Source organism: Alosa pseudoharengus, unplaced genomic scaffold, assembly GCF_046254945.1.
Source record: "Alosa pseudoharengus isolate Yale_2024_CS ecotype anadromous, Long Island Sound unplaced genomic scaffold, YU_APseudo_1.1 YU_APseudo_1.1_scf_21, whole genome shotgun sequence".
Classification (NCBI taxonomy): domain Eukaryota; kingdom Metazoa; phylum Chordata; class Actinopteri; order Clupeiformes; family Clupeidae; genus Alosa; species Alosa pseudoharengus.
The window spans coordinates 28,403,682-28,543,696 of NW_027468674.1; the positions used below are offsets into that span (position 1 = coordinate 28,403,682).

The following is a 140,015-nucleotide window of genomic DNA, read 5'->3' on the forward strand; positions in this document are numbered from 1 at the left end:
TATTGTAGCTTCAGGGTCTCGTACACTAGTTTAGCGAAACGGTGGCGCCACCCAATCAAGTAACTGAAGAAGGAGGCGGTCAAAAGGAGGGCATGGAGATAGCAGGAAGGAACATTTCAATCCAAACAATCCTGCAGAAAAATGGAGACAAGACAATGGGCAGCAAGGAGAAAATGCAGCTTCAGAGAGGGGTGTGGGGGTGTGGAGTGTGGGGGCGTGGGGTGTGGAGTGTGGGGGTGTGGGGTGTGGGGGTGTGGGGTGGGCGAGGCAAGGAAAAGAAAGGACAGGGCAATGTCACAGCACAGCTCAGCACAGCACAGCTCGGACATACAGATGTCCTGGCTACTCAAGGGACAGAAACATAATCCACTTGGTGAGAGGGGTTGACGAGAATGAGCCCAGCTCATCAAGTTTTTACTGACCCAGCTTTAGAAGCCAGCCTTCTCGGTCCGGGTTGAAGAATGTATGCGTCAGGTCGTTGCCATCGTCCTCGGGAATTTTGAAGGGCTCGTTCTTTATGCTTTCATATAAATTCTGTAGAAAGAAATACACACGCAAAGTATTTAGTAACCTGCACAATGAAGAGTGGCTGTGTAAAAAAGTGGCGGTGTAAAAAAGTCTATTTCATCCTATCTTTAGGTTTGTTCAGGATTAGGCACCCAGGTCTTCATTTATTCTCAGGAGTTGAGCAAGTTGTTCCATTTAAAAAAAAAAAAAAAGTATTTAGTGAGAAATATTTTTTCCCAACACTTTCATTTTTCCACCTTCTACTGCAGTTTGTTATCTTTGACATGGCAGAGAAGGAGCATCTGGGACCAGTAAATAGCCTCTACCACACACTGTGCTGTGCACACTGACAGCAGCTAACATGCTGACAACACTCACAACCCTCTATAATTAACAAACACATCTTGTCTGTGGCTTTCCATAGTGCGGATTCAGGGCACATCCAGTGGGAGCAGTATTAAGCATGCTTTCTTGCAGAATATGTTGGTGAAGTGAAATGTCGTCTGTTACTGTTTTCCTACTGCCGAGGACAAACAAAACAAGTAAAAACTCTGCTGTGGGTGAACCATTATCACCACAGTGTCATTGTTCCTATGTCTCTTCCTTTGCTTCCGGAGTTAAAAAGCAAAAACATTTGGGCAGGCCTATCCCATTTGCAACTGATGTACTGTGGTCTGTTATATCTACATAAATTGTATCTGCAATTGATGTACTGTATACTGTCATATGTAAATAAGTTATGTATATTTATATATATATTGAAATAATATTTAATTCTTTTTACAGTAGAATCATGGACATTATCAGTCATGTATAACAAATGTTTCTGGAAAGAATGTGCCTATAGGTTCTGTTTATTTGTCCTCGCCAAAACTGAGGTGTTAGAACCCTTCAATGACTGAAAACCCATTTTGAAGACCCTTATAAGAGTGTGAGAATGGCTCTAGTGTTCTAGTGCGTGGCCTGGAGCAGAGGGACCCCTCACCCTGAGCAGCTCCTCGGGCAGGTCTCCTCCCTCGTTGATCCCTCGGTTCATGGAGATGAACCTCTCCACTGGCGGCTTGTCCCTCACGTTGGGGTTGTGCAGGCTGGTGTTCAGCATGATGATGGCGAAGGAGAGCACGTAGCAGGTGTCTGTGGAGGAGACCAGGGGTCACTTTCAACCCTGCATGTGTCTTGCCAGCTCTGTTGTGTCACAGGTGTGCAGCCAAAACATACTGTACTCCCTCCTATCTAGGTCAGAGGTCAATATTCACTTATGAGTGTTTGAGTATGTATGAGTGAACATATCTTTTTAGCACTAAAGCTTGTGTTGCTGCAGAACTAAATGCAGGTTTACAAAGCAATGAATAGTTGATTCAACACCATTCATTCATTCATTCATTCATTCAACACCACTGACGTATGCTTTTCATTAGTGTTGAGTTTAGTGGACGTTGTTAGGACAACACTGAGGTCACATTGTGCAGTGACGCAGCTCTGCTAGCTACCCAAAGGGATAGTCATATTCTCCCTTCCTAGCACTGGTGAGTCTCTTTAAAGAGAAAGCGAAACTCCTCCTGAGAGTTGCTCCGCTGCCATTCTGTGACTCACACATGCACTGTTTATGAATCCGTGACCATTGGAGCTCTTTGTGAGGAAACACTATTAAAAAAAGGAGCGGGTGCTCATGAATATTAACGCTCTGACGCACAGCAGATTCTGTGTGTGAATAAATCATTATCGTGCGCGCGCTCCTAACTCAGCCCCCTACTATAGACTGAGCTGTATTCCAGAGAGTCCCCCACTGTGACAGTACCAACACAATGGCACAGTAGGCTGCGCATATAATGCTATCTTCTGGCATGTCATACAGGATTCTGCAATCCCCCAAAACACATTGTTATTCAGATCCTGAGGCTGTGTTTCTTTTTCCATGTAATATACATTGCAACACTATAGGGGATTGGTGATGGTGCAATTTTAAAGTATACTGCAAAGCAATTATGTTGAAATGTCCACTATATTCTACGAGGCAATCTTGAAACGCATGCCTTGCATTGTTTTTGGGTCAAGCCAATGATACTAGAAATGATGTATGTTTCCTCTATGAAGCTCTGAGTTTTATGATTTTACATAACATTCTGCAATACAACGGCATTATGAGCTTGCCTGTGGTAATGAAAAAAAGTTTTTTATAATGAGGTTTTAATGTTGGGCAACGAATCCCCCCTTTCTCTTTCTCTCTCTCAGACACACAGCGGGGCGCATGCAGCTCCACAAAAACAGTTCCAATATTTAGGCCACAGAGTATGTGCTGCAAATGAGCGTGGAGACACAATCATGCTCTTCGCCGAGATTCATTCTGTTTCTAATGATCAGACACCGCTGTAATTAAATAATAAAACAGAGTTCTGTGTATGGCTGACCTGTTGACTGGAAGACCCCTGGGTTGCACTGGCAGTACCGGGATGCAAACGCCTCCATCATCCGGTCAATCTTCTGGGCTTCGCCGGGTAGCCTGAAGCTCCACAGAAATTGCCTAGCGTGAGGAATAGGAAGGTAAATCAGGGAGTGATTATCACACACGCCCTCCCACGCGCCTCAGTTCTGACTCACCTCTGAGAGAGCAGGGGAACAGACAGATGTGAAATTGTGCATCTACACTTCTGCGTGCTAATTAAATGATCTCATCAGCAAAGAGCTTTCATGTGTGACACTCAGATCAAAAGACAGTCACTAATATGCTGAATTATATGTCTATAATCTATTGGTCTATGCTTGTTTGCTTGTGTCTGCTATATCTCTTTAATGATGTAGCAGTGTTCTTTAATGCCACTGACACCAATAAACATCCCTAAACGTAAAAAAGATAAACACCACACAAAATACATAATGGACAAAATTATAAGGCATCCACAAGGATAGGGTTGTTATTTGTCTTAAAGAAAGACATGGGCGTGCAGTGCCACATAATTCAGCTGAAGGGCCTTTTCCATGCCTCAGTGTGATTATGAAAAAAAGCGCCTCACCTCAAAGCCTGCACCAGGTTCAGATCTGCAAACTCGTGAAGCTCCACGAAGGCCTGCAGAACCTTGATGTTGAAGTCATCCCTGAGGAGAAGAGGAAAGGAATTCCAATCAGAGGAGCAAAGCAAAGCAAAGCAAAGCAAAGCAAAGCAACGATCAATTACCAAGGGAGCATTAAAAATAAGAAATGAAATAGTTGCACAGTTTGAGTCCGGAATGGGGAAAGCGATATTTCCACTGTGATGGATTCTGTCCTATTGGCACCTCTCAGAGTTTCAGGCATTTCTCTCTGCTGATATTGACAGGAGGAGTGGGGCACTGGCCAGACAAAAATCTGGATCCAATCTTAAAAAGCCACGGCTTCAAAAACACATTTCTGCTCAATCCAGTTGACGTTTGGAAAGATCCTGACAACCATCAATCAAAAGATTTAAATCTCGAGAGGGCCAAAACCCAGGCCACTTCAGATGAGACAGCACTCTGGAGCCATTAACTGTGGCCAGGCTCTGATAACACTGATAACACAGTAATCCAATTTGACCAAGAAACAAGCGCTAGCAACATGCAGAGCACACAGATACTGGTCCCTGATAGCATGCTTACTATACCAAGCGCCAACTAACTGGAGCAACATCTTTGAAGGCAATCTCTTGGGTTTACACTGCAGCTCTGCTACATAATGAACTGAGATCATTAATCTGGAAACTCTAGTCTTTCCCTCAAAAGACACAGCCTATGGTGACTATACTACCTATAAATACACAGTACATATAGGGTACGTAACATACATTATGCGATAAACATATCTGATAAAAGAGTGAGTCAATGGACCAATTTCCTGCAACATATGGCTGATTACACGCACTCTCCTTGAGTCACTCGTTCCGCAGCAAGCTTGTGATCATAATGAGACGTAATAATAGGTTCCCGTTCGAGTTCCTCGCATAAATACAATTAGCAGTAATTGCTAATTACACCTCTCCTCTACTTTTGTTTACAGTTGCCTGCGAGTGGGAAGGTGATGCTTTCTTTGAAGAGGCCCTTGAGTCTAGCTACAGCCCTCCGGGGAGGCCAGACTGTTAGCTGCCTGCTGCGCTCACAAAAGAACTCCTTCATTCACTTCAATGAGTAGAGTGGAGATTATCTTCTCACTTCAGGTAAGGACAGTGATGGATCTCATTACGGATGGTTTCCTGAGATCATGGAGGATTTATTTTGGCCTTACTATGCTTAAGAGACGTGGTCACCTTTGATTAAAAAATTCTCATAGATGAAAAGCTTATATCACTGAGGTGGCTTGATGGCATCATATCATATCCTGATTAAATTTTTAAAAATTCATGCCAGTTTTAAAGTTTGATAGAGCTTAACCATAAATCCCTGCTTGCAAATGTAACTTTTCTAATATGTGGGAGTATATCTGGCAGGTTAAAGGAGCGGCCTATTCCAACAAGCATTGACCACACAGCCACAAGTAACCACACACACTGCAATTTAACAAGCCAGTGTCAACTCTACCAGATGAGGATAATAACATTTTATTGCCAATGAGATACCCAGAGGGGCAATCAAAGAGATAAGACATCTATATTTCCAGACATTGGTGGCCATTCTCATCAGTAAAATGGTATATTCAATTTCCTGGACAGATGGGCTAAGATTTTAAGATTTACAGGAGTGTAATCTTAAGCATATATCATTAATCAAGACTCAAACCCAAAAGAGCTGAGACATTATCTCTGTTCTCAAGCCCCCATTTGTGCCAAATGATCTGACCTTTCGCCAAGATAATCTCCGATGACCGTTTTGTTGAGGCCTTCCCCTTTGTACAGGAACTGTGCAATGTCCTCTGGCGTATGTTGCAAAAGGTCATTTTCCAGCAGAAACTGGATGCCCTGAAAGCAACACCAGGTTATTGTCCCGTGCCACATGTCCAATGCATAAACATAAGATAGTTACCAATGTGCTCATTAATAAATGTATTTATCTAATCCCCCAGGGATCTGTTAGTTGTTGCCTAATTGGCCAAACGTCATTAATGAATGTATCATACAGCTGGTGTGCCAATGACGACTAACCTTTTTGGGATCCATGTTGAATTTCTTCCTCCCAACTGCAATCTGTTTGTTTCTCTGTGTCGTTTTGCTACAGAAAGAAGAGAAATTGAGAGCAGTCGTACTACTTTTATTTGTCTTTTAGCTATCTGTGATTCAAAAAAACAAATGAACACAGAATTCTGTGATACTCACCTTTCTCCCACACATGTTAACTGCTCAATCTCAGTCATCACTTCAGAGATCTCTAACTTTAACCGCTGCAAAAGAGAGCAATTGTATTGTGTATAAAGAATATGTCATCTACAATGTTGAATGTACAATACAGATGGTACGTTTAGCTGGGCATTCTGTTTTGTCTTTGTTGGTTTGAATATGCTAAAAGAACAGCATATCAAAGATCAGAGCAAAAACAGTCAGCATGAACAACCAAATCTCTCAGCACGCTCTGAACACTAAACCATTAATGTTCAAAGACTTTGAGGATTAAAACAGAGTCAACTGTGTATTGCAACTGTTCCTCAACCTTAAATGTAAACACAGATCAAACCGCTCAACAAGGCATTCATGCAACAACAGCCAAATTTCAGCCAGTTTGTCTCCCGCTGGGAATACAAAGGAGCACAAAATGGGGAGTGTTCCATTACTCAGACAATCAACACTGGCCAAATGAGGTTCCAAACACAATACCTCAATGTCATCCAGGAGCTCCTTCTTCCTGCGTCGTATGTTTGACAGCTCGTCTCTCTCCTCCACAGAGAGGTCCTCAGGTACTGCAGAAGAACACACCAACAGGCATCAGACTCATATACAGTACCTCGTGTATTAAATATGACACAGGGGTATATGGCATACTACATTCTAACATACTACATTATATCTCCTACATACTACATATAGTATGTCATACATACTTATTTATACTGTATATCTTATATACCGCCAGTGTCTAATATACAAGATCAACGGGTACACATCAAAGTAAAAATCTCTTATAAATCAGCAGACAATAGAGTTTTAATGAGTTGCGATTGTGACCAAAATGTCTTCAGAAGGAAGTAATTCGATTAGGGGAAAAAATCCATTTAGGATTATGTTTCTCTTCTCTTAAATTGAGAAACAGGAGTGCACCCTCATCTTCCAGCCGCAGGATGAAAGCAAGTGGCACTGGGGCTGAGGCTGAGCGAACGTGTGCAAATCCAGCGCTGGAAGCCAAGTCGAGAGGAAGATGCTCTGATTGCCCTAATTAATCCAGCCTATGAGCCAGCTGAGGTGTTCACTTGGAGAGAGGAAATGGCATGTGCTTTTCAAAGAGCACGTCGCGGTGATTACCCAGGTTCGTACAAATTGAGCAAACAGTCTGCTCACAATCTCCGGAAACAATTACAGCTGTTCACTCAACTCGACGGTTAAAATGTAGGGTCAACAGGTTTTAGTACCATCCTTATCTAACATGTCAAATATGGGGGTGGCAGCAAGGTTATATGCATTTAGCATGCTTAGCCCACTGAATAACTGATCCTGTGTACCATGATTCTATATCATTTTTAAATGTTGTTTTTGGCATTAACTTCAAGTCTTTTATGGAACAATAACATGCTGTGGTGTTAAGGAAGACAAAGTGATGTAAGGTTTGGCTACATCAGGCACAATACAAGTACTTCCATCACTTTTTCCATGGCTGCTTTACATTCAAGTTGTCCTATTTGGAGTGTGGGTGTGTGAGTGATTGTGGAGATTGGTGACATGGAATTAACCCCCGAATCCCATCCATGATCACATCCATCAGGCTTTGTTTTAGCACATTATGTAATTGTACACCAGAACGGGGAACAGGAGCCATTTGGGAGAGGGTGAGGGGGAGTTTCCTCCTGTGAGGGTGTTGCTTCATGACAATGGGGTGAATGTGTGCCGCCATTATATCTGCAGCTCAGCAGAACAATAACGCAATTAACACAGTTCACCTCCGTTACCCAGTGGTGCTTATGATAAATATGTACGGTCTGATTTTATTTTACTTAAAGGAAATGGCTGGTGGTTATTTAACGACGGATATTTTTTAATTTGCTCCATAAAGTGTGATCTGTAATCTCCATTTTCCTCAGTGAGGAGAACGCCTGAGGGGGTTGCCAAACATTATATTTGGAATTTCATTGGGAAGTGCAGATTAATTATGGGAAAAGGCACCCTGGGGCCTTTTTCGTCAGGGTTTTTCCTACAAAAATAGTCAGAGAATGTGGATAATTCATTTTTAATTAATAACGTAGGCCTAACGTTTTATTTCAATTCTAAGAGTTTCACCACTGTGCAACACACTGACCTCAGCCAGTGGTCACATCCCACAGTGTGTATGCACTTAATTAAAGTGTGCCATTCATGCTTTGAGACAGGATATTTATGGCAATAATCCGAGAGCTATACCATGCATGTACAGGAGGAAGATAGTGTGAAGAGAGATATGCCTACATGATCAGAAGAGTACAGGACTTTTAACATGTTCCCTGGAGAAAAGAGAGTGATAATTCAAACCATGCAACAGACACGTGTCAATCTACACATCAGATGATATATGGAGCCTCAATTAAATTCTCTCTCTGATGAGGTTGCATACATGAATGGATGCACAGCCGTGGCATGCAAATATGCATTGGCAGGATTAGACTGCATTGGCTTAACTCCACATCTGCACGAGTGCTACAACACATATGCATCCAACATGGGGAGGAGCGCTCAGGCAAAATGAATTCAGTCAAGTGTCCAGCCAATGGAATTAGTACTGCAAATCAAGGTGTGTTCTCTACTTTCAGAGAGCTTGGAGTCTCGTCCACTACAAATTACATCTACATATGCTCAAATGTTTGAGGAAGACTTCCAACTCCATGAGAAAATGTGACACTCTGAGTGAAATAAACAGTAAACAGTCGTTGCTGAGCTCCTGAGGATGTCAACAAAAACACTCCATGTTGGCCATGGGAGTTAGCTGAGTATCCAGGACAGTAATGGAGATTACAGACAGAGAAGCAACACACACACACACACACACACACACACACACACACACATCCATTGGGAATTCCCCCTGCTGACTGCCATTCCGGCACACCACGCCACAGGGGCTTTGGCCTCCGCTCCGAGGGCCGAGGGGCCGAGAGAGAGAGTGCGCGCGCGCGCGAGAGAGAGAGACACGTGCGGCGAGTCAGGGCTCCTAACAGCCTCTATAATCTACATTTTGTCCCTAATCCCCCTAACCGTATCTCACCCAGTGTGCTGTGGCCCGGGTGGGCTGCCAGCTGGCTCTAATCCGCCCAGCGCATCCACAGCGATTAACCAGCGCCTCATCCTAGACTATGGCACCGGGAGAATACTCCACACACACAGATGTGGCCCAGCGTTCACCACTAACCTACTTTAGCTGTCATGATTATACTCCTAACCAGCACTTTCTGCAGAGGCAGCAGAAGCACAAACATCTTTATATTTTCAGAAATGTATTTAGGCCATATATTAATATGTTATACACTCAGGGAAAAAAAGAGAGGGTTGAGTAGAATTCTATCCCCGTATCATCCAGTATCCTGAGAGTTCTGAGCAGCAAAACCTTTTGAAGTTGATAGGTTGTCACTCAGCAAGGTGCCAGTATAGCTAAGAAAAGTCAAGCATGCATACGAGGATTTCAAAGAGGCCTGTTTAAACGAAATCTGAGTCAATGTGTTCTGTATCGACGGAAGGCATCAACAGCCAAATGGGATGATGTCATATAAATTATGGTGATATGGGTGGACTTGTTTCCTGGGAAAAAGGTCTGGCTGAGATCTTCAACTGAATGCCGGTGATGTCATTGGGGAGCTCTCAGACTAATGGCAATGGTACTCCATTAAGTTGTTCCTGCCTGTGACTGACCGCTCTGCCCTTGTTCAGATTACAGAAGATGCTGACCTGCTGTTAGGTCACATAAAAGCAATGACCAAGACATTCTAATATTATCAACATGCATGCTGACACTGTACTGAACAGCATTTCTATGACACCAGCTTTCAGCACCTACAGGCCATATGTTTCCATTTAGAGAGATGATGAAATGGACACTGTTGTCCTTGGCTCTGTAGCCTTCTTTGTCCTTACATTGTAATTAACCAATGAGACAAAGGCAAAAAAAATAATCAAACTTCAAGACCTGATTGCAAAATGAGAGAGAACCTCCCCCCCACTCCCACCCCCTAATTTTGGAAACCCTTAAGGCTATCTTGATCCTCTTACTTCCACTAAATCTGTTTATTTATAAAACAAAAGAATTAACAAGGAGGCGGAGAGAAAACAATGGCACATCTGCAGAAGCTCAGTGTAGGGAGGGACGACCAGCATCTATTAAACACATGCCACGGCACCATCGTTGAGAATGGAACATTAAACTGTCTGAAAAATATAGTCACTGGAAATACCCTCAAAATTAACTCATTCTTGCTGAAGAAATGGTAGTAACACTGAATTATAGCTGTATTCTCAGATATGAACAGTGCTTTTGTCCTTGTGGAAAACTGTGAGGGAAGATTTGAAAATTGAATACATATGGAGTGTGAGGAGGCTATTGTCTCCTCTGTCTAATTTCAAACTGCTGTTAAACCTTCATTCTGGATCGTGCTGGTGTGAACAGTATGAGCGCCTAAACGAACCAGATACTGTCTCCCCACTGAAAACTGCGGTTCAGCCGTCTGTGACGTGGGTGTGGGGAGAACAACAACACCAACGAGACCTCACACTTCCACACCACATTAAAAGACCACAGCTGTACAGCAGGAAATTAACGTCTTCTGCAAACTCATAACCAGACCTCTCAAAAAGCTTATTATGGCTGGCGTCAAAGATAACAGGACCCCACCATCCAAAAGCACCTCTTTAATACCTTTGAAGGGGCTAATGTCCCACCACAGAGTGTTTCCCACATATGCATCAGGTTATAACACATGGGCTCTCTTATGTAATAGCCACTCTGCCCTTTCTTCGGGTCAGGCCTCTACTCTGGTCAGATAAACCCGATAGGAATGCTGGCATGCTAGGGGTCACCCACTCTGGCATTCCAGAAAGGGTTAGGGGTCCGTGGACTCGAGCTTCCCAGTGGCCGAAACAAGATCCAAGCTCTCTCTTTCTCCTTCACTGCCAGTCTCACAACGCCCTCACATGCCCCGAAGAGGCCTGGCATTGGCCAGGGAGGAGCTGTTTTGCCCGTGAGATGCCTGTGCTGCAAGAGTTTTCCATCACGGTGAAACTCAAGTCGACTGGCGGTTTGCTCTCTGTTTTGCGTCTTTCTCACTTCCCTCCTTCTCTCCAAGAGCGGGAAAACACACGCCCCACACCGGTACTCGTCCAGCCCACGTCCCAAACAGAGAGCACTTTGCCATGTACCGCCTCAGGCCGTTTTCACGGCAAAAGAAAACATCTTGGAAACACAGCCCCCCCCGCCAAGTACTGCCTCAAATCAATGCCATATGCTTGTGCAGGGCCAGTAAGACTGCAGCCATTTACGAGCTCGCCTCTCCTCCACCGTGGCCACTGGCCACGTCTACTTCATATCTAAGCTGAAAAACAACCCCATGTCTAAATGAACGCTAGGCAAAATGTGCAGTGTAAATCCAAGCTTGTGAGTCTCCACTAACAGGGCAGAATGCTTCTCTAAATCTCGTGATAAGTCTAGAGATGACACATTATGGGCGGGCGTATGCAGCAGCTCGCGGTATTCTTTGCACGTGTGGCCTAATGTTTTTGATCCTTTTAAGCCGCAGATATGCCACATTTAGAAGCCGACAAACAGGGATTCTAGAGCGAGAGAGCTTATGTCTTTCAACGGGGCTAGGTGCGTAACGCTTTAGGCCTGGCAAACATCTCCTCCAGCTCAGAGTCCTGACCTCGCATGGCATCAACACCCACGCTGCGAAAGATGATGACACCGCTGATGAGAGGATGCCCGCTGCCCAGTGCCCACAGTGCCATGCCTGGTGCCAGACAGAACCCCAGGGAGAGCGCGAGAGACCAGACGCCAGCACGCTCACAGTGTCAATAACTCTTTCCCGGAGGCTCCTCTGGGCCTCTCCCCCTTGATTACCACCCCTGTCCTACCAAAACTGTTATTACCGGGGCGCAAGGGCGCTTCAGTTCATGTTGTCAAAGAATGGAGGCAAGAGATCCTCCATGCAGAGTATGGGCGTGTGGTGCACATAAATGACAGGCTGCCAACCATTTTCCATGCACCAGTTAATGCATTAAAGACCGAGTGGAAAAGGCAGGGGGGGAAAAACACGGCACAGCATTAATGGGAAGGACAAAAAGCAAATGGACTGTTTGCAGAGTGTCCATTCTGATAAGATTGTCTGGTGGACAGGGGTGGGATTTTACACACATTTTGACCCCACTGGCGTGTGTGCAGCCACCCCCCCCTCTTCCGAGGCCAACTTTTTCAGAGAATAGGAGGAAGAGGCCAACTCACATGGCTATTCCCACGGTCAAAAAAAAGAAGAAAAGAAAAGAAAAAAGCATTGAGTGAAGGAGTCACTGTGGTTGCCGGGGATCATGATACACAGTTCACTGGCAATCGCCCACTGGATGTGAAAAGGCACATTTCTTTCCCCTGGTCCAGTGACGTCAGACACGCCTTGGCAAGACCCTGAAGCACACATGGACTGTAAACCAACGAGACCGAATCCCAAGGCAGAAAACATCCTCATGCAAACTCTTACCATTCCCAGACTGAATAGCTCTCACGTCTGTTTTCAATTTTCCACCCCAACTCCATACTGAATCTATAAATAGACCCTGATTGCAATAAACAGTAATGAGTTACAGCCCATCTCTCACAGAGGCGAATACAGCAGCTCTTTTTTTTCTACGAACCATGTGGAGCCCAAGTCAAAGCGGTGAACTGAGTGACACAGTGGTTTGGGTTAGCATGGAGCGCAGTGTGTTCCTCAAAGTATCAGCACCTCAGTGCTTTGTGTGTCACATGCATCTGATACCAGACAGAACCCATTGTTTGCTATGCATCAGAAACAACCATGTCTATATGTGACTGTGATAGTCCCTGTCTATACGTGACTGTGATAGTCCCTGTCTATATGGGACAACAGCATCACGACAAGCCTGCCGGCTGACTTCCTTCCTTGCTATGCAAGATCCACTCAGTCACCAGAAGCAGAACAAGAACTCCTCCATCTCCTTCACCACATATGTGAGTGACACCCTGGATTGATTCGTCTCCTTGCTGGGACTGGACGCAGAACATACAAATCAGCCGGCAATCCAAACACTTTATCTCGCACGTGTTCTAATTACACCCAGTCCCATTATGACCTTCATTGTGAGTGGATGGCTGTGCGGAGACTAATGGGCTTTTTAACTGCCTTTCCGTGTGATTGATCACACAGCGCCGTGGCGGGGAGGATACTTGCAGCAAATCAGAGGCACGGTGTCCGTCAGATGAGCCAGTCTGTCTTGTGCAGCTTTCAAATGCTCTCCCATGCCATCCATGCTGCTTGAGATGCACTGCTGGTAGTGGGACCAGACAAACTAGATGGCATCCTGAAGCAACTGTCTCTCATGAATAAATAGTCCCATGTTTGTGAGGACCTGTGACAATAGTGGCCCTTCTTACGTTCAAACAGTTGTACGGTTCTACCAAGTACCCCATATGTTTCCACAAAGAACTAAAAGAATGGGTTCTTGTTCTGAATAGGGCAATGTGGAAGTAAACTTTTCCAGGACTGTTCATTTCTTTATTACCAAAGTAAAAAACTGTTGTGTTCAGGTCAGAATAAACCGGAAACACAGAACAGAGGAGAAACACAGCCAGTGAACATCTTGTCCCTTAATTGTTTTTGTCTGTGACATGATCAGACGGCACTGTGCCCACCACCCAGTGGTCACGATGCAGTCCTGTGCAAAATCATTTCCATTTGATTAGGATCAAATCTTTCCAGTCTGATCACAAGGCCACAAGATTGTCTGCACAGACAGGCTGCCACGTGAACCACAGGACATAGCTGACTGCCCGTGCACAAAGCCAGCTCTATGGAGACTCTAAACCCTGGCCCAGACAAGAGAGGGACTCCAGTCCCACTGGTCAGGCAGCAAAGATACAATCTCAGTCGGCAGCAGCCCATGCAATATTGAAGGTCTACATCCTCTCACACACTACCCCCTCCCCATAAATGCTCTCTCTTAGTACACACAGGCCTATAGCATTTAATCTGGGAGATTTCCTGACATTCCAATGCCATAAGTGCACGTATACTTCACCTTACATCTGTTGAATCCAATCAACTCATTCAAACCAAGGCTTGAAATGGATTTGAGATATAGGCTACAGTGGTTCCTCTTTCCTCTAAGTGCTGATATGTAGATTATGGTATGTGTTAGAATCGGGAAAACATTGTGCAAGGTAAATCAAAGGCATGTCTATAAATTACATAAAAAAGAACAAGTCATTATAGAATTGCATTACTTTACATCACTTGGTTATGTATGGAACTTCGTCTGCAAGAAGTGATGATTATTTTCTGGCGGCTACACTTAGGCTACAATAGACTACACTAAATATCTCTTTGCCCCGTGCCAGTGCCAACAGATTAACATCTTCCAGGGGTTACGCGCTGAGGTTATCCACGTCTACTGTAGCCTAGGCTACTACACTGAGTGATGGACTTATGGCTTTTATGTGCACTTAAATACCAGATGGATAAGCTATAAGAGGAAACTACGTTTTCCTATCATTCGTTAACTCTCATCAGATGGTTGCCTATGGTTTTCTTGCCACTGGCGACCGCCACACAACACCAATTACACGCTCTCGACCGTCAAGCACAGCATGTCTTCCCTCTTCACTTCAAAGCATCGCCAACTAAGATCAAACACTGAACTGACAAATAATGCATCGCATTGCTACACTTCTTTTGGGTTATAGCCTAGCCTAAGCTGGACTGGTCTCTCCCAAGAAAGCCATAATAATAAGCAATCGCGAAGTTTGACAGCACACTCATTTAATAAGTTGCGGCCAATAGTTTAAGGTCCAAATAATTATATCTCATCTTATATAAAGGGCAACTTTAGAGCTACAATCTATACATTTTATGCGTTTAACATTTAAATTTGATAGGCTATAGCATCACACATTTTGCCAATGGACTGTGTCAAACTTCAATCGGAATCTGTAGACTACAGATCGTGGACTTGCCTTGCGCAGAGAAATTTCCATATTATCAGTGTATAACACTAACCTTAAATATGTTTGCGTATTAATAAAGGCGACACAAGAAATACATTGCATTCTTCATTCACTTTGCATGCATTCAAATCAAATAGATACTTTAGTCTATCTGCTCATTTCATACGCCAGCATGGTTTAAAATGGTCAATGAATTGGCATCCTACCTCTGCTGTCTTCATCCATGTTTACACCTCCAGACATAGTGATGAAACAATCCCAGCGGCTGGTGGCGAGGGGAAAAACAAATAAAAAACGATCCTCTATTCAACAGTCGGACGGCTAGTCTATGTCAATTGTGTTCACAGTGTTTAATTTATTCATTTAATTCCACGGTTTTTCAAGTGATGAAGTGAGTATACATAGGCTACATATGACAATGTTATCACCTACAAACTCGATATAGCAACGCCACAATCTAAGGTATCAGACGTGTTTTTGCCATGAAAAATTGTGGGTAGCCTACTCCGTCCTCTGTTTCCCATCACAGGCTCCACTCACTGTTTCAATGGTTTGTTACAAGCAGCTCCATCTCCTCAGCATATACTATACGTCATCACTATGCTCCGCCCTATTAAAATGTGCAAACCTCTCATTTCATTTTCTTGGTCTGGTCTAAACACAGCGCTGCTGAAAATGTGAAGGAAAAATACTTAGGCTACCTTAATCTTTACTGTCACGTATGCAGGTTTATCATATTCAGCTTCAGCTCTCAAAGATTGCTGATTGTCTAAGCCTACAGAATAGAGGCTAATAAAATAAAATAAAGGATAGTGGGTGCTAAGATCAAATAAAATCCAATGGCACTGGGCTAGAAGATTGCATCCAGACAATTCTTACTTCCCAAGAAATAGGCAACAAAGCTACAGGGGATTTTTCTTTGTGAGAGTCTGGTGAATTATTAACTCTCTTCAAACAAGCTAGAGGATACAAAGTACATAACAAACCGAATCACATGTTGTTTCTATGTAACTCATTTCATACAGTTTATAGGTTCATCATACATTCCAATGGTCTAGACAATGTTCTGTCTGGGACCTGAGATTCCTTGTATTCCGAATTGTTTCATTCCATTCCATAACTTCACTATACCGACTCAGAAGAGAGCTTGTCCGAACATATAGCTTTGATTACACAACATCATTATTTCTTCCTAATTCTCTCTTCTTGGGAAGTGTGGCGATAAGCGGGGAGTTTTGGGGGGTTAGGGATGACTAGATGTCTCTGAAGATTTTGTGTCCTGGCCTGCTATATCAGTGCTGACAGTCATGACTTGATGAGGTTCCTGAGGACAGCCTGAAACGGTGAGCATAGCACATGACCTCTCCTGGGCCGTGCAAGACAGGACAGCAAGCACTTCCTGCACGGCCTCATCGAGGACACACCCTAACCGCCAGTGATCTCATTCACTGCAGTTCATGTGACTCAGACAGGAGGCTTCATGAGGTAGCCTATTCCACATATCTAACCCAACATCAAGGCAGGTCAGCTGTCCTAACCCAGAAGTGTCCTGATTTTCCCTTTGTTCTCATGTGATGATAATTTTCCCATTGTTTTTTGTTTCACCCCATTATTCATATGAGTACTTCATGGTCCAAAAAGCTGATGGTCTAAACTGGACATTTAGGATCGCAAAGGGTGGCCAAAGAATTGCGCAACAATGCTGGGAAGCTAACTCTTCACCACACCCTCCCACCATTTCCACCCATAGAACTCCCAAGGCACTGAGGGCTATCCCAGCGTGCACTTCTGCTATTCTGGATAGTCTTCATCACTCTGACAAAGACTGAAAGTCAAATTTATTGTTTTTAGCCACATCACTGTCACAAACTATTTTAACCGGTATACTGAATCTGTGAGCCTGCTTACATGGTCATACGGAGTCGAGGTCAGATGGGAGGGTTTGTTTGACTGCGTTTGCATGAATTTACAAATGCTGTTGCAAAAGTGCTGAGTGGAAAAAGTGTTACATGAGGAGCTCTCCTGGTCAGGAGGGTGATTAAGTATATGCAACATAAAATCCCTGTAAGACTCACAGTGACAAACACCAGATTCCAACACAATCTGTCAATATTATGATAGGCTCCATAACAACAGCCATGAACAGCAATAAACAAATTGTCTGAAGAGACCTAAAAGGGGTTGATATATTTCTAAACCAGATTCCTTGTAAAGTCTTTCTAAATGATTAATTCAGTAGATCCAATAACATGAAGCAAATGGGGCTATTGATATGCAGTATGATAACTCAACGGTGGCTCATGTGTGAATCATAGAGGACCCCTCTCACAGTTGTTGAACTGGAGTCTACATACACATACAGGAAAGGGAGAAAGGGCAACTGATGTTCAGAGGAAGAGTGTGCATGCCGCGATCAGGCAATAAGTGAGCGTGGGGACTGGGGAGTGTAGGGCGGGCTGGGGGGAAATGGGGAGAAAAGGGGAAATGGGGGGGCTACGAGGTGGGATTGATTTCCTGTGAGGGGGAGCAGAGCAGATATCCGGTTGAGCTCAGGAAAGGTCTGCCACTTTTAGTCTTTTTTCCAAAGAGCCAGCTAAATATTATTGATTCACATAAATACCTATGGCTTAATCTTTAAGAGCAACAACCAGATAATAACAGATTATAAGATTATAAAACATTATTCACCTGTATAGTCTTTAGACCAAATGAAAAGAAGATTGATTGAAAATAAATGGTTGAGCGCTTAACTCATATGGCAGTAGACACATGCCTTCAGTTACAGTAATTCCAAGGGGAATACAGTGATGAGTGATGGGCAGGGACGGGCAGGCAAAAGTCCCTTTGCTTGGCTGCACTTACACATCCACAGGAGGCATAACAGGCGAGCCCCCCCCCCCAACAACCCCCTTCCCTGGGGCAACATATGTCTGTCACAGTGCGGCATCAGGCATGGGGGTTTGACTGAGTTAACACACAGTGGCCGGGGCTGCGCAGACGTTGCGTATGCAAATAGTCATCTGCCTGTCTTCCTGGGCACTGGAGGCCAGACTCCCCAGCCCCAGCCCCCACTAGAGAGCTCTTTCATCCAGCCTCGCACTCGCTCCTGCATCTGGGCAGAGATGGAGCCCTTTGTGCCAGACTGTATGGCCATGTGTCAAGATGCCCTGTCTGTCTGCCTCTATTGCCCTCGTTTTAAACAAAACATCTTCAGCTTTTGTGTGTCAATATGTCATAACCATAGGAGCATCCGTCTAGCTCAGTCATGGAGATGCCCCTGTAGAGGAGACCTCAGCTTATACAGAAGTAAGGAGAATCTCACTCAGTAGGGTGATATTAATAATCTTATGGGGTAATCTGATTACACAGCGCTTCTGAGATGACATATGAGATGTGTGATGAGTTACAGTATGTGCTATGGATACGTATGTAGCAGGAATTTAACAGTCATTGGTTAATTAATAAATTATGAATCACTCTATCCTTTCCTGGAATTTGACATTAAATCACAGACAGGCCGCAATAAAAAGAAATTGTGACAAGATAACTATTGGATATGAAACAGTGGAACTATGGAAATTTGTGGGCCCCCCCACGTCTATTGTAGCCTTCCTCTTTCAACTCATGCACGCATAATATGTACATGTCCACTGAGTCCCAACTTCCTGTGAGTAGCTGGGTGAAATAGTTTCAGAGGACAGAGGAACAGGAGGAAATGAGAATGTGTGGAACCTCCTCCTTCCTTTCAGTGGGATATGACCCTGAAACAAATAAGCTGAGTAAATGAGTGAACCTTTTCCATCATATTTTGACCAGAGGAGGCTGCCCATTCTGGTTCCTACTGGATATTACGACAAGAATTCACTCATAATACTTCACTTTAGAGCTGTGCTAACTGTAGCAGTCCTAATTGGTTTCTCAAACCACAATAGGCTTTACATCAAAAACACTATTACAGCAAAGGCTGCCACACACATTCATCAACACCTCAAAAGGATGCAATCTCACAGTTACATTTGTATTCTTTTTTCTTAAGGGCAAGTTGAGCGATTTGACTTTACTGACCGGGTCAGGGTATGAAAAATAATAATAATAATTTTGATGGACAAAACATTTGATGGACACTTTTCCATCCTAAAACGTCATTAGACTAAACATAAATTTCACTGATATTCTTCGGCTAGCTCCTACATGCAGTAGTTGTGCTAAAATGGCAAACTCTTGTTGTGTATGGTTCTGGTGGATGCGGATGAACTCTTGATGTGGATTACAGATCCTGTTACATTATCTTAGAAACCCATTACAAGCATCCTAGATGACCCATGTTATCTCTGGTGTCATTTCAGAGATGGATGTCTCCTATTTCCCCTAGAGACACATGTATTGATCGCACATGGCGTAAGAGGGAGGGGTGCCAACACCTTACTGCACAGGAGATGACAAGAGAAACATTGGAAATGGCTTCCTGCCCTCCCGCATGTACATGTACACCATGCTCCACACTGCTTTGTCTCAGTAGCGTGTAGGAGGGATGATGAGGTGGGAGATGGGAACGCTTTGACCCCCAGTGCTTACGCTGTTCTGACAGACTGCATCCTGCCACAGGGACACACTATAAGCGGCCATTTCCTTTTGGTGGACATTTGCACACGTACTGGACAACCCTCCCACTGACTATGAACACACACACACACACACACACACACACACACACACACACACACACACACACACACACACACACACACACAAAAAGAGAGAGACAGACACACACACACACACCACACACACACACATGCAGACACATACGCACACATCTGCACTCCTCCGACTGTTTCATAACACCTATCTGTTAAACAAATGGACAGGGTGAAAATCACTGAGTGATAAGAAACCAGTAGTTGCTGTACAGAGATTTGTTCTGCTCTAGGAGGCCAACTGTTTTACTTTACTGATATGTCTGATTTGCATGCTGCACTTCCTGTTGCCTTATGCCATTTAGACAAACAGAAGTAACTGTGTATTCAACTGAATTTAGCAAAATGATTAACTTGGATAGCCTATGTCAATCTAAATAAACATGTATAAAATGCAGTATTTACATAGAGTCGTTTTTAAAAGTAGGCCTAACACAAAAAGTCTATGGTGTGTGTGCTCTATAGTAATTAAAAAATATTAATCTCATTCAGTAACTTATGAGTCTAGATGTAGGCTACAATGTCATATAGTATGGTGGTGGTCTCACACATCTTTAAACTAAACTCACACTTCTGGTTCTCTGGGCTTGACCCCTTCGTGTCTATACAGATAAGTAAGTGTGCTTATCTTTATTTTTCTCTGTTTGTGTCCCTTAACTTAATACTGTTTATCCTATTAAAATGTTTCCCTACCAAAATCCCCCTCCATTTAATCCTCTATTTACAGTTCAGGGCATGGCCAGGGGCGGGGTGGTGGTGGTTGCGGATTGCAGTTACCATAGCAACAATGATTAATTATCTTTAGTCATAGAAAGGCGGAGATTGAGGAGAGGATGTTAAATGGTCAAAGGGGGGTGGTGTGTGTGCGTGTGTGTGTGTGTGTGTGTGTGTGTGTGTGTGTGTGGGGGGGGGGGTTCAGTTTCATACAACTTCAGTTTAACTGGATGGGACATAGCCTGCTAGATTTATGGTGTCAGCAGTTGAGAGATCTCTTCATAATTATTTTACTGTGGCGAGATGAGATCACCAAACTGTCTGACTAAATGTGCTACATCAGCTTGTTTTCTGTAAAAGTAATTTAAAGGTCAAATGAATAGATAAAATACTTTGAATGTGTATATGGGGCCAAGCCACCCTAATTTCTATGATAATGTTGTCCTCTAGTGGTCAAGAAAAACAAAACAGTAACTTTAGTTTACGTGTTGACATTTTATGAGGATTAATCAAATAAAAATAAGCTTGTATAAAAAGTGCTGCGATACCACCTTTATTTGATAAAGTGGTAATTTCTAATTAAGTGCGCATCACTGAACACCTATGCATTCGTAACAAACACGCTGCGGGTGTTTATCGTAGACAACCAACAGAGGGCAGTGATTCACAACATTTGGACATTTCCTTAAATATCCTGCAAAGACACTTGTAGAGAACGAGCGGGTGAGACCGGAAATGACTCGCCTGGAATTGGGAACTACAGTTTCCGTTGTCTGAGTTCGAGGGCGTTTTTCCTAGCTCAGGACCAGAGATTTTTTGGGTGGTGGCTGTTTGTTTAACAACTTCAGAATTTCTCTGATCAAGTTGGTCTAAGGGCACTAGGTTTGGGGAATTTTCAGCTGATAATTGTCTTGTGGCTGGATCACTTTATAATAACAGCGATCCTTGTTTTTCTCGTTGGGAAAACAAGTTAAATCAACAAAGGGTGGTTTTACTACTTAGCTCTAAGAGGCTACATTAGCTGGCTTGCTAGCTAGTTAGCTAACTCAGCGTCAAAAGAACGCAGCGCACAGATGCAGGCCATAAAGTGTGTGGTCGTGGGAGACGGGTAAGTTTTTTCTTGTTTTAAATCTTCGCACATGTCCTGTAGAGTTTGTACATGTACAGTGGCGTTGTTTTGTTCAAATATTAGATGATGCTGTGTTGCCGCAGTCTTCCAAGCTCGTTTAGCATAGCTTGCTCACTAGCTAACATTAGCCAACTGTGTTGCAGTACCGACTGACTTTTTTGAGTCTTTGCTAACGTTTGCTAACTTAACTCATTGAAGCCGATGGTAACTTGTGTCGGTATGTTCCGCATTCCTTCTTATGCCACTTCTGTTAGTTCTCGTCAGCTAACGTTATATCTTAAGAATCAGTTTGTCACAGTATGGTTGTTGTCCAGATAAACGATATTGTTTATGCCAGTTGTTGATCTGAAATGCGTGATCACTGTGGTTTGAAAAGACAGGTTAGCCATAAAATTACTCTTTAGACTGTTTGGCTTCACATAAATATAACGTTAGCTAACGTTGAGTTAAGTTAATGATACATTTTCCTCAAGGAAGGTTAGCGTTGTCAGTCTTGGTTACGTTAACACTTATTGTTCCCTAGCAAGTCATGCAGTCCACAATATTTTGTTTGTAACTGTATCAAACCAGATAATTGTCATGTTTTGGGCGCAGCTTGTTCTAAATTGGCTTTGAGTTATACCTTGGCCTGATCCAGGGTGGGACCCTGGAAAAGAAATTGTAAAATAGTCATGTCGCTTTTGTTGCCAGTTTCGTTTAACATGAAGTCATGCTTCTCGTGGGTCCGCCTAACGTTACAAACATTTTATAGATGACGTAGGTGACGATTTAACTGAAGTGTCCATGAAATGGTGTTTTATTTGGTGCCCCCCCCCCCCCCCCCTGTTTTTTGTTGTTTTGTTGTAGACCTTGATGTCGATTCAAGCGTGGATGTATTTTAAGCCCCTCCAAAAATATGCACCACTCTAGGCAATCACATTAGATATATTTTGAACGTATTTCTTTATTTTATCAGCAAAATAATTCCATTATCCTGCAAGACTGGCACCATGTTTCCTTATTGACTAATGACTATGCTGTCTTACATTGTTACACAAAGCTACCCACAGACACAAGTCTTAAGGGAAGGCATGGGTAAGGCCGCCTTGAGTCAGCCACTGATTATAGGCTGGAATTGGCTTAAGTAGGTCAAAGTGGTTAAATGTGTTACTTCCCACTCATATCTATGAAGACATTTTTGTTGTCCAGCTGTTTGTTCCATTGTTCATTATGTGTGTACTGTTGTTGAGAAATTTGAAGCATTCTTGTTTTACTGGTCTTGTAAGGGTCTTCATAATGCTGTTTACTGATACATGTGACCATGTTGCTATTTCTGATACAAAAGTTCCATGATTATTTTAGGAGTGATGCTTTCCTCTTTGTGTATGAGGAAGTTGTCTGGGGTTATTGTGAAACATCTGTTTGCGTGCCTGAAGAGGATCAAGTTGAAATGGTTATTGCCTTTGCATGCCACTTTTCACTGCAAGGTTTTTTTTGTCACTGTTAAAGAGTAAATGGTTTATGCTATGCGGTATCTCTTCCTTTCCATGTCAGTGCGGTGGGTAAAACATGTCTTCTGATCAGCTACACCACCAACGCCTTCCCTGGGGAGTACATCCCCACAGTGTGAGTATACTACTAGTAGAAGCTAGCCTGTGTGCTAAAAACATGGCACCAGACTTTGAACAATTAAAATAACCCAATGCCCTATATCCCCTTAGGTTCGACAACTACTCGGCCAATGTAATGGTTGATGGAAAGCCGGTGAACTTGGGCCTTTGGGATACAGCTGGACAGGAGGACTATGATAGGCTCCGTCCCCTCTCCTATCCTCAAACGGTTAGGCAATGACTGATCCTTATCTTTCTACTTTCTGGAAACACAGTTTATTTAATTCCAAGCAAGAGAAACAGGGAGATTATGTGAAATTAAAGAAATTATGGACTGAATGAAGGAGTAACATGAGAATGGATTTAATCAATTGGACATCTAAACTCTGTTTATTGTTTCTGTTCAGGTTGGTGTATACAAATTGTTTACTTCCCCCAAATTAGTGGCCATGGGTGTCCATAGATTGGCATTTATTCATGCATGTTTTATGGTCTGAAGAGTTCAGCGCGGTGTCCATTGACCCTGATAATGTCGAGCATGCTTATTTAGAGTTGAGGAAGTGAAAGATTGCCTTGTTTGTCCTTTGAGTCACTGCTACAGACTGCTCTCTGTGTGTCTGTCCTCCAGTGTCAGTGAGAGTGGCTCAGTGTCCACACCAACATTGTTCCCAAATAGTTGCCTACACCATTCATGACTCAGTAGTCATTGACTGCAAATACAATGGGTTATGTAATACAATTAGGGACTATGCTTCTACAATTGGCATGGCAGTATCGGGGCTAGAGTTGACTAGCACTCATTAGTGAAAGTCCTATGGGGCTTATCCAACATATCCTCCATTGGGCGTATTTTTAAATGTGCTGAATTTATTTACTTTTTCTTTCCTGTACAGGATGTGTTCTTGATTTGCTTCTCGCTTGTGAGTCCTGCCTCCTTTGAAAACGTCCGTGCTAAGGTAAGCAATACACCGATACAGCATTTCACCACTGCAGGTCTATAAAGGTAGAAACTGGTTATGAGAGTTCTGATATCATGCTATCACATCTATAATTCATCAGTTTCACCATTAAGGCCTATTTAAAGATGTCCATAGCACAGTGGTGTTGATGACTATGATCTTTGTAGCCTTTATAGAGGTAAAGATGTCATGGTGTGGAGTTCTACAAGAGAGGGGGTGGGGTTGTCTAGATCCCTGGTTTATGTGTGCCAGGTGATTACAAAGCTGCAGACACAGTTCATTTGGCTGTGGTCCAGGAGGAAGTCTGTGTTCTCCAGTTTCCCTCACAGATAAACATCTTGTGCAGGTGGTTTGTGCTCTAAATTACTGCGTGGGGATTTCTGCCTTTAGGATGTTGTGGGAAGAGAATGGAAAAAGGGATTTCAAGTCTGAGTGTTTGTTATAGAGTTTGAAACGAAACAATCGTGTGAGCGTGTCTGCTGTTATTACTACTCAGTGGTACCCAGAGGTCAGACATCATTGCCCGAACACTCCGATCATCCTGGTGGGGACCAAGCTCGATCTGAGGGACGACAAGGACACTATCGAGAAGCTGAAGGAGAAGAAGCTCACTCCCATCACTTATCCACAAGGCCTTGCTATGGCCAAAGAAATTGGTAAGTGTCAGTTAGTACCACAGATAAACCATATATGGCCACTGAACTTTGGTTTTACAGTCAGTGGAAATTCCATTAAATTAATTAGAAAACATAATCTTCTGTTGATAATTAATTCAAATAGATAGTTATTTACATTCACATATACATAAATCTTATCTGTGTGTGTCTGTATATGCTGCTGGACAAGTAGACGCAGAGGTCAAATGTCGTAGCATTCTGAAATGTTGGGTCTCATGACTTGTGACTCACCTCCACAGGTGCAGTGAAGTACCTCGAGTGCTCAGCCTTGACACAGCGTGGCCTTAAGACGGTGTTCGACGAAGCCATCCGGGCAGTACTGTGCCCGCCGCCCGTCAAGAAGAGGAAGAGGAAGTGCACGCTACTCTAAATCCCGACATGCACAGAAACGAACCGGCTGCAATCTGAGCTCACCTGGGATGGCGCGAGGGGAGGGAGGAGGAGGAGAAGGTGGTGAAGAGGAGAGGAGTTCGTGCAAAGTTGTCTCGGGAAGACGAGAGACGACGCACCGTATGCATACTGATATGTCATTCTCTCTCGTATTGTAATTAGTACTACTTATATCCAATCGACTTCTATTCCTAAGACCCTAGAATTAATGGTGGGCTCTTGGAGAAGGCCGGGGAGGGACGCTTCCAGCCACATATTTCCCGTACACTAAGAAATTCCTGCTGCCTTCTAATAATGTTCTTTCTTTTGTTTTTAATTTCAAAAGGTAACATAAATACTCCTCCTGAGAGCCCATATATTTTGTTTACAGTCTGCAACTGAGTAGTAATGGAGGTTTGCCAAAATTCAATCTGCAGATGATTGATTTCACTTGAAATCTGCATACACTAAGTCCTTTAATTGTTTTTTTTAAGGGTTTACACCTATATAATATGAATTATTTGCTATCTCAAAAAGAACGGTTTCAAACGAGAAGAGAGAATTAAGTGTAGTAATTCATTACTTTTAAAAGTTGTAGCTGAAAAAAATGTGCTAGACTGACGATCATTTTAGACAGTTCACCTTGAAACGCTATATATTGTGAATCAAATGATCTTAGATTATATATACTGTGTAGTTGTCACTGCTATATCAGTCATGTCAGCAGAATTGTTGCGAATATTGCTCAGCCATCCCTGTGCTTCAGCTACCCTGCCTCTAGACTTCTAGTGTAGCTTACCTATAATGCGCATATGGAGGGCATACAGTATTTCATACAGAACCTGTTACAGCGGTCATCTTGATTACAGATCTGCGGATGTCATAGGTTATGCAATGATCAGGCAAGTATCCATTTTTAGTTCTACGGGCCCTTTTGGCAGATTGGGCAAAATGGAGGATTCTGCGTGTCATGGTGTGGTGTATGTTTTAGTACTGATCAATAGAGATTCCTTGTGTTCTCTGTGGAAAGGTATCTACATTTTGTCCCAGGACCCATACCTGTGTCCTCAATAGTTCCAGCCCAACCCCCACCACCAGTAAATGGAAAATGTGTAATTATGCAGCTCCAAGTATGTTTTATAATGCTGTGTACGGCAGGTATCATGATGTAAATTTGGTCCATTTTCCTTTAACAAAGCTATTACTGTATTTCTGTTGAAGCTACGAACAATGTATTAACCAATACCTCTGACATAGAAATTGTAACTGACCATGTCGTCTTTGTTCCCTTTAAAAAATATAGCTTTAAATGGTCCCATATACATTAGTCAATAAATACCCTAACCACTACTGTATCTTGTTTCTGGGGGGGAAAAAAGAACAAATCTGGTGGGCCTTTGAGGTTGGTTTGTGCTGGATTTTCTTTTTGCCAGGCAGCCAGTGGCTTGAAATAAGATGTTGCTGAATGCAATGTATTTCAGTTTCAGATGGACCTGCCACTCTTGAACTTGAAATGGTATAGGCCACCACATGTTTTCAGTCATATATTTGGGTTTAATTTTGAGTACATCATTACACATTTGTCTTGTTTTATTTTTCAAATACAAATAAATGCATCTAAAGTCTGTTTGGCTATTACATGTTTTATTTCCACTATATACCAGGCATACATAATCCATGAACTATGTTTAAAATGATTAACCAACTCTGCAGTTTCCTTTCAACAATTGTACAAAAGAAAAAGTTTATCACTCTGCAGAGCTGAAACATACTTCAAATGATTTACGATTGATTTTAAATGCAAGTCAAGTTTATTTATATAGCGCATTTCATACACAGAGGTCATTCAATGTGCTTTACATAAACAAAACCAAACAATAATAACAAATAAAAGCATAGAAGGGCAATATAGTCAAAGAATAGTTAAAAGGTAAAGATCATAATAAAAAGAAAACATAAAACACAAGGTAAAATCATTTAAAAATAAAGAATAATTAGTAAGCAAAAACAAAGGCAAAAGTAGTAAAAAAAAGTAATAAAAGACAAGGTAGAATAATTATCAAGGCAGATTCAGAATTTGTAACTCGGCACAGTTAGCAGAAAGCATCTGAGAACAGTTTGGTCTTAAGTCTAGATTTAAAACTGGCTACAGTTGGGGCCTTTTTGATGTCATCCGAAAGTTGGTTCCACAGCTGAGCCGCATAGCAGCTAAAAGCTGCTTCACCATGTTTAGTTCTAACTGTAGGTTTTACTAGCAGGTTTTTCACCTGGGACCTGAGAGGACGAGAAGGTGTGTACTGCTGAAGCATGTCTGACAAGTATTTAGGTCCTGCTCCATTTACTGATTTATAAACAAGCAATTGTGCTTTAAAGTCAATTCTGTGACTTACTGGAAGCCAGTGCAAGGACTTAAGAATTGGAGTAATGTGGTCAGTTCTTTTAGTTTTTGTTAGAATCCTAGCTGCTGCATTTTGTATCACCTGTAAATGCAGAATTTGGTCTATTAATAATGTTAGACATATTTGTGGCTTAGTACATAACAGATACACGGCTCCAGGCTGGGTCTGGAGTCATTACCCTCAGAATAAGAGCCAGATTAAAGAACGATCAAGAATCACAGGCATTAACCGTTTTAATTGGATTGCTGAGAGCAACTACAAACAGAGATGGCTACCAACAGTGCAGTTTACCTGTCTGGGCTGTATGTGTGTCTTGGTCTGGTGACCATAGTAAGGCGATGCACAGACCCACACATTCCAAAAGGCCAATAGAAAAGCAGTGCTTTCTGATGGATGTCCCATAGACCTCTGAAGTTCACCTACAAAAAGGAACCTAAGCTGCCATCTTTGACCATACTGTATAAGAATTGAAGCTAACTACCTATCTTGTATTGCAAGTCAGTTCTAGGGTAGGTAGCAAAAAAATCAAAGTTTGCCGTCTTGACGTACCGAAGGTCACAGTGTCCACTAGAAGGCAGAGGGCAAAAGTATGTAGATACGGGCAAAGATTGTAGCTTTTTTTTGGCAAACTTCAGAGATCTATGGCAAAATTACTGAAAGGAATGGACTCCAAAAAAATACCTATAGTGGTGATTTTTTCACTGGATGAGTGACGCCAGGGTCACCCCCCTGACTCTTCCACTGGTCATACACCAGCTTGGCAGACACCGCGTCCTGAATCCCCATCCCTAGAACACACAGTTAATTAGATTAGACCTGAGCAGTTTAATTAGCATCGGTTCTTTTGATTACCAAGGTTTCAGGTCAGTTGGCCAAGAGTGGCAAATGGTATTTGATAACATGTACTTACTTATACATTGTAATATTTAAATAGAGCAATATAATTGTATATGAAGCCGTGGACAATTATGAATGACACCAGTTTGTGAAAAATTTGATTAGTCTATTTTAGTATGAGCAGGAGACATTGGATCAGGTCTCACCAGCTGGGATGAGAACGCTAAAAATAGACAAAATCCCAGTTGGGGCTTATTTTAACCCCAAATGGCAAATATCAAAACCCCACACAAATGCACTATTAGGGTTATTACCGTCGTATCAAACCGTTCGAGTCAGCTGTGGTTGTTTCCACCTGCTCCCTATGCAAATGGAAAAATGCTTTGGCTGTGTTTGTAGTCTGTGAGAAATGGAGTTTACCCAGAGACTTGTACACTGTGGTCTTCTCACGGTGGCCTGGTGCTGTTCCATTGATGACCTCCCCAATCTCAGCAAATACTTGGGCCTGCGGATGGAGACACACAATGTTTACAGAAGAACGCTGGGATGTAAATATGATGATATTTTTCTTATACACAACACAAAAGAAAACAAATTCATCTCAAATATTGCCTAGTTTCCTGTTTCCAAAGGACTTAAATTAACATGAATTGAACCCTGATGCGACATCACTGTTTATTCATGGGTACCCATAAGGAGTGCCTTTCTTGAGGATGTGGATTATTACTTACATTGTCCATGTATATTAAATCATTGTATATACTTCTTTAAAGTCAAAAGTCCAACACACCATAACAATCTAGAAGACTTACAATACCAAATATTGATGTACCCTCGAACGTTGGATCGGTAACACGTGGCAGTAATGGCTCTTAACAAAATAAAACAACGGCCCCAGCTGTGGCGCAACTGGCTGGGGCACCTGCACCGTACGCCGGCGACCCGGGTTCGATTCCCGTCCCGTGGTCCTTTCCGGATCCCACCCCGACTCTCTCTCCCACTCACTTCCTGTCATTCTTCACTGTCCTGTCATTAAAGGCATAAAAAGCCCCCAAAAATATACTTACAAAATAAAACTAAATATGTTACCCCAGAGAGGATGACGTCTCCGGATTCCTTCATCGCTCCTTCTCGGCTGTCTGCATACACCACGGCCTTCTTCATCAACACGTCGTCCAGCTCCCTCCAACCAGGGCTGCAGGCACCCACCGCTGCACCATTTACAAAGACACACAGAAAAACACGCTTAACACAGTCTGTTGTGGTAATCTTTGTTTAGTACACTCATATCTTTAATGAACTAACTTGCAGCATTTTACATTTAGCCATTTAGCTGACACATTTATCCAAAGTGACTTACAACAATAAAGGTAAAACAAAGGTACAAGTGCCACTAGGTTATTGTTAGAGTCGCAATAAGTAGCCTACTACGATCACATCAGCTATCACACTTGTGATCAATGCTTCGCTAACCTCTGGCACATTTCCCAGAGCATTCAAAGCTGCTCTGGAAATTCATTACTTAAGTAACCATATCTCAACCCTGCTCAAGTTGAGAACTATCATCCTGTCTCACTTCAACCCTTCCTATCCAAAGCTATCGAATGGGCGGTCTCCAAACAGGTCTCTGAATTCCTCTCACGGAACAACCTTCTTGATCCAAACCAATCCGTTTTCAAGAGTGACCGAAACAGCTCTGTTGTTTCTGATAGAAGCCTTAAAAGAAGCCAGGGCGACTGCACGGCCATCAGTCCTCATTCTGCTTGACTTATTAGCTACCTTTGACACGGTTAACCACCGCATCCTTCTCTCAATACTTTCAAACATGCATGGGCATCTTGGGCTCTGCTCTCTCCTGGTTTGAATACTATCACACAGGGCGCTCGTTCAACGTATCATGGCATGGAAAGTTGTCCGCTCTTCACTTTCTCACCACAGGGGTACCCCAGGGCTCAGTGCTGGGGCCCCTTCTCTTTGCTATTCACACCACCTCTCTGGGTCCGATTATCTGACCCAGCTCTTTAGAGAGTATCTCCTCTTGTAGCACTACCTACAACTAGACTTGCTAATTCTAGCACTTACCACCTGACTAAACTGACACTTGACTGTATGGAAGTTGCACAACTGCTGCACTAATCATACTCTACCTTGATGGTTTCCCTTGTTCGAAGTCGCTTTGGTTAAAAAACGTCAGCCAAATGTAATGTATTGTACTTGCATAAAAACAGTTCAAGCGAAGAAAAGGGAGGGATAGTCAGGATAGGGAAGGTAGTGGTAAGTGCTACATTAATAAGCATGTCAGGTTGTTGGTACTGCTAAGAGAGGTTCTCTGCAGCAGGCCTGGAGGACCTACCCATGCTTAAAATAAAGATGCTTTGGGTGAACTTTCCCTCTGGGATTAGTAAGATTACTGACGTTCCCACGGGGCCTTACCAGCGACATGGGCACCAGGCTTGACCCACTCCCCGAACAAGACAGGCTGGCTGGCACCAGTGACTGTGATTATGACATCGGCCCCCTCCACCGCCTCTTTTGCAGAGGAGCAGACTGTCACAGCACCCTGGACTGCACTAGCAAAGCTCTCTGCACTCTCCTTCCTCTGGCTCCACACACGCACCTGTGTGGGACAGTATGAGTGCCACAGCATTTTATTTGGAAAGGACAGACTTAAATGATTTCTCACTTTTACCTTCATTTGTAATGTATGATGTCCTGCACTGTGGCCATGTGAAAACATTAGGTAGCCTACTCCTGTTTTTGTTTAAAGCATTTTCCACAATTGATGAACATGACAGATTAGGAGGATGCAAAATGCAATCCAACAATTGATTGACCAAAAATATATATTTCCTAATGGATTCTGTTTTCTTCTTTACCATTTCTCCTTCATACTCTTATAGCTGTTGCTGTATTGGTTTGGTAACATAAACAAATGAACTGTGAAATAATTGAACCTGTTTAAAAGCAAATGCTTCTGTGAAGACGTCATAGTGGCTGACAGCTTGGTGGCCTGAGCCCAGGATACACAGCACCTCTGATTGGACTGGCATGGAAAACTGAATCAGAAATAATAGTTTAGAGTTCCAATAGCTGTGCTTACTGTTAACACCAGTGTTGGGAGTAACTTCGGGAAAAGAAAAACTTACTTTAGCAGAAATGGCTGATGCTGCAGCTGTCCTCATAGCAGTTATTACCTCCCCATCCATTACCTGCAAGGAAGATCATAACTGAGATTGAATTTCCAATTAAATTATAGGCCTACAACGTTTTACTTGCATACATTATTTCTTTGTAACAAAGTGACCGTCGTGGCTTAGGTTAAGGGCTCTAGCCTAAAGAAATTATGCAACAGCATTATGAATAATCAACTCAATTAATTCGTTCTTTACAGTTATTCAACAGTTCTTTTAATTTAGTTTATGCCAATTTCTGTTTAAATCCCACTCACCGCTAAAACACAACCACTTTCGGGATCGAACAACAACACCGTGGCCTGGGTAGAGGGTAAAGTTGAGCCCTGTTCTCGGTTATAGAACGCCACCATTTTTGTGCATAAAATATCTTCGTGAACCATATATGCCGGCATTAATCCTAGGAATCTGTTAAATTATGGCCCAAAATACAGCATTAGCATGAACATACAAAGTTGAAAATGTGTGGGCCTTGTGTATAATGTAACACAGACTGGAGTCATACCCGTTGTGTTTCGTTAAAGGGACCACAGTCCGGACTGGTTGGATCACCTCAGAGATGTCATGTTTGGAAAACTGTCCAAGAGCAACCTCCAGTTTTGGAAGCAAGTCTTTATAACGGAGGAGTCGTGCAACATCTTCTTTACCGATCAACACAGGCAGACCAGCCATGTTCATGAGTTTATGTCCGTCTTTTCGTTTACTGAACCCGAGTCCGAAGCGAGTAGGCGTGGCGATTGGACTTTAGTAACCCATAGTAGACAACAAACGCACACATAATTTACATCTATTTTAGTATGTGTTAGTGTGTAAAATCATATCTGCATTTACACGGAGCGATCTCCTAGACATGCCGTGCTTAAATAGGATCACATGGAATAGTGTCGTGCAAAAACATTTCCGGTAGGCTACGCGAACAAGTCCCGGTGAGGACGCAAAACTTTCTGGCGTGCATGTGAAAGTGTACAGACCTATGTCCGAGCACAAGGAACTTGGGAGACAAATGCACATGTACTTTTCTTGCAAAAATATATATTTCTAAAAATTTAATTGGAACGCACGTTCCTAGCTACACCGGCAGGTGGCGACATTATCAAGTGAGTTGATGTAACTAGTCAACTTCTGTACAGACCATTAAATAGGCCTAGAAGTCACTGACTCGATCACTTTTACTCAACTGGCAATGAGTTCAGATGTATAGATCAAGGCCCTTGCATCTGTAAAGTGTACCTTCAGCCCAATCACTGAGCCATACTCAATAGTCAGTGGGCAAGGGGCTCAGAGGGAAGAGATACTGTACCATACCAAAAGTAAAGCACACAAATGTCTTGGTGTTAAGTCAAAACCAACCGAACGTGTTTGTTCTTGGTTTAATGTTTTACAGATACTAAGATGAGCAGCATAAACAACATCAAACAAGAAAAATCCAGTACACCAAACTTTATTTTGGCTTAATGTCTACACATTACACAGAATACTGAATATGCAATTACAAAAAAAAAAAAACTATGTACAAAGACATAATTCGTTGAAAGTAATGTAAAACTTGATATTGGCATATGGTCTCCACAATGGCAACATTTGCCAAGCTTTTTAAAACAAAACAAAAAAGTGGGTGGTGGTGTTACACCAGAAGTCTTTCAATAGCCATTTGGACAGACTGGATCTGAGGCTTCAGTTGAGAGCCCTCCTTGATAGTCACCGATGTGGCGATCACTGGTCTGGAGACTCCACATGCTCGTCCTAGAGCTTGCTTGGACCTCACAAAAACGTAGGGGACATTTTTGTCCTCACAGAGCAGTGGCAAGTGAAGGATGATCTCCAGTGGCTCTGCATCAGCTGCCATCACAATGAACTCGGAGATTCCACGGTTCAATGTTTTCGTAGCTATAGGAGAGCAGGGGGGGGGGGATCGTTTTAAATACAATATCATCGATAACCAAACACCACCAGTCTCATAACATTATTAAAAACGCTTGACCAGTTGGTTTTACTTGCTGAATGATTTTATGATCATAACAGCTAACAATTCACCAACACATGGTGACTCAATTGCCAGCAGGGACATTGGCATCACAACAACCACTCTTAGCACACCCACCTTCGTTAGCTCCTTTTCGCAGTTGTTTGTAGTTGGATGCTTGTTGTACAAGGTCCAAAATGGTTTTGGACATGGTGGCATCTGCCAGTGGGTAGGCTTTAGGGTTCACTTCTGGCTCAGTCTGTAAAACAAAACAAAAAATCGCAACAGTCATCTCCCACGACCAAAATCACATTTCAGCATATTCCACAAGTTCTTACAATGTTTCGCGACACCGTACATTTTAGCGATAGATGAGGACGAGGTTCAACACATGTGCGTGGATAACGTTAACCAAATTCCTTAGCTAGCATTAGCTACGTACATTAGCTGAGCCTTTTCTAAGTATTTCTAAATATTATGTTTATTTATTTGTCAAAAACTGTAAATAAACGTTAACTATGTACCCCAAAATAAGTTTATGGCCCAATTAGCTATCGATTTCTGCTGAGTAAGAAACGTTTGGTTAATGCTAACGCTAGTGTGTGGCTTCATTCACTCACCATGATTGCAGATGTTTTGTTAGATAGTAGTTAAATGCTGGTATGCTTTATCCTCGAATATATGTGGTCCTCTCGGCGAATGCTTCACGGAGGACTTCTGTTGGAGTATACGAAGAAAGTTTTGCACTTTGTAGCTATTTCCAAAAAGATTCGAACTCAAAGTGTGTCAGACAGTACGAACGTGATGCTACTTCGATTCACTCCAAAACACGTGTGTTCTGCACTGCGGTGCGCAGGCTCAACTATGGACCTGCCGGGCCGGAAGTAGGCTAGCACTACCCATGAGTCTCCTTACAGAGATGTTTGACGTATTTGATAACAATGAGCTTTCATAGGGTATTAGTTTATCATGATTTTTTCTTAATAATATAAGTTAAATATATAAATATGCTGAAGTTTTCAGTGTGTGTGTGTGTATATTTTACAATGTTAATGCAATGTCTTCACATAACACTCCAGTACACACGAGGCGGTATGCAGCTTGCTAGAATAGCTTTGTCAGCATTTCTACAGAGGAAGAAAATGCGCGCTAGGAAGTCTGGGTAGGACATCAGTAGGTCAGCCATATTGTGTGTGCCCGTTCGGTCTGAAGGAGAGAGAGCATGAAGGGGTTGCGGGGAATTAGTCACTTATCGGTGAGACATTTGGCTTTTTCTACTTTTCACCAATCGGTGTAGCTTTTTGGCGTTGTCGGACTGTGCATAGTCAGGGTTTGGCTTTCATCCACTGGCCTTCTCCATATGATGTCGGAAGAGATACGTGACAGCTTGGCCTTGGCTGGTTAAGCTAGCTTCTAGCCAGAGTAACGTAAACGCAGCATCACGGCATCGTTATCTGTTGTCGATATACTTATGGGCTTAATTGGTGGATAATTTGAGTAACGGCAACAAAGCGTCGTGTTTGCTGTCCTGACCAGCATAATGCAGTATTGAGTTATGAGTAATCAACCCAAGCGACATAGATTAGGTAGCAGCTAACATGAGAGCTAATACAAACGTCATTATATTCAGCTGACGTCTAACGTTAATGTTCGGTTAACTTATGAACTCAACTCTTGCTAGTTTGTCTGGTCTGTTGATCTTAAATATAACACCAACCGTACTAGTTAGACATATTGTGGATGACTGAACTAAATGTAAATGTCAATGTCTTTAGGAGATGGGTCATCTTAGGACATTTTCTAGTTGCTCTAACGCTAACGTGCTTGCTTGCTTGCTTGCTATTCGGTTTTCATTACTAACGTTAACATTAACCCCTGCCCATGATGACGATGTTTTGACAGGGTTTGTCGGGGCACTGCTAGGGTATGTTAACGCTAACGTTAGCTTATGTCCTTCTAGACGAACCTAAACATGTGTACATTATAAAGTTAAATTTGATGCCAAGACTTACGTTAATTTAACTCGTTATAGCTGCTAATGAAAATGTGCACTGGAGGTCATTTCAGATCAATGGCTTGATTTGGAAACCTGATTATTACTGCTTTGTTAACGCTCCATATTATAACCAGTTTACAGGGGAAAGGAACTTGCTGTTCTTTTCCCACTCACACTCGTGTATGAAGTGAAAGCCTGCAAGACTAGCAGCTAACTTATTGTAATCATGGCATATAGTTTATACAGGCCAGAAGTCAGGAGTATTACTGATGAAGAGTCAATATAGTGGCAGTATGTCAATCTGGAAACTGTTTGCACTACATAACTAAGACGCATAGAATTGATGACCGCTATTGAAGAGACTGTTAGGCCTACCTCTTGTCATTAATGCAGTCTGCTCAAGTACATTATAGAGACAGACACACAAGCATGAAATGTACATTAGCAGAACACACAGCAGTTGACATAGCATGTTAACAGGTAACTTTTACTAAACCTAGTATAAATAGTCAGGTAACGCCAGTTCACAAGTAAATTGGTTAATTGTGTCTTGTGACATATGATCAAACAATGTTAGCATGTTATGTGTGGAGAAATTGCTCTGTTATTAGTCTGGTTGATGAAGTTTTTTCACTGTTACACTAATAGCACAAAATATCAGAAATTCATCCCTGCCATTTCATGCTCATTATCAACTTCTTGCCAAATGCAGCCAGACTCTCCAGTTCTTCATTGTCTGGGCTAATCTCTGTGTTTAAAAACAGCATCTTTTCATTTTCTTTTCAGCACCACTGAGTCAGTGGAGGCACTCCAATAGCCACCATCACTCAAATAAATTGCTGCAGCATGAGTAGCTGCTTTGTACAAAAGCATCTGTTAAGAACCATAACCATAACTGAACACACACATATGAAACATTTATAATGACGGAGCATTGGGATCGGACTAGGATGCCTCTCCTTTCCCCTCCCGTCCTATGCTCCCCATCACACACTCTCTCTCCTCTAGAGGTGTGATCTCGACTCACTGTCACCTCCTCTCCCTTTTCTGATTTGCAGAGGAGGCTTTATGCAGCCCAGGCTGCCCGCAAGGTGGACTTTGCGGCGGCCGCGGAGCAAGTAAAGTTTCGGCCGCAGGAAGTCCAGGTCAGTGAGTGATTTCTCTTTCTCTTCACAGAGGCGCTTCTATGCGGCAAGGGGAGGCAAGCAGTCTCTGAGTGAGCCTTTGGCTGGCATCAAGGTTTCCCCACGTGCCAGCCACTCTTTCCAGGATGTCCATGTATGTGTGGGGTGGGGCACAGGTTTTGCGTTGTGGAAGCACAATTAGTCATTGTTGCTACTGCTAACTGTACAAAATGCACAGTGTGTGCGTCAATTTTTTTCATATATGTAGACATGTTCTAACTCAGTACACATGTGCTTTTCTAGAGATGTTCCCTTTGGTGTAGATGGTTGTGATGTGAGTTTAGCCACAGCATAGCAATTGAGATGCTGAAGCTTCCCATAGGTTTCTTCAGTGACTGTAGTCATAAGTAAGGCACTTAACAATAAGTAAATCAAAAGTGATACCTGTCTCTATTGGCTCCTGCTTTTCAGGAAAGATTGAAACTTGACTAAACTTAAAAAAATGCTTCTGTTGTTTCTTCAAAGGTCACAAAATTGCCCAGTGGTTTGGTGATTGCTTCCTTGGAGAACTATTCCCCTGCTTCCAAGATTGGTGTGCTCATCAAGGCTGGCAGTCGATATGAAACCCCTGACAACCTTGGCGTCACTCACTTGCTCCGCCTGTCAGCCAACCTGGTAACTTTCAAACAAATGTGAAATGAAATACTGAATGTGATTAGTGTTCCTGTTTTAATCACTCTTGCTACACAGTCACATGATTTGTTTTGTATTTTTCTTTGCATTTCAGACCACCAAGGGTGCCTCTGCGTTCAGGATCACGCGTGGCGTGGAGGCCGTGGGTGGAAGCCTGGGGTGAGTCTGACTTGTGCTCTTGTCGCAACTTTTCTCCTCATGTTGCAGAGGCACTTTATTTGAATGTCACAGAAGTCGCAGTGCCTTTCACACAACATAGCTGAATCTCAATGTCCCCCCTAAGGTCTAAGCCCTGAACCCACACACAGTTAACGGACATCCGTCTTAAGTGATCAAGTTTGTGAGGGTGTAAGGGTTCAAAACGCTAATAACAGCAATGGGACAGCACCTGTGACCTATCATTAAAATTGACGACACAAAAAACGTGTTGCAAACACATTTCCGTTTTATGGCAGTTGCTTACTGATGTTTTTTCATGCTTCCAACCTCCCTTTGGGTAACCCCGTGTTTCACGTCACAACGCAATGAATTGTAGGTACTTCCCTTGAGTAAAGTGTTCATAGATGCCGACTTACGGAAAGGGCACAGAAAGGGTGCGAGTGAGCCCTCAAGCACTTCACAATTTCGCAGTGGGACAGCCCTAAGCCCTCACAAAGTTGATGTGAACGCGCATCAAAGTGTGTGAGTGCGTAAGGGGAGACATTGAGATCCAGCCCACATCTCCCCAGGGTTGAGGGTTTTAAAAACTTGTTACTTGAGGACCATGAAATGGAAGATTCATACCAATACTAATATAAAAATACCACTAAGATGTGAGAGACGTGACATAAGATGTTAAAATTGACAAGGTTGTAGGAGTCTGTGTTTATACCTCCAGTCCTGACTTCTAATTCATCTGGCTTTATCCTCTAGTGTGACATCATCCAGAGAGAACATGATCTACTCTGTGGACTGCTTGAGAGACCACATGTGAGCTCATTTCTTGTGACTCTTCAGCCATTTCTCTAATAAATTGACTTTTATCAGTCAGTGTTGTTAAAATTGTGTGTAATATATTTGACTTGTCCACCTGCAGGGACACAGTCATGGAGTATCTGATCAATGTGACCACTGCTCCAGAGTTTCGCCCATGGGAGGTGTCTGACCTTACGCCACGGGTCAAACTAGACAAGGCCCTTGCTGCCCAGACCCAACAGATAGGTTTGTTTTGTCCGAGTCTCTCTGTTGATTGTGACTCATAATGTTTTTCCAGTGGCACTGATTGAAAAGGTCTTAATGTATTTTTTTATTTTCAATAGGTGTGATTGAAGCTCTTCATGCTGCTGCATACAAAAATAACCTGTCCAACTCCCTGTACTGCCCTGACCACCGGGTGGGCAAGGTTACCTCAGAAGAGGTGAGATCGAAGCTCCCTATCACACTATGTTCGCTGTATGGACATCATTTGTCACTGTAGATTGACTATTTTCCTGTTTTGTTATCTAGATGCATGCATTTGTTGAGAGCAACTTCACAAGTGCCAGGATGGCTCTGGTTGGACTGGGTAAGTGATCACGTTGCCCTTCTGTACTTATGAGATACTAAGCTGGAGACCAGACAAATTTTACATTGCTTTGAATTTGCTCGGGCAGATCCATCTGGCCTCCCTCTCATTTAGACCGATTTCCCAAAATCACAACAAATCCAGGTACCAATTGGCCCATTTCACAATTTCTAGGTAAGGGTATCATTACCCTTGTTGATAGAATAGTGTTAGAAATACAACTACTCTCGCATCGCGTTGCAATAGTTATACTTTGTTCCCTGAAGTTGGTAGTAGGCCTTTAAGCAACGCAGCGGCGGACTGATATTACCAAGACTACTACTAGGTATCCCCATTGGAGTGCGCTTCTCTGTTTACTTTTCGGCGCAATACTACTAACCGGAGCAAGTATAATTCCGCTGCTGAAAGAAACGGAATATGTAAATGTAATGCGATCATTGAAATGCATGGACAGAATAATGTTAGGAATAAAACTATCAACACAGACATTTACATCGATAGTCTGGCGTTATAATTTATTTGCCTCGTGTGTACTGTGGAGTGGGTAAGACTGTTTTTAGTGGCAGGCTAACACATACTGATGACTTGCGCTAGCTTAGCACCTGCGAACTCTGCAACTAGAAGGACTAGAGCAGCGGTTCCCAAACTTTCCCCCCCGCGTACCACCGCCTACATTCCGACTCGGCTCGCGTACCCCCACCATCCGACACATAAACACATAAAAACGTAACTCATTCTATACTCGGCTCGCGTACCCCCCCCCCCCAGTTAAAAAGTTATGAAAAGTAGCCTGCATAGTAGCCTAACTACATCCACATACAATATCTTATAATAGGCCTACAACGCCTGACAAGGATGTATTCGTTTAGGCTATACAGCCTAGAAAGGCTAAACGTAGGCTACCTTTAGTTTGTTAAATGTAAAGCCTAGCTTAATGTTACCTTTCTTGCCCATCTGAAATAACTCCTAGCTTTGCTCCTTCCCTCCTTTCTGTTTTTGTTGTTTTCAAAAACCTGTTATATCCGCGAAACTTTCCCACCACGGACCATCCAACGCATTCAAAAGTAACGCATTCTAGCTATTCCAGGCGTCATGTTTAATAAGCTGCCCTTTTTTGATGAACACATACAGAGTTTATAAATGATATCCTTTAATTTCATGTTTCCATATCATTATGACCTGATTCGAAATTATGTATTTATTCATGAATTTATTACAAAAGATTTAAAATTTTCATTTTACACCTGTCCGCCATAGCCCTTTTCATCTCGCGTACCCCCTAGAAGCAGCTCGCGTACCACCGGGGGTACGCGTACCACAGTTTGGGAATCCCTGGACTAGAGGATATGTGTTGAAAATGGTCTCGACTGATAAATATCACACTTGCTAACTTGGAAATGAGGTCCTATGTCCAAAATCCTAAACCACACCCCTTTAACATGGTGACGATGTCATGTGACATGGGTCTAATCATGTCCCCTTATCTGGCATGCAGTGGGCTATATGCGATGATAAACAGAGGAGAATTGTTTGGTGTCAGCCAAAACCATTATAGTTTCCATCTTTATAAACTACAAGAAGGTCCAAGAAGAAATATGTGAACACATGCATGTAATCAGTGATTCTCTTGGGTAGATTAAAACACCTGGATAAACATGTTTGCTTTGTATTCAATTCTCTGAGCATTATTTGAATGAAACTTTGAATCAAGTTCCAGTGATGGCGTAGATTTAGCTTAGTGCTTTGTCGATAGCTTCTCCTGTGACATACACGTGTATTTTTTTACCTTTTGTAGGAGTGGACCATACAATTCTGAAGCAGGTTGGGGAGCAGTTCCTGAACATCCGCAGTGGAATGGGAACTGCTGGCTCTAAGGCCCAGTATCGAGGAGGTCAGACCTGTGAAACTTGCATTCAGAACATCAGATAATGTATTTCAACTTTACAGCCATGATCACTTACCTAGTATAAACCGAGATGTATTTATGGCAACTCTGCCGTTCTCGGTATTTCAGGCGAGATGAGGCACCAGGGGACCAGCAGCCTGGTGCACGCGGCAGTGATGAGCGAGGGTGCCACAGCGGGCTCCGCAGAGGCTCTGGCCTTCAGCGTCCTGCAGCACGTGCTGGGCGCTGGGCCCCACGTCAAGAGGGGATCCAACACCTCCAGCAAGCTGACCCAGGCTGTCTCCAAGGCCACTGCTAGTCCCTTTGATGTGAGTGAACCTCCCTGACATGTATGGAGATTATCCTCTGTTTTCTCCTCGGGAGGTGGTAGCGCAGCGGCTAAGGAGCTGGGCTAGCATGCAGTAGACTGAAAAGGTTGTGTGTTCAATTCCCGGCTTCCACTGCTGTACCTTTGAGCAAGCCACTTAACCCCCGAGTTGCTCTTGGGAGAATTGCCCTTGTAATATAATTGACATGTGTAAGTCGGTTTGGATAAAAGCGTCTGCTAAATGAATAACTGTAAATAAATGTTCTCCTTTCATTCTGACAGAAAGCGTGGTAGAGCGTAGGGCTACTCGATTACAGCACAAATCACTCTTGGTTTTTATTATCTCTATCTCTTTTGCCATGGAGATGATGACTCAGTATGTTTTCTGCTGCTTCCATACAGGTTTCTGCTTTCAATGCGAACTACTCAGACTCTGGTCTCTTCGGAGTCTTCACCATTTCCCAGGCAGCTGAGGCTGGTGATGTGAGTATTTAACAAAGAGACCCTGTTTCCTGCTGAAATCAACCCCTCATTTTAAAGAGCAGAGGTTTAGTGTTAGCGTTTATTGGTTTGTAGTGATGCAGGGCAACTATGTGGACATTGAAATGTCATATATTTATATAGGTTATACTGTATGTTGAGATACATCATTGTGATTATACAGTTAAATAGCAGTTACCTTAAGAAAAGTTCAGTTCCCACCATATAACATATAGCTTGTAGTCTGTAGTGTTATCTCTGTATTTGGTGATGCTTGACACATGGTCTGGTTCTTCTCTTTGCAGGTGATCAAAGCAGCGTTAGGTCAGGTTAAAGCTGTGGCCGAAGGAGGCGTGACTGCAGAAGATATCAGCCGTGCCAAGTGAGTCCCTTAAGCAATACTGAAATATGCACTTTCAAACAAACAAACCTAACTTGTATCAGTAGTTTACAAAAGGCATGATTTTGGTTTCATTAGGTGCTTAAAACCTATCTTGACCAAACAGTGATCCACATGCAGAGCCATACCATAATACCATACCAATGCCGACACTGCTCTATTTGCTACACTAGCAGAAGATCCAAAACGAGGTGTTCTGATGGTGGTTACGTCTTTATTGTTTTCATGTAGATGTTTCATTACTATTGAAAGGGGATGTAGAGTAGTAGTCAAAAAATGGAAATGCTTCAAGGCTTAAAGTTAACGAAACAAAGGCATGTCTGAAACGGAAAAAAAATCTTCTAAGTGGCATTAGGTGGCAGCAAGGCATCGAGGCATGTCCGAATCAAATATTTGTATACAATTCTGCCTTCCAAGATGCCCTCATTTTACTCAATTGTGAAGGCAGCGTACATGATTCCTTCATGCTGCCTTCGACTAACGATTGTTGAGAACGTCTCTACTACAACTCCCACTGATCAAGTCAGCTGTTGGTATCGGGGAATGGCATGCTTGATGCCTGCTACGGCAAGTAACTCATTAGGCAGCGAGGCAGCTGGCAGCTGTCTTCCGTTATGGACAGACCCATAGATACTGTCCCCTGATGTCACTATGCACTTTCTACTTTGTAAACAAATGCATTACAGTCACACAAAAGATACCACATGCACAGAAGACTGTGACAGTTAAGTGAAGACAGTTATTTAATAACTATTATGTCACTAGATCTAGAAGCAAGTCTGTTTTTTCTTTCTTTCAATAATAAACACTGACAGGGAAGCTACACCAGGCCACGTAACTGAAGCGTTCCGTTCGCGACGCGTAAAATCCACTTTAGAAGATCAGTCTATTTTTTTTTTCGAACGTACGCACCGCTATCACGTCTGGTGTAGCTACTTCCATTGATTGCAGTGGAAGCTAATTGTGGCAGCAGACGCAATGCGAACGGAACGCTTCAGTTACGCGCCTGGTGTAGCTTCCCACTGACTGCACCCTCACACCAAGTCAGCATCTTTAATCTACTGTACCTTTCTCCATGGGTAGTGGTACATGGTTAAAACCACTTTCCAGTTTCCACTGTCAAAAGAATTGCATTTAAAATGGACTTGATATAAATGGACAGTGTCACAAGTCAAATCATAAACAGCTCATCCTTCTGTATTGTTTTATGTAATGCAGTGGATTGCTGTGATATTGGCGTAATGCTTTTCAATACAGGCCCAATGGGCTAGAGGCTGAAACCTCTCCTGTGCTGTAGGCAGGGCCTGAAGTTAACTTTTTTGGCCACCAGCCACTGTGGCAGGTGAATTTTGAAATCCACCTGCCACAGTGGTTTTTTACCAGCCAAAATTATTTTGTGCCCAAAATAAAGGTGAACAAAAATGCATAAGAATGGTTCTTGAACTTGTACAGATTAAACACATTACAGTACTCAAGTAAAAGTAAAAAAGTACTTTGTTAATAAATGACTCAAATAGGCCTAACAAGTTACTTTTTTGTAGGCCTACATTTCTATATTTTTGATGGACCTTTAAAGGGATACAAAAGTATCCTTTATGCCTATTTGCTTTTCTCCTCCTCTGTAGGCTAATCATATAGTCAAACATATTTTAAAAGCCCAATTCAAATATATTTTATTTAATATACTTTGTCATAGCCAGAATAAGCAAGTGGCTATGGATTGAAAAGCAGTCTTCCAATACATTGCAGCTGATTCTTCTGCTTTGCATAACTTAACCATACAGACAATGTAACCTAAAAACAATGGCTATATTATGGGTAGACCTATATTTAGGCTATAATAGCCTAGGCATATCCACTCGGGCAGAGCGACAGAGCAGGTTATCGTTTTTTTCAGCCGACCGTCTCATGTCATGTCCTGCAACATTGAGGCTACATAAATGAATGCTATAGGCTTTTTCTAACTTGTATGCTCGATTTCCAGTGCATTTGCTTTGCTTGTAAAGTTGTAGGCCTACTTTCCTTGTCCAATGTGCTTGTTGAACGATGCTGGCCAGAAATGAATATATGTGGAAGTTTCCGTGTCATGTCATACCGCTAGTCTCGTTGGCACTCTGGCAGCCTCACCAGAAGATGCAGCAACTGGCAGGACGTCATTGCGTTAACTGAGTTGTTAGCTATATAGAACATTTACTTCTGTGTAGTAGGCTACATAGGCCAGCCATTACTTTTATAATCGCGGGGAAACGTAGCAATGCTTTCTGAAGCCCTGTTTCTTTTCTCCCACGCCGTTGTGTACCGGGGAGAGGTGCTCTTTTCTCCCTTGAGATACTTTCTCCAATAATAAACTTGTTTTCGTAACGAAAGGCAATTGAAAATGTAGCGGAGTAAAGAGTACATTTCCTACGGCAATCCCAACAGTGCATCTCCTTGCTCAGTGTTGTGTTGTCTTATTGGCTACCCGCCAACGTGGCAGGTAGATTGACAGTTTCACCCGCCAATCACAAAAGTTACCCGCATTTGGCGTGTGGGCGGGTGCCAATTTCATGCCCTGGCTGTAGGCATGGGCCAGAAATCATCCTAGGTCTAAACAAAATATTTAAATACATGCACAGCCAGACAAAGCTGCTCAGTAGCACCTTTTGCCTTTCCATAGCAATTAAAGGCCACTGGAAAATATTATGTAATATACACACACACACAAAAACACACACAAAAACACACACATAAACCTTGAATCTTGCCCAATACTCATTTGATCTTATTACAACACCTGTAGTTGTGATGAATGACCAGTTTAATGTCATGACGGGTGTTCATGTGGAAGTGGTATGATGCCATTGAGTGTTTGTTACCATGTCTACGTGCAGGAATCAGCTGAAGGCCCAGTATCTGATGTCCCTGGAGACCTCCGAGGGCTTGTTGGAGGCCATCGGCACTCAGGCCTTGGGAGAGGGCACTTACCACACCCCGGAAGCAATGTCCCAGAAAATTGATGCTGTGTCATCAAATGATGTTGTCAATGTAAGTATGATCTTTAAACACGTGTGTACACATACACTGAAATGCTTTGGGGTGGAATCCTGCTGGTGTTTATATGGCATTATCACAAATGATTCACTTGGTTGGATTATTCATGTGTGTTCTGTATTATTCACGGTGTAATTCTGTTTCTGTCTCTGCCCAGGCTGCGAAAAAATTTGTTGCTGGCAAGAAATCAATGGCATCCAGTGGACACTTGGCGAACACACCCTTTGTGGATGAAATTTAATCTGCAACCTTTATTCCCTAATATTTATAAACTGAATGGCAAACAACTGTCCTTCAGCCCATGTAAAAAGCAACAAAAATGGTTTTCATTCTCACGGCCACATTGTTCAAACAGAATAACTATTGTCTGAACAAAATAACTGTATTCGTGTCAACAATCAGTCCTCATGGTTGTATTATTTTTGTAATGTGGACAAGGAAGTGGAGAGCAGAGGGATCTGTGGTCTTTAAGATTGTATAGCTGATGTAAATGAATAAAATCTCTACCGGAGTTTTGAAGAGTTTTTTTTTCTTTTTTATGATATTTTTTATTGCAAAATGTAGAGTAATAGGATACAGATAAGAGACACACACATTTCATAAATTTAGAAATCTATGGCCCCTAATTTAAATGCTGGGCAAGATCTAACTAAAGCTTGATTAATAACTACGCAAAAACTATTTGCAAATTTAATACCATGAGAAAGATCTGATGCACAAACATCAGAGGGTCAGCTAAAAACTGTATCACACAACATGATTCCCTTAGTTCATGCACACGTTTTTTGCCCATAGTCTGACTTTGCACTTTGCCCAGCATATAAATGAGTCCCCTTAGAGATCATCAACCTTAAACCATTAATTGTTTCTAATTCTGGATGAAACTGAAATCTTCCAATACACTGTGATGCATGGGTTTATTCCCAGTGTAATTTATTAACATTTTTTATTATAGTTGATATTGAGTTTCATAAACTGAATGAATGGCTGTCAATCGTAGTTGGTGCGTCATCCAAACATCGCCCCTCATGCAAGCTACGCAACTGACTAGCCAACTATCAGTCAACAGGACCCCGATCTCTCGCGAGAACAGGGGTCATATGTATGTGTACTTGTGGGGAGGTCTGAGAAACGCGTAGCTCTCCAGCTGATGTCTTGCAATGAGCTGTGTGTGTTGCACATCGATAAAACAAGATGGAGCAACGCTACTGAAGTATACAAAAAAATATATCTACTTCCTGTCTCTTTTTCTTTTCAAAGAACGCAACACATCTTCAGTGAAGACCAAATGGCGAATAGGCTCACATGCGTCCTTTAAACGACGAGGACCTTGTATGCGTGAGTTGTGATGGGGGAACAAGGGGCACAGGAAATGGATAACCAGCTGCACAAGAGCCCCTGTGAGAGATTCGACATTCGGCGGACTTTCAGCTTTCAGTGGGGCACAGGGCTCGGTGAACGTCTCAGTCTGAATTGCCCAAGAGGAACAAACATTATTTGTCCCGTTTAGGGCCAAGTTCTGCATATAAGTTCGAAAGAAACGGTTCTGATGTGCTCTTTACCTCGTCAAAAGATTATGCCATTGTTTTGCTTCGCACCATGGGGCCAGTGATGGAGAACTACAGACATATAATCCCTGACTGTGCTAAAATCTGACATAACGGACTATTTGAAAAGATCACTTGATTGTGGTAACCTCTCCCTTTAATTTATACAGGCGTGTACGCAATGAGAAATGGATAAATTAACCATTATCTCAGGATGTCTCTTTCTCGCAGCCGATATTTTCGCCATCGCTAGTATTGCAAACCCCGACTGGATCAACACCGGGGAAGCAGAGGGTAAGAATAATGCATCGACCAGTTGTCCTATCCCGTTAGGACTAACCTCTGTACTGTTTGAACTAAACTTTGATTTGCATAGGCTACAGTATAAGTTTGTCAGACCTCAACAAATTCTACATTTAAAGTTGGCACGATGGCGAAAGTGAAGCAGCACACTTTTGCTTGTCTGGCAGTGTTCTTCTGGAGTGGGAGCTTTTTTTGTTTAATGAAATAAAATGATTAATTCGTGATGCATTTTGCCGAAAATAGTGCACTTATGGGTCTACTTGCGTGGTTTTGGTTTTCAATAGCTTATAGCCGATAGCCCATGAACGCATCTTGTTTCTCATAAATAAGATGATGACATCGTTCAATGATGACTAGTTTGTTTTAAGAAAGCGCTTACTTGTTACCTAAGTTGGTGTTTATTCAGCCTACTTCAGGCTGACTGTGTAGAGCATATTTAGTGCTTAACCTAATATGGACCCCAAATCTTGAAAATAGTTAAGTGTTTGTGAAGAAGACCAGCTAGGCCCACATTCGAAACCAACCGGTCACCGTGGTATAATTTGCTTAATGGTAATTCGCCATTGTTGGTCAGTGAAGACTTTTGTGGTACTTCTAATGAAGACCCCTGGGATGAATATTCTTTCCACGGGCAAAGATAATCTAAACATGCTGTGCTGAATTTGTTTTGGAAATGTACACTGTCATGATGCACTTTCCTGTCCCGTGAGGCAGCCTTTGGGTAATTGTTTAGGAAAGAGAAACGGCCTCCTTTGCACTTTGATGGTGAAGTATTTGATCTGAGTTCTGTAAGCAAAACACTATAAAATAAGTAATTGTAGGCCAGAGAGCTTGTGGAAGGTAAGCAGACCTGCATTTGTTTGCTGTAACCTATTAACTAAGCACCCTGGTGGTGCAGACCCAGGTATGTCGTTGTTCAGCAGTTTGCCAGGTGGAAGGATTTTGTTTAGTGGTCTGTGGTGGGCGATGGCGTGCCTGGCAGTTATTATGCAGGTATTCTGATGTGAGGTTTAAAATCAGCAGGAGGTGGACCTGAGCTGGATAGGTGATAATAGATTGCAGACACTGATTGAGCTGAGTGTTGTCCTCCTCACCACTCATCTCCTGAAAACAAACACATGTCTGAAAGTACAGCTGTTCTGCAGCTTCAGAGACCAATTCTTTTATTTTTTTATGATCTACCAAAAAGTGCCAGAGAACAAGGCGTACAACTTATTCTGTTGCCAGGATAAGCATGTGGATTTGGCCTGCAGTTCTAAAGAGGCTCTTGACAAAGCATCTTTAGAATAATTCTAATCTTCTGTACATTAAACATTAATGAACAGACATGTTTAGTTTAGTTGAATTTTTATTTTTTTAAATGTTCCCCTCACAAAAAGACATGGTCCTGTGAGGTCAGCATGGAAGACTCCTTGTAGAATCCTTTGCACTGCGTTGTCAAAAGACTCCAGTCTGCCTACTTCAGCAGTATTATTTGTTTTTGCACACGAAGTAGCCTGTTCCCTGAGTTGACCAAGACATAACATAACTTCTGTATAATTTGGTGCAGGACATCACTGACTGAGTTGTTAGGCTATAGTTTGTTTTGACAGTAACCTACTGAACTGTCTCACTACACTGTGGTTTTGCCTCTGTTATCAAAGACTGGAATTGTCTGCACCGCTTCCTTCATCGTGAATTAGTCATAAACGCATGGATAAGGTCTCTTGCCATGTAATGTGTTGCTTCAGATATTCAAGTTCATGTGCAAATTCTTGCCTGTTATAGTCAGTGCAAAACGGTAATAAATCCGTTAATGAAGATACATTTGTCAAGACGCAGGTTTCAAATCTCCTCCTGCTTTGAAGCCAGGGTGTTGTTTTCAGTTCCCGCTAACAAAATCAGCAGTTCATCTTTTTTTGTCGCACCCATCCCCGGGCCACACAGAGGAAGCCTCTCTTGTGTCTTTCGAGTCCCCGGGAAGATGTCTCTCTCTCCCAGTTCCTCCCTTTCTGGGATGGCGAGCTGGAGCCGTCTGTGTCACACATCCCTCATTTGTCAAATCCCCCGGGGAGTCTCTCCATAGCGGGGGCCGTGGGCCCTCCCTTCCATACGCACTTACCAAGAGTGCCACTGTGATGCTCACACGGGAACAGGAAGAGTGAGCTCATTGGGGAGGTTATTAGGTCTTAGTCATGCTGCTTGTTGGAAAACATAACACTGCCATACACTAGGGATGTATAAGGCACTGATGACTTTTGATTTAGAGAATTTAGCTTATTTAGTTGAAGACATGATGAGTTGGAGCATAATTGCTCTTGAAATTATCGAATGCAATTTTTATTGCATAACCTTGTCATTATATGGTATGCTTGTAGCTTGTTAAGTCTCCTATGGGTTGTTTTTGCAACCACATGGAAGTCTGTGGCTGACTGTGACTTAGTTGCCACATTGCAGCAATCAACACAGGAGTGCTCTTGTTTTTTATTATCTTCTTTGTTTAGAGGTGCTCATTTTGTAATAAGACGTTACAGAGTGGCAGAGAGGATTATGGAGTAATGTGTGATAGAACACTGTGTGTGATAGAACACTGTCATTGCGCGAACAAATGATGGTGTCATGGTACATAGCATTTGTTGGCATATCATGTTTTGCCGCAGAATATCTAATACATCTAATACAATTAATGACATCCTACACCCAGTGCACCTTGAGTTCTGACGAATTTATAGTGTAAGACAACGGAAATGTGAGGCTTGTTTTGACATCAGTTTGACTAGGTATATATGAACTTGTAAAGCCCTGTCAACTGCCTGGTAAAACATTGGAAACAATTTTTTTTGGATAAATCCCAATGGATGGGTGGTCGTTTTAGTAAAGTATTGATAGTTGTTTAGTTTCCAGTGTCTTCTCTCCTTTACTTGGTGATAACTGGACTTCTGTTATTAACATACAGGTGCTCTGACAGTGGGCCTTGTCCAGCAATGCCAGACTATTCACGGGCGAGACCGGACCTGCATCCCTCCCAGCCTCCCACCGGAGTGGGTCACTACACTCTTCTTCATCATCATGGGCATCGTCTCCCTCACCATAACCTGCGGTCTGTTGGTGCTCTCACACTGGCGGCGGGAGGCCACCAAATATGCTCGCTGGATCGCCTTCACAGGAAGTGAGTTGCAAACATGATGTGGTCAATATGCTAGTGTGTGGCCATCACCGTGGTTTCTCTCTGACCTGGTGACAGAGCAGCAGCACGCTATTCCTCACTTTGCTCACAGGTGTAAAATTAAGATCAAATTTGCAGTCGGGGTTCTCCTGGTAAAATATTTTGAATGAAATGTATCCACAATCGTGGCACAAATCACAGTTACATTTATTGACCAGCCTTTGGGGAAATAATTCAGTTAAGCTACAGTTTACTGCCAGTAAGGTAGTTTCATGATATGTGTGTTGTATTGACATTATTGTATCGAGCATGTATAGCCCACTTTATTGGAAACCTTTTTTGCTCAATTTTAGACTTCTGTGAAATTATAGCTTGTAGCATTCAGGCCAATGCAAGCTATTACAAAGACTTAGTTCAAGGAAGACATGCTAATTGTCTATATGCCACACACTTCCGAGAAGGCTTTTCAGCCAGCAAAAACATTTCAGACCATTTTCGACCTAATATCCTGATAAGATATAGATTCACTTACAGCTCATTGGACTTATCTGCAACCCTTGCAGTAGGCCAGGAAACCACTCCAGCCTGTTGGAAGATGGCAGCCTCTTAGACCTCATCTCATGAAGAGCCTCTCTGCATCAGCGCTATTTGTGGATGCAGTGAATCTGTGTATTCATGAGTCCTTTGCACATCTGAGATGGCATTAAAAATCATTCTCAAAAGGACTGTTGTTGAGCCTGTAATCAGGCTAAAGGTTGCCTCTGTTGAGAAGTACATTCTCAGGCCTGGCCATCATTGCTAATGCATTTCTAGCTATGTGTGCATTTGCTGCTCAAGGCTCAGGAACCAAGCAATTTTCAAAAGCGTTGAAGAATAATTTGTTCTGTTCTCTTTTCTCTTCCAGTGGTTCTGTTTTGCATGGCTGCTCTCATATTTCCCATTGGATTTTATATCGATGAAGTTGGAGGACAGCCTTACAAGTTGCCCAATAACACCGTTGTTGGTTCCTCTTACGTACTTTTTGTCCTGTCCATTTTCTTCACAATAGTGGGACTACTCTTTGCAGGAAAGGTATGCTTACCTGGCTGATAAACTCTTTCCCACTGTTGTAGTTAAGTTGGAAATAAATCAAACCTGTAAGGGTTTCAAAGCATTTCCTCAAAATGCTTAAACGAGAACAGGGATATGAGACACTTGTGTTTCCAGAATTTTCCCTCCTGTAATGCACTACGGAAGATGATGGTCCACTCCGCAAGGAACACGAAGAGGCTATTCAAACAGAAGAATGCCACCATGCCATAAACATCAGGCTTGCTGATCACAACAGCACAAACCATTAATAAGCTCCAGCTTAAATCATCTATTACCCTTATTTGCATTCAATTTCTATGGTCACTATTATTTAATAGTTCAGTTCTCCGAGCTTGTGTTTCAGCGCTGTTTTACTCTGCAAAGGCTACAGTTGAACTTTAGCCCTTAACTTCCCAGAGATGTCTATAAGGGGTGGGAGCTTCTTGGAGGTGTAACCTGGGTGAACACAGAGGTTCACAAACATCCAAGTGAGATCTCTCCCAAGAGATGGCTTGTGAAGAGTGAGGGAGAAGTAGTCAAAAGTTTTTTTTTTTTTTTTCTGTCTCTTTCCAAAGGGAACGTATATAAATATTTAAAAACAAGCCAGTCAGGACTGCTGGTTGTGTGTATGTGGGGCTGGCCACAGACTCAAGAAAGTGGCGAAATGTCTCTCCTCAGTGGGCAGCCCTCACAATCTGATCAATTGGTGGAACAGAACTGTAAAGAAAGAAACAATTTCCAAGGTCATGTTTATGTTAATGATTCAGTCGAGCTTACAATTTGCTTTTCCTGTAAATGCACTGCATCAGGGTATTTCAGAAATCTATTTGTTTTCTTATTCTATTTGCTTCATTAAATGTGTAAGTCTGTTTGGTTATTTTGTTACCCAAGAATCTGTAATGGATTATATAAATTTGAGGAAGCACTGTGATGGAATTGAACTACTTGGGCAAATACTAAGAGCCATTATAAACTGTTACAGACCAAAACTGACTGGTGTTTGTGTTGCTTTGAAAAAGTAAGTTTGTATGCACTGGTATGGAGACTTCTTTGGAAAACTGTGGGTCAAACACAGATTGCCTTGTAACACCTGTCTTAATCTCAAGAGAGCATTTACAAGGTACCCTGTATCTGACCTTCCACAGCACGCTTCACCTCGAAGGCTATTTAAAGCCACCTCGAGCTCAATATTCCTTCTCTTTGTAAGGTGCCCTTTTTAGCTGAATGTGTCCTGCTGTTTCCATGGCAACCTCCAGTACTGGAGGAAAGGAATGAATGGCTTTTACTTTACTTCATCCAATCAATTCAATCAGTACCAGGCACCAACAATGGCAAAAGGAATATTGTCAAAACATACAATTATTCTGGAGGAGGTAAAAGGTGTGGTGACAGACGTGTGTAGCCTATAAAGTTTCCATTTCACAATCTAATACAATGTGAAATAAAAATGTAGGCTACTAAATAATGACAGTTGGTTGCCTGAGGAAGAGCCAGGGGCTCGAAACGTTGCACGCAAAATAAAAAACCTTCCATGGGAGCTATATGGTGTGCGGATCACTCTCTTTTACTACTAAATAATGACAGACGTGGCCTAGATTAGGTAGACATTTTCCTCACAATTACCATTTCTTAAAGCAGTTGATAACAAGTACATTGACACTATTGCAGCAGAGGACCGTGAGAGAGTGCTGGGTTTTTCGAGCCACTAGATGGCGTATCTCTGTGTGTCGTTGTGAGACATTCAGTCTATTTCGAAGACAACGAATAGCATTTCTCGGGCCAATTATATTTTATTGTGAAAAAAAGTTGGGGAACGTAAACATCACTAGGATCCTAGAAAAAAAGAAAAAGGTATCTGGCAGCGGTGGGATTCGAACCCACGCCATCGAAATGACTGGAGCCTAAATCCAGCGCCTTAGACCACTCGGCCACGCTACCATACCACCACATGTATTTTGATTGGTGAATTTGTTATGACTATTCAGTCAATATATCCCACGAAATCTGATTCATGCAGTCCACAAATGTACATCATGCCAAACATATAACTTTTTTTTTATCATACCGCTACAGCAAGACAATTTTTAAATGGGTTCTACTGCTGTTAGATTGCTAATTTCAGCGTTAGCATTCGTGTGCGTGCAGAAGGCGAACGTCAAACTTGCACCAGTCCAGGTTGTTTACCAACATTTGTCTCAAGACAGGTTATGTGCAATAATGTATGACTTAAGTTAACTAAATTGGTTTTAATCGCATACAAATATTGCCTGCACGCTGTCAAGTTGTTGCCCAGCTTGCTTGATTTCTTGCCGACTTTTCTCACCACGTCTCAACTGTGTGAAACCCGTTTCAGCCAGTTCAGCCTGATCTTTGTGTCAAATACCTTATAGACCCTTTCAAGAGAGTTCCATTATCAGCCACAGCCATACTAGAGAATTTGTACAGCACGGCCCGTAGAAGGGCTCTGGTCATACTTAACTCTCGTTTTCAACAAGTAATAATTCATGGACAGGTTATGCATTCAAATAATAAGGTTTGCATATGGCTAAACCAATTCGAGAGGATTTGCTGCCATCTACTGGTCGGCTACACTACGTGTACAGGGTTGCCAGATTGGGCAATTGGGCGGTTTTGCCATCTATTTTGCGGGCAAAAATGGGTTTGGGCGGGTGTATAAAAATTGGGCTGGTTTCGGATCAGTTCGGCGAGTTTTTGTAGCCTTAACAGAGGCACTTCAGACCCTTCTTCCAGCGACCGTTTCTGGTCAGCAGGCAGCAGTCTCTCACTCAGTCACTCACACACCCTCTGGCTGACGTGCCCCCTAAACGCACGGCTCTCAGCTCACGTCACCTTATGTTTCGAAACATGCATTCTAGCTATATAAATGGCATAATACCATAACCGCGAGATATGCGCTTCACAATGACGGCAATTAGTTGTTAGATATTCACAGCAAACAGTAAAGCCCAGCAGTAATTTATCCAAATTAACACATATTTCAAGTACCATTCATGATGTTTTCAAACATTGAAGTTGTGGGAAGTTTAAGCTGTATGTTTCTTTCGTCCCCCGTCGTTTCATTTATCCCGGCCAGGAGGGACGAATGAAACAAAACGCACGTTCGATTTCTCCTTAAATAAGGCCTGAATGGTTTTGTTCAGAGCTGAAAATGCAACAGTATTTGACAGAGGACAGATGTAGGTTGCTTGTGACAAAATATTAGCTTTCAGTGTTTTACGATGTCTTTGTAAATTACGTTTAATTAAAAAGTGTTTGAGTCCAGTTCTCCCCTACTCCGGCGCAGACCGCCCGTCAAACACACAGCTCGCGGGGTTTTCAAACTTAGCTAACTGACTGACAATGTCAATATGCCAAAGTGGGCAAAGAGCATTTTCTCATTACATTCAATCTCTTCATGAGTGTGCACACTGCTGAAAGATTACCTACGAGACAGGATGGACTTACCCCTTCTTTCAGGGTTGATGGATGTGCGCAGGTCTTGCGCGAATGGCTTGACATAGGACTACGGCCCACGTTCCGTCCAGCCCGACAGTTGTTGAGGAAGTTTGACAAAGCCTACTAGAACTTTTTAATTATTTTTAGGCCTAATAACAATATTGCTCAAAGCGATTTTCACGAAGGGCCTAGGGCCATAGGCCAATGTTTTTTGTGGAGATGGCCCGCCATGCATGAACGTTCTGCCTATGAAAATATTTTTTGTGTAGCCTAGAGTTGGCCCACCAGTTATGAACGCACTGCCTCTGCAAAGAGTCGACACCCCTGTTCTATAATCAATGCGATTTTCATCTAATGTTATACATGAATATGCATGTGTCATGTTGCTATTATAAATAATTGAAATGTTGTGCGTTAGGCTATTTTGTATGTTCATATAGCCTACTGAATGCTTTTGTTTCAAGCGTCTATTGACACAAACAGACTCATTGATAGTCTACGTTTAGCCTATTGCATTATTTTCCGTAACATAAGCTTATAGAAGAATAGTCTGACGTCCGTGTAGCCTACTTTTGCGTTCATTTGATTGAATATTGTATCTGAAATTGCATAGGCTAAGTCGAAAAATGGGTAATTTTAAAGCTTGTTAATGATTTCAATGTGTTCAAATGAGAAACAAGCAAAAGCAAATTTGGGCGGTTTTTTGTGCATTCTCGCGGTTTTTGACGAGGTTTTGGGCTGGAAAACCTTGCTGGCATCTGGCAACACTGTATGTATTGAATGTACTTGTGTTATTTTGCGATGGGTGGTACAGCGTAGTACGTGCAGTCTGCACATACTGTCGTGGAGGACAAGAACAGATCACTCGAGGTGGGACATTAAAGCTGCTGGCGTGGGTTCCGTACACTTGGTCCCCACCATCAAGACAACCGCGGGAAGGTGACAGCTGCACACAAGAGCTAAAGGGTCTACACCCCAGTTCAAGAAAACAGGTTTTCACGCGCGGCATGAATGCTTTCTTACAACATTAACGTTACTCAACTGTGTAACAACAAAGGTTTGTGGTGTTTTGCCGTTGAGTTAATGGTAAATAATTTTGCATTATGTCAGGACAATTAGCGTCCCATTGATGCATGCTTTTGAACGAACTCTAATGAGGAGGTTGTTAATGGCTGCACACGGCGTCCAGACATAACTCTTAAGCTGATTTTAGATAGGCTGTGTCTGTGTTGTAAGTCGTTGTGTTGCAGTGGCTATTGTCAACTGAAGCTTACCAACCAGTTAGCTTATTGTAAAGGTTCCCATGGTTATACTGGTCATTGGGGATCAAATAACTATTCTGTTCTTTTGTTTATGCATTGGGGTTTTAACATCAACTTGTGTTAAACGTGTGCGTGATGATGGAAGCCCTTGTATTGTGGTCAACTTGTGCCCATACCTGTGTCCATTTTTATTCCAGTTCCTCTGCCCCCTGTATAACACATCTCAGTCAGAATGTCTGAAGAGGAATTGATGTTTACTATGGAGGAGGTGGGCAGTGCCCAAAGAGACAGGCCACAGAGGACTATCACATTTGGTGATACCAATGCCAGCGATGATGAAGATGAGGATTTCTACATGTGCTCCATCACCGACGATCTCAACAGCCCCACCAGAGAAGTCTGTGAATACCTAAAGAGCCGGGTACACAACAAGCAGCTGTCAAACTCCCTGCCCAAAAATGCTTTTGCTCACAGAGTAAGAAAACATACTTCCTAACTCATCCTGTGAAACCATTGTTTTGACCTCTTATTGGTTGTATGATTCAAGTTCTGATACCCTCAGCCTTGCACTATACAATTACAATGTCATTTTTGTACAGTATCATGCACTTGTCCTTTTAGTACAGTATACTTTTGTGTACATCCTTATACTACTACAATAGAATGGAAAGTTCAGAGCAGTGTGGGTGCTTGCTGTAGGCTACTTCCTGGAGAAGTGTTGCGTTTTAAAATGCTCAGCATTATCAGTGGTGAAACAGTGGTGTTACCCAAAGGCCACAGCTTCACCGAACACATTCGATCTGCTGTGTTACTGTTGTCAGTTCCTCATAGGCTTTGCACATCTAAATTGTACATATATGCCTTGAACTGCTGACTGTATGCTGAAGTTCTTTTTGCCTCTTTTGCTCAAGCATTGATGTGATCACCACTGAGTGACTCAGTGAAGTAATCTACCTGATTGTCATTGTTTTGCATAGCCAGTATGTTTGTTTTGCTGGCTATGCAAAGTGTTGCATTCTAATAGAAAATAGGCAGAGGAGGGACTCTCTTCCTATATTTGGACTTTGAACCATCTGTTACTGAGATGTAGCATGTGGTGGACTGACAGCTTTTCCTCCACAGACGCTTCTGAGAAGCAGGAAGTGATGTCAGTGCTCCAAAACGACATCTCAATGTAAACAGAACAACTCTACCTATCCCTCTAACTCTAACTTCTTCTTTTCTAGGGTCTGCAAAGTACACATTCCATATGTGTTGTCACATATGTTGTCTTTATAAAACAAAAGAAAACGTTTCTTGTACCTCTCCTTATAGACCACAGAGCAGTCAGACTCAGAGAAGCGGGCGGTCAGGTTTGGTTCGTTAACTGAGACAGGTCGGGTAGGTTCAACACACACGTGTTTTCTTTAATGACTATCCTGCCCTGCATCTGTATTACCATCTTCCTCCTTCCTCCGCATTAATTCATGATTAATTCCTCTCACCCTGCTGCTTTTCCTCTTCACTTGGTTTTAGCACATGCTCACTTTTTTCTCTTCTCTAGGAGTTTTTACAAAACTGTTGTCTACACTAGTCATTCATAGTTTCAATGCGGTTAACTCAATCAGGCTCTTCAAATGTATCATGGCATTTGATATCATTGAAAGCACAAAGCATTAAATAGGACCAATACAACACTGTTTACAACGTTCAAAACGCTCCATTGTTTTAAACTTCTGTTTTATCTGGTAAAGTAGAACTCAGACATAATGAAGTTCAGCATAGTCAATTATCAACTAGATCACTTGAAAGTGGGTCAAAGTGTATTTTTATTGGAAGGGATCCATGCTTGTTCCCCTGCACCTCAGAGATATATCAGTGGGCTGCAGCAATCTTGTGATGGGTGGGTTGAATTTCATTTAGCAAGGCGATTCCACGAGGGAAGGGGGCTCCCCCTCTTCAGGGGGTCATCTGTGTCAGCACGCTGCTGTCCAGCAGCGACCTTCTCACCAGTGAAAAAGTAAATACTTCAGTGCTAAATATACACTGACATAGTACCTCTGCCATACCACCATGCACGTCTATACTGGAAACCTATCTGGCCAACACACTGCGTCTGGCACACCGTCATATCGGTGCTCGTTCTCAGAACGGTTCATACGAGGGTAACTTAATGCCAGATGAGCCCAGGCTATTATCTCATGTTCCTTATGACACAGTTAATGATTCATATCCTTGTACAGAAACGCAGGTTAGTTGTTGCCCAATCAGACCAACCAGTAATGCTACGGCAACCTTGCTATTTTAGCCATCACAAGACAACACAAACAACACGATGTGGCAGGACACATCTGGTTTTCCTCTTAAATCCCTTAGGCCTCTGTGTTCATGTACTTAAGACCTTTCAGCCCCTGACTCATTGTGGTGGTGTTTTGGGGAGCCCATTCTCATGCTTGCTTCCCTTTGTGTGCATGCAGCTCTTTTCAGCCCCTGCTCCTGCTCCTGCTCCTGTGTGACTCCCGTCATCTCTGTCGTCTGTCTAGGGTTTCTCTCATACTTTCAGCCCAACTCTTTATCTGCATGCCGCCCACAGGAAAGGGAAACGGATCATCAATCAGCAGCAAAGGCACAAAGGAGTGTTTGTTGTGTGTGTGTGTGTGTGTGTGTGTGTGTGAGACAGAGAGAGAGAGAGAGAGAGTGTGAGAAAGAGAGAGAGAGAGAGAGTGTGTGTGTGTGTGTGTGAGAGAGAGAGTGAGAGGGGGGAGGGAGAGAGAGAGAGAGTTGTATTATGGCCTGACGTCCCCACCCCTCTGTTGCAGACAAAGTGGAAGCGTGCCATTGAGAAGGCTCGGTCCATGCCTGACCCCTGGGCAGAGTTCCACTTGGAGGAGGTGCAGAAGGAGCCCTGCATCCGATACAGGTCTGTGTCTGACCAAGAGCCCCGCTCTCGTCCCCTCCCTCCCCTCCATACCCCCCCCCCCCCCCCACTTACTGCCCACTTCCAAGCTGCTTGGCCCAGCTGATCTCTTTAACTTCATTTGGGTTTTTATATGCCTCTCTATGGTATTGCATAATCTGGAGGTGGTGGTGGACAATCTCAAGCTTCTCTCCCTTTTAAACAGGGGGCTAATTTTAAATGCCTCGTAACCTCACTCCCCCACATTCCTTTGACCACGAGCCAATGGCAGTGTGCCACTGACCTCTCTCGCTCAGACCGAGGCGGTGGGATGGTGCTCCAAGTGGAATGATACTTATGGAACAGAGCGTCCCAGACCACGCTGGGAGAGCGCGTGCCCGCCGCCTAGTGTGTAAATATTGGACTTTTAGGGAATGGCAGTGGCACGTTGTTGAACATGTCAAGAGGGAGTGGAGGATGAACCGATGGGGATAGTGACTTGGCTAGAAGCCTGAGGAGAAATGTTGTTTACCTCACGTAGAAACTAAGGGGGATAATGGCCCTAGGTTTGAATGTCCAAAGCTGTTCATAGAAAGCAATGACCTAAGAATAGCAATGTCAAAATGTAGTTTCTCCCTGCAGTCTGAGACGTGGGTTACAAAAAGTTGCTAAAGCAACGTGAATGCCTCTCTAGATTTGCCCTCAACCTTTTGCATTTTTATAAATGTAGTATTACTTTTACTCTATTGTTGGTTCATGAAGTGTCACTCCCCACTTCTCTCCTCATTTCTGCTTTGACCTCCACTCAGTTACTTTTATAGAGCACCGTAATCAACTCCTGACTCTTTCAGTGAATGTTTACAATGTTATTATGACAGCCAGTTTTATCAAATGTTGACGCATGGAGACCTATCACATGTTCATCTCCCCTCTCTAGATACAATGCTATCACCAGTGAATGGGCACAGGACACAGTGTACATCAAGATGTCTGGCCAGGTAATTTAGCGACTTATGAAATTCAAGTGAACCTGCTATATTATTAAGTTCACAGCTTAAGTGCTGTATACGTGGTAAAGTTGTGTTTTGTTTGTTGGTGCAGCCCTTCGGCAGAGGAGCCATGAGAGAATGTTACAGAACGTAAGTAACGTGTGATACACACAGTGAAGCACCGCACGAGTGTAGATTTGAGTATGTGACTGAACTTATCATCTTGCACACTAAGCAGTGTGTGAAAAACAATGTGGACTTGTACGGGCTAGTCCTCTGTTGACATATTCCACATGCCTCCACCATCAAAACAGCCCTCTCTCAGGGTCCTATGGCTGATTTCCAAGCCAAGGAATCTAAGAATAGGATGTATACATCCCTAAGACTTCAGTGTACCCTTTTATTTAGTCCACTGTGTGACAGACATGGAGCTTTATAAAGGTTTTCCCATGGTTTATTGAAGTAAATGCAACAAGTACCAGTCGAAAATCCTCACTGTCTTCTGAAAACAAACTCCTTTTCCTAAATATTTTTGAGACCGAGCTTATTTTCAATACCAGAGCTTCACAATGGTTTTTGCTAAAGGTTATCTGTCATGCAGTGGTATTCGGCTCTGTCATGAAAATGGAATACTCCCAAAAATGTTCCCCTCCTTCTCCAGCTTAACCCTTCTGGCTCATCACCTCTGAAAAGACTGTGGTTTCTATCTCTCCTTTTGGCAGGAAGAAACTCTCAAACTTCTCCCACAGCAACAACTGGAAATCAGCATCCAACTATGTGGCAAAGCGTTACATGGAGCCAGTGGATCGTGACGTTTATTTTGAGGACGTTCGGTTACAGATGGAAGCCAAGTTGTGGGGGGAGGAGTACAACCGCCACAGGCCGCCCAAACAGGTACAGCTCCTCTAGAGGACTGAAGAAGTACAGTATGCCTTATCAGTGTCAAGACACCGTACAAGAGTTGGTCATTTGAGGAACTGGTTTCACTTTGCTTAATATGCATGACTTGTGTTTCAGTTCCGCTATCAGTGACTGGAATCTGTATTTTCATACTTCGCAGAAGAATTTTCTGTTGTTTGAGATGATCTATGTCTGGCTTTATAGTCTGAATCTTTAATTGATTGAGCCTTGTAATGCTACATGTAGTAGTCTTTAGTCAGGTCAGCTGTAGCTTTGTTGATTGGTAAGCAGTTGCCTCGATTCCCTGATCAATGATCAATCTCTTGACTCTTTGGATAAAAGCATTGTCTATATCCTCATTACCTTTAGCTTTCAATGTGAATGCATCTTAATTTAATTTCCAGTGGCATTGATAACTGGGCTCAATTGCATGGTTGATATGTGTATGTCTTTCTGTATGTGCTTCCCACAGGTGGACATCATGCAGATGTGTGCGATTGAGATGATACAGCGACCTGGCAAGCCACTGTTCCATCTGGAACATTACATCGAGGGCAAGTACATCAAGTACAACTCCAACTCGGGCTTCGTGCGAGACGACAATATTCGCCTTACTCCACAGGTGTGTGCTCCAAGCAGACTCTGACTGACTAGTCAAACAAGTAGACCTTAGTTCAATTTAATAAAATTGATTAGAAGCATGCAGCTTAATTCAATTGAATCAAATGCATGAAATCGTATTACTCCAGGTCAGGACGACTCTGCTTATTAACAAAAAAATCTCAATCAGAGTGATATACCACAGAGAACTAGAATCCAGAGAGAGAGAGAGTGTTCTAGAGAGAGAGAGAGAGAGAGAACTTTTGTTCCCTGTACTGGGTCACTCAGATCTTTTTTAACCTCTTGGTTCCTCTTTGGGGTTTCTGTTTAAAGGCATTCAGTCATTTTTCGTTTGAGCGCTCCGCTCACCAGCTGATTGTGGTGGACATCCAAGGAGTGGGTGACATCTACACAGACCCCCAGATTCACACGTCACTAGGCACTGACTTTGGGGACGGGAACTTGGGTAATGAGCAACTTCCTCCACTTCACATATCAGTGTAATGTAACAATTTGGCACAAGTAATCATTTTTGTTTTTTGAACTGTAATAACATGCTGTTAGCCATGATTATAGACACAACACTTGTTGCTAAATCTTGTGTATGTTATGTTATGTCATGTTATGTTATGTTATGTTATGTTATAGGTGTCCGTGGTATGGCCTTATTCTTCCACTCTCATTTATGCAATTCAATCTGTAAAAGTATGGGTCTCTCAGCCTTTGACCTGGCCCCCCAAGAGAAGAGCCAGCTGGACTGCACCAACAAACTGCTGGTGAGTCCTTAATCACTGGGCTCAAAATGGGCTCAACCAATAGTCCCTGATAAATAACACTGTAAATCACAGTTATGACAGAGTAGAAGGACATACAGTTCTGTCTCTATGGATACTGAGTTTGTGAGATTTAATTGTTCAGGGCAACCATCATATCATCATAAATGCATTTGTAGCCTAGGCAGTATTTATAATGAAGTGTTTGTTGAGTGCTCTCCATGTCATCTGCAACATAACTCATAATATAATGGTAACCCATTTATGAATGCCCCCCCCCCCTCCACACACACATTCCACACATCCACATGAGCAGCAGTCAGCACAAACGGTGTTGCGCGGTTATGAGGAGATCTGTGGCTCCCCCCGTGTCAGAACCAGCTCCTTCAACCGGGCGCCCCTTCTGCTCTCCCGGCTCTCCGAGACCTCTTCAGCAGATGACAACATGAGTGACGCAGAGTCCACCCCCTACTCCCCTGACGGAATAGGCTCCATGGACACCAGGTCACCTCTGGGTAAGAGAGCAAGGGGTCCATGTTCCGTAGTTTGCTCACTGCCATCATGTGGTGAATGATATTAACGGTGTACTGTGCATTTCCTGAGTACTGTAATCATCAAAACAACAATACTATATACATATAGGGAAACAGAGGTCTAGGCTAACTGGTGTAACCCACTTCCAGTGAATTATGCTAAGCTAGGCTAATGATGTCAGACTGAGTTGTTGCACACACAGAGAAGAGAAGGGTTTTTATCCTCTTATATAACTCTGGGGTAGACGGAAAATAAGCTAATTTCCCCAAAAGTTGGTGTGTTCCTTTCAGATTTTACTTGTGGTAGTTATGTTTTGCCCCCTAGTAGAAGAGATATCCATTTGTTTTAGTGATGATGCTGCAGTGCTCTAACAAATCTATAATCTGAAGTGTATAAATGTTTTTTTTAAATGCTTATTGCTATTATTTATGGACATTGAAAACATCTCTTATCTCCCACTTTAGGCTGGTCAATTTCAAACGAGTCCAACGACGCTGATCACCAAGTAAGCAGGACCATCACGCATTAAACGATCACTGTTTACAGTGTGACAGAAGTGACAGTATACTGCAGTGCATAAACACCAGTCTACAGTCTGCGGTCTACAACACTTCTGTGTTGTTTTTATAGGACTCCGAAAATGGAGGAGACAGTGGCTATCCTAGCGAGAAACGGAGCGATGGGGACCCAGCGGACCATGCTGAAAGGGTAAAGACATTTTTCCTGTTCCTTACCCCAGAAACTCCATAAAGCATCTCTTGAGCTCCAGCTGTCGTATTTGTAAATGTCCCACTGTAATTAAGTCACATAAAGAAAACACAAAATTAAATTAGCAGACAATGCTACACCTTAATACAATGCAACAGTTATACTGTTATAAATGATAACACAAATAAATATGATGGCAATATATGCAATGTGATCAGAGGCACCAGTAATAAGTGAGTGAGTATTTGCTTTATGCTTTTTTTTTTGCATTTGCCATAACTGCAACAGTTGTGCTTTCACAAACACTGTATGTGTATTAAATGGTGGCTTTAATGTACATCACAATGTAGGTTCGCCCCAACTACTTCAGACATTACTCAGAGTCGGATGAGGACAGTGCTCGTCGGGTAAATACTTCTTAGCCCTGAATCCTCATTACTCACCAGTAATCAGTAACCCAGTTATGCAGTTGTCCTTTTCATCCTACATTTACACCCCTCCCTACTCCCCACCCCTCCTGGACTCATGTACTACACATCCCCAATTTGGGTGGTGGGGGTCAAGTCTGTGGTTCTCCCTCTCTCTCACACTGTGTGTCTCCTTCCCTAATCCAACCTACTACACTCTACCTGATCATCCTCATCCCTTCTCTTACCAGAAAATGGTGGTTAATGCCAGCAAGCTCTCCCAAGCTGCAGACAGTCCTCAGGTTCAATCTGTTTCTCTTCAAATTCACTCTGCATTCGCATCAGTGACCCCTGATATGTAACTTGGACTTCAATTTGTGCCAATTTTTTATCTTACCTGTGGCTGATAAGGAATGTTTTTAAGCACTCTGTTGGCCCTAACATTTTCATAGAATGAAATAATATAGGAGCGTAGCCTGTTTTGTTTTTTTAATGTTTTAGTACTTCATTGGTTTTTGCATTTTTGATAAGGCCCCAAAATTGTGAGCATGTAGTTAGGATTTTTGATAAACGTTGAAATTTTGCTTCGATTCATTGTTTTGACATGTTTCATTTCCCACTGCCTGATCAAGTTGCTGGACGGCAGTGGTTGCCTTGCAGTATGGAGTGGCTTGTTTGTTCACCTTTCCACAAAGCTTTTCTCATGCATCCCACCTGTTTGCTCTGTCATGTCTGTCCTTTTTCCTTGCATGCCTAAAAATGTATCAGCATGATGATAATTGTATGGAGACCCTTTGGTCCTCTAACAAGAAACAGATTTTATGTGGTTTGCTCTGACTTGGATCCAAAACATGTATATATATTGTTTTTAAAACACTTGGGCTGTGTTTCCCCATGTCTGTGTACAGTGTAAGTTTGAAAGGGGCACTTGGGCAAAGGAATTTCTGTTTCTATGAGGGTTTCCCACTCTAAGTAGCTACATCAGCAACTTAAACGGCTTGATCCCTGTTCGTAGAATTAGTTGTTACAGAAACCTGTGTGAAACTTGTACACAGGTGTTTAATATAAGTAATATATGAGCACAAGAAATTGTATGCAAGTTGGTATTTTTTAAATAAACAGTTTTGTGAGTCAGTCTGGACAGTCAGAGGAGGCTAAGCACACATTGGTCTTGTCACAGCTTATTTTTAGACACCAATACAGCTTTTCCCAGGCATTAAAAAGATGTTTCAGATGAAAACTGACTAACAAACTAATCATTGATTTAGTAGGTATGATTTGTAAAAAACATGTATTAAAAGACAAATAAGGTCAATCCAAGTAATTCGTTTTGAAGCAGAATACGTCAATGGCATACACCAAGCACTCTCAGCTGTGTCAGCCAACAGAATATGTATCTCTTTGATATGGTACAACTTAGCTAAGTTGGCACTGGGAAACACCTCAAAAAATTAAAGTATGCCTTACGAATAACACAGTGCTAAGAAGACTTGGGGTAATACAGCCCTGTTCTGTTTGGTTTTCGCTTTGTGAGTTAGTACGTCTGTGTTCCGCAGCTTACAGACGAGAAGTGGAGTTTCTACCACTCATCTCGGTCGCACATCCACAGACCCTCCTGTGTGGCCGTGGAGGTGGACAGACTCAACTCTCTCGTGCAGGAGAGGAAGATTGGCAAATCCATTTTGGGCAAGGTAAAAATCTGCAAATTGTTGTTTGAGAATGTGGTACACGTAGAACTAAAACTCCCTGTGGTTTGTTCGAAGCTAGCTTGATTATGATAGCCATGGTTTCTTATGTAGTTCAGTGAAAGGGCAGGAGTTACAGCTGAACAAGCATCGGTTGTTGTCTGTACTCTTTCATTTGAACTCACTCTTACTCTTTTTTCCCCCCCTGTCGACCCTCATTGGGATAGGTCCATCTTGCGATGGTGCGATACCACGAGGCAGGTCGATTCTGTGAGAAGGACCAGCCGTGGGACGAGCACTCTGCTATCTACCACCTGGAGCGGGCAGCCATGTGTGAGGAGCTAGAGGCCATCGTGGCCTTGGGCCAGTGCTACCTCCAGCTGCCCCACCATATCCTCCCTGAGATTGAACTGGAGGCATGTTCTTACTCCTCTGTTTCAAAAGGCCTTTTGCACCACTGGAAGTTATGTTGTTCTTGTTCAGTTTGTATTTGGGAATGCTTTACTTTGAAGGTGATGCAGGTTTGTGATTTTGGGCGATTTTGACGTGTGTGTGTGTGTGTGTGTGTGTGTGTGTGTGTGTGTGTGTGTGTGTGTGTGTGTGTGTGTGTGTGTGTGTGTGTGTGTGTGTGTGTGTGTGTGTGTGTGTGTGTGTGTGTGTGTGTGTGTGTGTGTGTGTGTGTGTGTGTGTGTGTGTGTGTGTGTGTGTGTGTGTGTGTGTGTGTGTGTGTGTGTGTTTGTGTGTGTGTGCCCTCTCTGATGTGTATTTGTCCCCTGGTCCTCACAGGACAGTGAGGAGAATAGGAAGAAAGGATTCAGCTATCTCCTGCAGGCTGCTGAGGCTGGCGACAGGCCCAGTATGATTCTAGTCGCCAGGGCTTTAGACAACGGTCTCAACCTTCCACCCAGCAGGTGGGAAGATGCATTAAAATGCTTTATCATTGTAAAAGACGGTTGCTTGTCTAATCTTTTGATGATTATCTTAATTAACTCATTCATCAATTTGTTTTGAAGGGAGTACTACCCAATATGTTTTCTTGCATGTAAGGTAATTCGGCTTCAATCTTTGCTTGTACTGTATGACTGACATATTTTGGTTGACCCTTATATGGGCCTGTGCAGGAAACAGGACTGGAAAGAGGCTATTCATTGGTATGACTGTGCCCTCAACATGACCGATTATGACGAGGGCGGTGAGTTCGACGGCATGCAGAATGAACCACGCTACCTCCTGCTGGCCAGAGAGGCAGAGATGTACCAGGAAGGGGGCTTCGGCTTGGACGCAGATCCCCAAAGAGCAGGTGAATGTGATACCATAGTCCAGTTGGGTCCAGTTGAAGAAAGTGTGCTTTACCCCCCCCCCCCCCCTTTGTCTGCATGCTGTTGCTTTAATGAATGATATTTTGAATAACTCCTGCCATGTTTTATAGGTGACCTCTTCACAGAAGCAGCAGATGCAGCCATGGAGGCGATGAAGGGACGTCTGGCCAATCAGTACTACATGAAGGCAGAAGAGGCATGGGCATTGGTGGAGGAATGAGAAAGCCCCATCACTCCATTGGCCAGTGTCCCCATTACCAAAAGAGAAATGTTTACATGCAGTTTGTTCAAATGTGTTACAGTGCTTTCCTGTGACGATTGTCTAGTGTTTCACAGAAAATAAACAGATGTCTGGGTGGTGTTCTTGTCTTGGGCTAGTGTCTCACTCTCCCTCTCCCTCCATGCCCACCTAGGCATTTTTTTTTGTTGGGCAATAGTGGTTTACCTGAGAGCTTTTCAGGATCAAATGTTTACTTCAACTTTTCCTAATTTTGTATAGTTTGTATGTATGGAAGCTAGAGAGGAGCCTGCACACCTTGATAGGTTATACTCCAGGTGCAGCTTTTTCACAAAAGCAACTTAAGAAAAGGAGAAAAGAAAAGCCCATCATCCATCAATACATTGGATGCACCTTGGAGCATGCAGTGTTTTCTTTTCTTCTTCTCCTCAATAGTTTGTATGTATTGAAGACATTGTGCATGTAAGAATGTGTAAGATTTTGCCATGGCTGCATTAAATGCTTCTGATGAAGACTTGGTATTTGTTGTCTCAACGAATATGGAAATAAAACAAATATTTCTAACCCTAGATTATCATGATTATTATTGTGTATATCAACATCACAATCCATTTCCATCATCTAACTTGTTAATGTCCATGTTGACATTTCAAAAAAGAAATCCTGACTAAATCTTAATAGGGTAAATGGTGGAATAAAAATATTCTGCATTACAATACAAGTGCATAGTCAACCTTGGACTATAAGGAGGATATTTGATTGTCTGGAAAACCAGAACCAAATAAAGCTACATGAATACGAACTACCTCGCGTTACCTATGTATCGATATTTGGTGTCACGATGGCCTTCTACTGTCACTCTACTGATTCTTCGTTTCAACTAGAAAATTTGTTACGTTTACACTGTTGATGATTGCTAAAAACGTTAGGCTACTTTGTTGCAGCGAGTGTACCAAAAACATTTGCATGTTCGAAGTGCCACGTGTAATTAAAGAGAAGATTAAATCACTAGACATAAAGAGCGATTGGCGTGTTCTTCTCTGCAAAATATCCTGTATTTTTCTTCTATACGATAGCGTGGCCGAGCGGTCTAAGGCGCTGGATTAAGGCTCCAGTCTCTTCGGGGGCGTGGGTTCGAATCCCACCGCTGTCAGAAAAGTTTTATAACATGTGTTGTTGTCCCATCCAGGATGAAATAATCAAAATACCATCTTTGTAGTATGTATGATCGTCGAAGATCAAAGAACACTACTTCGTTCTGAAACATATGTTGCATAACCAGTTATTGGAAATTATGTAGGTAACATAGACTGTATGGGCTCGATTTCCTGTCGGAAGACATTCCTTTTACACCGTTGATGATTGCTGAAATGTTGGTTCCTTGCAGTAAATATCCCAAAACATATTTGCATGTTCGAAGTGCCACGTGTTATTAATAAGATCACACGACTAATCACAAGATGCAATTATCGTATTTTTCTCTGAAACACATCTTGAAATAAGGCTTTGTGTGATAGCGTGGCCGAGCGGTCTAAGGCGCTGGATTAAGGCTCCAGTCTCTTCGGGGGCGTGGGTTCGAATCCCACCGCTGTCAGCAAGGTTTTATGCACTGTATTGACCATAGACTGTATGTTCTATATATACAGTCTATGGTATTGACCAATCCAGGATGAAATATAAAAACTATATTAACATTGTAGTAGCCTATGATCACCGAAGACCAAAGAACACAACTTCGTTCTGAAACATTCGTTGCAGTGATAGGGAATTATAATGGTGAAAGTTTATAGACTCGATTTCCTGTCGAAAGACACTGCTTTTACACTGTTGATGATTGCTATAACGTTGGTTTGTTGCAGTAAGTATTCCATTTTTTTTTTTTTTTTGCATTTTCGAAGTGCCAGCGTGCACTTGAGCAGTCTAATGCTACCCATACATTAGACTTTGACAAGATTTGGGAAAGATTCTTGAAAGATTGGAGTCTTGAACTAATGCCCCCCATTCAAGCTTTACTCAAAAGACTACACTCTTTCAAGAGTCTTTCCCAAATCTTGTCAAAGTCTTCTGGTGTACGTAAGGCGCTAGTCTTTTCGGGGGCGAGGGTTCTAATCCCACTGCTGCCAGAGTTTTGACATTGGAGGTAGGCCTACCTGGCAGGCCATGACTTTCAGGTTCCTAACCTTAACGACACCTGCACCAGACCTCACTAGACTTTAAGATTGGCAGTAAATCTGGCAACATTGCTTCGATTGTTCCAGCACGAGATATGACCACGATTTTTATTGATGAAAATTCAACATACACAAACACGTGAGGACATAACAGCACTAGTAGGCTACAGAAGACACTATAATGGGGTTGCAAGGAAGAGATAGATACAAAAGTAGTTTTGTGGAGCAATATCAAGATGAAAGGAAAACACATTAATAATTCATCATAGACAAGAACACTTACACTTACCTGACTAGCGTATTCTTATTTTTTGAAGTGCAGATAAAAAAAACACCAAATATACGTCTGTTTTGGCTACTCTATCGCTGGAGAGATTGTCTTCGCAGCTCTTTGGCGCCTCCCTGAGTAAAAAAAAAAACCACTTGTGTCTGTTTTACCATTGGATTATGGGAAAGGAAAAGCAGCAGCTCCTCCCCACGTGTCTGTGTAGACTGGAATCAGCAACATGGCAGCATTATACCCAGATTTCTTACATTGACATATTCAACACAGACAGGCTTGTGCTTTGCTGAAGCCGTTAAGAACAACCAGAGTAGGGGACAAAGAGGCAGGCGTGATCTTTGTGTTACAGGTGAGACGGAATTAATGTATTTTATGTGTAACAGTTATGGGCTTGAGACTTGAGACTTATTTGGCAGCTAGCGAGCTAACTAGATAACTTAGCATTTGAAAAGTTACCTAGTGTTAGGTCATCTTTGTGGAAGAATGACAATTATCACTGATTTTGATGGATGGCTATATTTGTTTTGGGTCAATAAGACGACATGAGATTAGCTAAAGGGAGCCATAACGTAACCATGTTAACGTTACATTATTGGTGCATGGCATTTTCAACCAACTCTGTTACATTAGCTTGTCAATCATCTGGCAAGTAAAACATGTTGTGCTGGTGAAATCAACCAGTTTTTGTTTTTTATATGTGGTCACACATTAAAATAATGCGATGGTGGAAAGGAACTAACTTGTTTAAATAATGTCTTGACTATCGTAAGAAAATGACACGTTCTTGCATCATTTCACCGGAGATCAATACTAAATGCTAACGCTGGATAGCTCGCATATGTTAAGTTAGCAATAGCCAGCACAGCTAGCTTGGTATGTCTGAAGTCACACCATTTAGCGTTATCTCCTGCTGTTTGTGAGGTTTGTAAGTATTTAAACGGACTTTGTATGTGAACAGCTGACATTAGCCACGAATATAGAACAATTGTTTTAAGCGATGTTTTGTACCGTTATAACTTAGCTTAACGTTAGCAGGCATCACTTTCATGGATTGCTCTGTTACTGTCGTTGCTTATTGAACTGGATATTTCATCAAGAAACAGTGAACAATGTCAGCAAGGTAGTTTTATACCATGCTTATAATGAGAGGTCTGACTTTAAAATATAATGTGTCGGAACAAATGTCAGTTGTTTTGGTGCAGTACTGTAGGATGCTGTAGTCATTTATACCCATGAATTCCCAAGATCAATGGAATTTTTAACGTTACAATAATATCAAGGGAAATCGAGATATGAGGCCACCGTTGTTCCTTTGTTTTACGGCAAAATGTTGTATACATTAGTATCAATCACAAAGTGAGTGCCTCAGCATTTCGCTAATCTTAGGTTTGGACTTCAGAGGTCTGTTGCCGAGGTTCCTCCCTGTCCTCTCATCATGGCCAGCGGGGATGACGATGACCCCATCATACAAGAGGTATGCAGGTTTCCTCCCAACTTTACAACAGAAAAGATACACACTTATCTATCAGTACTACAGCCTGCTGTGTCTGTAAATGTGTGCTGTTTAAAAGCTACCAACAGAGGTATGTTCTTCACTAAGAGGTATCACTAAAGGGAAGAGGAGAGAGACTTCTCTGCATAGTCTGTCTGCCTCTCCACCTTCTCCATGTTTGTGTACTGACTGTCCACTAGCCTACTCTTTTACTGCTACACTGTTTACATGCTATATTAGCACATATGCATAACCTCCATCCCTCCCACTGCCTGGATTGTGGCCATACTTAATACTTTATACTTAATACTTGACCAATGGCTGTAACCCTATTACTTCAACTTATTCTTGCACTGATATAGTTTTTTTTTTTATATTACTTTGTTTACATTATTCTCTTATATGTCCATATTTATTTTATGCTGGTCTCCAGACTTTATTCTTGCACTGTAACAGTTGCACTGTTGGACTTACCTATTTGCACCATCACCATGACACTCACTCTCATAGAGCACCTTACCATGCATACAGAATTACAGGCTCAGTCCCTGTCCTGTCACTGCAAGCGCCTCATGCTTGATCATCCTTAAGCACACTATGTGCATATTTGATTTAGTTTATTTAGTATATTTATTAGTGTATTTAGTATTTTTTTTTTTTTATCTTCTACTGTATCTATTGTACAGTGGATTTTTTATATGTATATACTTATATTACTTTTTCTACTTTAAGTGCATGTTGTGTGTGATGTCTGTATGCTACTGAGACCTTGAATTTCCCCTTGGGGATCAATAAAGTATCTGTCTACCTATGTTGATGTATCATAAATGGGTGTTTCTGCAACTAGGGTCACTTTGGAAAGGTCAAATGATCTCTTGTTTTTGTGTTCCAGTTTGATGTGTACTTGGCCAAAAGTCTTGCGGATAAGCTGTATCTGTTTCAGGTAAACACTAAATGCTGCACAAATAACACCAATTGTACCCAATTGTCATTTGGATCTATTTAATGTTAAGCTTGTGCATATGATCTCCCCCCCCCCCCCCCCCCTTATCGTTTAGTATCCTGTGCGCCCCTCATCTATGACATATGATGATGCAACTCATTTATCTGCCAAAATTAAGCCTAAACAACAGAAGGTGAGATGACCATAAAAAGATGTCATGTGTGCCAGGCCTAAAATACAATATGCATTCAGCTGTAAGTAGTAAGGCCACCAAAGCCTAGTTGTGACTTTCTCACATTTGCATGCACAGGTAGAGCTTGAGGTCGCCATGGACACTATGAGCCCAAACTACTGCCGCAGTAAAGGGGAGCAGATCGCTCTCAATGTTGATGGCACTACTTGTGAAGAGTCTAGCCTGTATTCTGTGTGAGTGTTGGATGGTACTGTAGCTGCATTGCAGTGCTGCTGCCTTTGTGTTATCTATGTACAGCAAAGATACATATTGGTCTTTTACACACAAGCTTCAGATATGATTTGTTTTTATTTGGTATTATCCAGAGTGACTCATTTCTTGTTTTTCAAACAGAAAAATGATGGATAAACAGACCTTAACTTCTATTCAAGCAACCACTGACACATCTCGCTATGCAGCTGCCATTTTCCGCAAAGGTAAATTATGTTTTCATAACTGCTGTATATTTATACCCATATTTATATTCTTTATAATGTCTGGTCAGATATGATCTGTTAACATTTTGAGCACTTTAATACCTGAATATCTCCCCTTACAAACCTGTTCTACAAAATTATGACAATTTGACATCACTTATTTCTATCCCATTGTGTGTTGAGACAGTGGCCACTTTGTGTATTATTTTTGCATCAAACACTCATCCGTAAGTGGTAAAGCAAACACTTCCTGACTGTTTGTTTATTTTTGTTTCATGTTTCCAGGTGAGTTCCACCTCACGCCTCTGCAGGGCATTCTCCAGATGAGGCCCAGCTTCTCCTACCTGGACAAAGCCGACACGAAACATCGCGAAAGGGAGGCGGCCAACGAAGGTAGGACCAGCTTCATTCATTATGCTCAGAATCTGAATCTAAATTTGGATGCGTCTACTTGGGTGATCTGATCACGATTATGTTCTAATTGTAAACAATCACCAAGACACATTGTGATCTGATCACTCAAACCACTTGCTGACGTGGTTGCTGAGTTGAGGAGACACATTTGACCACATATCTTTTGTTGCGTAAACACTAATGCGTTCTGATGCATCTTGACAATGGGAGTTCTAATGACCGTTTTGTTGGTAGTAACGGAATCTGAACACAAGTGGTCTGCAACGTTTCTAGCTGTACTCCTTGAATACATGTGTAAACCGCAATTTGTCTCGGCTGACCACTTGTGATCGGAGCCCTCAAGACGCATTTCTAAAAACAAATGTAAACAGGCCCCATGTCTTTATGTGAACTCAAATTTACACAATGTCATGGCTTAGACTCTCCAGTCAGTGAAGATTTAAATGTGTGTGGTGGTGGTTGTTGTGTGCGCGTGTGTGGTGGTTGTTGTGTGCGCGTGTGTGTGGTGGTTGTTGTTTGCGCGTGTGTGGTGGTTGTTGTTTGCGTGTGTGTGGTGGTTGTTGTGTGCGCGTGTGTGGTGGTTGTTGTGTGCGCGTGTGTGGTGGTTGTTGTGTGCGCGTGTGTGGTGGTTGTTGTGTGCGTGTGTGTGGTGGTTGTTGTGTGTGTGTGTGTGGTGGTTGTTGTTTGCGCGTGTGTGGTGGTTGTTGTGTGTGCGTGTGTGGTGGTGGTTATGTGCGCGTGTGTGGTGGTTGTTGTGTGCGCGTGTGTGGTGGTTGTTGTGTGCGCGTGTGTGGTGGTTGTTGTGTGCGTGTGTGTGGTGGTTGTTGTGTGTGTGTGTGTGTGTGTGGTGGTTGTTGTGCGCGCGTGTGTGGTGGTTGTTGTGTGCGCGTGTGGTGGTTGTTGTGTGTGTGTGTGTGTGGTGGTTGTTGTGTGCGCGTGTGTGTGGTGGTTGTTGTGTGTGTGTGTGTGGTGGTTGTTGTGTGCGCGTGTGTGTGGTGGTTGTTGTGTGCGCGTGTGTGTGGTGGTTGTTGTGTGTGTGTGTGTGGTGGTTGTTGTGTGCGCGTGTGTGGTGGTTGTTGTGTGCGCGTGTGTGGTGGTTGTTGTGTGTGTGTGTGTGGTGGTTGTTGTGTGCGCTAAATCTGTTGCTGTTTCCACATAGCCGGTGGTGACTCCTCTCAGGATGAGGCCGAGGAGGATACCAAGCAAGTCACTGTAAGTTGCACTCAGTCATTTGTTTAATTTCTCATGCAAATGTCATGCAGAGATTAACCTGTGACTTCCCTGTACTCCCTGCAGGTGAGGTTTTCTCGGCCGGAGTCCGAGCAGGCCCGTCAGCGGCGTGTCCAGTCCTACGAGTTCTTACAGAAGAAGCAAGCAGAGGAACCCTGGGCACATCTACACTACCATGGCATAAAGGTACATCGCCCAGAACTAGCCTTAGATCGGTTATGCCAGGTCTTGCTGCATATAGTGATTGTCCCCCAGGTAGTTCTCTGGAAATGGCAGTTTGGTGTTCTAAACTAAGCTGGTTGGTGTGACTAGAGCTAACAGCACATCTTCACATAGCTGTCAGTGATCTGTTTGATGGTCTCAAGATGCTTATCAGATTATACTGTTTTTGTTGACAGATTATCCTCTCAAAGCTAGTTTTAACAATGAAGTGTTTTGGCAAAGGGTGTTTATGCTATTGAGTTGATGATTTGTTCAACACTGAGAGCATTCAATCAGTAAAGGTGTGTCCATTGCCAGTGACTTGGTCAGTGAGGGACACTGGTGTTTTTGCGATTTGGGCTTCAGGTTTTTTGCTGTCAGGCATACATTTTCTAGAGACCATATATGACATTATTTCTGGCACATAGTCTCACTTCTCAGAGGTGGATGCAGCTTTGTATTTTTGAGTGTGTTTGTTTGTTTGCTTGTAGTGTAAAGATCTCTACTACCTCTTGCCCTGTTGTGTAGGATGGACGCTCTGAGCATGAGCGGCAGTACCTGTTCTGCCAGAACATGGGCGCTACGGAGAGCACTGAGCTGGTCAAGACACCCAGGTGAGTTCAGTTAGTGGACTAACTACTTTGTGTACATATTTATTAGCACATCATCCATGCTAGCACCAACCAACGCTCATGAGTAGGTATGTTAAAACAAAGCTTATGTGGGTGAAATATTTAACACATATTCTGCTGTATTAAATGTTAAAATAATTCCTAAATTCAATGGCCTTGTTTGTTTTAAACGACTGTCCATTACCTTGCAGCGAGTACCTGGCCATGCTCATGCCTCCAGTAACAGAGGAGAAGATGTGAGTATGAGTTTCCAACTCCTTGACCTCTTTGTCCTTCATATTTTTTCCATTTTAACATTACAGCGATCTGTCATGTTTGTTAACAAGGGAAGATATAGAGGAATAGTGATGACACTGCTCAATCTGAGCCGTCGTTTTTTTTTTTGTGCCTGTGCGAGCTGGAGCCAGTTGAGCATCACTAAAGGCCTTCGCATATAGGCGCCGGCATGAGTACGACCCACTCCACTTTTGACGTTTGATTACGTTAGGCTCCGTTGTTTTTGATGCAATTCTGCACACCAGCATCCAACTCGGTTGTCTCCGCCGTGTAGATTTGTTGTAATAGATTAGATTACAGTTCAGTTCTGTTTTTGTCAGAGCCACTCAGTAGAATCCACTGTTTATCAAATGTTTGTCGGTTAAAAATGTAGGCGCTAGTGTGCATGGGCAAGTGACAAAGTGTCGGTGGCTATATGCGGTGTGCTTCAGGTTTCAGTGGCTGGGTAAATGCTGTTCGGACTACTGTTGATGTAACGTGAGCCTTTGTCCTGTCTGTGTTGTGACGTTGCAGTGTGAGGCCCAGTGGTCCGAGCAACGTGCTCTCCATGGCTCAGTTGCGCACGCTGCCCCTCGGTGACCAGGTCAAGACCCTCATGAAGAATGGTGAGCAAGCCACTGTGTCCTCAGATGCAAGCCCCTGAAGTGTTCTTGCTGGTTTTAATATGGCAATTGTACAAGGAAATGACTTGTTTGTCAGCAGTAGTAGCATATCAGATTGCTAGATTTTTTTTTTCTTCTTTTTTTTTTTTTTGTTCAGAGGTTTTTTTTTGTCAGCACAGTTTTGAAAGTGATGAAATTATGGATTTTTGAAACAATATCAGGTGTTTGGCAAGGAGACAAAGTAGTATCATTTTGATGGAATGCCACTGTGTTTGTTATGAGGTACTGTTGTGACATCTAGCCAAAATGATGCTTTTGATGCTCTTGACAGATAAAGGTTTGGTACAAACCCACAATTCTGCTAGTCAAGAAATATTACTACTAGGAACAACTTTTTCAGGAACACTACATGAGACCTATCAGTGTGAATGTGTTCAGCCCTGCCCAACACTTATGTATATAAAATTATCTTTGTCCTCTTTTAAGGTGTTTTTTTTTAGTTCTGTACTCCAGAGTAAATACTTGTGTTCTGCCTTTTTTCTTGACCCTTGTGATTCTAAATACTGATAGTACTGATGGTCACACACACACACACACACACACACACACACACACACACACACACACACACACACACCACTTTCAAAATGCCAGCTCAGTAATTATCTAATTTCTGTCTTTCCTCTGTGGTGCCACAGTGAAGGTGATGCCATTTGCCAACCTTATGGGCCTGCTCGCTCCCGGCACAGACTCCACGGCAGTACTGCGCTGTATCCAGCAGGTGGCGATGCTGGTACAGGGCAACTGGGTTGTCAAGAGGTGAGAACCACTCTCTTACAGCGCCATTGCACTCAGTTACTTGTACAATTAGTTTCCAAAGACTATGAATGTGGCTCTTAGCATATTTTATTGAAATGGTCAGTGGTTGATGACATGTTTCCCATAGCATCTCATTATAGTTGTACACACCAAAGGGATCTATGACTCTCTCGACAAAAACAAAAATTACAAAATGATTGTAAACCTGAAAAAAATTATTTTATTGGAATGCAGTTCTCTGCAAGCTACAATATTATTGGAATGTTGACTCTATCAGAACCTTATAGTGGTGTGTATATGGGCTTTTCTGTGCAGTGACGTGCTCTACCCAAAGAGCAGCTGCAGTCCCCACAGTGGTGTGCCTGCTGAGGTGCTTTGCCGGGGCAGGGACTTTGTGGTGAGTTGAGTCCTCATCTCCCCGACGCTGGGGAAGTTCTCTCATAATAACCCTGTGGTGAAGCATGTTGCTCATCTGTGCCACTGTCACTTGTTCACCCCCCCCCCCCCCCCGCTGTTTTCCCTTTTAGATGTGGAGGTTCACTCAGGAGCGCTCCATCATGAGGAAGGAGGTGGCTGCCGTCATTAAGGTACTGATGAACGCACTGCTGTACTGGGCACTGTTCTGCCGCTGTAACACCAGAGGGCACTGTGAAGCAAGGAATTGTTTCAGCTTGAGGCTACAAGAAACATAGTCAGAACGATGGACGAATATGATTTAAGTGGCAGAAATTCATTCACTGTGTATTTTATGTATGTTATGATTTTGCTGTTCAATGAACAAAGAATGACCTGTAGACAAATTGTACATGGACTCTCATGAGCTCATGACCACAGTAATGATATGGACCAGTGGATATAGGCAGCCCAGACCATGCAGCATTGTTTCATCTGTACTCTTGCTAAGGGCATATGGCATGGTGGCTATTTGTGTGGCTCTGTGTTTATGAAATGAAATGCCACCCTCGTCCAGCTCCCCCCAGAGGACGTCAAGGACTTCCTGGAGCAGATGGCTGCCCCCCGGGTCAACCGCGGCTGGGAGTTTGTGTTGCCCAGCGATCGCGAATTCGTCAAGAAGCACCCAGACGTCGCACAGAGGCAGAATATGCTGTGGTTGGGCATCCAGGCCAAGTAAGACAACAGACCGTTAGAATAGAGACCCACTCATCCTCACCTAACCAGAGTGGGTAAAGGTTATGTTTTGCATCGAGTTTTTCGGTTCAGTCGCTGAACTGTTTGTGTTTGCCACAGGTTGGAGAAGGTGTTCAATTTCTCCAAGGAGGACTTTGCACCGAAGAAAGATTCTCAAGCAGGTCTGTGTTTAGCCCAGGATAGGGCAAGTTGTTCTCTGTCTGTATTGCCTCCTCCATGCTTATCATGATAAGTCTGCCATTAACATCTGAGCGGAAGTCTTTGTTGATGGAGAACAGAAGGTCTTTTTGACGGTGATGTAATTATCAGTGGTGCACTTTTGCCCTGCTGGTTGTCCTATTATAACTGGACTTTGATACCACTTTGATGATCTCGGTGATTTGTCTGATGTCACAATAGGGGATTCTTGAATCAATCTGCAGTCTGTATACATTTATTGGAAGCTCCAAGAGGCGGTGCCTAAAACCCCCCTTAGATGTTCTATAATCACTGTAACCTACAGACACGATCTGGCAAGATTTTATAAAATAAAGGCACAGCAATGAGAAATGTAATGATTTTATTCATAGATAATCATTCTTCTGCCAAGAAATATATTTCCTCTATTAGAATGGTTGCCAAGCAGTGTTGAGATGCAGCAACTCTAACTTTTGTATCAAGGGCAGTAATGTAGAACGAAATGCGGTTAATGTGTGGGGATGTGCTGGATTATACAACGGCATCGAACGCGATTCAGCCAACTATATTTAAGGACCGGAACTATTCATTTTCGAAATAAATTCACACAATGAGTAATGTAATGTATAGGCAGTTTCTCTGTCATTTGTATGTAAATCTTAAATGGTAGTAACCGGCCTCAAAAGAATGTTAAATCATATCCAGCATTCATGAAGTCCTTTGCCATGGGGATAACCTAGTTGACCTCTTTCAGAAGCGGTTCATGTGAGTGGCGAGCAGCGTCTGAAGTCCGCGCGAGAGGGTGCCCGGGATCACCAGGCCTCGCTGCAGAAGGACCTGGACACTCGTCGTAAAGGCTCCGCCCCGGGCAGCAAAGCCGGTGCCTCCAGCTCCGCGCCGTCCGTCCGTGTCAAGCAGGAGCCCCTCAGTGACTCCGAGGAGCCCATGGACACGTCGGACACCTCCGCCATCCCCAACGGCTCCGTGAACGGTTACCCCGGCTCCCCCGACCCCCAGAACGGCCACGCGGCGCCCGGGCCGGAGCTGCAGGACTTTGTGCGCACCACCTTCCGCCGGCAGTACGTGCTGACGCTCAGCGAGGTCAAGCGGCTTCTCAACCTGCACCTGGCCGCCCTGCCACCCGGACGCTGCTCGTTGGGAACCGTCTCGGACCGCGCGTTGCAGGACGCCATCCTGCTCAACCAGTGCAAACAGATCCTGGTGCCTGTGAGTACGCACCGCTGCTGGGGGGGGGGGGGTGATGTGGACACTACAGGCTTCCGAAGGGTATAACTGGTTAATGTAATGACTTCATGTGTACATGGATGAGGTGCTTAAGAAGGGAATTATGTTAAGGATCAAAATTAGAGGTATAAGCTGAGTTTCAAGCTGTGAAATCCTGGAGGCTTTAGTGCTTCAACCCACTGTGGAGAACAGTGCTGTCAGTCTCCTCACTGTTGAATAAGCTAACTGGCTCAGTTTGTTCAAAAAGCTGCACACACTGTGACCCTCAAAGAAACTGATTAACTGTCCCATGTTTTCCACTGGATGTTGGTTTGAAGCTTAACCTGTTCAACGATTACAAAAACTGAAGAGTTGTGTTGGGGCAGGTAGTTGAGGCCTGTCTGACTTAATTATAGGCAATTAAAAATAGGCAAATCTGATAAAGGGGAACTTAATTATAGGCAATTAAAAATAGGCAAATCTGATAAAGGGGAACTGTGGAGGAGTGGTACCACCACACAAAGTGAGAACTAATATCTTGTGATCACAAATACCACTGACCAGTGGCCTGTTGAAAACGGTCATCAAAGCTATTTTCTCAAAGGCTTTTGAAGACTGGAGACAGCAGTCCATGGCTCACAGTTGGAATTGCAAGGGTATTAATTATGATGGCGTTGAAGGCGATGTTCCAAAAAGTTTGGCAGCCCTTCCTCTCAGGTCCCACTAATCACTTGTGTAGATGTAAAGATATAAATATTTGAAGGCTGTCCGGCAAAACTCCAGTGTGGAATACCCGTCATTGAGTTTATTTTAAGTAACAGATGGTATCACAGGAAGTCTTTGACAATAGGGATCACCAGGCCAGAACAAAGGTCACAGTCCAGCTATGAGGTCATATTTCACTATAATGTGTGTGAAAGAGTTTATGTGTGAGAGAGATGAATGAATGACATCATCAATTCTGACTCCCTCACATGCACCGTGGATATTGAGAAACTTAGACGTCCCTCTTGTTCATCGGTGCCTGCCATAACATGAGCAGCAAGCAGAGACAAGCTCACGCAGTGAAGCATTTTCTCCTGTTTATTTCAGCCATGAGGGCACATTCCTGTTCAGATTCAGCCGCAGAGGCATGTACGTCGATCTCGCACATCATCTCTCTCGGGAAGGCGAAGCCAGCAGGCAGGCCTAGGAGGAGTCATGTTCCACGCTGTGAAACGAAACCACATACATATATCAAGGAATATATCAGTTATCCTTACTCAGTTATTTTGGCACACTAGACTCATTCAGAATAGGTTATTGGACAAATATGAATTTGCTGTTTGACGGCTGGTAAAGCGTACGTATTTGAACGTACGTATGTGTACGTATTTGAATTTGCTTTACAATGGAGTCTCATTTTAAGAGGCTGACGTTGTTGAAATTCCCATCTCCTCAGTCACAGTGCAGTACACGTAATGTACTGAAGAGAAGACAGACGTGTGTCTGCACTATGAGCCTTCACAGTGCATGCTCTCCCTCTCTTTACATAAACAGCCAAGGGTTGGGACACAAAGCCGTGACATCTTAGACTCTGCATTATTTGAAAAGTGGTGGTCTGGGTACAGTGCGTGTTTGTCCTAATCTGGCCAGTGCTGCGTGATTGTTGTGCCTTGAGGTCGTCAGGACTTCTCGGTTACATCCCGCGCGTTCATACGAGCCGTTAACCGTTGACACGGAAGGCCCCTCCTTCTCTTATGTTTGAATTCCAGAATTCTCGGCCGTGCATCGTATTTCAAGGGTTTGGACTCGCGCTGGTGGCAGGTTGTTGCTGCGTGAGTGAGTCAGGAAGGAAGGAAGCTTCTAGAAAGAGCAGCCCACGAAGGAAACGTTTTCAGCAGGAATGCTGCTGGGCAGCTCCACTGTCCATTTCCTTAGCTGAGAACCAGTAAGACACTGATGACCCATTGAATGGCACGTTGGCTCTTAATCCAGTTTTCTTGTGGTGTAAGACCTGGACTAATCCTTTTTTGTCCGTGGGATTGGTGGGGGGGGGGGTGTGAGATGGCCAGTTAGCCCAGGCTTATGTAATCGCTATTAATGGTAGAGCAGAGACAAAGCACATTAGCCTGTAAGGAGAGCAGTCTCCTACAGAGGAGGGGTGGTGTTTTTGCAGTAGCACTCATCGGTAGTTTCACACCTCAGCCCTTTGGCTGGTTGACTGGCTCCCTACTCCTGGGATGGGAGCTATAATTAGAACCTCAAGGTTGTTGTTAGGGAGCAAAGTCTTCTAGAAATTGTAATTATTGTTTTGTGTGTTGGTTTTGAGGAGCAGTGATGAACCCAGTGGCTGTGCCATTATGACTGAATTCGAAACTAAATGAATAATCGCTAAGGTCTCACATTTTTAGAACAGCACAAATTTTGCGTGCAGAAGTGGAGAGTTAGGCCTTCCTAAAGTCGAAGAACATTTCTGTAAATTTGCAACCCTATCTAGAACATGTTATCCAGGCCAAGGCAAACAATGCCAAGATTATTTATTTCCATCCTCAGACAACAATTGACAGGGTTTAAAGTTCTCAGGCACTGTGAACATATCTGATCATGTCAGGCACTGAAATGTTCCTGGTATTAAGCCCTTAATGGAATTGTGTTTTGTTCTTTTGAAAGATTCTAAACTAATCAATTATCTTGTGAAGGTGGAACACGTTAGCCCTGTTGCCCTGTTGGTGTTGTCTTATTTGCCTTACTCAATAACACATTTTAAAATAGTGTCCAGAGACTGTTCTCTATTTTGTCACAATCCTGAAATTTCCTCTGACCCCACGGGAGGAACCTTCTAATTGTCTGAGGAGTAATAAACCCCAAATCTGTCGAGATAATGTATATCATCTAATTTTATCTTTTCGCTCTCTGATTTTCCACTCATTTTTGGTTAATGAGGGTTTTTAATTATTTAAGACCAGGGTAGGAATTTCACGGTGGCCACGACGGCCATGGCCGTCGTAGCCCCTTGCGTTGGCCGTGACGCCCCTTTGAAAATCAGAGGTTTACAGGCCACGGTGGCCTTGGTGCCCCCTTCTTTAAATATTCTGCTTTGCGTCCTACTAATAGCGATATATATTTAGCCTATGGCCTGTCAAAATAATCTTACCATTCACAGCGCAAATGGAGAAGCAACGCAGTGGAGAAAGTGACAGCGCAAGAAAGAAAGTGCGTCCAAATTAACCTATTCTTCTCAGTTGAACTACTCGCGAAGTAGCCTACTCATCACACAGACATCACAAGTATCACATGAAAGAGCTTTTTCTCAGCTTTTAAACGATGTTAGCCGCTAATTGCTGTGGTGAACGGTTCGCGAGAAAAGTAAATAATATCATTCAATTTAATCATAAATTCTACTGAAGGTTTTGCGTCCATCTCCCTACCCATTCATCTCAGTGGAATACTTCACGAACCCTTCGTTTAACATATGACAAACCATATATCAGAATAAACAGCAGACCTTACCGAACAGAAAGGTGTAAAGCGGTCCCCTGTACAGTTAGCCGTTCCAGACTAATCCCGTTTTGAATTTGCAGTAAATTTCAACATACATGGATGTCTCCAAATTTGGGATTTAAGTTTTACACTGTGTTTAAATTGTTCCATATTATTTCATAACGGGCCAAATACAAAATAAATATTACAAATGTCGCCTAGATATCGGTAAATCAGAGGACAGCTGACTATAAGACTTTGTGAAAGTAGCCTTAATGATCACAAAATGCTAAGCATGCATCTAGGCTATTTGAGTTTCTTAAATCTGAGCTGTGCTTAAATTGTTCAATAAATGATTTCATAACAGGCCAAATATAAAATAAATGTTAAATATAGCCTAGATATCTGAAAATATTAGATGATCAGATGATTTACAGTTAAATGTAATGTCATGTTTTATGTTTTTGTAATGTTTCATACAGTGATGCAGGTCTACTGCAGTGAATACAACTTTGATCATTTTTATAGCATACTACTGTATAGTTAACTTTGGCCTTGGTGCCCTGACATGTGACCTTTGTGCCCCCCACCAAATATGCCCAACTGAAGGCCAAGTGGCCTTGCCCCTAAAATGGTGAAATTCAAGCCTGTTTAAGACACTTTCTCTGTCTTGTAGATCGAGAATTTAACTCTGTGCCAAGTTTGCATATGATTCTCTGTGTGTGTGTGTGAGTGTGAGTGTGAGTGTGAGTGTGTGTGTGTGTGTGTGTGTGTGTGTGTGTGTGTGTGTGTGTGTGTGTGTGTGTGTGTGTGTGTGTGTGTGTGTGTGTGTGTGTGTGATTGATTGATTGATTTTTTTTGTCTGTTTCTTCGGCAGTTCCCCCCTCAGATCAGAGCTGCTTCAGATGAGCAGAAGGTGTTTGCCTTGTGGGAGTCCGGAGAAACCTTTGACAGGGTAAAACCCACAGTTAATAAAAAAAAAAACCTCTCTAAAAACATCACATTTTATGAGAAGAATACAGTAGTGTTGGCACATTTTTGTCAGCACAATGTAGAATCAATGCCAGAGTAGCATTTGTGATATTTTTATAGCTTCATATCTTCAGGCCACTTCATTTCTGGATATGCCTACTAGAGGTTGACTGATATGGGTTTTTCTATGGCCGATGCCAATGCCGATATTTAGAAATCTGGGTCAGCTGATGGCCGATATATCCTGCCGATTTATTTTTGGCCGATATTTGCCTGTTTTCTCCCCTCTATTTAATTGGCAGTTCAGCTGAGTTTTGGGTTGGGTTGCTTATTAAATCTTGACTGAAATATCAGGGTTATCAAAGGAGGACATTTAATCTTATTTTAAAGTAGTACTACTTGTACTGCTGTTTTAAGTGTTATTTGAAGATGTATATCTTTTCTTCTTCAGTACCGGCAGATCCTCTTTGAACTGTTCATGAAGAATTATCGGGTCAGGAGAAACCTGGTGCAGAGTCGTCTCACTCAGGAACTGGGCGACAACGTCACCAAATCTGACGTGGACCGGCTACTCAAGGTGACCCTCCACAATGCACACTGTGACGCAGACCTTATATGCATGGCCACAACCCCCCCGCCCCCCAATACCCCTCAACAGACACAGACACAGACACACACAATATCTGTGAAGGGCATAGAAGAAGACTATTTGCATATGTAAGTAAGCTGAGAGCCTAGATGCCCAGTTCAGTGTGCATTTGATGGGATGTTGGGACTTGTTGAGTATTATTTTATAATGTTTTTTTGCTGTGTGCTGTGGGATCTGTGTTAAATTGTTTAACTGTGTTAAAATGCACCTCTCTGCAGGACTGCTGCGTCAGCCAGGGAGGCATGTGGTATCTAAAGGGAACCATGTTGTCGTGACGATAAGAGGAGGTGGTGCACAGGCGGGTCCCCCCCCCCCCTCCTCCCCCAGAGCCTGGTGAGAGCAGCCTCTGCCCAGGGAGGCAAAAGCAGACCGTGCACGAACCAATCACTGCCCTCCTGCAGTCTCTGGACAAGCCTGTGATTGGGTGATCGAAGTGGTCCATCACTTTTTCTTGCTCCCGGACATGTGCTTTTGTTAACGCAGCCAAACACGTAGCCGGGGTCAGACACAAGATGCTGTGAGTCCGAGCTAAAACCCCCGACACCTCGCTTTCTTCACGTCAAATAAAAGGGCTGGAGCGCTGGAGTCACACACACGTACATGAGGAGAATGGACTGGTGGCAGTTTGAGCAGTTGGTTTGAATGACTAAGTGATCCTGTACTTTTCTTTACTTCAGTTTCAACATTTGTTTTCATTTTAAGTTAAATATAGAATAGTGTTCTATTAATAAAAAAACACAGTGCAGTTATTCAAGGTTAATCTGAATTTGTGGCCTTCTGCAAGTGAAAAGTCACATTTCATAAATCACGTTTGCTTTTGTATGGGCCTTATGTAGGAACTATGTTCTTTTTTTTTTTGTCCCTTAAATTGGTTTTTATCGACCCTTGGATTGCAGTGTGCATGAGTTTGAGGAGCTGGTTACCTCACAGTTGTATTCATTTTGTTGAACTCTTCATGATGACTTATGCAAAGAGTAATACCATGCAGAGTGGGAAAAGCATGGAAGAATAAGCTGAACTTTGCCCATGAGCTTGTGCTAATAAATAATAAAAATACAAGATGTGAACGAATTGAAAGCACTTGATAGAAACTGGAAACAACAATCTGGTTTCCCAAGCACATATCTCAGACCGGTGTTTACACAGACCCCTAGTACTCTTGGAAATTGTCAAACCAAAGTCCCTCAGACAAGGATGGGGGCTGTCCTCCTCTAAGGCTCTTGGATATGCTGTAGGCAAAACAGATGGGTCTCCAGCATTACACTGCAGGCTGTAGGGGAACTCTTAAGTTCATGATCCTACTAATCAGGAATCTGAAGGAAGGGGATTGGAGTGGTTGTGCCATTATTGAATGTACTTTGGGAAGGATGTTTAGTTTACTTAAAATCAAAATATAAGACACTTGAAGAAAGTTGAATCTTTACTGAAATGATTGGCACATTGTTTGGAAACGTTTGTTATCTCAATAGGATCGAGAGTATGTTGCCGGTAAACTTCTAGATGCTGCTTTTCATTAGAGCCCCTTTTTCTTATAAATTGGTTGTCTGTCGCCCCCCCCCACCCCAGAATTGATCCTCTTTCTTCAGCTTAAAGGAGTTATTTAAGAGCAGTCTGCTGTCCGCTCTGCCAACAGAAACACAAGCTCACATTTTTCTCCTGTCTCTAGTGCCCGGGAAAGTGCCATAACAGAACCTCAGGTCTTCATTGAGATGTTTCCATAACCGGTTGACTGACCTTAATTTTCTTTTATGGTCTGTGCCACAGCATTTGGGGATTTTTCTTTTTCCTGTCTTACTTGGCCTGTGGTTAACATGTTTATTTCAGTGTCCTGTATAAACAATTAAAATGACCAGAGTGAGTTTAAGGGAAGTGTTTGGCTAACTCACTGAATTTAGAGCTGCTCTTCTGTTGGACTGTGAGGTGTTAAATGCGGCCGCTTAGCCTCAACTCAGTCAAGAGAAAGTGCCTCCTTTGTATTATGGAGAAATATCACCCTCATCAAACCAGTGGATAGTGTTGTCAGAATGAAGAGGCCACCACCACTAAAAACACTCCCCACCATCTTGTTTTGCGGTGGAGAGGACCATTAATGTAGGCACCAAAGACCGAAGTAGCCATTTTAAGAATCATTCCATAACACCTCTCTCTTCAGGATGGTAAGATAATTCTGCTTGCCCTCACATTACCTCTGAAAATTTTCATAAAAAAAGACTTAGAAAACATAGAAATGATTGTCTTCTGCCACTCATTTGTCACCTGGCTCAATAAACACTGTACAAAAGTAAAATCATTTATGGTCTCTCGTGGTTTTGTGGAATTTAGTGAACACTTTCTAGTCAAAGCATCCACAGTGTACTGACAATCACACATTATGAACTACATTAAGAGCATGTCATCGCTGCTCAGCATTTACCTCAACACAAGAGGGCACAGAATGCACAAGCAGGACCTGGTGCATTCATTAATGTCTACGCCTGTTGAATTTGAACAAGGGGGAAACCATTTGCACACGCGAAGGACTTCAGAGAGACGAGCCTTTAGACAATGAATTATGCAAACCAGCCGACCAAGGCACCCCAACAAACCTGAGCCTTGCACCTGCTTTGGTCTCGTCTGCCGCCTCTATTGGGTCTGGGTGTGATACCAGAGCACGGAATAACTGGAGAACACCTTGTTGTGGACCAGTGCCCTATTGGAGTGAAGGTAGTGGGAGTGTCTTGCTTATCAGCTGCTGTTTTATCTTCAATGGTTCAAAGGGTTGTGGTGGATGACTGTTTTGCAAGAAAAACAAACCAAAACGCCAGTGAAACAAGTATTTTTTTCCCTAATATTCAACAGACACATTTAGACAGACAACAGTGTGTCATACAATGTCATAATGTGAATAGTTGCCTATTTCAAGTCATATAGAAAGAGCAGATTATCATGTGCATTAAGCATTATAATATTTGACATTCACATTTTAAAAGGAGAAATTAAACAACATGGGAACATTTATACAAAGAAAATGCATACAAACAAAACAAAAATAAAACCTGCAGTAGCCTAAAGTGCAGTGAAAACCAGTGTAAAGCTACATCACATTAACTACAAGTAGAACTGACATAGAACATTGACAAACTTGTGGTATATGACAGTGTTTTGACATAAATAATGTATAAATCTCCTGAATGTGTCAAGATCCAGTGTCAAGATCCAGCTCATTTTTGCGGAGTTGATGGCTACGGCTATATTCTTCACCTCAGTGATCCCAAAGTGATCTGCAGCGTAAGAATAAGGGTGTGTCTGGCACAACCCAAAACTAGACTTTGATCAAACGCATCTGGAGATAGATATCAGATCCAGCTTACGTTGATTATAACTTGCTGAGCACCATAATATTCAAGTTGCGAAATACAAGCATTTCAAAGGTCCCAATAAACACAAGCTAAACGTTCCCACGCAGCAGGACTTCCACGATCATCCCTAAAGCCAAAAAACAATTCCGAACCAAAAGAACCATGCTGTACAGATTCAAATCCTTAAGTGATATAGAAATCATCCCTAACTGACTGAGCCAAACCACTCACATGTTGCAGAACATGAGTCCAAGAACAAGCCCTTCAGTGCCAGAAGGCATCCCCGACAGTGAAAGACCAAATTCAAGTTTAAACGTGCTAGCTCGTACATGACTCCACGGATCAGAGAACCTGTATTCTACTGAGCTCTATCTAGTTTTAAAAAGTGCAATTTTACAAAGAGAGTATAGCGGAGGTTTGTTTGTTCCAAACACTTTGGAGAAGGCAGGATTACCGAGTTGATTAGGTCCATAAATAGGCACTGGTGTTAAAAGTGCAGAGGAGCATTCTTCTTTCTTTTCTTTTTTCTTTTCTTTGTGGCTGACAATGGCAGTCATTGCCGCTCCCACTGTATCTGTTCAACTCAATTCCCTTAGGACTCCAGCCAAGTACTCAGTCTGATAAGACACAGTAAACGTTCTTCGCGCCCGCCGCCTCACTCGACGTGCCGAGGTTTGTCCCTGTTCTGCATTATGTCTGCCTTGGACCTCTGGATGCACTTGAAGATCTCGTGGAAGAGCACCTTGTATTCGGGCAACTGGGCGTCCTCCTCGACCCCCACGGCGACAGAGTGGGTGCTAGCCACGGCAGAGGTGTCCAGGTCCATGGTCGTGGCGGCCGTGGTTGTGGTGGTGGTGGTGGTGGAGGAGGCAGCGGTGCTGGCCGGAGTCTGGACGGCCTTGTTGCTCTGGACCTGCGGGCCCCCCTCGCACCTCCGCAGCAGCGCGTCGTACTTCACCTGCAGGGCGCTGTACTGGGCGTCCACCTCGTTGAGCAGCGAGATGCCGCGCTGCTTCACCACCTCCGAGCGGCCCAGGCAGGCCCGCTCGTGCCTGCAGCAGCCGACGCTGACCCCGACCCCGTCCACCCCCTCCCGCTCGCCGCCGTCGTCATCCCCGCCGTCGTCCTCCTCCTCGGACACCCTCAGCTGTCTCTCGCTGCTGCAGCGCTTCAGGCTGCCCCGGCCTCCGCGCCAGCATCCGCCGCCCCTCTCAGACGACGCCGTCGGCAGCAGGAGGAGGGCGTCGGGCAGGAAGCGGCTGGCGGCCGCGTTGCGGGCCCCGTCGGCGCGCCACAGCTCTCGCAGCTCGGCCACCTCGGTCTCGGCCTCGGCCAGGCGCGCCCGGCAGCCCTCCAGCTGCGACAGCCTCGCGTCCAGCTCGCCGCACTCCCGGGCCAGGGCGTCCACCTCGCGCTCTGCCACCTCGCGCCGCAGCCGCTCCGATGCCAGCTGGGCCTGCAGCGCCTGCACGGAGCTCACTAGCGCCTCGTACTCCGCCTCGTCTTCGGGGTCGTCTTCAGCCCGGCAGAGATCTTCATCATCATCGTCAGAGACACTGTGGGAATGCTGGCTGCAAACAACAGGCCAGATAAAGTTAGACATTGGCATTTGAGAAACAGGTTTATATTTAATGTCAAATGTGATGAAAGTTAATTTAAAAGTACAGAATTTACATTTTAGAATGGTACCGACTTCTACAAAAACACCATTAAGGCATCACAATCACCTACAGTATGTCCCACTATGTGTCTTAAGGCGTGAGACACAGAGACACGGACACAGGCACAGAGATAGAACAGGATGTGCCTGGACCACAATAGACCTCAAGCTGTGAGGTCAAAGCCTATGGTACAAACTAACACGTCAAAACAGATCGACTGGTCAAGCAGGTCAGATCAGTCAAGTGAATGGACAGATCAGTGAATGCTGCTGACCTGAATGGGGCCTTGGTCAACCCCACCTTGCAAAGTTTAATTTCTCACAGGTAATCCATTTAAACTAGTGCCAGTTTATCCCTACAGCCATTAGCCCCTCACTGTTTTGACTCGTCCATAGCCTTGAATACGGTACGTGGTTTATGAACCTATAAAGTGTGGTTTGCTTCATTTCAACTGTTTAAAAGGGGCACTTAACACTTCCATTAGCCTGAGAGAGTTGAACCCATTTGACTCTGAGGCCAGAGCTATTTTAATATCTTCGCTGGACATTGCTGAATTTAGCATATAGGATTAAAGAGATGGCTAGTCGCCATGGATTTCCTATCCAGAGGGCAGCGGATGAAAGGCTGCTGGAACATAAACACCAAAACAAGGCATGGGAACAAGGCAGGCTGGACGTCTTGACAACTGATTTGCTTTGCCATCTTATCCTGATCGAAGTTATCCCAATCTTTAAAAATCTATATGGTTAAAACAATACATTACTTCAGTGTTTAGATGCCAATCTGTTTAAATACAAGGGTGTGTTCCTGAAGAAACACTTTTTCAGTTCAGTCTTGCTCTCACCTGCCACTTCCGCGTACTTTCCCTGATCCCAGACTCCTGGAGCTGCCTGGTCGCTGCAGCTCGGCCATCTCTGCAGTGGACACGCTCAGGCCCACCACCTGCTTCTGGAGCTCGTCCACCTGCGTCTGCAGCCCCTCGATGGTATCTGTGAGACTGGACGGGGGGGAACTGTTAGCATGGCCATGTTTTCCAACAATCCACATGAGCCTCACAGCAAAATAGGTCTCGTTGAAAGTAACAGACATTTGAGGTAAAACAAAAATATAGGAATCACATTACACCCAGCTGTGTTCATTTTATAGCATGACATCGCCAACTAGATCTCCAAAAGAAGGTTTAGCATTTAGCATGCTAACAAGTCTATTATCAGTGCCTGCAAACTGTTTTAGGTGTTGGTGTTGAGTAAGGTTTTTGCATTCCTTTTTAATAGTTAGACTGTCAGTTTTCACACAAACCTCTGACTTTTAAGCTTGTAATAGACTAAGCCTCTCCAAATTCTCATTCTTACTCTCATTCTCACTCTGCTCTGTCTCACCCTTGGATCTTGTTCTGGGCGGCTCGATTGTCCATCACCAGCCTGTGGTTGCTCTGCTCCAGGTCTCGCGCCATGTTGTCCAGCTGCTCATACACCTTGGCATGCTGGTCATTCACAGACCGAAGGAGGTCCACCTGCTTGGAGAGGTACTGGAGATGCAAAAGCAGGGGGGAAAGAGGGATGTAGAGAACATGAAATGGCATATGCTATTAATTAACGGTCTGCTCCTTAAAACTCGGATCAACTCTGTGTCGGTCTAGGTCCTGTGTCACTCTTGGCATCCTGCACTAAGGTAATCATCAAGGGAAAAGTCAATATCTGATTTTTATTCTTGGTTATTGTGTGTATGAGAAACCTCAATTCAACTAACTGAATTTTGAAAAATAATCTTCCAGACAACTGATTAGTTCTGAGAAACTGAATGAAACACATGCTGGAAACTGGTCAAACAGGCATCCCAACACCATCGACCACAACAGAGCGCTGCACTAACTTGACATTTCCCACTCAATTACGCCCTCCGAGGAATGTGGAACTCCTTCAGCATAGACTCAAAGGTCAAGACATTCTCATTAGTTCAGAAGTCTGTTGGAGGTGCTAGTCGAGGCGCACATGGCAAGAGAAAGCAGCTCTTTTTTGTGAAAGTAATCAACACAGATCGTTCTGTACAATTTTGAAAGCCTTAGTCAGCTCATCAGGGGACAGGGCACTTGTTATCAATCCAAGAACAACATAGATAAGAGATAAACCATCTCTGCTCTAAATATTATTGTCTGCTTCAGCCAAATATATATGTCAAATATAGATACATGCCTACATCAGACAAACTATTCGGCACAAATTTACTGGAAAACTCACTATTTTCATCTGATGGCCTTTGGAGCTGGCTGGAAACTGGCTCTCTAAATGTACATGTGTATGTGCAAATAAAACCATTAGGGTGTAGAACATAATTTCCTCATCATACCACATTTCTTTCACTTAATGCAAGCAAGTTGATACTCCAGTTTGGAATTGCAATTCATTGCAACCAAGACCAAACCCAAATGAGTATGAGTTGAGTGGCAGCTTTTACTGTTTGTAGTTCTTTCAGCAATGAAACATGGCAAGAGAGATACGCACTGTCAGTTACTGTGCTTTAGAGGACATTCCCAGTGGATTTCTCTATTTGACCTTATTAGGGATATTGAGTTCACATTACCAATTTAAATGAGCATCCTCAGTGACTCTGTAAGTCTGTTATATTAACAGATTAGCTTTCAACGTGATTGTCTAGACTAATATCGCATTGAGCATCACCTAGCCTGCATAGTTTCCACATAAATGTCTGGTCTCAAATCTTTGAAAGCTATGTGGCCAACAGTTTTTCAATACAAATAGCTCAAATAGGCAGTTAGAAGAGTAGTAGCCAGTGTGTGTGATGGAAGTGGCATCCTTTTAAAAAGGCTATTTTGAGCAAAAGATTCTGTGACAAGGCATGTTGATTCTATGTATGCAATGAGAGTTTGGTTATATGTGCCACTGCCAGTGACACTTGTCTTCAAACATGAAAAAATGGCGCACCTCAATCTCTTGCAGCTGCTCCTGGTTGGTGCCATACATCTGCTTGAGGCCCTCCTCCAGCTCCCGATTGCGATCCAGGAGAGTTTTCCCCAACTCAGCCGCCAAATGAAGATCTATATAAAACACAAGCAAAAGGAGTAAGGCAAAAGGAGATCTGTATATGCAATGACTTCCGAATGACCAAACACATGCCTTTCAAGCTTGTCCTAGCCTAAATATCCTAAGAGCCTTCATATTTATAAATACACCTGCTTTGAAATACAGAGGCTTACGGTCATGCTCAGAAATTGCTGCCATATTAAAATTATTCCTCTTGAGAGACATGAGAGAAATCGGACTTGAGTTTAATTCCCCAACCAGCTCCAAACATTTGCCTGTAATGACACTCCAGAGCATGTGAGCACGAGACAGAACAACTGACCGACAGATAGGCCCATGGAGTGTGTGTAACTGGAATGTCACCGCGTGATGCTTTCCATGTCTGGAGATCATCAACGTATACATGGAAAATGTTTGTTATGCAGTGTAACATTGATCTGAATGCCATCTTACAGTCCACGGAAACAGAGGGTGACTGTCAAGCAACATCCAGCCTACCAAACATAAGGTTTTCAGGGTCAATGTTCTCTTTACCTAACTTTTGCTAACATTAATGCCAACAGTAAATGAGGACATACAGGACTTTGTTTTTAAACTGTCGCAGGAGCAGACTGTTTAAAAGGTTTCTTTAAAACAAATCTTAGCCTATGCACGCCGCTCATAGAGGTTAAACTCGGGTCGTTCCTGTTAGCCTCTTTCAGCAAGATCAGCAGAATCACAGAATAGGTGACAAAACCAACGTTTTCCATTATCAAATTTCCAACGGTGATGTGGGCTTCACTGTGAGCGGCATTGTATTCGAGCAGGTGCAGCATAATAAGCCTACATTTCAATGGACTGAAATCGTCTATCTTTGATAAATCATTCATTTATCAATGACAAATGCTATTCCTATACCCTTTTTTTAGAAGTGAGTGCGCTGCTGCGCTCCCACAAATCTTTGTCATGCGCGTAAAACCTAGAAAGCGTTGTACAGATTAGGCTACAAATTCGTAACATTATATCCCAACGGCTGAGAGCACAACGGGTTTACTCGTATTAATCATTCAAAAACCATTTACCATGCTCGAGATCTTGGTGGTCGAACCAAGGTTCCTCCTCTTTAATTTCGAATTCCTCCTCCACAATCATGTCTGTCAGCATCTTCAACACAAAAGCTTTGTTCCTAAACTCCGGAGCCTATTCCTGCACTTGCCCCTGGAAGAAGCAAGCACATTTAGAATGGTTCTCTCGGTTATCCGCTTGGGTTTAGCTTTATCCTCAGGCCCTGCTCAAAAGCCGGTTTCCGCTGTGTGAGTCTCGAAGAGCATGCTGTAGATGAGCACCGCTGTGGTGCAAGACTGCAGACAGAGAGCAAGCTCGCGGTACCCTCCCCTCGCCAACGTCCATAGATACGTGCTAGCCTATAACGTGGCAAGCTCCTCGTACCTTTGATAACGTGACGTAAGGCAAAGGATGTGTGTCGAAAAGTGATGGTCACTGGCGCCGCTTTCTGTAGCCTTTAACCTATCTAATAGGCTAGGTCATTTGGATACAATTCAGTGTAGGACTGTAGTGAGAGACTTAAGACTACCTCAACTTGATGAGAAGAAGATAATGTGATATCAAAGCCAGTCTATAAATACAGCGTAGACCTGTCCAACTTAATTTGTTAAATTCAGTTAGGCTCATTATTAGGCTACTGGTTAACCCAATTAATTGTAAGACTCCCAGCCCTTCATGGGTATTATGCTCCCTGCTGGATACGACCTGCATTTGTTGATAGACCTACTGTAGTCTAGGCCTACTGATCTCCAAGGAGAAACTGCAATGTAGCAGTTCACAGAGAAAACACACCTAAATGAGGAAATTAATGAATGAAACACACACACACACACACACACACTCTCACTCTCTCTCTCTCTCACACACACACACACACACACACACACACCACAAATGCAGTGAGGTAGGCTACTGCAGTTAGGCCTAATGTGAATTGCAGTGCTGTTTATCTTGGGGAAACAAGCCAGCTTATGCATGTTGACCATGGGGATGGACTGGTTGCACAGCCAAACTTACATGAACAGATATGCTCAAAATGTGATCATGCACACAAGCAAGTCAGGATGTAAAACACTCTGTAGGCCTAGAACACACTAGGCATATTAATACTGTGGCATGAGATGGGCTTCTCTGTAGGCGTATTGAGAAAGTGGCATGATATGGGCTTCTCTGTACGCCTAGTGTGTTTTACATCCAGGCAAACATGCGTGTCAATGATCATAACCAATCTAGGGAAAGGGAGGAAACAAAGCAAACCAATTTATATCAGAATTAAAAAGAGTTCAGATAATACAAAATAATATACTTTTGGTGGAAAATGTTATACAAAAAACTGCTGTAAAGGTGCTTATGGGTCCCATGCTGTCAACAAATTCGTGAAAATATCCCAGAGGCTGAACATACACTGAAGACAGACATATATATATATTGATTTCCCCGTGAGGGAAATTTGGTCTCTGCATTTAACCCATTTAACTGCATTTAAGTGAAACACAAACAGCATACAGTGAACACACAGTGAACACACACTAATCCCGGCGCAGTGAGCTGCCTGCTACGACGGCGGCGCTCAGGGAGCAGTGAGGGGTTAGGTGCCTTGCTCAAGGGCACTTAAGCCGCGGCCCACTGGTCGGGGCTCGAACCGGCAACTCTCCGGTTACAAGTCCAGAGTGCTAACCAGTGGGCCACGGCTTCCCCCAGGTTGAAAGGGTCTTCCGTTTTTTCTTACATATTCAATATATCAATATATATTATTATTTAATTACATAATTAAATCATTAAAACATTTGGGCTTAGGCTGTACTTTTTGAAAATTGTTGAAACTGTTCCCTCTAGTGGTAGACGATAGCAGTACAAGTTTTTCCCTGGCGGACACATTTTACTGTAACACGGGAAGTAGACGTGTCTTTGGTTGTAGTGGCAGAATTTTGAAATGAGAGAGTGAGCGAGACCACTGCACGTATTAGCACGGTGAACAGTTTGCAGATATGAGACGTACATGTGGTGCGTACTGAATTTGTTTTGAAATGGTCACGCAGCGGAGAGGGAACCCAAAAGTTAATGGCGCATCCGCTATAGAGAAAAAAATTAAAAGGTAACTAATTTAGCTAATCTGTTTCATTGTTTCATTTAACAGAAGTTCTACAACATACGCCACTTTGTAATGTAAGCTAATGTAGCCTTATTTTCACTTGTAGTAGTCCTAGCCTAGACTGTGGTTTCTGTTACAATGAACATTCTTCTACTTACATGTATTAAGCAAAGCAGAGACGAACGATTCTTTGCATGCAGTTTTCTTACAATCAAGGTTGTGGGTTTTGTCCATATATGTATGTCCAGTCTGTAAGGACTTAATTTTACCTACATTTTGGGCAAAGAGTGAAAAAATATCTATAATAATGTGTGTTTACATTTTGGGCGCGTCTGCTTCAAGTTTGCTGACCCTGTATGACCTGTGCTGTCGTGACTAGGGGAAATGCACAGAGACAGGCCTCTGGGTGGAAATGGACAGCTGGCTCGTTGTTGTGGTGTGCAGCTCTAGCTGTGTGCGTCGTCACACTGGGTTGGTGGTACTTTACTCTGGACGAAGACGTCACCGAGACACTGGTCTCACGCAGAGAGCTACTTCAGCAGCCAAAGGTCTTCCCTGTGCAGTGCTCGGAGGATTATGAGAATTACAAGCGTTTCCCAGGTGATGCTCCCATGAGTGGACAACAGCTTTGACGTCCCTCTTGTCCCATAACCTGTTTCTCTCCATCCCATTCCCAATATCTCCACCCTTCTATCTTCATTTATCCTCTTTACTTTTAAAAGTTTCTCTCCTCCATGTTTGACTTGAGTAGTGCTGTGCTGGAAAATGTGCTTTATAAATACACTTTACCTCATCTTACCTTCTAATAATTTGTTTAACTCCTCTCATTTGTCCTCTATTGAATGTTTCGCTTGCTACTGCTGAGCTTCATTCATTCCATACTGTTCTTGTTTGCGTGAATGGATAGTTGTGCTTTTTACTCCTTGTGTGATCTGTAACAGTGACAGTAGTGTTCTCCCATATGCTTAGGCTGCACACCTCAGTCATGTGGAAGAGCGATCACCGACACTGTGGTCACCAAAGAAGAAGCGCTGACCCTCAGGCAGTAAGGACTCTCTTCTCCTTCCCTTTGTTAATAGTAGGACTTGAGTAATAATGCAATGAAAGGGCTGTGGTTGTCTTGATTCTCAAACTCCTCTATCATCTCATAGGCTTGCTGAAAGAGGACTCTCTTTGGGTGGATCTGATGGAGGGGTAAGAGGTCATAGCATAATGCCACACAATCATATACACAAAACACTATTGCAATTCCAACTGTAGTTCAAATGTATATTTATTTATTAATTTGATTTTCTCACTTTTCTACAGGCCTCTATCCTTGACCTGCACTCAGGGGCTCTCTCCATGGGGAAGCAATTTGTTAACATCTACAAGTAAGCAGAGAACATAAGTTAGAATAGATGCACTCTTGTGTATTTCCATTCACTTCAATCCTGACTCTAAATGGGAAGCAGAGTGAGTGCAGAATGAGAAATACTCTTATAGCCAATCAACAGCAAGGGACAGGTGTACTATAACTGAAGCACTTAGTTTTGGTATTCATGATAAATGTATTTTCTTTATGATGTACATAAAATGAATTTGTTCATGGATTGTCTCCTGTCCACTCTGATTTTAGGTATTTTGGAGATAAAATCAAAGATGTTTTTTCAAAAGAGGATTTTGATCTCTACAGGTAAGTGCTTGAGTAATATCGGATCGGATCATGTTTCCACCATTTTACATTTGACCACCCAGCTGTATGCACAAAAAAAATGAGGTCACAGTTTCATTATTTTCCCAACTAAAATGGGCGTATTCAGATGTAGCTTCTCCAGATAAAACAGCTTACATATTGATTGCCAATGTGATTGTTCCAGTGACCTTTAATCTTTATAGCTAAGGTGCTAACATGCTTGCCATAAATTTCCCACCAAGTTCTATTAGTTTCAGGTAAAGGTGTGTGCCTCACCCACACATTACCACTATAAACACAATCAGATCATGTCCAGTAATGAGAACCCACACTAATGCTGTAGTGCTGTGGAGACAAGCTTACATTACTATTTACCTTTTTCAAGAGCAAAAAGAAGGGTCATGCATGTGAAAAAGCAAACAAAAAGCACGTCGGCATCTTTGTAACTAAACACTGTACAATGTGAGAATACCAGTGGAAATGTTCCCCTTTTTATTGATGTGCAGAGACGTGCGCAGCCGCATCCAAAGGAGGATTGCTGAGGCGTTTGGTGTGGACTCCTCTCACATGTACCTCACCAAGCCCACCTTCTTCTCCCGCATCAACAGCACTGAAGCCAAGACCGCTCATGATGAGTATTGGCACCCTCACATTGACAAGGTACACTTACCACCTGGTAAAACACAAAGCATGCCCCCCTTTACACGGCATGACCCACATACTATCTTTTACTGGTTTTATATATTTTATATTATAGAAAGTATCTAAAAAATAAATCCAATGTAAAAGTTCAAATGAAATGTACAAGTGAATCAAAACTGTACATATCCTTTATATTTGTGCTGTATGCTTTAAGTGTCTTTCGATGCCTCTGACAGGTGACGTATGGCTCATTTGACTACACATCATTACTGTACTTATCTGACTATGGGTCAGACTTTGGTGGTGGTCGTTTCATCTTCATGGACGCCAGTGGGAACCGAACAGTGGAACCAAGAGCAGGTGAGAGGAGTCTTTAGTCATCCGTCACCCAATCAAATTAGCTTTGGATAACAGGTTGATACAGCGTAGTGCTTCTTAGTGCATGTTTGATGACGTCCACAACAATGAGGAAGCATTACCATCAACAATAAGTATTAACCTAGCAGATACTATCAGATACTGCCTTCTACTTTACTCAACCATCCAACCCTTGTCTCCCATCTGGGCCAACCTCCCCTCCTCACCAGGACGGGTGTCCTTTTTCTCGTCTGGCTCGGAGAACCTGCACCGCGTGGAGAAGGTGACCTGGGGCACCCGCTACGCCATCACCGTGTCCTTCACCTGCGACCCTGACCACGCCATAGACAACCCCACCCTCCCTTAGGGCTGCGCTGCTCAGGCCAGGCTAGTCAGAGCAGACCCTCATTGGCTGGCAGCACCACCGGAGCAGGGGTCACCACATGGTAACAGCACAGAAACAGAACTGGGCAGCTGACACAGGCAGCTTGAAGATTAAAGCCTTGGCTAGACATTGCAGTTTGCTTGACTACTTTGCCTCAGTGTCAGCCTGAGTTCTGAGTTAATGCTGTGATGAATAAGCCTTTTTAAAGATTTTTTTTACATTCCAGTTACTTCACATTCCTGATTTGATCCACCATCAAAATAGCTGTATTAGATCATTTCTTCTACCTACTTTCACAACTGAATTGGCATTTTAATTTATATAATTATAACCATTCTGACAGGATTTTCATATGCAAAGAATATATTGTAAAGTTATTGGCAGGTATTCACACTGAAAGATGATGTTGCCTAGTTGCGATGTTGTGGTTTTCTTCCATTGAAAAAATAGAATTCCTCTCCTGTGGAGAACCATTTTTAGGCATTTTTATCCCATAGAATGTTGACCGGTCTTTTCCCCTGGGTTGTGGTGCCCCTTGCCCTATACCATTAAATGTTCCTAATTATGAATGTGCTCTTGTATGGATTTTATGTGGGGAAAACAAAATAAACAACAAAACATGATAGACTGTTGCAAATCCATCAAGATATTTCATTTGAAGTACTTAATGACTCATTATGTATGCTCTATTTATGACATTTTGGATATAACAACATAACAAATCTTATCAAACTTTTACATATGAAGTAAATATGTGTAACAGCACGTTTATCATGTGTTAGTAGGCCTACATGATCAGCCAGACCTGAAGCCTACTTCCTAATTTTATATTCTTACAGCAAGTAGGCTCTAAGAATATAGGTAATGTTCCAAACTTTTCCATTTAAGAATGATGGAGGCTACCGTGCTCTTGGGCACTTCCAATGCCGCAGAAATGTTCTTGTACCATTCTATGGACAATTCTCTCGACCTTGTGGCTTGGTTTTCACTCTGACATACACTTTACTGTGAGACCTTATATAAAAAGATATGTGCATCTCTTAATAATGTCCAGTGAATTCATTTAGGCACAGGTGGACTCCAATCAAGTCGTAGAAGCATATCAAGGACCATTGATAGAATTGATCAGACCATTGATAGGATGCAGAGCTCAATGGCAAGTGTCTTAACAAAGGGTGTGAATACTTATGCAAATGGTATTTCAGTCTTTTATTTTCTTTATAACTTTATAAAAACGCTCAAAACACTTGCTTTTTTTGTGGGGTGTTGGAGTATTGTGTGTAGATTGATGAGAAAAAATAATAATTGAATCCATTTTAAGATGAGTCTGAAACATAACGAAATGTGCTGTGAATATGCTGTGAATACTTTCCGTGTGCACTGTAAGTATAGGCTAGGCTAAACGGGTACAGAGCTAACAGGAGAAGGCACAAAGGACCCAATGTTTACAAGGAGTAGGGGATGAAGAATAGGCCTACTTGAAAATTGGGAAGAGATGTAGTGGAGGTTAAATGCAAGTAAATGCAGTTTATCCACCTGAAATTTCAGAAATATAGTCACCTCACCACTTCTTACAATTGTTTATTCACCAATTGCAACTTTTAACATTCAAAATGTTATGATCCACAATATGTACACTCTCTAGGAAAAATGTAATACCACTGATATTGTTATAAACATTGGACCTCCCCCATCATCAAACACGTTCTTAATGTCTTTTTAAAAAAATCCGATACCGAATGGTGCAGTCCACCTTACAGAATTCATAGTTTACCCACCTCTTATTTTACTACAGCCCTGGGGAAACATGGTTTATGTTCTTCACGAAACAGGTGGCATTACCCAGCGGCGGTCACATACCAATATCTTATTGATCTCCGAATGAAATGCACACCGCCAGGTAGGCTACTGCGCAGGTCCTGCCTACCTGCGGATTCAACACAACATAAGAATTGTTATGTTATAGCCTACCAGACACGCCCTGAAGGGACGAAGCCTATTTCGCTTTAAGAACAACGATGTTGAAAGTAGATCTCATAGCATCGTTTGATCATTTTTGTATTTGATTATCATTTACACACAGTAGGCCTAGTGACTTCAAGTAAGTGTTTGTTAGTTCATCCATTTTGACAAATCGTATACGTGAGTGGTTCACCTGTTGGCTTACATAGCCTACAAACGGGAAACCAATCTGATTTATTGTTGCTTTGCGTTGTGTGATAGCTGATAAAGCTATGGAGCTGGATAATTTGAAAAGAGAGTTAAAAGAAAAGGATAAAGTTATACACGACAAAGACGTGGCGTTGCAAGTCATGGCACATGAACTTTCCGAAACTAAGAAGGCACTCCTGGCAAAAACGCGTGAGGTGCAGGAGCTCGAAATGCTTATCAGTAACAGCAAGAAGGAAGACCCGAGACAGTCATCTGCTGGTGAGTATAAACATCACAACAACTGTCAAAACAACCTCGTCAAGAAAATATTACTTTGTGCACACTAGTCTGAGTGTCGTAAGTAGCCTATTGACAAAAATAACTTAAATTGAGCATTCTTTGTATAGACCCGGATTCTAACCTTCCTATCAGAGAAACACGCAGTATGGGGATCCTATCTTTGAGTAGGCCTAAGTCATTATTAAAGGAATGCTACGGAGACCGGGAGGTGTTATTGCAAGATATTTTCATATATCGAGACAGTGCACTCATTTTTGTAAATTGTGTGCACATTTGACAAAATTAAGAGCACAATTTAATCAAATGAGCGCACTTTTTAGTAAAATGAGGTAAATCATGCTATCTTAAGTAGCCTATTGGCAAAATAACTTGAGCATTCTTTGTTTGTGTAGACCCGGATTCTATTTCTAACCACCCTGCCAGAAAAACACGCAGTATGGGAATACCACCTTGGAGTAAGTCATACTTAATGAAGGAATGCTAAAATTAAGATACCACTGCAAATTTTCAATATGACCATCAACTCATTGGAATGTCACTCAGCAACGAAGGATGACATCAGAAAAATGTGTATATTTAATTAGTAGCCTAGCTTTTTTGTGTGTGTGATACTATTGTGTTTGTTCTGTTTTCATACAGTGGGGGGAGAAAGCCCCAGTGAGGCCAGTTCGGCGTGTCCTGTTGTGCCTGAGCTGAGGCTGGTGCTGCTGGGGAAGAGAGCAGAGGCCAAACGGGCCGTAGCGGAGGCCATACTGGGCAGAGACATGGTTGTCATGCCGGTCAGCACCCCCACGCAAGCCCAGTGCAGTGTGAGCAGACAGGGAGAGGTTGCGGGGAGGAAGGTGATGGTGGTGGACACTCCTGACTGGTTCAGCCCTGCATTTTCTGAGAAGCTGAGGCAGGATGTGCGACTGTGCATGAAGCTGTCCAACCCTGGGCCCCATGTTTTCCTCCTCGTCATTCCTGTGGACACGCTTGAAGGAGAGGAGAGAAATATCCCAGATAAAATGGAGGACATTTTTGGCGAGACTTGCTGGGAACATACAGTGATCCTCTTTACCAGTACAGACGGAATGAGAGAAACAAGCGTGGAGGAGCTGATCCAGAGAGGGGACCTGGAGCTCCTGGTTAAGAGATCTGAGAACAAGTATCACCTCCTTGACTCCAATGCATGTGGGGCAATTGAATCTCTACTGAGGAAGATCAAAGCAGTGGTGACTCGGAACCCTGATGGGTTTTATAGCAGTCAAATGTACCTTGAGGCTGAGAAACTGTTTAGAGAGATACAACAGAAGAAAGAGGAGAGTGAAGACAGGAGAAAAATGGTAGAAAAAGAGAAGGCACAACAGCTCGATGAAACTTTGCAGAACTCCTTAAGGAAGGTGGAGGAAGAAATCAGAGGACATGAAGGTGAAATTCAAGCTCTCCGTGAAAGTATGTCAGCTCTGGAGAAAAAGATAGAAGAAGAACAGGATGAGAGGAAGATTAGAGAGCTAGAGAGAGAGCTGAAGAGGGAGGCTGATCAGAGGGAACTACTGGAGAAAAAAATGAGTGAGCTGAAAGAGAACAGTGAAAAAGAAAGAAAGGAAATGGAAGCAAAATACAAAATGGAGATCGAGGAGCTCAGAGAGAGACACAAAAGGGAGGTCAGGGTTGAAAAAGAGAAACAGCTAATGAAGATAGCCCTTCATGGATTTCGCAAATGGACTAGCTTGAAAAAAAACATAATGGAAAAACACTTGATTTCTGACAGGCAGCAATTACCGATGACGAAAGATGTCATAGAAGGAGAGAGTGAAAGGCACCAAAAACAGATTGAAAAAATGTGTATGGATATGGCCAATCTAAGTCAGGCTCTTCTAATGAAGTTTCGCAATTCAGCAGAGATACATTTCAAGACAGAGGAATAGAAGCAGTAATAAAGTGCTTGTCCTGCCTTAATGGCTCTTGCTAGCTGCTCTTTCTATCTTACAGCTGCAGAATTACTTACTACTTATTTGACTGTAGGTTAATCACATATGAAACTCCAGCCATGCAGCATGCATTTTGCTGTGTGTGTGTGTGTGTGTGTGTTAGCCCACAGTCGCATGTCTGACCTTTTCATTATTAGAACATTTTAATTCTTACTGTTTCAGCATATTCTAGCATTGGAATTTCTATTTGATAGACTTTAAAATTAGCCTGGGAATACCGATATGAACTTTTGACAAATTTGGGATTTGCTCTGCCCATTTCCAGTGTCCCTAAAACAAGGGGCACGCAAATACAATCGCTAATCTGGCATAGACTGTATATTAGACATAGAAAATGTATTTCTTTGGAATTGAGTAAAGAACTGCATTTAAAACCTTCGTTTACAAGATTGCTACACCTCTGAGATGATTTGGTAAGAGTTTAATGCCACAGTTTAAGTGTAATTTCACTCAGTTACGCCCAAACTGGAAATTGTAAGTCAATGAACCTTTTCCAGACCCACTCTCAGTTGAAAAGGGTCTGGTGTCAATGAGGTTAAATAATATGGTTTTATGGAATACTTTACTTTTGCATTTATCACTTGTATTTTTAAAGAACTGTATTTACTTTCTTCTAAAAGGTGTCAGCCAGAAATGTCATTAAAGCTGCAGTTGGCAAGTCTGACAGATTGAGGGGACTTAGCCAAAATTTTGAATGTTTACAACTCTCATGCCCCTCCCCCACTACCACTAGTACCCTCTCATCGAGTTCCTGCTCGTCAGTGCGCACCAGACTGCACCAGACTGTGATTGACAGTCAGATCTCACACAGCCCTGCTCTGATTGGACCAGAAGAGCCAGGAGCTGTGGATTTTTGCAAAAGAAATAACTCTAGGGGTAGGTGTAGGTTTTTTTTCTAAAACCGGCTGATTTATGTTCTGTCGGAGCGTAGTGTCGGTTTCAGTGATCAAAAACATTTTGCCAACTGCAGCTTTAATACCAATAGTTGCACTCATGGTGCATTGCAGCTTAACCTGTGTTTTAAGTTATAAGTGTAATTTTTTGGGGGTGATTTAAAGACCCCTATGTATAGCATTAATGACAGTCTAATGGTTTGTTGATTAGGTAACACTTTGTTATATATCAAACATTTATGACTTGTTTATAATGTTTATGACACGTTCATGACTGTCATGTCACTGTTATGTAGATACCTTCAAGTAAATTAACCGTTGATTCTATATGACATATTACATTTACATTTATTCATTTGGCTGACGTGTTTATCCAAAGTGACTTTCAGCAATAGAATAACATTAATTCTATTAACATTTATATTAAGCATTTTAACATTTAAGCTACACGGCTACAGCGATATAATAACATTTAAGCTTAAGCGCAGAAGGGACTATATCACTGCATCTGTGAATACTAGTACTAGAGGACACACTCCTACAGTATACTCTTATAGGAGTGCCTACATATTAAGTAGTCAAGTAGGAGGAGAGGAGGTAGAGCAGGGAAGAGAAGGAAGATGAGAGGAATGAATAGAGGAGCGAAGAGTGTGGTAAGTGCGTATCAGGTGTGTGAGGTGGTCAGAAGCGCTAGGAGAAGAGGTCATATTGGAAGATAGGGATGTAGCACAGTGAGCTCGGGATCGATCCCCGGCATCTCAGAAAGCGTCTAAATGTCTTCTCTCTCTTGAGTGGCAAGGGCACCGCCCTCAGCTGAATATTCTATAATAAGTTTATTAAAATAAAAAGTAATCTATTTTAAAACATGCCTGCTATAATTCTTATTCCTGTCTCTCAGACTCCTGCTGCCCCTATCTGGTGTTAACAACATGTGATCATATTTTGCTACCAACTAGTTTACTTTTCCCCAGGAAAGGACATTTTCCATTTTAAATTCCATTTTGGTAGTAGTGAGCACAGATAAAAGAACCATGAAATTGTACTCAAAGACTCCTTGTACTCTATGCAAGGAACATCAAGAGGATTCAATTATTATGACCGCCGCTAGCGAAGCGGGCATATAGGGATTGTCAAAGTTTTTTTTTTTTTTTTTTTCCCGTCATCTACTTCCTGAAATTTTGGTCAACGATACCCGGGGCACCGAAACACCGGGGCACATGAAATTTGGTGGGTATGTAGCCCCACTAGACTTTTACGGAAAATTTTCGTTTGGTCCCCGGGGGCCACTCCCCCTCTGCGCTGGGCCCCCCGAAACCCAAAAAATTCAGTTTTTCCTAAATAACTACCTGAACCGTGGCACCGAGGATGAATACATTTTTATGGTATGTTGGTCTCAAGGGCCCACATCAACCTAGCCCATAATCACTCATTTGTGATTTGCACCCCCCCGGTAAAAAATGAAAATGCAATATCATTCTGCTTTAATCGCCCCTCTCAAGACGTTCAGAACTGCATCAAATGTTATGTGTATGATTAACCTGACATTCTCTGGGGGTATGCCAAGTTTCGTAGAATTTCATCCATGGGGGGGTCTAAAAAATTAAGTTATGTGTACATTTAGTGACTGTACACTCATTGGCCTGTAGATGGTGGTGCACACATATACACATGCACACACACACACAGGCACCCACATACTATCGGTATTAGAACGGTCGATACATAATTACAAATTCAGTAGGATTAAAAGAAAGCCAAAATAAATATTCATCATTATCATCATGGCTGCATTTCCAGTATTAGCGATAAGTAGTCGTTTGTCCACTAGATGGCGCATCGTTGCAGTGAGACGTAATTTTGTTGGAAGTTAATCTAAAGTGGGTTGGAAAGACACTATACGGTTCCTACAAGGACAAGACTGTAGGCTACAGTAGTTTACCGCAGAGAACGTCTAAGGGTAGGATGATTTCTGCATGACATGTAATTCCCATTTCCTCTTGAAGCCGAAATAAATCTGAGAATGTTTATCGGACATGCTTGTTTTTTACTGCAGGTAGGCTACGTTAATCCTATCAATAGCAGAACGTAGGTAAAATAATGTTACCGTTAGCATGGTTGAGTGATGGAGGCCAATTTGATTATTGATGTATTTGTAGAAAACCATAAATGCGTTTATAGGCTACCAAGCAAATCGATAACAGCACTAATTGTATCTTTCGACTGTCATCTCATTTGCTTATGACTATAACCTAGGCTACTAACAGGAGCTAAGTGAGCTAGCCACAACACGTTCGCTACGTGATGTTTTTTTAATGGAAAATATATAGGCTACCTGAAAGATAACCTGTCTATGATGACGTGATGATCTACGTCTCCATTTAAACCAAATGTTTTAGAGCGCACGTTGAGATGTATTCAGGGCAGGGCTGTACCTACACATATTTGTTGCACGTGCTACAAAAATCATTCGTTGCGATGGATGATTTAGTAGCAACGTTACACCGGTCAGATACAGTTTTGCCTATGGCTATTCCGTGAGACTGAGGCGCTTTTTGTTTGTTCGAAGTGTGTGTTTAGGGTGTGAGAGGGGAGTCGATGTGCTTTGATTCCAGCTTGGTAGTTGTAGTCTATGCGATTAAAAAACACGTGTGTGTGAAGTATCCAAACAATGATAACGCTTTCATTATGGCTGCTTTAGCCACCTTGAGCTACTGTACAGTGGGTTGGGTTCCATTTAGAAGTGTCCACTTCACTCGCCCTTTCCGTGATTCACAGCTACGTGAAATGTATTACTACTGATATGCAAAACTATTAACTTTTCGCCAAGAGGTGGCAGCTTGATAATGTAAGGTGTAGGCCATTGGTTCCAAAGGAGATTTTATTTGGGTCGCCAGCATAGCCTAGTAACAATTTGTGTTGTGTAATAGGCCTAGCATAGGGCCTATAGCTTATAGTTTGTTAACAGTCACGGTTTTGTCATAATTCCCTCTATGCATTTTTGCATTTAGAATAGCTCTAAAACCGGGGGGCGAACACGTCACAGGGGGGGCGCCAGTGCGTGGATATCTCAATCGCAAAATTAAACAATATTTCTATTGGGCGCCTACCATGGACTAGGCTGGGTGAAAATCAAAAGATTGCGTCAAAAGATTGAGCTTAACCATGGACCTCATGGTTGCAAAATGCAAGGGAACATGAATCAGCATATTATTTGCACAAACAATAACGGACAGTAGCTCTTCAACTTTGCCCGTTAAAATGTGTATGAACAGTCTCGCAACGCATTTCATGAAGGCCCTTTTGGACATGTCAGTTATTTGCACCACTGGGTAAAACGGCATTTTGTTTTAGACTACTGGTATTTAATTTGTGCATTGACAATAAAGCTGAATATCATTTGAACTAGATGACTAAACTTATGCATATGTAGAAGAAGAAACATTCACAAAAATCCATGACATGACCTCTCTTCTTGATAGCTGTTGAAAACTGCATGGAACTGACAGGGATTGTTTTGTTTAATAATAAATAAATAAATACATTATGCTGCTACCTTCTGCTTTTCCCAAATACAATGTAGCCTACAGGTGTACCTTTCATCAGTCCAGTTGCAATGGATGGACTGTGATGAACTGCCCTACTTGTGATTGTTTAGAGATTTTAAAGGTTTTATAACAATGTTACAGATGTTTTGGCCCAGAAACAAATCTATTCACCTTTGCAGTGCCAGTAGGCTACTTTGTGTGCGGAATGTGTGCAAACACACGTTCCAAACAAGCATACACAGAACAGTTTCAAGAGTGGGGGATGGAGTAGAAGATGGAGACAAATTCATTAATATGATTTATTTTCGCGGAATGGATGTGCAGGACTGAGCGGCGATCATATTTTGTACCGCTACGCAGTACATCTAGTTTTAAAACAGCTTCATATGTTCATGAAAGGGGGCAGCCGTGGCCTACTGGTTAGCGCTTCGGACTTGTTACTGGAGGGTTGCCGGTTCGAACCCTGACCAGTAGGCACGGGCCTTGAGCAAGGCACCTAACCCCTCACTGCTCCCCGAACGCCGCTGTTGTTGCAGGCAGCTCACTGCGCCGGGATTAGTGTGTGCTTCACCTCACTGTGTGTTCACTTTTCTGAGTGTGTTTCACTAATTCACGGATTGGGATAAATGCAGAGACCAAATTTCCCTCACGGGATCAAAAGAGTATATATACTTACTTAAATATAGGATTTCCATTCGTCGTAAAACTGCACTGCCGATTACTCATATGGGAGCCACTTAATGCTCTGTATTGCCCTGATGGGTAAATTCAAGAGGACTTTTTATGTTTCTGATGGTGTGTAGGAGCCATTTATGGTCTCATTATGTGAACATTAATTGGTCCACTAGGTGTCACTGTGTTATGCTATGTGTGCACACCATATAAAGGGAGAACCGTCATGCAGGTGACAGGTGTTGCTTGACGGAGGGGATTTTTTTGACCGCTTCGCTGTGGCAGGCCATACTGGCTGACGATACTTTGTGTAATTTGTTAAGATGACAATCTGTGGATGCTTGAACACTGGATTATTGGAATACAAACCTGTGGGTAGCAATAAACATCTTTAAACAGCATATCACATATGGACTGCATTTCATAGAATCAAGTAACGCAAGTAGCTATAAAGCGCGTCAATTAGGTGCCCTGTCTAGTAACCCCTCGGGGCTTTACGTTTAGGCTTAGCCTTTACAGATGGTATTGTCTTTATGTAGCAACCCAAAGGATGCTGCTCTTCTTCACAAACATCTTGCCTGTAGTAAAGTCTTCCAACGCCAGCAGAGCATGAAAGGGGAATAAAGTGATGCAAATTAACAAAACTTGATCAAAACTTTGATGCAAGCGGATGCAATTGCAAAGAAAGTTCCACTTCCATGCCCAGTCATGCTCATGCCTTTCATATCAGACGATCTTTTTGGTGATGATCACAAACAGGTTCTCTCACAGAGAAGGGAAGAGAGCGCCTGAGAGAGGAGATGGAGATGATAATGTGACGTTTCGGGGTAGCCCTCCCCGCCATTTCGGGGTAAGCCCTCCCTCAGACGAGTCACGTCTGAGGAAGGGCTGTGGATTCCCGGGACACTGAAAGACCGGGGTGCATGAAACTTGTTGGGCATATAGCCCGACAAGGATGACACCAGGGTAGGAATTTCACGGCGGCCACGACGGCCATGGCCGTCGTAGCCCCTTGCGTTGGCCGTGAGGCCCCTTTGAAAATCAGAGGTTTACAGGCCACGGTGGCCTTGGTGCCCCCTTTTTTCAATATTCTGCTTTGCGTCCTACTAATAGCGATTTTTTTTAGCCTGTGGCCTGTCAAAATAATCTTAGCATTCACAGCGCAAATTAATTTAGTCTTTTACGCAGTGGAGAAAGTGACCGCGCAAGAAAGAAAGTACGTCCAAATTCACCCATTCTCAGTTGAACTACTCGCGAAGTAGCCTATTCATCACACAGACATCACAAATATCACATGAAAGAGCTTTTTCTCAGCTTTTAAACGATGTTAGCCGATAATTGCTGTGTTGAACGGTTCGCGAGAAAAGTAAATAATATAATTCAACTTAATCATACATTCTAATGAAGGTTTTGCGTCCCATGATCGATCTCCCTACCCATTCATCTCGGTGGAATACTTTACGAACCCTTCTTTTAACACATGACAAACCATATATCAGAATAAACAGGAGACCTTACCGAACAAGAAGGTGTAAAGCAGTCCCCTGTACAGTTAGCCGTTCCAGAGTAATCCAGTTTTGAATTTGCAGTAAAGTTCGACATACATGGATGTCTCCAAATTTGGGCTTTCAGTTTTACAATGTGTTTAAATTATTCCACATGAATTCATAACGGGCCAAATACAAAATAAATGTTACAGATATCGCCTAGATATTGGTAAATCAGAGGACAGCTGACTAAGAGTTTGTGAAAGTAGCCTTAATGATCACAAAATGCTAAGCATGCATCTAGGCTATTTGAGTTTCTTAAAGTTGAGCTGTGCTTAAATTGTTCAATACATGATTTCATAACAGGCCAAATATAAAATAAATGTTATATATAGCCTAGATATCTGTAAATAGATGATCAGATGATTTACAGTTCTATGTAATGTGTCATGTTTCATGTTTTTGTAATGTTTCATACAGTGATGCAGGTCTACTGCAGTGAATAGGCGAAATACAACTTTGATCATTTTTATAGCCTACTACTGTATAGTTAACTTTGGCCTTGGTGCCCTGACATGTGGCTTTTGCCCCCCACCAAATATGCCCAACTGAAGGCCAAGTGGCCTTGCCCCCAGAATGGTGAAATTCCAAGCCTGGTCACAGCTGAGCGGACTAACACAGGCGTTGTCAAGCAACGTCATAATAATTTTATAGGTGTAGTAAATCACTTTTTAAACGACACCCTTTTCAACCTAGACCATGGTATAATAGTTTGTGGTGTACAGAGCCACCACTGGAATAATCCTCTAGGTCTACACAATGTGCCACTGCTTGACAATAACACTGGCCACACAGCTGCCTACAATCCCTGCACCTCCACCGCCAATGATGCTGATAGGGCCAAGACTTCTACATAATTGACACATTACAGTTTCTGGGGATTCCTTTCCACCATATCCACACGGAAAAATGTAAGCTTGTGACAGATTTGTAAAAATGTATTTGCAATTGTGTACAACTGTACATTCAAATTAGAACAAGGGACAGTGTCACTGAAACCTGAGCTACAAACCAGTTCTGTTGCTTTTCAGATAGAACAACCAAACTTCACTTTTTGTCACTTTTTATTTAAATGTAAAATGGGCAGCACAAGGTCTTGACAATTGAATACAGGGGGTTGTTTTGTGTCTGTGTCCACTACTGTATAGGCCTATTGCATTGTAATGTATGCAGTGAGTTTGATGTCCCAACCAAAAATATATTATCATTCACAGATCTCTCACATTCTCTGAGGCTGAGGGGGACTTCTGCAGATAACAGAGAGAGAGAGAGAGAACTAAGCAGAAAGAGACTGTGGCATCAGATACAGTATGTGATAACTAAAATTGCCTACATAATGCTATTTAAAGCAACGCCAAAGAGTTTTTTGTACCTTAAAATAATGTTTCCAAAATAGTTTCAGTGGTTCATCAATTCGTAACAGGGTGAACGGCACTTCTGCATTCGCTTTACGGCCCTCTATCGGCTATAACCGCACTATGTAAGTTTGCCAGATCTGGTAGCGGATCTGTAGTTCGATGGAATGAGACATAAGAAACTACAAATTTGACGTGCTTCTGATGTCGCAATACATCATACTTTCATAAAATCATGCAACATACTCTACCTTGTCTGTGGACATGTTATTTGCAAAGCCAGTGCTGGATAAACAAATAGCGTGCGTGTGACAGGGGAAAAGTGCTTTGGTGTTGCTTTAATTAATGATTTACTGTATGTATTACTTGATTCTTTAATATCCAATAAAAGGGCTATTCAACCTCAGTACCAAGAGGGCCGGATGGAAAAAACACTGGGTTTTCGGGGGCCGCATAAAATGAGACACCGCAAAACATTCTATCCAACTTTATCTAGCTAACCTAGATGTACTGCAGAGCGGTACAAAATATGACATGGTGAGGATAATGCTTAAACCGACATGTTTTAGACATACACTGGTGATGTTTTCAGCGATATCGGTTATATTGTCTCACTTGCAAACACTCCGTGAAAATGTAGCCTAAACCTGCACTATCGGAGGCAGAGCAGGTTAAGAAGTAGCCTAGGCAGGGTCTTGTTGAATATTCACTGATTTTATGCAAATATCACCAGTTAAACTGCTCACCATCTAAACTGGAACACCGGCGTCCCGGATACCCCAAAAAAGAGTCACAAAAAATATAGCGTCCCACGTTGATTCTTGCCTTCCGATTTAAGTCAATAGCATCACTTCAGATGTCCTGTCCATATAGCAACTAACTATGTCCACGCCAACACCTCATCATCTCTGCCCCTCTTCAGTCGTCTGCCCTCTCCTTTCTTCTTTCCACCAAGCACGTACTGTTTTTAAACTTCTTCCTCCACAGGTGTCTCTCATCGCTCAATCAATACACGTTCCTACCCACGTGAGCAGGCAATCAATTACATCATTACGTTCATCACATATAAAAGACTGTCCATGAACATGTCTAGTTACCGCACAACAACTCAGCCATGTCTCTTCGCATCGCAACAATTCTCTTTGCCCTGCACTGCCTGTTGACTGCATGCAATGGTAAGTTAATTTTACTGTCTGTTGACTTCGTCTGTGGGTAGGCCTACGTTAATCTGTTTCTCCGGGGTTTCCGCGGGTCATTAAAAAGCATGAAAAGTAATTAAATAGATTTTGTGAAAATTCAGGCATGAAATGGCATGAAAAAGCATGAACTTCGATGTTCAGAGGCATTACAAATTATTAGGGCTGTAACCAGGCTTGGAATTTCACCATTTCAGGGGCAAGGCACTTGGTCTTCAGTTGGGCGAATTTGATGGGGGGCACAAAGGCCAAAGTTAACTATACAGTAGGCTATAAAAATTATCAAATTTGTATTTAGCCTATTCACAGCAGTAGACCTGCACCACTGTATGAAACATTACAAAAACATGACATAGGCCTATAACACAGAACTGTAAATCATCTGATCATCTAATATTTACAGATATCTATATTTAACATTTATTTTATATCTGGCCTGTTATGAAATCATGTATTGAACAATTCAAGCACAGCTCAGCTTTAAGAAACTCAAATAGCCTAGACGCATGCTTAGCATTTTGTGATCATTAAGGCTACTAACAAACTCTTAGTCAGCAGCTGTATATCCTCTGATTTTAATATTTACCGACATCTAGGCGATATTTGTAACATTTATTTTGTATTTGGCCTGTTATGAAATCATGTAGAAAAATGTAAACACATTGTGAAACTTAAAGCCCAAATTTGGAGACATGCATGTCGAAATTTGCTGCAAATTCAAAACCGGATTAGGCCTACTCTGGAACGGCTAACTGTACAGGGACCGCTTTAAACCTTCGTGTTCGGTAAGGTCTGCTGTTTATTTTGATATATGGTTTGCCATGTTTTGAACGAAGGGTTCGTGAAGTAGTATTTAATAAAATGTCTAGCCCCCCTCCCCCCCGAGGTCGAGGTTTGTATCGAACCTTGTCGCGACACCGGATGCAATGCAACGTGTTGTGAGGTTTATCTGCAGTTGGGCATGAAATTAGTTTAAAGTGGCCTGAAAAAGCATGAAAGATTTGCTGATGCCTGCAGAAACCCTGTTCTCAATCCCGTGCGCCTTGTCAAATTTTCCCTGTTGTGCCCACCTGACTCACCTCCACCTGACTACCCACACTTAACCGTTTTTATTTTGTTTTCTTGCAGCATATACTTGTGAAGTTATCCCTGGTAGCCTAGTGCAGATTGACGTAGGTAATGGACAGGTGATGGGAGTGAACAAAGAAGACAATATCTTCACACTGTATGAATCGACATGGACACAAATCAATGGCAAACTGAAACACGTCACCGTGGGCCAAGCAGGAATCTGGGGAGTCAACTGTGCAAACAACATCTTCAAACTGGCTGCAGGTAGCTGGGTTCAAGTACCTGGTAAGACCAACTTCACCACTGATAATATTGTCACTGTATGTCCAAATCCATTCGTTTTCAGGAAATTGAAAAAACCTTGTCATTTTTAAATGATTCAACATTGTGTTGTCAAAGTTCGCATGATGACTTAACATATCCTATACTTACAAGTTTTTGTTATTTTAACAACATTTTTCCAAAATTACATTTAAATGGATTTACGAGGATTTTGACTGTTTGATGGGGGGGGGTAAGTGTATATGTGTGTTTGGGGGGAGGGTGTACCCGTGTGTGTGTGTGTTGGGGGTAATGGAGATAATAGGGTGTGTGGGGGAGGGTGGTGTACCTGTGTGTGGGGAGGGGATTTGTTGTTGGTGTGGAGGAAAGGAGGTGTGTGGGTATGGTGTGCGTGTTTGGGAGGTATGGTGTGTAAGTGTGAGGGGGGTTTCGGTGTAATGGTGTGTGTGAGCGAGGGGGGTGTACCTGTATATGTGGGTGGGTGGGGGGCAAGTGGCAAGAGAGAAACGCATATATAAATATTAAATAAATAATACATAATAAATAAAATAAATAATGGAGTGGAATGGAAATTTCTACGTGAACCCAAACTTTTGACTGGTAGTGTACAATAGCATTGTTTGATGTGAAGTCTGGCCTTAAAATCCCATACACCTGTGTTTTGTTATTATGGACCAGGGCTCTTGAAGCAGATTGATGCTGGTGGAGACCAGTTTGTTGCAGGATGCAATCATGATGATGTCCCCTTCTGTCTTACTGTCGGCTACATGGGAGCAAACGGTCCTGTAAGCTGGACCAGCTATCCTGGCAAATTAAAGTACTACAGCTGTGGCCCCTATAGCTGCTGGGGTATTAACAGTGAGGATCAAATCTTTATTAGAAAGGTAAGGCTGATCATTTTGGGGAATGATCACTAAGCAAAATAAAAAAAATGAATTGATTTTTCTCAACCGCCTTCATTGGATCCTATAGGGGGTGGATTCCCTTCATTGTCAGGGAGTCGGTGACTGGCAGCACATTGCAGGATCCTTGTCTATGATCGAGGTGGGAGGTGATGGCTCTGTCTATGGAGTGAATTCTGCAGGAAACGTCTTCCGCAGGTTTGTCTTTACGAGTTTGTCTGTATGGAGGGTCCTTTTCTAAGGCCACAAAGTATTTTTTTTATAATTCCACAATTATGTTAAATTATTTCCCATCAACTCTAAAATATTTCGTCATCTGGTGAAATCCATTGCAGGGATTCCACATCTCCCTGTAAACCTGAGGGTGACGAGTGGACCCAAATTAATATCCACAACGGTCAAGTGAAGCATGTGTCCTACGATATGGATCATCTCTGGATCATCCTGAAGGATGACGCCATCTACAACTGCAAAGTCTGAGCACTGCTCTTCGACAGAGGCAGCCCTACAGCTTCATTACTTCATTCATTACTGCAGTGCTTAACATTTTTCATTGCTGCTTTTCATATGCTTACAATTTAAACAGTAATACTCATGCTGTGCTTCTGTCAAATTATCCAGTTGATTTTTAAAAACACATCTATTGTGTAGATTGAAAACAGTGTGCACAGTCTAGAATATCCTGAAGTGGTGCTTCCTTTGGGTGGTTGTATGTTACCTTGTCTTTTCCAGCACTCTTTAAAAATAATCATAACGATGAATACTATCTGTCCTCTTGTGATTTTGGTGATCAATAAAGCATATCATACTAAAAATGACATTTCACTTCGAGCCATACCTCATAATGCATTATTGGAACATGGGAATACACAGTTGGCTCATACAGTGTACTGTAGGAGCCATATTAATATTTCAGTTTCAGTTAATACTGTATATATAATTAGTTATTCATTTTATTTCTCTTCAATAACATTTTGATTGAGAACAGTTTAATGCTTTTTGAGTGTAAGCCCTCTATAGGTCATGGGGGCAAAATGATAATGGTGTGTCAAGCCAAGGCCATAGAAAGGTTCCGGTGCTTGCGCATAGGCTACTATCATTGACCGTGAACAGCGTGGGCCAGACTGAACAAACTCAACTCAAGCAAACAATAGAGCCAACAGTGTACAATGTTTTGAGTTCTTTTTCATTTGTAAAGCAAATCAATTTCATCAGTTTATTCTACGTTTCCCGGACAAAAAAACAGTCACGGAACATTCAACAATTGTCAATGGGACAAACAGACAAACATCTCAGTTTTGCCACTATACAGTAATGTGAATAAGAAAGACAGCACTGCTACAGTAAAGTGTTCTCCTTTGTTACACTAGTTTGGTTTCGTGATGTAGCTAAGCGGCTTATGGCCAAATATGTGACTCAGCTAATGTTATAGGCTATAGCCTACAATTTTCCCTCTTAAAGACAAGCTTGTGTAGCCTATTAGCCTACTATTAAAATGCATCGACAGTAGGCTACGTGTAGGCTGTCCCATGATTTCATGCACATAAGTGAAAAGTGCCTCGCACCTGTCAAGTTCGCACAGGGCCTCGCACCCCCTTGACAGCGGGAGAAGACAGTGGGAGAAAAAGTTAAAATAGTATGTGATACCCTATTTTTCCAGGTTTATGTTTCGGTCCTGGTGATTTTTTGTGAAATTCCGATGCATTTATTTGACATTGCGCTTTGCGCCGTTAAAGGGAATGACAGATGTCATTCTCATTGGTTTAAATGATGTTATGCCCCAAACACACCCATGACTGATTAAAAAACCTAGGAACACCTTGTTGCTCCATGCGCTCGATGTTTGATAACGAAAACCCTCCCAATGTGGACTGGACATCCTACTAAATTTGAATAAGCGTTTGACGAGTGACGATGCGCTTCTGATTGTCATGATAGGGCCCACAAACTTAAATGTAAACTTAACAAGTTAGATTGTCAACCAGATAAAACAATTCATCAAATATAAAGAAAATAACAAAAAAAGGAGAGAGTGAGAGAGAGAAAAGAAAGGCCAAAGAGAGCAAGGCCTCCTCCAGAAGAGTCAGCAGGCTGGGCGGAGCCTATAGCCAGTCAAAGACAAGAGGCAGAAAAGAAAAGAGAAAAGACAAAAAGTTGGAATTATCTGTGTTCTTCCCCTTATATCTAAAACAACATATTAACATATAGACGGCATGCATCTGGAATCACCAGGGAACCTCTGTTATCTGAAAAATAACCCATGTTACAGAAACTTCATATGCATTAACTTTACTGTTCTGCAACTGACAATGCTGTATTTCTCGCATGGAGACTTTTAAAATGATATCAGACACGAGCAAATTATAATTTCTCCTTTGACAAATAGAGTTAGACTTCAGGTATTTTCCTGTGGTCCAGGAGAGGCTTGGGACTGAGTTAGGCCCTCAACAGGGTGACGAGAACCGAGACCAAATGGCAGCTGAAACCAAAGACTTTCTAGTTCACTGTATGTATAAACAGGGTTGCTGTTGATTACAAAAGCTTTTGTCAACATGTGACCTTTCCACTATATCCAAATTGCTAACCTTACATTGGCAAGAAACATTATAGGTGGGGTTGGCGTATAGGCACTGGACACACACTGATTTTCAAAGCTAACGGTTTTCCATGGAAAATGTTGGTGATATAAGTAAGGGATAATGTCCGACGAGGTGTCCATTATCTGAAATAAATGGACGACGCGGAGGCGTGAACCGTCCGACACGAAGCGGAGGATTTATTTCTGATAATGGATGCATCGAAGGGCATTATCCCGTTTATACCATGGCCACTTAAAAAATAAATAAATATGAAATCAATTATTAATACTAAATGAATTTTAGGGCTAAAATCGTTAGTTTTTTTTAGCTGTTTATCGCAACGCTGTGGAATGTTGATAAGTCACAGCCAGGGTAGGAATTTCACGGCGGCCACGACGGCCATGGCCGTCGTAGCCCCTTGCGTTGGCCGTGAGGCCCCTTTGAAAATTACAGGCCACGGTGGCCTTGGTGCCCCCTTTTTTCAATATTCTGCTTTGCGTCCTACTAATAGCGATTTTTATTTAGCCTGTGGCCTGTCAAAATAATCTTAGCATTCACAGCGCAAATTAATTTAGTCTTTTACGCAGTGGAGAAAGTGACCGCGCAAGAAAGAAAGTGCGTCCAAATTCACCCATTCTCAGTTGAACTACTCGCGAAGTAGCCTATTCATCACACAGACATCACAAATATCACATGAAAGAGCTTTTTCTCAGCTTTTAAACGATGTTAGCCGATAATTGCTGTGTTGAACGGTTCGCGAGAAAAGTAAATAATATAATTCAACTTAATCATACATTCTAATGAAGGTTTTGAGTCCCATGATCTCCCTACCCATTCATCTCGGTGGAATACTTTACGAACCCTTCTTTTAACACATGACAAACCATATATCAGAATAAACAAGAGACCTTACCGAACACAAAGGTGTAAAGCAGTCCCCTGTACAGTTAGCCGTTCCAGAGTAATCCAGTTTTGAATTTGCAGTAAAGTTCGACATACATGGATGTCTCCAAATTTGGGCTTTCAGTTTTACAATGTGTTTAAATTATTCCACATGAATTCATAACGGGCCAAATACAAAATAAATGTTACAGATATCGCCTAGATATTGGTAAATCAGAGGACAGCTGACTAAGAGTTTGTGAAAGTAGCCTTAATGATCACAAAATGCTAAGCATGCATCTAGGCTATTTGAGTTTCTTAAAGTTGAGCTGTGCTTAAATTGTTCAATACATGATTTCATAACAGGCCAAATATAAAACTAGATGTACCGCGTAGCGGTACAAAATATGACCGCCGCTCAGTCCTGCACATCCATTCGGCGAAAATAAATCATATTAATGAATTTGTCTCCATCTTCTACTCCATCCCCCACTCTTGAAACTTTTGTGTATGCTTGTTTGGTATGTGTGTTTGCACACATTCCGCACACAAAGTAGCCTACTGGCGCTGCAAAGGTGAATAGATTTGTTTCTGGGCCAAAAAATCTGTAACATTGTTATAAAACCTTTAAAATATCTAAACAATCACAAGTAGGGCAGTTCATCACAGTCCATCCATTGCAACTGGACTGATGAAAGGTACACCTGTAGGCATTGTATTTGGGAAAAGCAGAACGTAGCAGCATAATGTATTTATTTATTTATTATTAAACAAAACAATCCCTGTCAGTTCCATACAGTTTTCAACAGCTATCAAGAAGAGAGGTCATGTCATGGATTTTTGTGAATGTTTCTTCTTCTACATATGCATAAGTTTAGTCATCTAGTTCAAATGATATTCAGCTTTATTGTCAATGCACAAATTAAATACCAGTAGTCTAAAACAAAATTCCGTTTTACCCAGTGGTGCAAATAACTGACATGTCCAAAAGGGCCTTCATGAAATGCGTTGCGAGACTGTTCATACACATTTTAACGGGCAAAGTTGAAGAGCTACTCTCCGTTATTGTTTGTGCAAATAATATGCTGATTCATGTTCCCTTGCATTTTGCAACCATGAGGTCCATGGTTAAGCTCAATCTTTTGACGCAATCTTTTGATTTTCACCCAGCCTAGTCCATGGTAGGCGCCCGATAGAAATATTGTTTAATTTTGCGATTGAGATATCCTCGCACTGGCGCCCCCCCTGCGACGTGTTCGCCCCCCGGTTTTAGAGCTATTCTAAATGCAAAAATGCATAGAGGGAGTTATGACAAAACCGTGACTGTTAACAAACTATAAGCTATATAAGGTAGGCCCTATGCTAGGCCTATTACACAACACAAATTGTCACTAGGCTATGCTGGCGACCCAAATAAAATCTCCGTTGGAACCAATGGCTTACACCTTACAGCAGCGGTTCCCAAACTTTCCCCCCCGCGTACCACCGCCTACATTCCGACTCGGCTCGCGTACCCCCACCATCCGACACATAAACACATAGCCTAAAAACGTAACGCATTCTATAACACCCCCCCGCGTTGACAATATTTGTCCGTTTCCCGGTTTTAGGTGCGTGCATTTGGTCAGTTAAAAAGTTATGAAAATTAGCTTGCATAGTAGCCTAACTACATCCACATATAATATCTTATCTTATAATAATAGGCCTACAACAACGCATGACAAGGATGTATTCGTTTGTACAACACTATAGCCTACAGCCTAGAAAGGCTAAACTTAGGCTACCTTTAGTTTGTTAAATGTAAAGCCTAGCTTAATGTTACCTTTCTTGCCCATCTGAAATAACTCCTAGCTTTGCTCGTTCCCTCCTTTCTGTTTTTGTTATTTTCAAAAACCTGTTATATCCGCGAAACTTTCCCCCCACGGACCATCCAACGCATTCAAAAGTAACGCATTCTAGCTATTCCAGGCGTCATGTTTAATAAGCTGCCCTTTTTTTGATGAACACATACAGAGTTTATAAATGATATCCTTTAATTTCATGTTTTCATATCATTATGACATGATTCGAAATTATGTATTTATTCATGAATTAATTACAAAAGATTTAAAATTTTCATTTTATAGGCTACCTGTCCGCCATAGCCCTTTTCATCTCGCGTACCCCCTTGAAGCAGCTCGCGTACCACAGTTTGGGAATCCCTGCCCTACAGTATCAAGCTGCCACCTCTTGGCGAAAAGTTAATAGTTTTGCATATCAGTAGTAATACATTTCACGTAGCTGTGAATCACGGAAAGGGCGAATGAAGTGGACACTTCTAAATGGAACCCAACCCACTGTACAGTAGCTCAAGGTCTGTGGTTAAAGCAGCCATAATGAAAGCGTTATCATTGTTTGGATACTTCACACACACGTGTTTTTTAATCGCATAGACTACAACTACCAAGCTGGAATCAAAGCACATCGACTCCCCTCTCACACCCTAAACACGCACTTCGAACAAACAAAAAGCGCCTCAGTCTCACGGAATAGCCATAGGCAAAACTGTATCTGACCGGTGTAACGTTAACGTTGGTACTAAATCATCCATCGCAAAGAATGATTTTTGTAGCACGTGCAACAAATATGTGTAGGTACAGCCCTGCCCTGAATACATCTCAACGTGCGCTCTAAAACATCTGGTTTAAATGGAGATGTAGATCATCACGGGATCATAGACAGGTTATCTTTCAGGTAGCCTATATATTTTCCATTAAAAAACCATCACGTAGCGAACGTGTTGTGGCTAACTCACTTAGCTCCTGTTAGTAGCCTAGGTTATGGTCATAAGCAAATGAGATGACAGTCGAAAGATACAATTAGTGCTGTTATCGATTTGCTTGGTAGCCTATAAACGCATTTATGGTTTTCTACAAATACATCAATAATCAAATTGGCCTCCATCACTCAACAATGCTAACGGTAACATTATTTTACCTACGTTCTGCTATTGATAGGATTAACGTGGCCTGCCTACCTGCAGTAAAAAACAAGCATGTCCGATAAACATTCTCAGATTTATTTCGGCTTCAAGAGGAAATGGGAATTACATGTCATGCAGAAATCATCCTACCCTTAGACGTTCTCTGCGGTAAACTACTGTAGCCTACAGTCTTGTCCTTGTAGGAGTGTCTTTCCAACCCACTTTAGATTAACTTCCAACAAAATTACGTCTCACTGCAACGATGCGTCATCTAGTGGACAAACGACTACTTATCGCCAATATTGGAAATGCAGCCATGATGACGATGATGAATATTTATTTTGGCTTTCTTTTAATCCTACTGAATTTGTAATTATGTATCGGCCGTTCTAATACCGATAGTATGTGGGTGCCTGTGTGTGTGTGTGCATGTGTATATGTGTGCACCACCATCTACAGGCCAATGAGTGTAGAGTCACTAAATGTACACATAACTTAATTTTTTAGACCCCCCCATGGATGAAATTCTACGAAACTTGGCATACCCCCAGAGAATGTCAGGTTAATCATACACATACAATTTGGTGCAGTTCTGAACGTCTTTACTGAAGAGAGGGGCGATTAAAGCAGAATAATATTGCATTTTCATTTTTTACCGGGGGGTGCAAATCACAAATGAGTGATTATGGGCTAAGTTGATGTGGGCCCTTGAGACCAACATACCATAAAAATTTCTTCATCCTCGGTGCCACGGTTCAGGTAGTTATTTAGGAAAAACTGCATTTTTTGGGTTTCAGGGGGCCCAGCGCGGAGGGGGAGTGGCCCCCGGGGACCAAACGAAATTTTTCCGTAAAAGTCTAGTGGGGCTACATACCCACCAAATTTCATGTGCCCCGGTGTTTCGGTGCCCCGGGTATCGTTGACCAAAATTTCAGGAAGTAGATGACGGGGAAAAAAAAAAAAAAAAAAACTTTGACAATCCCTATATGACCGCTTCGCTAGCTTCGCTAGCGGCGGTCATAATAAATGTTATATATAGCCTAGATATCTGTAAATAGATGATCAGATGATTTACAGTTCTATATGTAATGTGTCATGTTTCATGTTTTTGTAATGTTTCATACAGTGATGCAGGTCTACTGCAGTGAATAGGCGAAATACAACTTTGATCATTTTTATAGCCTACTACTGTATAGTTAACTTTGGCCTTGGTGCCCTGACATGTGGCTTTTGCCCCAAATATGCCCAACTGAAGGCCAAGTGGCCTTGCCCCCAGAATGGTGAAATTCCAAGCCTGGATGACACAGAACCATTGTTTTTTGTTTTGATCCTTCACCCCCCCCCCCCCCCCCCCCCAAAAAAAAAAAAATTTGAGGTGCTGGATCATTATGACACCCTCTGAATGCATGCCAAGTTTCGTGGAATTCTGTTCATGGGGGACCATACAATAAATTAATATATGTGTATGTTTAGTGACTGTACATACACATGCACACACACACACACATGCACACACACACACACATAAACGCACACACACGCACACATGCATGCACACACACACACATTAACATACACACAAACACACACATGCATAAACACACACACACACACACAGCACACAGGAACGCGTACGCACGCACACAAACACACACAATAGTTTTTCATAGTGTAGTTTTTCCATGGAGAGTTGTGGAATTGCATTCTTGTCTGTGGAACCTCATGCCAATCTCATCTACCCAGGGCATCTACACTGATTATTTATGAAGGAACAACACCCTCCATTCACACTGTGCTTTTACACCCACATCTGATTTGGCTCTCAAATATTGCATGACACAGGATTACTCTAGTCTAGTCTGGTCTGGTTCTAGTCTGGGCAACAACAAAAAAGTTTAGATTTTCATGAAGAAACCCCCCAAAAACTTGATTATGATGGACAATGTCGAGCTGAGCACTGAACAAATTTTAGATTTGCTGTACCATGGAGAGACACTGTAATAGCTTTACGTGAATTGAATGTGTTTAAACCCGTAATGCCAACAAATTGTGTTAGTTCAACTGCGTCAACTGCATTGCAGTGTTTTGCAGCAGATTTGTTCGCATTCTCTCTGGCTGACTGTATATGTGTGGAACTCAGCGTTTGTCTTTGATTAAAAGATTTGTGCCAAATTTGACATCCAAAGTAGTAAGTTAATTTGTAAGTGCAGTCACTTAATAGTCACTGCGTGTTTTGCAGCTGTTTATTTTATGATCAACAGCTCAAAATACACATGAAATCTTTAGCAGAAACAATAAAAATGGCAAATATTTGTATAAAGAGACATGCCAGATGACTTTATTCTGGTTATAGCCACACAAAGGTGTAGAAATCTTGTAAACAAAGGTTTTAAATGCAGTTCTTTACTCAATTCCAAAGAAATATTTGATAATCCACTCCTCTAGGGTCAAACACCATCTCCTCTGTCTTCTCAACATTAACCACCAGGTAGATATCATCACGCCATCCAAAATATCTTCTGAATAATACTATTATTGTCACTATCCTTCTTCATTCACCCAGTGGCAGTATTATCTGGATAATTTAATTATGTAGTTCTTTTGGATTATGATTTCTACTCCTCAGTGTAAAATCTAGAAAGGAGGACTGGAGATTTTGGCATCATATGAGAGTAGGAGTCAGTTAGGGTTTGCCAGGAAGGTCCTTCTCACATTTTGATAACATGCGACCTTGTTTAACTGCACAAGTTTAGAAAGGTTAGGAGCATAGAGACATCCATCAGCGAGCCTTTCAACTAATATGATTATTTTGTCTGTGGATGCATGCGAAGGATGTGTGCATGCATGACCATTTTAAACCAAGGCTTTGAACCGGTTCATGGAACGAAATCGAAAACCAGAAACTTTTGCCATTTTGCTAGGAACAAAAACGAAACCAGAAACTTTATGATTTTTTATGTTCCGGAACAGAAACGATTTTTTTAAACAGTGGTAACCGGTTAATGCCGGTTCTTTTTTTGTTCCTGGGAAGGATTGTGTCTTCAATGAAATGTTGAGGGTCACTTCCTGTCATTCAGTGAATGCATGGAGAGTGCAGACAGACAGAGCTTGCCACTAGCAGGCAATCAAAAACAAATCTCAATGATTTCATTTCACCTGTTATTTCTTTTTACTAGGCCGTGACAAACATTGTTGGAAAAAACTAGCATTAACATTAAGGCTAAAAAAAAAAAGCTTTAATTTATTTGGAAAAACGTAATAGTCCTCATTTTGTCATTTAGACAATGGGAAGGCATCCAAGAATCCAATATTACAGTACCCACCAAAAATATACTGTATATATGACAGCATTTTTTGTTTGACCAGGAAATTATTCAGGCTAAAGGCTATAGGAAGACACTGGTGCAGCTTGTATAAAGCAGAGGCCTAGTGTTTTATTATGTTTGCTGTAGGATAGAGAAAAACACAATATTGTAACTATTAATAGCCAGTTTGAAAGCATACATATATTTTTGTCCGACAGCTGACATGAAATGTTATTAACCAGTTCAGGAACAATATGTGAGAGATGCTAAACGACTGGGAAACTACAACAGCAGTTCTCAGATAACAACTCCGCCTCGGTCTGGAAGGGTCTCAGACAGATCACAAACTACAAACCAAAAGCCCCCCACTCTACAAACAACTTATGACTGACCAATGACCTGAACGAGTTCTACTGCCGCCTTGAAAGACAATGGGATAGGCCTGTTACCATCCCCCTGTGACCCCATCCATCAGCCCCAGACCTCCAGTCCCTCCTCCGCTACCTCAGCAGAGGCCCAGGCATGGTAACCGTGTAACTACTGTTTTTTAACAGTCGATGAAGTTGGGTTAGGAAAAACCATGGTTATACCTTCTGAGGAAAACCATGGTTACCCCTCTGCTGAGAGGGTGATTGGCTACTGTCTGCCATCCCTCCACGACCTGCATGCCTCCACGACCTGCATGCCTCCAGGGCCCTGGGGCGGGCAGGTAGGATTGTGGCTGACCCCTCCCACCCTGGACCCCCTTTTTTGAGCCACTCCACTCCGGCAGGAGGCTGCGGTCCATCAGGACCAAAACCTCGTGACACAAACTTAGGGGCCGTGCACACGACGCCGGTTTTTGTGAAACCGGTGAGGTTTTGTTAACGGTTAGGCCTTGCATGTACACGACGCCGGCAGTTTAGGAGACTGAAAACGATAGCTTTTGAAACCGGCTTCCGAAGTGGGAACTTCTGAAACCGCCGGCTAGACCGTGCCGTGTAGACGTGTGAAGCCGGCATTCCTATGACGACATAGCCAGCCCCACCCCTAACCCAGCCACGGCACTCGACCTGACATGTTGCTTGTCAAAACAAACCGAACCATTTATTTATCATATTAAAATGTTTTTCTTTCCCCTTTCATGATTTATATGCCTATCAGCCTTTAGTGGCTAAGTTAGAAGCACACGTTAGCTTAGCCTAGTTAAACATTAGCTTACTGCATTTTCTCCAGTGGTGCTCAGACCTAATGCAATGCGTAGGCTAAGCATTTGAAATTTCACATAGCAGTCACATACCTTGAAAATGAACTTTATTAGTTTAACAGTTGAATTGAAAACCGAATTGTCTGTAGTCTCCTTATTTAATGCGACTGCTTAACCAGAGCACTTATTAGATATTCTCTGGCTTAACAAACTGTTTCAACCATAGATATATACACTAGATGTCGCCTTGACTACTGCTGTTCATTGGAACGAATGCGTCAATCGAGACGCCATCTTGCTTCAGTGATCCACTCCTCTATAATGCATTAGCGTCAATCTGGGCAAAGATCTAGCGAAAATAAAATCACCATAAATCGTCAAAATCTCAAGAAATTATCTAGTTTTTTGGGTTGTTCCAACTGACAGGCATGTATTTATGGTTGAGTCTAGAGAAAACTAAGCTTAAGACGATAATAAAGATACATTTTACCCGTCTAGCCCCATAGACTCCCATTCATTGTGCACTAGCTAGCGGCGGCCCCTAGAGGAACAATGAGTAAACTGCAACCAGGTTCGATACAATGAAAGTAAACAGGCTCTTCGTAGACAGGCTCTGGTTGAGGCCACATACCCCTCGTCTCGTTTACTCATGTAAGTTGTAATCTCACCAGAAGTTGCTGTAGATCTGTAGAACATTTACCTCTGCTACTACATAGGCTACGCCAGTCGTTACTTTTATAATCATGGGTCAGTGCCATGGGCAAACGAGATGTAGCTGAATTCATAAATGACAAAGCCATGAGAAAGGTGATTTTCTTACGTTTCAACAACAAAGAAGCCGATTTGCCATCATTGTGAGAAGTTCCCAAATTTGTCGCTAATCGCTAAAAAGGTTTTCTATCGCTGGGGATGGCCAAACGTCGCTAAATAGGTAACGCTGACAATACAGGAGAACTAGTTAAGCGCTTCAGAACCCTGTACCAAGATGGCGGCGGTGTTGACGCATGCTGAGAAGCAGAAGGCGACATCTATCTATGTGTTTCAACAATGTTTTCTTCTACGCGATTCACGCGAAAATATCGTGAAGCTTCTGCACAGCGGCGCCATCGACTGGTCTGGCATATGCACTACAGCACATTTAGCCGGTTACACCTCTGTGTGTACACTCGAGGTTTTTCCTTGCCGGAGTCGTTAAATAGTCTAGTGCAGTGTTTTTCAACCACTGTGTAGTGTGCCGTGAGAGATCATCAGGTGTGCCGCAGAAAATTACCCAAATGTCACTCACTCAGGGGCGTAGATTTGCGTGGGGACCGAAGGACGTGTCCACACCAATGTCAGATTACGACTGAAATGTCCCCACCAATATTCAGGTTGAAGTGGGGGGGGGAAGCGCTCACATGCGCTACAAAGAGTTAAATACTTTCTCACTTTGCTGCGGATCATCTCGTACAGATCGTGTAATGTGCAGTAGCCTATAAGGGTAAATCGCGCTGATTTGAAGTTACCTATAATAACTACAGTGAGCCGCAGGAGACGCTGCGCTTCAGCTTCACTTCACTACAAGGCATATGAAGTGCGTCCAAATTCATCCATTCTTCTCTGTTGAACTCCTCGAGTAGGCTACTCATCACACATGTGTCACATGAAAGAGCCTTTTCTCAGCTTTTAAACGGTGCTATAGCCACTATTTGCTGTGATAAACAGTTCGCGAGAAAAATTCACTTCAAGAGATTTAATAATTATTCTCTGTGCCCATCTCCACATCCATTCGTCTCGGTGGAATATCGTAGGCCTACACACTCTTCACGCAACACATGACAACCCATATATCAGAATAAACAGCAGACCTACCGAACACAAAGGTGTAAAGCATTCCCGTGTATAGTTAGCTGTTCCAGAGTAATCCGGTTTTGAAATAAATTGTAGAAAAATTCAACATGGTCTTTCGGCTTTAAGCATTTCTTAAAACTGAGCTGTGCTTACATTGCCTAGATATCTGTAAATAGGCCTATTAGAGAATATACAGGCAGCTTATGGTTAAGAGTTGTCAATGTAGCCTTAATGATTCTTTTCACAAAATGCTAAGCATGCATGTATTTAAGTTTCTTAAAACTGAGCTGTGCTTAAATGGGTCAATGCATGATTTCATAACAGACCAAATAGAAAATAAATGTTAAATATAGCCTACATATGTATACATATTAAAATCAGATTATGTGCTACACAGTATAGATCAAGTTGGACAGTAGCACATTTTAATCATGGGTAGTTGGACAGTAGCACATTTTAATCATTTTATATATCTATAGTGGCTGGTGAAAGAGTTCCTTTTTTTTTTCCGGGGGAATTAGTGGGTAGTGTCCCCACCAAAGCTCAGACCAAACCTACGCCCTTGCACTCACTGGTCCAGAAAAGCAACTGTTGCATCAAAGAATTTATAACCACATGCTCTCATTGATTGTATGATTGCACTATTTGTGGTATGCAGGCATTGTACAACGGGGGCCCCATATCCAGAATTCACAGAATCATCACATATCCAGTTCAAAACAACAATTAAATTAGATATAGTCACCTACAAATGACAGAGGGCGCTTGTTTTATTGAGCAGGTCTTGCATAGAAGCCATAATAAGGCCATCTGTGTATTATTTGAAATTTTAGGCTATGGTATGTTTATTTTTTCTTCACACAGGATGTTAGTGTGCCGTGGGACATTTTAAGTGTCAAAAGTGTGCCGTGGCACAAAAAAGGTTGAAAAACACTGGTCTAGTGGACAGAAAGGTGAACCTGGAAATGTTGAGTACACCAAAGTTTTATGATGGAAATATATAGTGTGGGTTCCCAGCATGCAGAAACTGCCGGATGCTAATTTGCATATGTTGGGCAATTTGTGTAATTTAGCTAATTAGCATAAATTAGCATAATCACCTATATTGATCATATTATAACAGCTGCTTGGCCAAAATGGACCATGTTAGTATGTTTTTAGGGGTTACTGGAGATGCTGAGTCCATATCTGACATTTTCAAGATTCAAAATCACTATTTAAAGGTGCGATTTGTAGGATTGTTACCGAACGTTCTGTAGGCCAAAATCAAAACACTGGTGAACGTTTTCAAGACTACCAGACGCAAGCCTCTTCTGGGTTGCCAGATGTAATGAAGACTTAGCTAACGTTAGTTGACCTGCATCTGCTTTAACGTTTTTCCAACCATGACCCAGCTACACATTACGGAAACAGTGAAAACAAAAAATACCTCTCTAACCAACGTAACATATTTAGCTGAAGTTAGCGATGCAGATGAAGTTTAGCCTAGGCTACCTGTTGTGGAGAAATATTGCCAGCTCTGCGTCAGACTTGATATTCTTCATTTGACGAAGACGTCACCATCTCAGGAAGCTCCTCCGATGTCCACTTAATTTGTTTCTTGTTTTAATTTTGGAAATTTTCCTGCCTCTCGTAGGCGTTCATGACTACAACTGACAGCTGTTGACAGTTGGCCTTTGCTAATTTGGCAACCCAAATAGGAGGACTCGCTAGCCCATTATTAATACGCTATTCTAGAATTTTTTTTCATGGGTTTTACGGGGTTTTACGGGTTAGAATAATGTTGTCAAATAAGCCATTACTTCAATTCATCGTGTTTCCTTACTCTCTGACAACATATGGTGATCATTTTTGGAATGGTTACAGTTTATTTTCCATTATTTCCTACATACTGGACCTTTAAACTTGGTTTGGTCACGTTTTTACTCTCATTAAGCTGATTTTGCTGAGTTTTTGGGGGCGATTTAGATGGATTTTTGGAGGATAAAAATGTTCAGTGTTTAGGAATAATTTGGATTCTCAAGTTATTTCTGAATTCCACAATCATTTTGGAAATAGCTATTCACTGGCCCTCTGCTGTGACTCACAATTGAGTAACAAAGGGAAGAACTAGCCTCTACTACTCCTCACTGTCCTCATCCGTTGTCCTGTTGCCATCTTCTCTAGACTCTTCATCCCTGTCCTTCTGCTGTTTTTGCTGTGTAAATATATTGTAACATCACTGCCTTTGCAGAAACAATAATTAGTACAGGCCAGGCCTGCAGCTGCACAGCTGCACTTTCCAGATACATGTATACACAGTTTTAACCCAGCTTTGCAGTTACAGCTGATAACATCTAACGAATCAGGAGGAGCAACAGGACAGGACAGAATCAAGGGTGGGCAAGTTCCTCTTCTTTCTTCATACCTGTCTTCTAACTCCCTCGAAACACGGTTATATCCACAGCCGGTGAATCAGGACGGTCTGCTGCTTTCCAAAGCAGCACCTGTAGATGGGCTTTCCATGGAGGAGTAAGACCTCACCGCCAGGGATGAATTACTGCACGGGCCTACCGGGCCAGGCCTAGGGGCCCAAGGGTTCAGGGGACCCTGAAGCCCAAGCCTTAGCATGACATCATTGCCTCAATATCAACACATCAGGATGTAGGCTATGAATCTGATTGAATTTAGTATTGGCCATCCCCAAAATGCACCAGAATACAGGAAATCACATCAAACAAATTAAAACATTTCTGAGGAAGGACCCCCAAACCCCCTTCCACATATGCGACAATTAATGGGGGGCCCTTAATACATCTGGGCCCAGGGGCCCGAAAGTTCATAATCCGTCCATGCTCACCGCTAGGTGGAGGCCCAAGCAAAAGGATCCGAAGAGAACCCTTGTAAAACGGTACTGAAAAGCTTACAGAGGCCTTCAGACCTTGAGCCCCTGCCCCCGCCGGACAGCTTTAGGCTGGAGTTGGCGGTGGCCCTGGCTGCGGAGCAGAGCAGAGGTGGAGCGGCAAGGAGGTGGTGCCTTAGGACGGACGGTTGGCGGAGCCTGTGGGTCATTCCGTGTGAAATCACCCAATTTCAGCACAATTTGGCAGGTGACCTTCTCCGAAAAAATCTGAAAAAAATTACAGGTGTTTGAAGACCAAATCCATGCATAGATCTTAAATAGTATATCTGGATAACTAATCGTTGCAAAACTACAGCCCTTTGAAACTTCAAGTCATTTTAAGCATTGTGGTGAACAATCCTTTTTGTTCAACTTCCAGCATTATTGGCTCTTTTGGTATTTCACACACATTAGTGAAACTATGTGGATAGATGTACATTTTCCTGTTGAATTAAAAAATCCAATCGGATCAGACGTATCTTGTGTACTTTCCCCTCTGCAAAGCTCTGAAAATGGCTATTAATTCATAATGTGAAAAGACATCATCACTTTTGAGGGCTTCTCATTCAGAAGGTATGTGACACAAATTCATCAGATTTTTTTCCTACACATATATGTATTATAAGGTCCTGTCCATGCATTAACTTTGGTTGTTATCATTTTCATATTTTCAGAGCATTTTTTTAAAATTGGGCCTGATTTTCAAAAAGCCTGTTTTCATCTTCTCATTTCACCACGTGGACAGTTAACAGGATTTTTTTAAATTTACCATATATCATTCTGTATGTGAGGATCATCTGCCCAAAATTTGGGCTTGTTGCTGAGTTTCTTCATTGAGATAAGATTTTTTTTAAATATTGTCTATAAATCCACTGAATTTGTGCTGGATCTGCAGTACCACTTTGCACCACATGTGGTGCTCTTTTAATACAATGGAAGTCAATGGAAGAGTAAGAGAGTCACTTGTTTGCTGCACATATCCAATCTAAACACACAGTTTATGGTTCATAGTTGAATTGGTCCAAATAATTATTGCAACATGAACAACATACTACTCATACATAAATCTTATCTAGAGAAAATAAACTGATCAAGTAAATTATACACACATAAGACTGACTGGTCATCATACATGCCGGTAGAGGATTTAGCATAATTACCATCTTTGTAATGAGTTTTCTACACCAGCTTTAACCTATCAGTGCCTATGTGAGTACTTTAATAATTACTAGCCAACTGGTTAGGCAAAGTCTATATCCATCGTCATATGCATGGGATGCAGTCCTCTGTGATACATAGACAAAGAGCATCAAGATGGAGATCAGTGCTTCGTCTCCATGTGATTTGGGAAAGAAGTTGGAAAATGAATGTCATAAAGGAACATATTCAAGAAACAATGGGTTTCTAAAATTCAGTTCATCAAGGTATTTCACTTGATGAAGATGACCATGTGTGTTTTCATCACAAGTATTCATAACAAGGTTTGAGGACTCGTGGATCCAAGAGGCATTTGTAAAAAGATGATAAATCGTTAATATTGATTTTTATGCATCTGACAATGTACTGAATTTTAGAAACCCCTTTTTGCTTGAACCATATGAACCATAAACTGTGTGTTTAGATTGGATATGTGCAGCAAACAAGTGACTCTCTTACTCTTCCATTGACTTCCATTGTATTAAAAGAGCACCACATGTGGTACAAAGTGGTACTGCAGATAAAGTACAAATTCAGTGGATTTATAGACAATATTTGTAAAAAATCTTATCTCAATGAAGAAACTCAGCAACAAGCCCAAATTTTGGGCAGATGATCCTCACATACAGAATGATATATGGTAAAATTAAAAAAAATCCTGTTAACTGTCCACGTGGTGAAATGAGAAGATGAAAACGGGCTTTTTGAAAATCAAGCCCAATTTAATAAAAATGCTCTGACAATGTGATAATGTTAACAACCAAAGTTAATGCATGGACATGACCTTATAATCCATACATGAGTGGGAAAAAAATCTGATGAATTTGTGTCACATACTTTTTGAATGAGAAGCCCTCAAAGGTGGTGATGTTTTTTCACATAATGAATTTATAGCCATTTTCAGAGCTTTGCAGAGGGGGAATTACACAAGATACACCTGATTTGATTGGATTGTTAAATTCAACAGGAAAATGTACTTCTATTCACATAGTTTCACTAATGTGTGTGAAATACCAAAAGAGCCAATAATGTTGGAAGTTGAACAAAAAGGATTGTTCACCACGATGCTTACAATTACTTGAAACTCCAAAGGGCTGTAGTTTTGGAACCATTAGTGATACAGATATACTATTTAAGTTTTATGCATAGGTTTGGTCTACAAACACCTGTGAGTTTTTTCAGATTTTTTGGGAGAGGGTGACCTGCCAGCCACTGGGTGATTTGACACGGAATGACCCCTGTTAGAGTCGGCCTGTTCGCCGGTGCTCTTTAGAAAAATAAGGGAGAAAAAAAGTTTGTTGTATGAAATTCAATGGCACGAGCCAGAGAGAAGGTCTAGGCCTTGGCGCGATCGTGGCGGTGTGGAGCGGCCGGAACAGAAAGAGCACAGCTCTGCGACAAGGCAGCAGAGGAGGGACGCCAACGTCGGTAGCTGTAGCCTGATTGTGCAGCGTGGTCCGGCTGCGATGGAACTGGAGTCTGCTGCCCCGACTGGCGAGACGACTGAGTGGAGCATCGGAGGTGCAGTGCCAGTTACGGTGCTCAGCGTTGGGGAGTCTGTGGCAGTGGAGGCTAGGCACCGCCAGGTGTTGGAGGAACGTTGCGGTGGTGCACACTGCGAAAGTGCGACCTGAGGGCGTTCTCTGAAGGGAGCTGGGGACGAGAGGCGACAGACCAGGTGACTGCTAGCACGGCCCGCATTGGGCCGCTGGTGGTTGTGGTTCCCCAGGGTGAGTAGGGCTCTTGCGGTGTGTGCACCCCACCTGCTGTGTGGAAGTGCCAGAGACTAATTGCTGTACTGAATGTGGGAACGCCCGCGCCGAGGATGGCAATGGCTTGCTGGGGGAGCTGTGCAACGCCAGCGTGCTGGACTGTGCTTGAGATTCCCATGATGTTTCGCGCTGGGGATTCTGGGAGAACTGAATGATCATCTCAATACCAATGTTTCCCAAAAGGCTTGTCCCAAGGAGAACAGTATTACCTTAAGCCAGAGAATATCTAATAAGTGCTCTGGTTAAGCCGTCGCATGAAATAAGGAGACTACAGACAATTCGGTTTTCAATTCAACTGTTAAACTAATAAAGTTCATTTTCAAGGTATGTGACTGCTATGTAAAATAGTGTGTGCTTCTAACTTAGCCACTAAAGGCTGATAGGCTACATTGTGCACATAAATCATGACAGGGGAAAGAAAAACATTTTAATATGATAAATAAATGGTTTGGTTTGTTTTGACAAGCAACATGTCAGGTCGAGTGCTGTGGCTGAGTTGAGAGGTGGGGCTATGTCGTCAAAGTTGCCGGCTTCGCACCTACAGGCGTCTACACGGCGAAAGTTAGCCGGCGGTTTCAAAAGTTCCCACTTCGGAAGCCGGTTTCAAAAGCTATCGTTTTCAGTCTCCTAAACTGCCGGCGTCGTGTACATGCAAGGCCTAACCGTTAACAAAACCTCACCGGTTTCACAAAAACCGGCGTCGTGTGCAGGGGCGATTCTAGACCTAGAGCTTTGCTGGGGCACAGGCCCCCAACTCCCAATACATTAAAAAAAAAATAATAATAACTGTGCGCGCAATATGAATAAATGGCTAGCCTGATTTGGACCATCACATATCTCCCCTAGGTCACAGACATCCATACTCTCCTCCATACTCTGAATAGTTTTACGCCTAGCCCCCATCATGTCCTCATCCGTTTCTTGCCTGTCTCTCCTCCTCCTCCTCCTCCTGCCTGGTATTGGACTGCCCAGCCTGTGCTCTTTCTCCCCTCTCTTCTCCCTCTCTTCAACCTTCTCCTCCTCCTCCTCCTCCAGCACTCTCTCCCTCAATTGTTGTATCAGCCACTATCCAGCAACATCCAAACACATAGGCATAAGTAGGCCTATACTCACATGCATTAATTTGTGACAACCAGTGTACAAAACCCGGCCCTGGCCAGATGGAGATACTAGCCCGAATAGGCAGACATGCTGTCTCCCTCGGCCCATGTTATCACTGATGTTCCTCGGATGTTCCTAAACATCAGGCTGTATGACCTTCCTGCTGGTACACAGGCCTAAGGCACAGTTATGTACAATAATATGAACCTCTCCCTGTTGTATACTACACACAGAAGTAACATATGAACACATCAGAATACAGTAAGAATACCCCAGAATTCTACAATAGGCTTTCCTACTAACACAAGGGAAGCTTATTTTTAGTCAAAAGTGAGATATACTTCCCTCCCAGGCAAGGGTCCTATATACATCCTGGCAATACTGCAGTTCTTTGTAGCTTAAATAGCCTACTAAAGCCTTCATACTGACTTTTGGTGATAATTTGCAAATGTAGCCTATAATAATCTACACAGATGGCTATTCTGATTCTGTGTATTATTATAGGCTATTGCAAATGCAGCAAACTTATTTAAGTTTGCCATTAAACCATTGATCAAATCACAGCACTGGCTATTACCAGCATAAATGTTAATGTTACCGTTAATGTGGGCAAAATTATCATACCTCCCTCATCCTCCTCACTGTTCCTCTCCCTCTGTTCAGGAAGAATTTTCTGATGTCCATGTCTGAATAGTCAGGAGGCTGTGTTTAGTTTTACAGTAGGACAGCTTCACAAACAGTATAGGCTACTTTTACAGGAGTCTCTACAGTATACGTATAAATCCTTATTAATTGTCCGCATGTGTGCATGCAGCCTACGCATGGTGTGAGTGTGTGTGTGAGGGAGAGAGCACAAGCTGGTAAACTGTTGCTAAATTTAGGCTACAATGACGCTAAGCATTGAAAAACAGATGCTAGTTATGTTATGTTACCCTGACACTCTCTAACAGCGATCAACTTTTTTTCTGTCAAACAAGTTGTGAATTTGTTGTAACATTAAACAGGGGACGACTTACTCTATGCTCAACGTGATTCCACAATCCACAGTGTATGTGTGTGCAGTACAACGAAATACTCGGAAGAATCATGTGAACGATTTTCATTGGTTGTTGCGTTCAATCTTAGCCAGCTACAGAGGTGCTATTTCCTGATTGGCTATTATGGCCCCTTTCTTTATTCCTTGTTTTTTTTTTAATTATTGGCTGGTAAGTGACAGACTCGAGCCATGATTAAAGCAGGCACGGAGATGCGCTCATGAATGCCGTTTCCAGCTAGAGCCGCGCTAGAATTTTACTGGGGCACTGGAGACTTTTACTAAGGCACGTGCCCCAGTGATTAAGGTCTAGTGACGCCCCTGGTCGTGTGTACAGTTACCTTGACCCCCACTGACACCATACAGTCACGCTGCATTACAACATATCTCTTATTAGTGTTGTCCTGTCTCGTCCTAACATGTTGTACATTTATTGTTATTATTGCAAATTCCTTGTATGTGGAAACATACTTGGCAATAAACCTGATTGTGATTCTGATGACATCTGTTCTGCCTCATCTTGGGCACACTTTCCATTAAGGTTTGCGAAACTGCATTCTTGGCAGCAGGCTCTTGTGTCAATCTCATCCATCTTGGAAGCTCTTGTGTTTGTTAGTGACCTGCAGAACTCTCTGAATCCACATGTCTAGCCTGACATACTGCCGTTGCACATGTTTCATTGTAGAGTAACTTGTGGCCTACCTTTAATGCACAAAGTTCAGTTGCAATAGGTTTCCAAATCATTTCTGGAAAAAAGTTTTCCTGTGGATGCTTCTGCACATTTAGCTTCATAAGCAAGCAGTGTCAAACTGGATTGCCTAGTAGGCAGAGTTGGGGAAACATGGAGATGCACGTATGCAGAACAGAATCCTGCTTGACTCCTGAGCTGTCATTCCTGCACAAGGGGGTTTTCAGGACCCTGGCCACAGACCTTATCAACCAATCTGATAGCACTCAAGGATGGCTTGAATAAGCTCTGTGCAATGTTGGTGGGACAGAGAGTTCCCTATTGGACTGCAGGTATATGCTACTCTCAGCATGAGTGCTGCAAAACTGAAGAACAGGCAAAGATTTAAGAGAAGAACAAGAAAGCTCTGTTCTGGTTCCTTTCCAAACAGTTTAATATATTGTTAAAAAAACAGTCTCTTGTTTGGAGTGAGTAAATGAGTAAAAATGGATTATAATTTTAAATACATTCATGCTTGTGTATGATCACATGACTGTTTAAATTTCTCTTTTAGATGAGCCATTGATTAAACAACCACAAAAGTTATCCAGCAGTCCAGTGGCATGAAGGGCAGGGGCAAAAAAACACAAAAGGGCACCCATGTCACAACAAGGGGTCCCAACCTCATGCCAAAGGACATGATGTATCAAGCATGAACTCATGGGCACAGAAATGAAGAGGACCCACCTCAGAAAGTTGGTAACTAAAATTATTATTATTTCTGGTGGGTTTTGTGGAAAGGAATGGATAGATTGAGATACAAATATGACATCAACATTTATAAATAGCGGTAACGTCATAAACCAGTTCTGGCAGATGCAGGGCGGTGCCAGTCAGTTTAAACAGCAAACCAGTAAGAACAACTATTGTCAAGGCATTAGGCAGGCTACTTTACCCCAGAATACAAAAATAAACTTAGACAAAAAAAGACAAAAGTTTGTTGTACTGTTTTCATAGAGAGCCTCAATGAAAAAATCAGTGGATTCACCTGTTGTCAGTTCAGTTTGTTCAATTCATTGCTCTACAAACACAGCCTAGGCCTATTGTTTTAAGCTAAATCATCCATGAAGTACGGAAAATGTAAGCTAGTTTGAATATTTGCACTGAAAGCACTTATGGAATAGTTAAAGTACCAATTGAAAATAAAAATAAGGACAGTGCAGATGAGAAAACATCAAAATGTCAGGTTCGATATTACACAGAGCCGGCACTTCAGACTATTCAGTAGCCTAAACTAATTATGTTCACACCTCATGCCACAAACAAAAATATCTCATTTTAAATTATTAATATTATTTATGTCTATGTGTCATATGACATGGGATGGTTTATCCAGTTATATGCAGATATATATTTTTTTCCATCTTTAAGTCAATTAATGCTCAGGTTCAAAATTCAACTGGCATCTATGAAGTCCACAATGTCACCTGACATATGGTGCATTGGCCTACACCTTGCAGTTTTAACACCTGTGCAAACTTCTACCAAGATTACGCTCACTAACCCTTTGCGGTCAAACAACTGACGCTTTTGCCTGCGACATTGTGAAGTGACACGCCATGCACACATGAATCAGTGAATCAATACTGGTACATTATACCACATCTGAAACTTAACATATTTTATTGAAAAAACAAACTTGGCACGAGGGCACTGACAGACACGCATGCAACAAGTGATGGGCAGTAGCTTATAATAACTAGGCTACTTGTAGCGAAGCTACTAGCTTACTGTAACTACAATTCTCAGTAGCTTGGTTTTAACATAAGTATTTTTTCTGAAGCAGATATAGCTTAGCTGTCTTACCATGTAGTGCATAGCTTCTACAGAAGCTACATTTTCCAGAGCATTTGTGGAACCCAGAGTAGAGCTTCCTTCTGGCGTATGCAAGTTCAGTTCTATTCAATGAATCTGAGGCTATTGATACCAAAATACACACACACACGTGCCACGTGAGTTTCGCTTGTGAGTGTGTGTGTGTGGGGGTGATGGTGTGTGTGTGTGCGTGTGTGTGTCTGCTTGCCTGCATGTGTGTGTGTGATTTATGTGCCTGTGCGTGTGTCTGTGTGTTCGCTTGCGAGTGGGTGTGTGGGGCTATTGGTGTGTGCGTGTAGTGTACCTGCTTGCCTGCATGTGTGTGTTTTTTTATGTGTATGTGTGTGCGTGTGGGTGTGTTTGTGCATGCGTGCGTGCGTGTACGTGTTTGTGTGTGTGTGTGCATGGTGTGCGTGTGCGGACCTGTGTGTGTGTGTGCGTGTGAGTCAGTGAAACGATGTAATATGGTTTGATAAATGTGTGTGCGTGTACGTGTGTGCGTGTGAGTCTGTGAAACTGTGTAACGTAATAGGGTTTGATAGATTGGAAAGCCCTAACTTTTAATTTACAGTGTATATGTGTGCTTCTCTGTGTGTGTGTTTTCGCTTGTGAATGTGTGTGTGGGGGTGATGGTGTGTGTGTGCGTGTGTGTGTCTGCTTGTCTGCATGTGTGTGTGTGATTTATGTGCCTGTGCGTGCGTGTGGGTGTGTTTGTGCGTGCGTGTACGTGTTTGTGTGTGTGTGTGTGCATGGCGTGCGTGTTTGGACCTGCGTGTGTGTGTGCGTGTGAGTCAGTGAAATGTTGTAATATGGTTTGATAAATGTGTGTGCGTGTACGTGTGTGCGTGTGAGTCTGTGAAACTGTGTAACGTAATAGGGTTTGATAGATTGGAAAGCCCTAACTTTTAATTTACAGTGTATATGTGTGCTGCTCTGTGTGTGTGTTTTTGCTTGTGAATGTGTGTGTGGGGGTGATGGTGTTTGTGTGTGTGCGTGTGTCCGCTTGTCTGCATGTGTGTGTGTGATTTATGTGCCTGTGGGTGTGTGGGGTTATTGGTGTGTGTGTGTGCGTGTACCTGCTTGCCTGCATGTGTGTGTGTTTTTATGTGCGTGTGGGCCTACAGTACATGTTTGTGTGTGTGCATGGCGTGCGTGTGCGGGCCTGCGTGTGTGTGTGCGTGTGAGTCTGTGGGTGCGTGGCTGTGTGTGTGTGTTCGTGTGAGTCTGTGCGTGCGGGGCTGTGTGTGTGCGTGTGAGTGCGTGTGTACATATAAAGTAGCAGAAGGTGCACGCACATCCAACTTAGTACAGCTGCAGGGTAAAGTAGATCCGTGAAATAAAGAAAAAGTACCCGCACACTGTTGCTGCTGCACCCGAAGTGATTTATTACACAACGTTTCGACCAGTGTTGGTCTTCGTTGGTCTGACAAAGACCAACATTGGTCGAAACGTTGTGTAATAAATCACTTCGGGAGCAGCAGCAACAGTGTGTGGGTACTTTTTCTTTATTTGCGTGTGTACATATGCCTGCACGTCTACTTTGTGTTTATATGTGTGTGTGTGTGTGTGTGTGTATTTATGCGTGTGCAACAAATTGACAAGTGTGATTTATTTTTGCGGAGAGAATGTGCAGGACTGGGTGGCGGTCATATTTTGTACCGCTCTGTGGTATATCTTGTTGTTATAATAATACTAATAGTTGTTATAGTTGTCTAAAAAACGGTGTGAAAAAGGTGCTAAAGGTCTTTGCGTGTGACTGTGACCCGAATGTAAACTGTGTGTTCCATCATGCAACAGGTTATACTGCATTCCTTCACCAGTAAGAATTCAAAAGAGTGAGTGCAGCTGATGGAAAAGCTCAGAGCTCAGCTGCACTTGAAAAGAAAAGGACATGGGTTATTACTCTGCACAAAGGAGAAGCAATGGAAACCATTTACTTGACAAATAGTTTATCATAACTCAGACGTAGGTGTTTATACGTAGGCTTTTTGAACAGGCAAATATTGCATATCTGTTTATGTATGTGTGCATAGGAATAGGAGTCTTCAATATGCTGTATTCTAAATGCTGATTTGTAATACAGTTATAGTTTTGTAGTTGTTAGAGTTTGATTGGCATTAGTGTTTTCTTTGTGCAGCCTTTTCAGGGTGGGAAAAGAAGATATTGCCTATAATTGGGCCATGCATGTTTCCTCAGGGTTGCATGACCTTCAGCTGAATGAGGTGAACTTCACACATATTTCAGTATTTTAGTGAAATTATAATGGTCATGCAGTATGTAAGCCTTTAACAATGTGTACAGTGAACAGAGTTTTTCACGATGAACAATGACTATAGTAAAACTTGCAAGAAAATGTACAACCTTTATAAATGTACAGACCTTAGCCAACTCTTTTGTGAAAGTTTTGCTTCCTACAAAGTTTGTAGCGAAGATTTAGCATTTTTCAACAGAAAATGTTTCTTCCAATGTCTATTCACATTATGCCACCTGTACACTAAATATAAAAGAAATGTATGATGTTCTGCTCAACAGTTGATGAAAGACATGGAAGCTTCCAGGCATAACAGTGAGCTTATTGCAATTATTATATTGTTACATCATAACTGTTATTTTAGATACTATAAGTAATGATTTTTAAGTGTTAATCTGTGGACATCACGGTGAAT

The 140,015-nt window shown here is 42.5% G+C and overlaps 13 protein-coding genes and 3 non-coding genes across 23 annotated transcripts in view; 11 read left to right on the top strand and 5 right to left on the bottom strand.

The window, feature by feature from the left end:
* cyth3a (cytohesin 3a) overlaps window positions 1-15,301 on the bottom strand; it is a 20,751-nt gene extending 5,450 nt beyond the window's left edge. Inside the window, exons 1-10 of one of the 2 annotated variants that reach the window (XM_076298472.1) lie at window positions 15,210-15,292; window positions 14,984-15,042; window positions 6,260-6,342; window positions 5,765-5,829; window positions 5,594-5,660; window positions 5,292-5,410; window positions 3,519-3,599; window positions 2,916-3,028; window positions 1,493-1,641; window positions 423-534 (exon numbers count right to left, since the gene is read on the bottom strand). In XM_076298472.1, the coding sequence (XP_076154587.1) occupies window positions 423-534; window positions 1,493-1,641; window positions 2,916-3,028; window positions 3,519-3,599; window positions 5,292-5,410; window positions 5,594-5,660; window positions 5,765-5,829; window positions 6,260-6,342; window positions 14,984-15,020 (826 nt within the window). In that variant the 5' untranslated portion in view covers window positions 15,021-15,042; window positions 15,210-15,292. Of the gene's footprint in view, window positions 1-422; window positions 535-1,492; window positions 1,642-2,915; window positions 3,029-3,518; window positions 3,600-5,291; window positions 5,411-5,593; window positions 5,661-5,764; window positions 5,830-6,259; window positions 6,343-14,983 lie in introns of both variants that reach the window. The other variant, XM_076298471.1, reaches the window with a different exon arrangement.
* Window positions 15,302-20,965: 5,664 nt separating this feature from the next.
* Window positions 20,966-26,536, top strand: LOC143138059 (ras-related C3 botulinum toxin substrate 1). The gene is made up of 6 exons (XM_076298474.1): window positions 20,966-21,296; window positions 22,851-22,922; window positions 23,018-23,135; window positions 23,800-23,862; window positions 24,362-24,521; window positions 24,782-26,536. Exons 1-6 carry the CDS (start codon window positions 21,262-21,264, stop codon window positions 24,910-24,912), a joined length of 579 nt encoding a protein of 192 aa, XP_076154589.1. The 5' UTR covers window positions 20,966-21,261; the 3' UTR covers window positions 24,913-26,536.
* Window positions 26,537-27,302: 766 nt separating this feature from the next.
* Window positions 27,303-32,207, bottom strand: crym (crystallin, mu). The gene is made up of 9 exons (XM_076298473.1): window positions 31,844-32,207; window positions 31,596-31,746; window positions 31,294-31,356; window positions 31,102-31,203; window positions 30,581-30,764; window positions 29,237-29,358; window positions 28,568-28,652; window positions 27,992-28,098; window positions 27,303-27,391 (listed from the first exon to the last, which is right to left on the bottom strand). The coding sequence occupies exons 1-8, from the start codon at window positions 32,014-32,016 to the stop codon at window positions 27,992-27,994; spliced, it is 987 nt and encodes a 328-aa protein (XP_076154588.1). The 5' UTR covers window positions 32,017-32,207; the 3' UTR covers window positions 27,303-27,391.
* Window positions 32,208-32,763: 556 nt separating this feature from the next.
* Window positions 32,764-34,143, bottom strand: snu13b (SNU13 homolog, small nuclear ribonucleoprotein b (U4/U6.U5)). The gene is made up of 3 exons (XM_076299007.1): window positions 33,922-34,143; window positions 33,440-33,560; window positions 32,764-33,225 (listed from the first exon to the last, which is right to left on the bottom strand). Exons 1-3 carry the CDS (start codon window positions 33,922-33,924, stop codon window positions 32,963-32,965), a joined length of 387 nt encoding a protein of 128 aa, XP_076155122.1. The 5' UTR covers window positions 33,925-34,143; the 3' UTR covers window positions 32,764-32,962.
* Window positions 34,144-34,467: 324 nt separating this feature from the next.
* uqcrc2b (ubiquinol-cytochrome c reductase core protein 2b) lies at window positions 34,468-45,291 on the top strand. Of its 2 annotated transcripts, none has more exons than XM_076298476.1 (14): window positions 34,468-34,556; window positions 36,356-36,442; window positions 36,947-37,096; window positions 37,209-37,273; window positions 38,027-38,083; window positions 38,190-38,314; window positions 38,413-38,510; window positions 38,600-38,657; window positions 40,453-40,548; window positions 40,672-40,871; window positions 41,273-41,353; window positions 41,656-41,732; window positions 44,621-44,774; window positions 44,938-45,291. In XM_076298476.1, the coding sequence occupies exons 1-14, from the start codon at window positions 34,524-34,526 to the stop codon at window positions 45,019-45,021; spliced, it is 1,365 nt and encodes a 454-aa protein (XP_076154591.1). In that variant the 5' UTR covers window positions 34,468-34,523; the 3' UTR covers window positions 45,022-45,291. The 2 variants fall into 2 exon arrangements, with proteins under 2 accessions (XP_076154591.1, XP_076154590.1); XM_076298475.1 differs by lacking the exon at window positions 36,356-36,442 and adding an exon at window positions 36,474-36,575.
* Window positions 45,292-45,912: 621 nt separating this feature from the next.
* On the top strand, window positions 45,913-52,183 carry LOC143138062 (uncharacterized protein C16orf52 homolog B-like). Its single transcript, XM_076298477.1, has 3 exons — window positions 45,913-46,621; window positions 49,566-49,778; window positions 50,680-52,183. The coding sequence occupies exons 1-3, from the start codon at window positions 46,516-46,518 to the stop codon at window positions 50,862-50,864; spliced, it is 504 nt and encodes a 167-aa protein (XP_076154592.1). The 5' UTR covers window positions 45,913-46,515; the 3' UTR covers window positions 50,865-52,183.
* A 519-nt stretch (window positions 52,184-52,702) lies between these two features.
* On the bottom strand, window positions 52,703-52,784 carry trnal-uag (transfer RNA leucine (anticodon UAG)). The gene has a single exon. It is a non-coding gene; the product is annotated as a tRNA-Leu (tRNA).
* Window positions 52,785-55,095: 2,311 nt separating this feature from the next.
* eef2k (eukaryotic elongation factor 2 kinase) lies at window positions 55,096-67,161 on the top strand. Of its 4 annotated transcripts, XM_076298478.1 has the most exons (19): window positions 55,097-55,359; window positions 55,762-56,039; window positions 56,879-56,944; window positions 58,363-58,463; window positions 59,377-59,437; window positions 59,541-59,578; window positions 60,151-60,322; window positions 60,801-60,950; window positions 61,262-61,394; window positions 61,577-61,704; window positions 62,018-62,216; window positions 62,700-62,740; window positions 62,866-62,943; window positions 63,294-63,350; window positions 64,907-65,041; window positions 65,263-65,451; window positions 65,822-65,946; window positions 66,157-66,335; window positions 66,465-67,161. In XM_076298478.1, exons 2-19 carry the CDS (start codon window positions 55,797-55,799, stop codon window positions 66,572-66,574), a joined length of 2,205 nt encoding a protein of 734 aa, XP_076154593.1. In that variant the 5' UTR covers window positions 55,097-55,359; window positions 55,762-55,796; the 3' UTR covers window positions 66,575-67,161. The 4 variants fall into 4 exon arrangements, with proteins under 4 accessions (XP_076154596.1, XP_076154593.1, XP_076154594.1 ...); XM_076298479.1 differs by lacking the exon at window positions 63,294-63,350; XM_076298480.1 differs by lacking the exon at window positions 56,879-56,944.
* A 502-nt stretch (window positions 67,162-67,663) lies between these two features.
* Window positions 67,664-67,745, top strand: trnal-aag (transfer RNA leucine (anticodon AAG)). Its single transcript has one exon. It is a non-coding gene; the product is annotated as a tRNA-Leu (tRNA).
* A 359-nt stretch (window positions 67,746-68,104) lies between these two features.
* On the top strand, window positions 68,105-68,186 carry trnal-aag (transfer RNA leucine (anticodon AAG)). The gene has a single exon. It is a non-coding gene; the product is annotated as a tRNA-Leu (tRNA).
* Window positions 68,187-69,261: 1,075 nt separating this feature from the next.
* Window positions 69,262-86,245, top strand: polr3e (polymerase (RNA) III (DNA directed) polypeptide E). Of its 2 annotated transcripts, none has more exons than XM_076298482.1 (21): window positions 69,262-69,395; window positions 70,433-70,520; window positions 71,431-71,481; window positions 71,597-71,674; window positions 71,792-71,907; window positions 72,068-72,150; window positions 72,436-72,543; window positions 73,724-73,776; window positions 73,861-73,980; window positions 74,524-74,609; window positions 74,819-74,863; window positions 75,417-75,508; window positions 76,204-76,324; window positions 76,640-76,721; window positions 76,852-76,911; window positions 77,295-77,452; window positions 77,573-77,634; window positions 78,405-78,877; window positions 83,214-83,291; window positions 83,760-83,885; window positions 84,176-86,245. In XM_076298482.1, the coding sequence occupies exons 2-21, from the start codon at window positions 70,482-70,484 to the stop codon at window positions 84,230-84,232; spliced, it is 2,088 nt and encodes a 695-aa protein (XP_076154597.1). In that variant the 5' UTR covers window positions 69,262-69,395; window positions 70,433-70,481; the 3' UTR covers window positions 84,233-86,245. The 2 variants fall into 2 exon arrangements, with proteins under 2 accessions (XP_076154597.1, XP_076154598.1); XM_076298483.1 differs by having other exon boundaries at window positions 78,408-78,877.
* Window positions 86,246-86,757: 512 nt separating this feature from the next.
* On the bottom strand, window positions 86,758-93,308 carry LOC143138065 (cerebellar degeneration-related protein 2-like). Its single transcript, XM_076298484.1, has 5 exons — window positions 93,059-93,308; window positions 91,899-92,011; window positions 90,336-90,484; window positions 89,801-89,953; window positions 86,758-88,866 (listed from the first exon to the last, which is right to left on the bottom strand). Exons 1-5 carry the CDS (start codon window positions 93,138-93,140, stop codon window positions 87,951-87,953), a joined length of 1,413 nt encoding a protein of 470 aa, XP_076154599.1. The 5' UTR covers window positions 93,141-93,308; the 3' UTR covers window positions 86,758-87,950.
* A 1,659-nt stretch (window positions 93,309-94,967) lies between these two features.
* On the top strand, window positions 94,968-98,817 carry ogfod3 (2-oxoglutarate and iron dependent oxygenase domain containing 3). Its single transcript, XM_076298485.1, has 9 exons — window positions 94,968-95,136; window positions 95,513-95,733; window positions 96,103-96,178; window positions 96,285-96,327; window positions 96,442-96,506; window positions 96,752-96,808; window positions 97,315-97,468; window positions 97,687-97,810; window positions 98,038-98,817. The coding sequence occupies exons 1-9, from the start codon at window positions 95,069-95,071 to the stop codon at window positions 98,172-98,174; spliced, it is 945 nt and encodes a 314-aa protein (XP_076154600.1). The 5' UTR covers window positions 94,968-95,068; the 3' UTR covers window positions 98,175-98,817.
* Window positions 98,818-100,124: 1,307 nt separating this feature from the next.
* Window positions 100,125-104,375, top strand: LOC143138565 (uncharacterized). The gene is made up of 3 exons (XM_076299008.1): window positions 100,125-100,622; window positions 101,036-101,098; window positions 101,283-104,375. The coding sequence occupies exons 1-3, from the start codon at window positions 100,427-100,429 to the stop codon at window positions 102,551-102,553; spliced, it is 1,530 nt and encodes a 509-aa protein (XP_076155123.1). The 5' UTR covers window positions 100,125-100,426; the 3' UTR covers window positions 102,554-104,375.
* Window positions 104,376-111,676: 7,301 nt separating this feature from the next.
* LOC143138566 (fish-egg lectin-like) lies at window positions 111,677-114,871 on the top strand. Its single transcript, XM_076299010.1, has 5 exons — window positions 111,677-111,803; window positions 112,953-113,180; window positions 113,856-114,061; window positions 114,150-114,277; window positions 114,415-114,871. The coding sequence occupies exons 1-5, from the start codon at window positions 111,743-111,745 to the stop codon at window positions 114,557-114,559; spliced, it is 768 nt and encodes a 255-aa protein (XP_076155125.1). The 5' UTR covers window positions 111,677-111,742; the 3' UTR covers window positions 114,560-114,871.
* A 24,338-nt stretch (window positions 114,872-139,209) lies between these two features.
* Window positions 139,210-140,015, top strand: part of LOC143138567 (butyrophilin subfamily 2 member A1-like) — a 3,901-nt gene continuing 3,095 nt past the window's right edge. Inside the window, exons 1-3 of one of the 2 annotated variants that reach the window (XM_076299011.1) lie at window positions 139,210-139,314; window positions 139,487-139,571; window positions 139,882-139,915. In XM_076299011.1, the coding sequence (XP_076155126.1) occupies window positions 139,530-139,571; window positions 139,882-139,915 (76 nt within the window). In that variant the 5' untranslated portion in view covers window positions 139,210-139,314; window positions 139,487-139,529. The remainder of the gene's footprint in view (window positions 139,315-139,486; window positions 139,572-139,881; window positions 139,916-140,015) is intronic. The other variant, XM_076299012.1, reaches the window with a different exon arrangement.

Coding starts and splice junctions, on each gene's coding strand:
- uqcrc2b (XM_076298475.1), top strand. CDS start 34,524: ATGAAGGGGTTGCGGGGAATTAGTCACTTATCG. Junction 38,315..38,412: donor TGCCCAGACCCAACAGATAG/GTTTGTTTTGTC, acceptor TATTTTCAATAG/GTGTGATTGAAGCTCTTCAT. Junction 41,733..44,620: donor GAAGATATCAGCCGTGCCAA/GTGAGTCCCTTA, acceptor GTCTACGTGCAG/GAATCAGCTGAAGGCCCAGT.
- LOC143138565 (XM_076299008.1), top strand. CDS start 100,427: ATGGAGCTGGATAATTTGAAAAGAGAGTTAAAAGAAAAGGATAAAGTT. Junction 100,623..101,035: donor CCCGAGACAGTCATCTGCTG/GTGAGTATAAAC, acceptor TTGTTTGTGTAG/ACCCGGATTCTATTTCTAAC. Junction 101,099..101,282: donor TATGGGAATACCACCTTGGA/GTAAGTCATACT, acceptor GTTTTCATACAG/TGGGGGGAGAAAGCCCCAGT.
- eef2k (XM_076298478.1), top strand. CDS start 55,797: ATGTCTGAAGAGGAATTGATGTTTACTATGGAGGAGGTGGGCAGTGCC. Junction 62,741..62,865: donor CCAACGACGCTGATCACCAA/GTAAGCAGGACC, acceptor TTGTTTTTATAG/GACTCCGAAAATGGAGGAGA. Junction 65,452..65,821: donor TCCCTGAGATTGAACTGGAG/GCATGTTCTTAC, acceptor TGGTCCTCACAG/GACAGTGAGGAGAATAGGAA.
- snu13b (XM_076299007.1), bottom strand. Junction 33,226..33,439: donor GCGAAAAGGAGCTAACGAAG/GTGGGTGTGCTA, acceptor GCTCTCCTATAG/CTACGAAAACATTGAACCGT.
- LOC143138566 (XM_076299010.1), top strand. CDS start 111,743: ATGTCTCTTCGCATCGCAACAATTCTCTTTGCCCTGCACTGCCTGTTG. Junction 111,804..112,952: donor CCTGTTGACTGCATGCAATG/GTAAGTTAATTT, acceptor GTTTTCTTGCAG/CATATACTTGTGAAGTTATC. Junction 114,062..114,149: donor ATCAAATCTTTATTAGAAAG/GTAAGGCTGATC, acceptor TGGATCCTATAG/GGGGTGGATTCCCTTCATTG.
- LOC143138065 (XM_076298484.1), bottom strand. CDS start 93,140: ATGCTGACAGACATGATTGTGGAGGAGGAATTCGAAATTAAAGAGGAG. Junction 90,485..91,898: donor AGCAGCTGCAAGAGATTGAG/GTGCGCCATTTT, acceptor TTGCATCTCCAG/TACCTCTCCAAGCAGGTGGA. Junction 89,954..90,335: donor GCCCAGAACAAGATCCAAGG/GTGAGACAGAGC, acceptor CCCCCCGTCCAG/TCTCACAGATACCATCGAGG.
- LOC143138062 (XM_076298477.1), top strand. CDS start 46,516: ATGGATAAATTAACCATTATCTCAGGATGTCTCTTTCTCGCAGCCGAT. Junction 46,622..49,565: donor CAACACCGGGGAAGCAGAGG/GTAAGAATAATG, acceptor ATTAACATACAG/GTGCTCTGACAGTGGGCCTT. Junction 49,779..50,679: donor CTGGATCGCCTTCACAGGAA/GTGAGTTGCAAA, acceptor TTTCTCTTCCAG/TGGTTCTGTTTTGCATGGCT.
- polr3e (XM_076298482.1), top strand. CDS start 70,482: ATGGCCAGCGGGGATGACGATGACCCCATCATACAAGAG. Junction 71,675..71,791: donor TTAAGCCTAAACAACAGAAG/GTGAGATGACCA, acceptor TTGCATGCACAG/GTAGAGCTTGAGGTCGCCAT. Junction 83,886..84,175: donor ACGTGGACCGGCTACTCAAG/GTGACCCTCCAC, acceptor ACCTCTCTGCAG/GACTGCTGCGTCAGCCAGGG.
- crym (XM_076298473.1), bottom strand. CDS start 32,016: ATGAACATGGCTGGTCTGCCTGTGTTGATCGGTAAAGAAGATGTTGCA. Junction 31,204..31,293: donor CATCAGCCATTTCTGCTAAA/GTAAGTTTTTCT, acceptor TTTCTGATTCAG/TTTTCCATGCCAGTCCAATC. Junction 28,653..29,236: donor GAGACGTCATCCTCTCTGGG/GTAACATATTTA, acceptor CTCCATCCGCAG/GCCCAAGTATTTGCTGAGAT.
- ogfod3 (XM_076298485.1), top strand. CDS start 95,069: ATGGTCACGCAGCGGAGAGGGAACCCAAAAGTTAATGGCGCATCCGCT. Junction 96,179..96,284: donor GAAGCGCTGACCCTCAGGCA/GTAAGGACTCTC, acceptor ATCATCTCATAG/GCTTGCTGAAAGAGGACTCT. Junction 97,469..97,686: donor GGCACCCTCACATTGACAAG/GTACACTTACCA, acceptor TGCCTCTGACAG/GTGACGTATGGCTCATTTGA.
- LOC143138059 (XM_076298474.1), top strand. CDS start 21,262: ATGCAGGCCATAAAGTGTGTGGTCGTGGGAGACGG. Junction 22,923..23,017: donor GGGGAGTACATCCCCACAGT/GTGAGTATACTA, acceptor ATATCCCCTTAG/GTTCGACAACTACTCGGCCA. Junction 23,863..24,361: donor TTGAAAACGTCCGTGCTAAG/GTAAGCAATACA, acceptor ATTACTACTCAG/TGGTACCCAGAGGTCAGACA.